The sequence below is a fragment of the Haliotis asinina genome, chromosome 2 (genome assembly GCF_037392515.1).
Source record: "Haliotis asinina isolate JCU_RB_2024 chromosome 2, JCU_Hal_asi_v2, whole genome shotgun sequence".
NCBI lineage: Eukaryota > Metazoa > Mollusca > Gastropoda > Lepetellida > Haliotidae > Haliotis > Haliotis asinina.
The window spans coordinates 91559748-91703926 of NC_090281.1; the positions used below are offsets into that span (position 1 = coordinate 91559748).

Genomic DNA, 144179 nt, shown 5'->3' on the forward strand with positions numbered 1-144179 from the left:
GACATTCTTCACTAAATCAAATCCCTTATGGACAGTCTCAAATTCAATATATTGATAGCGAATCTCTGAGTTCTTGCAAAACTTTACTGCTTCGTTAGTTCAACCGATGGAAAATAGCTTGTTGGGAATTTGTGCGAGATGAGCAGTTTAACTTGGTTCCCTTCAAGAGCTATCATGCCACTTCGATTGCTTGTCAGAGAAATTCGTGTTTGAAACACTCGGAGACTTTGGAGACCTTCTTGGATACCAGAGGCAATTTCACTTTAACACGTGGATGAACAAGCTTGAGATGTGAACCCCCTTGGGTCTTACTAGATCTATTGAAGCTTTTTCTGTGTTGTAAATATTCGTCTTGTGTAAATCAGATGCTAAAGGAAATATTTTGCTAATTTAATAGATCACGCCATTGCCACATAATGATGGTTTTTATCATTGTGATTTCAATTTTGCCACATTTATGTTTGCCTTGGTCGTTTTTGTGATTGAATATTTTTTACGCCGCCTTTACCAATATTATGTGGGACACCGAATCTGAGCTTCACATGTTGTGCCCATGTGAGGAATCGAGTATGGATCTTGAGCCGGACGAGCGAAGGCTTTAATCACTAAACAACCGTTCGCCGCAGTGTTTCGAACATGAGCCAAACGTTGTAATGGGAACGAATATAATAATACTTATCATGATAAAAAGTATACATTCTATAATTAAAGACCTTCGATGTCGCCTTCATGGACATTGCCACAGTCTAACGCGGACATCCTCCTAATTCACTTTCATGTCTTATGTGTATTGATATGACCGAACAGTTTTATATGCCCTTTATCTCAAATGATTCGACTGAGCATTATCGACATGGAATGTTAGTATTGGCAGATACACTTAGTCTGGTTCATGTCTTGCCCATCAGTATCCCTGAAGTTGGCTGATGCTAATGGCATATATGTCGTTTTGTGTTTTGTAGACAAACAACATAATATTAAATTTCTTTGATCAACATCGACATTTTTGTTGCAGTTTCGGTTCGGTAATAGCCTTATAGTTAGTTATTGCAACAAGAAAGATGTCTCTCTATGTAGTGATGGCGCCATCCTGAAAGTCCTTATCAAATAAGTTGGTTTGATCGACCAACAGTTCTCAAATGGTTTCTTTTGGTAACAATGTCGCCAATACTTTATATCATATTGCAATGAACCGTGAATGGGCTACCTCTTGGTCGTGTTTCGCGGTCTTATGAAATTATTTTGGCAACTGAAACTCATTAGCTGCTTTCACTTTGTTCTACCATTAGGAATTTTTACGACAAGGCTCGGGTCTTGGAATGACACAAGTAGTGATTTTGTGCTAACTCGCTTTCATTAAGTGTCTATAAAACTGTCACAAATGTCAATATTTGCTTCTTTGTACTTGATGTTTTAAGTATCATAATCAAGAACATACTGCAAGAGGGTTTTTATCTGGCATCTTCATCACACTTATTACAGCACACAATATCCAATACATCACCGTGTTGTGTCAGTAAGAATTTACAGACACGCAACGTAGATAGAAAGAATAGTGGTCAGATTGTGGCTACTGTCTTGCGATAGGGCAATAACAGAATGCTCAAGGGACGTTGATAGTATGTGTGTAACGTTAACCAGCATCGACACGGGGTTAAAACCTCGAGAAGAAGTAGGTTGCGCAATATTATGTCAGAAATATGTTTCCAGGACATGTCCATTTGGATATGAGATAATTAACCACATCTATATGTTTGTCCATCATGTTCCGGTGTACATCTACTTGGTAATCTCCCTGTTCCTTCTGTTGCTGTTATTACAGGCGTGTACGTCTGCGAACAATTGTGGCAGTTTAGTTCTGCTGGGAGATAAATAACATTTTCTAATCAGTGTGACATGTGGATTTGCAACACACTAAAAGAAATATTTCTTTAAAAAGATATTTCAATGAAAAATAAATCCTATCATTCAAAAGTTGAATCCCGTTGAAATAAATCACATTTCATCTGTAAATGTTACGTGATCTCGTATTGATTTTTAGTTAATGTTACATAAAATTGATTACAGCATGCTTTCTTGTACAGAATGCCTCTAAACTGAAGAACATTTCAAGAATCGTGTGTATTTAGAAATATTACATTACATTAAATCAATATTTAAGACACCTTGCTGTTGTATGGATCAATGGGAAATAACTCATTTAGTAACGAAACCCGTCCTCAGAACCAACGCTACGTCAATCCGACATACACCTGCTCTCTAATACAACTCACGCTGCCTGTAATCCAAACAAGGAGGTATCGAAAGTGGTCAATACAACAAGCCACCAAGTGATGCACGTGGTCTGTCTATGACCCTGACACAGGAACAGTAACAAAACTCCTTACACAGGGTTTGACAGGGCAGATATTTGCTGTACGTAATAAGCGAAATGACTACAGTGACCGCAGGCGAGGCCCAGTAGTGCTGGGAGTTCATAATGAATTCACTGGCGGCTAAACTGTAAAGCGGCAGGATAGTGAGTGGATCACAGAGAATGTGGGAAGGGATCGGTTCACGCGTCCTACTTCACGGGCTAGGATTACAGACTAATTAACTATCACTGGATTGGTCTCAGATGAAGAATGTTTTAAATATTGGAGGTAAGAGTTTTGTAAGTTATTCTTATTTTGTGTTTGTAAACTTACTGACATTCAGTGACTTAAGGCTGATGTGTTGTATCGAACCAGTAAGAGTAAGTTTGCTCAGTACGTGTGTTTAGAATCAGTTTGAGGATTTGTTTGTGTTGGCCATAGAGATACCCACGTTTCTTTATTTCACTTGCAGTACGATCATGTTCAAACTACATGTGTGCACAATGCTTATTTCTGAACAAAACTGTTTCCAGGAAGGACAACTATTTTTCAGGCCTTCTCCTAATATAGTCTCTGCTTGAAAAAAACAGTACAAGTTAGTTTTTCAATGCACATTAACAAGATAAAACTACATCGTACTTCAGTGTTCGGGATTGGAATTCGTTATTGTTATGAATAGATATAGTGATACATAATCATTCTTAACATTTAACGACGATACGAATAGGCAATTTTGGAGAGTCCTCTCAGAATACTTACTAGACTGCTTTTTACTAAAAAAAACAAACCCGCATGTCGTATTCCATTTTTTCATGCGATCAAATCTGGTTTTAATTACATTGCTGATTTAAATGGTAAGGATATTTGAGTGAACGTAAGCGAGGTTTATAACCCTATATGACAATTACGGTTATTCACAGATGCGTATTTAAGGAAATTGTATTGATGTACGATGGGCAGAGCAATCAAACGTCACTTTGCTGCAGGCTTCTAAAACGTTATTTAACCGGTTTCACGTGTCTTTATTCATTGTGTTAAAGCAACCGGTAATAATGACATTTACAGTTGCGCAATTCATGAATATTTCATTTTTTATATATGAGAACGAAGTGAGATACATAAATGAACAGCTCACTGTCGTCCGCCGTTCCCCTGTCGTCACCGGCAATCAAATGTTCACAAATATTGATATCAATCTCCTCTAAACTTTTCAAATTACATAAACTGTCATAAATGCTCCATTCGCGGTATCCAAAGTAGGTTTAAAACCACCAGAACGACACTACCCTAGGCAAGATGGCGCTGTGTCTATTCTAAATAAGTTCCGAAACAACATCAATCGTGAAAGGTCGTGAGGGTAATCGATCCCTGCCCTCATATAGAACTGTCAAAAGATATTAGTTTGGCGCCGTGAGGAAATGTCAACAACGAGATAGGGCATACCCACATCTAGAAGAGAAAGAAAAATGGACCCATAGGAAACTCTGCCTCTTCTGATGTTGAACAGTGAGCACGGTCTCTCACACACATGTTGATGTATGTTCTTAGTCGTCTCTTCATCGCGATAAAGACGCCGCGATCCGATATCGATCTTCTTCCTATTGATCTTGTAAACTTTCTGACCTAACTAAATGAAAGTTTTTGTTAAAGAGGTTTGTTTACAATTACTGCTCGTTAGTGTCGTCTAGTTTATCGAGTTCACAATACGAAAATACGTCATGAGTTTATCAAGTATATAATACACAGATACCTCGTGTCGTCATGAGTTTATCTAGTATTCAATGCACAGATGCCTCTTGTCGTCATGAGTTTATAGAGTATACAATACACAAATACGCCGTGTCGGCATGGATTTATCGAATATACAATACACAGATATCTCGTGGCGTTATGAGTTTATCGAGTATTCAATACACAGATACCTCGTGTCGTCATGAGTTTAGCGTACACAGATACCTCGTGTCGTCATTAGTTTATCGAGTATACAAAACACAGACATCTCGTGTCGTCATTAGTTTATCGAGTACACAAAACACAGACATCTCGTGTCGTCATTAGTTTATCGAGTATACAAAACACAGACACCTCGTGTCGTCATTAGTTTATCGAGTATACAATACACAGTGGGCAGAGCTCGGATATTGTATTATAAGAGTGAGTTTTAAGCCGCACTCAGCAATATTCCATCTATATGGCAGCAGTCTGTAAATAATCGAGTCTGGACCAAACACTCCAGTGATCATCAGCACGTACTTCGATCTGTATCACGTGGCCCGATGATGGTTGTATGCGGTATGCCTTTGGTTCGCAAATACATAATGAGGTTTTTAAAATTCAAATATTCAAATGAACCTCATGTAATATACGCTTTGATTACTACTGATTTTAGCTAAATGAATTGTAAATAGCTAAATATTTTATGCTTGGAAGTTTGAATTAGTAACTAGTGTTAGTGTTAGTGGCTGTATCCTCGAGGGGGGTTAAAGCAATGTAAAATTAATGTCCCCCTGAGAGGGTACGTAAGTCCCAAAACATTTGAAGTCAAATTTGATATTCCATTTTTTCTTAGCCGTAGTATTTCTGTCATTTTAATTTGTGGCTAATCTTGCATACAATCACCAGCAGCTGAGGGGATGATGTAAATCCAGCTAGGGTCCATGCAGGTAGCAGAAGCACTGTAAGTCCCAATGGCCCCTAGTATGGTGATCTACCTTCAGTTGTTGGTGATCTATATAGCCTGTTTTTATATTGTAGTGTCTGAATAGGGATAATAATTTTAACTTGTCACACTAGTTTTATTTCTTATTGTGATATTCTAGTTGTTTTACTGTCCGTCGTCAACAGGTTTTTATCATATACATAGATTCCTTTTTAAGACTGCTCTCGTCACGATATGGCTGCAATACTGCCGATGTGACGTTAAATATTAACTCACTCAATCACTACTACTGATTTTACCATTGTCATAAATATCACGATCCGTGGCGTCACATTTGAGTATAAGAAATCATATTTAATACTAAGCAGCATGTTCAATGCTGTGTATAGGTATTATTGCTTCTGAATATGTGTGTATAGAGTGTGACAAAGTGTTTAAGACTATAATAGCAAAAGGGTTAATGTCAAGGTGCTTTAAAAAATTCTACCTTCTTGTATGTCGAACAACTCCCGAAGTTATTTGATAAGGTAAAAACATTTAAGATATTATTATTACTATACTAGACATTTGTATAACACCGATATCCAATTCGCCAGTTCAACTGCTGAAGGGCGCTTTGTTTTTCTCCGATTACTGGATGTGCATTACAACGGCACATCGTATTATTACTCTCAACTCCTTGGGGATCATACAACTCTTGCAGTCAACTAAGCTCTCCGAGTTAATGTGGCTTTCCCATTCTTCCTATTCACAGGTGGGTGGACTGGGACACACAGTCGTAGTACTTTGTCCATGTTAACTGCACGTTGCTGTACCCGCAACTAGGTGTTTGCACGTATTCGTGTGGCCAGCATCTGGTCATCTAACAACGGATTTGTGGGTTCTCTTTACTGCACACGGTAATGTACTGCAGCCTAGGGGTTGTGACAACACTGAAAGAATCTGCACAAAAAGTTGACTCCAAGGTTTTTTTACACCCGGTTGCAGTGGGCTCGATCTCTTCACCCCCAAGCTCGTTGGAATACTAGCCTGGCGCCTAAGACAGCTAACCCACCGCGACCCCCAATGTCGCATATAATGACCCCCATATACTGTCAGACATGTACGGGGCATTTCCAAATTCAACACACCAGGGATAAATGTTATGCCCGATACAGATCCTTTACGTGTGTTTGATGTGTTCTTGTGTTTAAACCCGGTGAACAGAATCACCCTTCTGTGATACCTGGTGTCATCACTGATTTGCATTGAGTGAGCGAGTGGGTTTAGTTTTACGTCACTTTTAGCAATATTCCAGCAATATCAGGAAGTTGGGCATGAAAAATGGGCTTGACACATTGTACCCATGTAGGGAATCGAACCCAGGTCTTCATCGTGCTGAGCAAACGCTTTAACCACAAGGCTACTCCACCGCCCACCCATGTGTATTGGTTTACAAACCCATGCTTGTTACAAAGTCGAATTTCTTACAATGGATTCATTTTTGAAAATGAAAACCGGGGTATTGTCGCATATATGTCGAGCCAAAGGCCCGGAATCAACTGACAATATTGGGTCAAGGTGGAGCCATATTTTGGCTTTTCCCATAGTGCAATAAAGGAGAAAAGTTATAGATTCCAACATCTTTAATTCAATATCCTGTCCCGTTGTAATGCAGGAACAATGCTCCATATCAAGGAAAATATCTCATCGTTGTTAGTGTGATAATTCTAGACTATTAGTAAAATTGGCTTAAAACTCATAAATGCCAATTTAAGTTGATGAAACTGCAGAATAGTTGATTAACAAATACATTTGAACAGATATGACACTGTGTGTTTGAAGTCATACATACATCTCTATCAGTGGCACAGAACCGTTCCACTGGATATTACGTAAGGTAGCAAATTTGTCTGCATGTCATGGAAAAACGGTAATCAGTTTGTTAATATTATGAACTTTTAATGGCTTTAAATCAGTCGCCTACAGATTTCATACATATGCAACTGTTCCACGGAAATGATGCTGGCAAACCTAGAAACATTATACAGAATTCTAAAATCCAGAGCATCCAGGCACACCAAAGGTAGGCAACTCTTCATTGCAAACCCATGACTTCCAGCTGCCGTTCACGTAAATGATGCGATTCTATAAGAAAACACTTCCCAGCCAGTCACTGCAAAACCTGTCAGTAAACCAGGTGTTTGTCACGTGACTGGTATTGATCTAATAAATCTACATTGCAACAACGAGCCATATGGCATTAACGTGTTACCAAACATTCCTATATATCAAGTTTCGTGTATGGAACCAAGGATTGTCAAGAATCAGAATCATCTAAAACTCCTTGTTGAATCTAAATTGCTCATCTTTATCATATCTACATGTGATAATGTGTAATTTTCTGACTGTAGGGGCATATATATATTTCTGTTTTACAGTGACTAACAGCAGTGTGTGGATGGATTCCGTCGTAATTCAATTTCTACACAACTGTGCTAATTACAATATATTCTATAACGTATGGATATCATTGACGCTGCAGGTAACACCCGGTTGATAAGCGTATCACATTTACCATCAGGTCATTTATATTTCATATATAACATCCCTATCTACAACTTATGATATGTCTGAGAAGTAATAATGAAATGACAAATATAGAAATCCATATGGCTATATTTTGTATAGCGTTATCAACAGCCACCGGCTGTTTCGTGATGAGTCATAACTGTTTGTCTGCAACGTGTTGTTGAAGGTAGTCGTGCACCTGATCGTAGGGTTTAACACAAAGACAAGGTGATGGACAAGGAAGGAAAGAGTTCGAATCTCAGTTGCTATAACAAAATAGGCTCCTTAAGTTACAAACAATAGTGCTAGTTAACAAGTGCTTAGGGCTGTTTCTGGATAAACGGTTGACGAGCTTAATGAATAAATACAGTTAATCTTACATTTATTACCTTTCGGACATGAAAGGATTCACTGTTTAATGATGATTAAAAAGACGTAAAATAATTCTAATTTGCTCATTGATGATTAGAGATGAAGAGTATAAAATATTCAATTCGGAGATAGTGTGGTCATTTCACTCAATACAAATCACTGATGAGAGATATTTCAATCCAAGCATATTAAGAGGGACAATCCATACCTAAGATGTCAGACACTAAGGCGCTTAATGTTGATCCTTCACTTCCAACTTCACTGTTCAAATGATAACTTGACGCTGTTTTTATCAAATCAAATTACAATGAATTCAGGAACTCCAGTTTCACACATGTATGATTCGCTGAAATTCGAATACGTTCGCATGTGTAAAATTGAATATGTGAGTTGGAAACCATGTCATTAGTTAAATGTTGCAAATCACTCGGCAAATATGAATGTTTCCGGGCGACTTGGGACGCCATTCCAGTGATATGGCTTCCTGACACTTTAATGCGGGAGTGAGGCCTGAGGTGACATAGGTATTTGGCGTCCACCCCTGGGGAGAGACCTGATAAGTATGGAGCTGGCAAGTAAAAAGCATAATCGGACCGAATTGGGAGTTGAATCTACAATCATAGTCGTCTGGTGTGTTTAGAGGGACAGCAACTCTGGACATGGAGTCTTGCGTATGGCACCTTGGACGTGTGGGATCCCCTGGATCACTATAAGCAACAACTGATGCAACAGATAGGACCAACCAACTACCTTAATTCATTCGTGTAACAAACTGTGAACTTCAAGGGTGGGGAGTAATCTGTCTCGACAAGATATCCCAATACATCAGGGTTTTCTGAACATCGGTGATGACATCAGAGGTTAAAGATCAGACGTCTGAAATGAGTTGGTTGTTTATTGGAAGTAGCCGGTAGTTTTTTGTTAGGGCTGCTTATAAATGAATGACATTGGACCAGAAAATCCAGTGGCATGTACCATCAGGACTGGTGTTTCAATGACATTAAATTTACCACCCGAAGTTTACCACCAGAGCCATTCAGCTTGTTCGGGCTATCATATTCCAACCCAGACCCGGAACTTCAACCTGCCTGGTGACATTGAAATACGTAATAAAACCAGTAACTATTCAGTAACGTTTGTATCATCTGCGAGTGTTTTTAGTTCAGCGTAACTTTCGTCAGTGCTTCATTAAAGTCAGGCCGTACCAGCTTGAAGTGAAAACCTACCTGATGCAGGACTGAGTTCATCACCTTGCTGGAAGCTCCACAGTGCTGGCAAACGGAGGATCGGAAACCATTTCGGGGCTATAAACTACAATGCTGACAGGCACAGACACAGGACAGCCAAATATGGCCAAACAGCCAAACATCGCTTCACCAAGCTAAAAAAGCTATCGTTGCACTAAGACATTCTTTAACGCTGACATACGATAGTTGTAGCTGTAAACTCGCTTTGGGCCCCGGTATTTGTCAAATCTGACTGTGAGTTCGCTTGTGCGAAGCATAAAATCTGTGAATAGGTTCTTTTGGGACTCCAACTATATGACTGAGTGTCTTTATTTGTAATCTCTTGAAATCTGTTTTAACAGATTTGTCTCTGGCATGGCTCTTCCGAACACATCAAGGCTTTGAGAAATTGACAGATACGTTGTTGTGAAGAGCAGGAATTCGGACTTTTAATGAATGAAAAGAGACAACATAGAAACGTACATAAATCACTAGCCATTATTATAATGAAAGCATTATTCTTAATTCCGGAAGAAACTCCACAATATAATGTCATCAGTAACATCTTCGGTCAAGTCTTCCAGCTGAATTATACAGGAGTAATCTTCCTTTAATGGAGAATAGGATAACATCCATGTGTTCCATAGACAGGAAGTGTAATTAAGGGGCATGGCGATTTAGCAGGTTGAGTCGCCTATTCATTCAGGCCCCTATTCCCCTTGTGAAAGATGGTGATCGTCTTGACCGCCGGATTCTTGAGCAGAGGACAAATCTTGTGGGGTCCAGCAGCTTAAGGTCCGTTGCCTGAATGATGTCATTTATGCCTGCCCCATATCAGTTAAGCTAACAGTCATTAACCGTTACTTTGATGAAACCTTCCTAAATTGGTCGTTTAGAAGACCACTAGTTTTGCCAGGTTTGAAGGTCTAACTGTGTGGGGTAATAGCTAGGGTATATAATGTGTGGGCTAATAGGATACAAAGAAAGAGATCTAGACATTTTTGAATTCAGTATTTCATCGCCGTCTTAGTATTCGCGATGGACACTGACATAGGTTTTCGACGACATGACTCAGACATGATTAGTCCCCCTCGCCCCAACCCCCACCCACTTTAGATTGTAATGCCTGTCACGTTTTAAAAATTAAGAGCGGAACTTACGCTTGCAATATCATGTGCACTAGTGAATCTCTTTTGATTACCTCCAAAACGTTCATTCTACGTTTAACTGCACGGGGTGGTCGAATTCGCTTACTCGACTAATACATGTCACAATATCATGTTTGCGTTAAGATGATGACTCACTATGTCAATCACTGGTTGGATGGGTGTATGTGACAGTTAAATATCTCAATAAGGACTAGGAAACGGTTCGAACAATTGGAGAGGGAAAGACAATAAAATAATAATATAATAATAAAATAACAATTCCTCGAATCTCTTTGTTTACTTTCTTAATCTAATCTAGCAAGATTCATCAAGTGATTTCACCGCCTCGTAATAGGATTGTCTTTCGGCAACCCTACAGGAAAGGAGGTGTAAATATTCAGCTTCTGGTTTACCGAGGCGTAAATAAAAGCTTTTAAAGCAGCACTCAACACTGAGTCATCAGAGGTGCACGTGGCAGCAGAGAGCGAGAAACATTTTACGGTCTAAATGCTTTTTCACAACCTACAGTTAAGCCGAAACGACGGCCCACACTTTTAGAAAGTCGTCATGTCCACATTACTGAGGAAGATCTATTTCTGTAGATTGTTTAGTGTCGAACAGAGTTCACAAGAGGGCTCAGCTCATGAACATCCCTTCACACCGCTAATAACTCTGGGCACACATTTATCATCCAGGTTCAGAGGGTACAAATATTTATTGTCCGTGAAATATACTCTGTGGTAATTACATCGATCCGTCTTGTGGTGCGTCTGTGGACATACAATGTGGCAAGTCAAGGTGCGGGCATGGTCGGTAGTGACGACAAACAAGTGAAGTACTTGAAAAGGTTTCATTAGGCGACTTTTGGACTATCTAAGGACAGGAATTACACAGAAAGAGATAAAACAACCCGTCTGGAGGCGTATCTGATGGTACCGGGAGCTGATAAATATAAAAGTATCCTTTCAAGATCTCACGACCCTAGAAGAATATCAAATGGTTAGTTCTTAGTGGAATCTGTTTGGAAGTTGAAGACATACAACACAACCTGCTTAACTGTGCAAGCTCGTCGCAAATGAAAAATAACATAGTGGTCAATATGTTGATGTGTGAGAAAGGTTAATATGAGTTTAGGGGAACAACTACACGCGACACACATCTCGTAGTATGGACACGCCCTTAATTCATTGTCACTCATGATGTGGATGATGAATAAAAATGGAGGCGAATCTTGGATTCGAACACGTGATCAGTAGATCCCGTCATGACAAAGGGACGTCACACTGGACAACGAACTACTGAGTCTTAGACTCGTGACTCTCCCTTGTGTAGATATTCAGAAATAATATGGCTTGTGAGAGTGATGGGGAGGATTATCAAGAACGATGGCCTCTTTGAGAAGGCAGTTTTCAACCTTCAGACCACACTGGTTATAATGACTTTGACATTAGGCGTCATTAATGTCTCTGTTTATATCATGTATCTCCGTATCTCTGTTTAAAGTGTACTCCAAAGTATCATTTGGCTAAATATTGAAATCGTATAGACATAATTACTTTCATATGAACTCGAGTCTGATGAAATGAAAATACACAACGAAATTTGACGATCGTAAATGTTAATGAGACACTTTAGATTACACCGTCATTTTGAAACAAGGAAACCTGAACATGTTAACAGTTATAATTAAATGAATGAAAAATTTACATTTCGCCTGTCATTTTAGGGCAGCAATCCTTTGATACTGGATAGATATCAGCATAGGAAGTGTAATGGAAACATTCCAAGACATCACCATGGCCTAATATTCTAACGTTTCGGACATCTAAGAGCAAAGTTTACCTTCAGTATTGTTGAAGCAAAGCAAGAAACGAGTGCAATGTTTGTCTGTCAATCATCACACTGCCCATCAAACATGAATGAGTGAGTGAGTGAGTGAGTGAGTTCAAAGCCGCTTTAAGTATTATTCGACGAATATCTCAGCCAATTCTCAGTTTGTCGTTTAGCGCCGGACGGAACTCTGTGAATAAACCAGTCTTGACCAGACAATCCAGTGACTGACATGATGAGCACTGATATACGCAACTGAGATCGTATTACGTACGTCAGTTAAGTAGGCAAACATGACCACCCGATCCAAACTGCGCTGTCGTGGTCGCTGCTGAAATTGCTGTGTAAGCATTGTGCAGCCATATGAAAGTGCGAATGAATTGTATCTATGCGTACGGCCCCGACGTTTTGTCCCATTTGTAAGAAGTAATGGTGTAATTAAGTAATGACTAGTTGTTGCATTCCTATCCATTATAGCAACATGATCAAATATACGTAAATGCTACATTACAAGAAATGGTAAAGGGTCAAATGTAAAACACTTTCAAAAATTACGTTGATGGCGAATAGTAGTGTAACATGAGTGAGTGAGTGAGTTTAGTTTTACGGCACACTCAGCAATATTCCAGCTATATGGCGGCGGTCTGTAAATAATCGAGTCTGAACCACACAATCCAGTGATCAACAACATGAGCATCGATCTCGCAATTGGGAACCGATGGCATGTGTCGACCAAATCAGCGAGCCTAACCACCCGATCCCGTTAGTCGCCTCTTACGACAAGCTGAGTCCCCTTTTATGGCAAGCATGGGTTGCTGAAGGCCTATACTACCCCGGGACTTTCACGGGTCAGTAGTGTAACAACGCTACCATCCTTTAATACCGAAAATATGTTGATATGAATCATTATCCGACTACATTGGTTTTGCCATATAGTAAAATTTTAATACATTTTAGTACAATTGAAGTACAATGGAGTTTATAACTATCAAACTGACACTTTGAAGAATGATATATTTCATACAAAGCACATGTTGTACAGTTAGATGTGATGTTCTTAGCATCAATTCACTGTAGCTTGCACTAACTCTACAGCATCAGAGACATTTCAGAGATTAGTTAATCATGTCATTCCATGATGCACTGCAATTACATCCTCATGCCAGTACCCATCTACAGCAGTAAATTGGGCTCAGAAAAGTTCATCTGATAACAAATACAAAATGTAACATAAAAACATATTTCTGTTCATTTGGCAATGTGGAAATGACTCAGCAGGTGTGAGATTGGTATACTTCTTATGATGAAGACTTTAGATAACACCAACTTTAATCGAAACTTTAATGGTTTGCTGTAGAAGAAATATAAGCAGGGCGTCTCTCTTGGTTGTTGTATTGAAAAATCTAATATTGGTCACAGCAAATCATTAAGATGAGGATTGTTCCGTTGAGCACTAAACGAGAAAGAGGCTAAGGAAATTAGACTGAGGTTTCTTTAAGAGGCTGGGGCAATATTCCTGGCAGTAGGTGGCACTGTGGTCTTTTATCACTTAAATTAAGAACACTTGCCTTGACGAAGGAAACAAATGACTCTCTCTGCAGTATGGATTTGGAGAGAAGAGCCAGATCAATATACATTATTGCCCAGATTCTCAGACGAGTATGCCCTTGTAAGACCCCTCGAGGGGGCGCTTGAGCCTTTGTTGTGTTTCATGCTGCTGCTTAACTTTATTGGGTGTTAGGCCGAACAAAGACTGTGCGTTTGCGGTTGTTACAGTGACTATCAGATCCTGAGATAGTGACACTTTGTCACTTCTTCATAGCTAATACCTGAGAGTGGTTATTTCCTGCCACATGTGGGGATATAAAATCAGTTAGTAACGCGTGTACTACACAAAAATAACTATTTTGTGTGTATTTTGTGTTATGGAAAAACTAAGTATGTTATAAAATTAACACACAGTTTTATACGTCACTGTTGGGAATCTGTTTAGGACAGAATGTTTTTTTATATTTCAGGAAATCCATGCCAGTATAGACGTCATGGCGAGTTTATTAACGATTTCTGTTTTAATGTAAGTAAACTGCTTTCCATTTTGTTTCAATATTTATCTTCATTATTTACATACAGAGATGAAACTTAACTTAGACGAACAAAAACAACAGCACCTTTATCATTCTGATAATGATAATGATTCTCCATACAAGACATCGAGAATCTTAAAACATTTAAATAATCCTATTCAAAATAGCTACTACAATGATAGGAATAAATATTATAAGGACGAACTGAAGCAAATCGCATGAACACATGTTCAGACAAACCACTATATTCTATCAGTTCGAATCGGGATTATAACCTACGATCATAGGATTCGGGATCGCTCAGGGGACGCAACTCTCCACAACGAATAGCGATGCTTTAATCTTCTGGGAAATGCATGCCCCTAGCAATGTAATTAGACGTATTTACATGACAAATTTACAGTTATCAAGACAAGAAAATTTTGTCACCTCATTCTCAGACGTGTAATTTTGTGCTGCTTGGTGTCAGACAAATTACCTGCATTTCTCGTATGTCCTTGAAGATTGAAGGTGACGGTGTCCGCAGCGTGGAATTATGGGGGAGGTATGAACATGACGACTTTGCTCGACAGTCTGCTGGATGATTATGACAGACGACTGAGACCGGGCTTCGGAGGTGAGCATATGGCATCAGCCGATACATCAGGGGGCTAAACTAATTAGCAGTTATTGGTTTTAACTATGGAATAATAACCCAGCTTTGTATATTAGGTTTGCATATGGATGGGGGCAGCTTAACGTGCAGATATTTCTGTTTAAAGAAACTAAAGCTGAAACAGTCTATAAGTACAGTGAGCACTTTGTTGTGGTCAACTGCCCACTTCGTAACTGCTCAACATCAGTATCATGAAAGATAGATTTCGTTGGTATCAATATCATATCTTACAAATTAGGATAATGCATCAGAAGTTTGTAGGTCAGACTGGTAAGACTCATTGTCAGTGCAGGTACCTTGACTCCCACTACCAGCAATCCCGGGGCAGTGGGCAGTTAAGCAGCTAAAGCATTCACGCCGAAGACCTAGGTCTACTGACTGCGTGTATGCAATGTGTGCAATTCTTGGTTTCCTCTCGCCATGATATTGCTGGAGTATTGACATAGCGACAGAAACCTAAACTCAGGGAATGGGACTCTTTCCAGGCAGGACAGCCTAGACGAACCCACCAAGAGAGAATATGGACGGAGTTCAGCTTTCTGCATTATCCTGAGTGTCAGAAGGGTTTGCTCCCGGTGAAAAACCCGGGCACACTCGTGATTTGCGTGACATAAATATATCAACTTGTCCTTTCTAACCAGGACAAGATCCTTTTTGCACGATTGTTCTCAGGCTGTATATGTGTCAAAAGACGTTTGAAAGGATGATTATCCGTTGTGCCCAGGACCACGTTTTACAGCGATTATAGTGCTACGAGTATCGTAGCTTCCATACTTTAACATAGACTTACCTACAGTGGTAACATCGCTTGTGAAACAGGACCTTGGACACCTTCAGGGTCGCAACGTGGGGCCAAAGCTACGGGCGTGGAAGAGACGGTAATGGAAACATGTCATCATTTTACTTATAAGATATCCTGTTTGTATGTGACCCTCATTTAATTCCGCCTTTGGCAATGTTCCAGCCATATTACTGCGGGAACACCAGGGTATCGATGTACAAAGCGATCTTAGCGCTACGTTGATCATAAGTCCCACACCATAACATAAAGTTACATCTGGCGCAGCGCTAAGGTTGTCCAACGGTACCCAGAAATGAACTTCGTACACTGGGGGAATTAAACCCGATGCTTGGGCGGGGAGCGAGGCGCGAGGCATGAGGCGTGAGGCGTGAGGCACGAAATCTTAAACGAACCAACAGACTACCCAACAGTCCCAGAATTCCACGAAACTCATAACGAGGTATCGTGGTCGGTGGTAGGATGAATTCCACCATGACGGTAATACTGATATATTACCATGCCCTGCTATGGCCATTCAACAACATGTTCCGTTAACTGTTCATAATTTGAATTTCCTTTGGGGTGAAGAAAGGCATCTGTCGACAATTTAATTAACTGAAATAAAGCCGAAATTTGATTCTTAAGGAATAACCCCTGGAGTATTGCAAACTTAATATTTGTCCCCTGAGGAGACGTTTTCCTCCCAAGCAAAATGCGGACTATTTGTCAGTGGCCCCGACACGACATTGATTGATATTGTCTCAACTCTGGCTCGCCCTCCTTGCAACGAAATAATGATTTATGTTCCCAAAGTTTAACACCGAATAATAGTTTGACAAATTCAGCGCTAACAGCCTTCATTCATTCGACGAGCCTACTGTTCTTAAAGCCTGTCCCTTGCATTAAGTGTTAGAGTGAAATTTATCTTGCAGGTCCTCCTCTCGTCGTAAAGACAGACATACTGGTTCGATCCATGGGGCCGATGTCAGAGAAGGATATGGTAAGTGAAGCGACAGGCTGTAAAACAAATTAGTATCCGTTGACATCAAGCTTCTGGCCATACCAAGCAGTTGCTGGTCATACTCCTAAGGCATTATGTTCCTAAATGAAACATCCTCATCAAAGCAGGCTGAGATCCTCTCGACGTGGTATACAAGGAAATGCTTATTGGCTTTACTCTTTCGTTGTTTTTCAATTCATTTGCTTGGACTGTAATCTTGGTCATAACACACCTTATCCCTTATATCACACATTGGGATGAAGAACATTTAGAGAGCTTTTACTATGGACGTCAAGACTTTGCCTTCTTTTATATAGCTGATCATAGTTGAAGGAGTTTGGAACAAACAGGAACAGTCTACAGCATAATGTGGTTGATGTTTGATATAAGCTAATTTATCTTGTCTGAGATGCTCAACAGCTCTGTATATGTGCTCACCACAGGCCTGGACATTGGTATGACATCATTGGGTGACCAATAGACACAGTTTCGGATCTAAAGTGTCTCAAAGTATCAAAGAAACAAATTGACTAGAAAAGTTACACAAAAATCAATATTGCAAATACTCCATTTTTCAAACTGTTTCTAAATGTACTGTGTTTGATTTGATAATATTTCTGATTGGCTTTTCTAAACTATACATCAGGCTCCAGAAAGTTAGCTGTGCTGTAATTCAATTTAACAAATACTGTCTCTTTGTCTGTTGAAATGCTTAAATCATATTCATGTCCCTGCGTATGTACCAGACCTTGAATTAACCTGAAGAATCATACGTTTACCTCTTGGCAAACGATTATTTTGTTCAATTGCCTTCATATTAACCTTATGTGCTATTGATGTTTCATCATCCGAAGAATTAATAGTGTTTAGGGTATCTCAAGAGGAATAATGTAAGTTAATGTAAGTCTTGGTCGTCTCGATGTTTCTTGCTCATCTATCAACGTTATGATATACAGTACAGTTATAAAGAAATAGCTAGCATGTATCACAATGTACTCAATGCTTGTGTCTGAACGCGGACTATACATAAATGTAGCTATTAGCCAGCTGATGTGTTTCTACTGACAGTTTAATCTAGATGTGTTTAAGGAAGGCACTTTTTAACTCCAATCTATCTTCGCGGCCCGCAGAACATGGCATCGTGGGGTCCAACAAATACATTCAGGGCGGTTAATTTTCTACATTTTGCGAGAGCTCTCTGACTTTAATTAAACTAGATTGGCATTGGAGATTGCAAAAAAAATCCGCCGCATCAGATTAAGTGTCATTCGGTATGTTTTTATGCCGGTGTCCGGACATATGTCGAACGGAATAAGTAGAGAGTGCTATAAAAGAGATGAAAAATTGGTAGTTGCTGTTATCGACCGGACCTTTGGTTGATTGAATAAGAGACAATGTACATACATTGTCACAGTAGTGATTGATACTTCGTTTTTCATGCATTAGTTTGTTCAATGAGGTCAAGAAATAGTAAGACATGTAAACCTGACATCTGGAAACGATGGAACCTCGATGAAATTTGAATCTGTTCAAATTCCTTTCCCTGGTGTAATGTGTTCTTGAAAAAATGCACTAATCCGCACATATAACAATCCTCAGTTTATCACATTTATTCCACTCGGACCCCGCCTCCTGACACAGAACCGAACATTTCTTCTTGTGTCTCTTAATGGCAATCAGAGATAAGGCACAATAAATGCCATCAGGCCTTTCGGTATGACAAAGACGAGGAAGTCAAAATTATGCGGTTTAATATGATGTACATAAAGACAATTCCAATCAGGCTACCAACGTCTAAATATATGGTAGACGTGTGGTGATTGCGCGGTTTGGGCATTCATGAACCGTGGTTTGTGGCTAAAATGTATGTCCTGTATTTCCACATATGGTAATTAACCACACGGTGCACCTCTGTGGTCTTTCCTGCAAGACAAAGCTGTCCCACGGTAGTATAACTGAAGTACTTCAACTCGCTCATTCACTCATAATGCAGGTGTAGCATTATATATACAGTTAACCTTTGAAAGCAATAATTACCAGCGTCGTTGGTAGTAAGCAGCCCGCTTATTGCACTGGTGACGGCTAAATACATGACGTTGACATGACGTTGATTTTGAAGTTAACGAGGCACATCATTCGTTGTACTGTTGGATAGCGAGAATCTGTAGTTTTTATCAATAAATTTGTCAGTATTGAAGTTTCCGACATCTAAAACGCCATTCAAAGAACTAACAACAAACAGCGTATGTATGCGAAGGTAGCGATATACTCATTATTGCATTTAATGGATATTTGATATATCAGTAACACAGTTATAATGTTATAGTATGAATGTCTAGCAGCATTTTGTGATGTCATTACAATTCCAACACTGACAATGGATACTATTGAGCGTGAAAGGCAAACTTACGCCGAAGAGATAGCTGAAAAGCATGTATAGAACCGAATGTCGCGAAAAGTGGAAGCATATCCTTACGCTGCTTGTTTCTGTGTACTGGATTTGAAAATGAATCATGTTTAGTTTCATAAATATAATTAATATGTGATAAACATACGCAAACTCCAGACAGCTTTGCGTCCTTTGAATCACATTGATACATGGGCAGGAGTATATGTACATTGTCCGTTATTTCTTATGCCGTCTGAGCATGTCAATACCATCTGGGTGATTTAGGACATTTAATCGACACACGTATCAGTCAACATCCGACGCTTACTGATACAGAACTGACGACACGGAAAAAGTAACCTGGAAAACCTACACTTCCAGCAATCACCTTAATGTTGTGTACATGTATTGACAACAACAGCCGTAGCTCCATCCATCCTTATGTGAAGTATCATTCAGGAACAGATGAACAATTACAGATAATAATACAAACTGTATGACGATGATGAAAGCGTTTTTATATCTTTTGACTTGAGTTGATTATTCTGATCAGATGATTCATACGGCGTATTTGTGTATTTCCATCACTGAAACTCCCAGGAATAAATCACCATGGCAACAAGACACAATGCTACTTGAATCGTATAAAATTGGATATCCTCTGGGATAGTGCAATCAATCGAGTGGAAAGATGATTGAAAGTTGTTTGAGTCACCAAAAGTTCAACTGAGATATTAGAAATAGATAGTGATGGCGAAAAGAGTTTAAATGCACAATATATAATTTTTATTCGTTGCACATGTTTTACATATGCCACTGTCCACGTTTCCTGTGGGTGGGTGAGTTTTGAAATGTGCACGTTTTAGTTATACCAGAATGCGTATGCTTTATGTTGGAGCAAGTGATACGGCTGTGATGTTTTTATCAAAGTGGTATTTGTACCACTAATTTGATGTCTTTGTATGGCATCTAGAAGTGATGGACACAGATGCATTTTATGGACGCTACTCCGAAACGTGTCCCTCATAAGTAAGACGTTGACATCCATGAAAACTCCCTTCACCACATGTATGGTATTGACCATCTCATAATCATAGGGAACGGACGATTGTGCCCTAGTCACATATCACACTTATCTTAAGAAGGGTGCTACTACACGGAAACCACCATCCTTTCCCAGTTTATTTAACAAAATGTTATAGAGGAGGCAGGTTTCTTCGAAATATTGAGTGTAGTGGGTGTTTAGTTTTACGTCGCTTATAGCAATCTATCAACAATATCATGGTGGGGACACCAGAAATAGGCTTCACCCATTGTATCCATGCATGGAATCGAAACAGGTGGAATCGAAGGCGAAGGCACTTCGGCATACCGAGCAAACGCTTTAACCGCTGGGCTACCTCATCATCTCTCTTTGAAATATGATGTGTGCACTTGGTAACGTCCGTTAACAACTACAGGTGTCGTGAAACTCACTGAGGATTCCGAGTGAGTGAGTCAGTGAGTGTAGTTTTACGGGGCTTTTAGCAAGATTCCAGCAATATCACGGCGGCAGACACCAGAAATGGACTTCACACATTGTACCCATGTGGGGCATTGAACCCGGGCCTTCGCACACGTCTTAGACACTAGGCTACCCCACCGCTCCCCGATCGATTTCGATAGCTCATTGAAAGGAAATAGTAATTTAGGATGGTTGATCAATTCCTCACACAAACGTTTCGGCATGATGGAAGGTATATACCAATGTTGAGATAGTGACTTATATTGATTGGTTTAGCAAGGTCGGTGACGTCCATCCAGATGTAGTGTCAGCTGCAGTTGTGGATATGTCTATCATCCGTAACACAACCACCGGGAAAACACAACCATCGGGAAAACACAACCATCGGAACACACAACCATGGGGAAAACACAATCATGGGGAAAACACAACCATTGGGAAAACACAACCATCGGGAAAACACAACCATGGTGAAAACACAACCATGGTGAAAACATAACCATTGTGAAACCACAACCATCGGGAAAACACAACCATTGGGAACACACAACCATGGGGAAAACACAACCATTGGGAACACACAACCATGGGGAAAACACAACCATCGGAAAACACAACCATCGGGAAAACACAACCATCGGAACACACAACCATGGGGAAAACACAACCATCGGAAAACACAACCATCGGGAAAACACAACCATTGGGAAAACACAACCATCGGGAAAACACAACCATCGGGAAAACACAACCATCGGAAAACACAACCATTGGAAAATACAACCATGGTGAAAACACAACCATTGGGAAAACACAACCATTGTGAAAACACAACCATCGGGAACACACAACCATTGTGAAAATACAACCATTGTGAAAACATAACCATCGGGAAAACACAACCATTAGAAAACACAACCATTGTGAAAACACAACCATTGTGAAAACACAACCATCGGGAACACACATCCATCGGGAAAACACAACCATTGTGAAAACATAACCATCGGGAAAACACAACCATTGGGAAAACACAACCATCGGGAAAACACAACCATCGGAAAAAACACATTCAACCATCATGATCAACCAGTGTAAGCATGATGATGTCGATGTACCTCGTGATGCAAATCTAACAAAACTTACAGGATGTCCCTGGTTAGGACTGGTTCCTTGGCCATGAGTCCACAAAAAAGGATTATATGATCAAACGTGTCTTGGTTTAGCGAGAAAAATCACATGTTGACGTATGATCAGTTCGTGACTGGAATGTTTCCGAGTACGCATTTTAAGCAAATATACATTTACAAAATACAAAACGTATAGACATGTAATTACATGTGCAATGTAATTCCAGTACTGTGTCCTGTAAACCAGCAAACATTATAGAGATACTTGATATGTTAAGATCATCGTTCACATAACATATTGCAATGCAACTCCTGCATCCATATTTGGAGGACTCGTATGTGTTAACGGTACAGTTTGGCTTCAAGAACGACAGAAAACAACCAATGTTTAATGCAGTGGCAGCCTTTCGTGTGCTGATAGAAAAGATCTCAAACCAAATAATATTAAGCGATTTTGGTACCAGAGACACGTCGGCGTGGCCACAGTCAACTAACCTCACACCATTCCCCGGCTTCCCTAACGTTGATACATGGATTCATTCAGAACAAAGCGTTATGATGAAGTGTTTATGATTTCCAGAGGCCGTGCCACTGTTTCTGATATTAATGCCCCCATGCGGATCTATTCTGTCTTTGTCTCATGGGTCGCAATGATGACGTGATCAATACCATTCTCTCTCGCATTTGTGCCAAGTCGTCAAGGAATACTGGCGAAGAAACCTGGTGTAAAGCAATTATCGCGCCTTAAAATTGTCCGTAATTGGAGTTGCGTTTCTTTAATGGTTCAGTATACATGTACCCATAGTCCAATGTCACTGGTTCTCGGCAATATCTGAATATGGGAAGCGAATAATACATCATCATCTGCTGTGTAGCCATCGCTCCTAATTATTAACCATGTTTACAGAAATTAATTTTACAAATGTCCCTGGATCAAAGCGGTTTCGGGAGAGCTGTACGTTTCGTGGAAACGTCAGATGCCATCAGACGGGCTTCCAGTGCACATGTATTGAGATAACGATGCCTGTGTATCCTGTTGCCTTTGGTGCATGATAAGACTTAGTAAATATGTTTGATCGATGATTATGTAATAAAGTCACTCAGTACTCGGAGTCTTTTTACGACATCACACTTCTGCTTCGTGGTCAGAAGAACGGACACAGTTTCAGGCAGATTTTAGGGCAACCAGTCCTACATGCACGCATTGCACAGTATGCAGGCTTTTCACGGGTTCACGTTTTGTTAATGATAAATGCGTCAAAGACTTGTGTCAACAACAAGGGTTTGATTATTACGTCAAAATGATCAGTGTATACTTTACCACAGACGGTACAAGTAAACACACATTCAAGGGAAACACGTGTCAACCTATTTTTTATTGTATGCTTGTTAGGTCAGTGCAACCTTGTTAGGTCAGTGCAACCTGTTCATAGGATACGTTTGGAGATGCCCTTCAAACATGTACGGTAGACAGTCGTAAAATGTTACAAGGTTATTAAATGACCCATGTTTAATTAAGGTATACTGAGAACAACGCTTTGGTGTTCTGTTAGTTTTTATTTCATGTGTAAGCAGTGAAAAAGAGATGTCCATGGCAAACCCGATCAGCTGTTGTGGCAACAGTATGTATGTATGTATGTATGTATGTATGTAAGTGTGTGTGTGTGTGTGTGTGTGTGTGTGTGTGTATGTATGTACGTATGTGTGTGTGTGTGTGTGTGTACGTAAATCATGCAGATAACTGATATTCCAGCAATTATCGGCTTAAGTTATCAGTAACTATTTGAATTCATGGCACAGGCCTTCCTCGTTGTTCGTATGTCTATGATAGCAAGATGTTCCCTATCTACTTTCAACCAGGCGCGTTAAGCCATCGGACGTGTGACACGTGTTCCACAGTGCTAATTCCAGTGGTTATACAAGTATGTAACCTCTGGAAGATACATCTTTATAGATTCCCTTTAAGATCTCAGTCCTGTGTTTATAGTGGTCAACGTTTAGTCGTTGCGATTGAGTTTCCATCTTATGTATATAAAGAGAAATTGGTTTCTTAAAGTATATTTTTCAATGTTCTTCCTCTAAACGCACTTCAGTGTTATTTGCAAGTAATTTAAGTACCCTTGATAATGAAACCTTGATGGAAAAGCATTTATTTTATGCAGTGCCTTTTAGTGGCCACCATAACCTAGATGGACACTCATGGTGTGTAACCTTTTTATCTAAAATCATTATCCATTCCGAGTTTTCTGTAGGGTACATTCTATGTGTGATCCATGTGATGGGCAAACATGAAGAGGGTCATATTTTCAAAGATTCACGAAACTTGGTGCTGTATCACCTTGTCACTTACACGGGAGGTATTTTTCAACGATAGCTTCTCCAAAGGAATTTCTTTTTGAAACTATTTCCTGAAATGTTTTCCAGATCTACTCTATGGACTGCTACTTCCGACAGTTCTGGCAGGACGCTCGCCTGGCCTTTAACGCAACCATGCAGGGGATTTCGGAGCTCTCCCTGAGTAGCAGGATGCTGGAGAGGATATGGTACCCCGACACATTTTTCCTGAACGGCGGCAGATCATATCTCCATTCCATTACCTCACCAAACACGTTCTTCAGACTGCAGAGTGATGGCAATATATATTTCTCACAAAGGTACAGATTCGTACACTTCTCTGATATGCATTACTGCGTACATTTACATGAATATCCCTTAAGAGTTTGGGAATGCTTACGGTTAAGCATAATTATCATTGGCATCAGGCTCAGCATGAAGGTATATGCGTCAAATGCCATCTGCACATTTCGTTGCGATCTCCAAACTGTAGAATAATCACTAGTCCGACAGAATGGTAAGCATGTGATATGTATTTGAGCAATTTGTTATGATTACCCAATTTGCCCGTGTCGTGACCCTGGCATTCTCGCTAAATGACATTGTGTATTCATTGAAGCTGTTGCGGTATTGCGGTGGACTAGATGAGGTACAATTTATGTATTGGTTGAGATTCTGTTAGCAATCCTTCATGTGTGGAGCCTTGGCGGTGTAAGTCGTACTTGCTGAACATAGATATTCCTTCAGTGCTGTATGTCAGTTGACGTGGAAACTTATAATATTAAGAACGCTACATTCATTCCTGAAACACAAGAAAATGCATAATATGAAAGAGCTTTGTTCAGGCTTGAAAACAGAGTAACACAGGTAGGATAAGTCTATCTTAAGTTTGATTTTCGATTGAAAATATCTAAATTAATTAACAATAATTAACTTATGACACACCTGCTGTGGACATCTAATCTTAAAAAAACAATAAATATTATGCCATTTGGCACAAATCTACATTACATCGTAGGGTCATGTGGTTTAAAATTGATTTCTTATCCCAATCGTCACTGAACCCATTCATTTTAACTAAAATGTATGCAGCCAAAGAGATTTTTTATAAACTGTTGCATGAATGATTGATGCTTGAATAAAAATAATAGATAATAATGAAACTAAATTAGCAAATTAAATTCCGGTCGTTCTTTACATTAAATCAATTCCGATGTACTTTCTTTTGCCCCGCAGTATACATCGCTTATTTTCATAAAGGGAAACATAATTTGCTTTTTTGACGTAAGGTGATTTATGACGACACACTATAATTTGACAAGTTTATGGCTATTCTATTACTATATGCTATGAATGTAACAATTCCATCTCAGTTATTTAATACAGAAACAGCTCACTGCGTCCAATTCCAACGGACCAATCTGCTCCTGTATTAAAACTGTTCTTGCAACTAATACGAGTTGCAACACGGTGAATGCGACTGATCCACTTTGTAACCCATTGTTGTAAAGGGAGAATGGGAAAAGTGTGCGTTTTCATGTCGTGGGGAAATTCCTCCATGATATATGTAACAGCTTGATCAACGATACGCATTAATTTCATCACTTCAGTGTGATTGATTACAACTCGACTGTCTTTTATAGCAATTCTACTCAATTACAAACATAATTTTAGTCATTACTACATTTTGCTTTTCCTTTCTTCATCAATATTTTAACAACTAGTAATAAATTAATTCGTCGGGATGCGTGTAGTCTCTTGCAGCAAAATATCCCAACTTTTAACAGACGGACACCGATATAGAGAAGCAGTCGGTACCAGTGATTACAGTGACTCCAATGTTTTTCTTCCTGGCCACGAAATAGTATTATTAAGCTAAATCCATGTAGGCTGGACTAATATCTTGAAAAGATTATATGAACTTTGTTTTCGGCATCTTGTGAATAACTTCAAAAACTGCGGTAAGTTCTTGCTGAAAATATGAAATATAAATGAATGCCTAATGTATTATATTTGTGACAGTCACGCTAACCTAATATAAAATGTCACTGCAGAGTAATAAGTATAATACAATTTTCATTAACTTAATTTGATGAAAATCTGTTATTTCATAAAATAATGTGTTTAATTTTTCCACGTCAGCGTGTCATTCCAGCCGTTGATTAATTGGTTCTGCTCCTAACAATCCCGAATAGTAAATGAGGGTTTTACTTTCTTTCTTTGTTTGGTTACGCTAATGACAATGAAACTTTAGACAATACTGTTGATGTACTCTTTCAGCCTCTCATTGTGTTACCTAATTAACTATGGTCCCTTGTGTTTATACCAGCTCTGAACAGAATGTAGTATGCCCGTTAGTACTGTATGGCTTGAATGCATGATCTTCTTTCATGTGTGTCTCCAGTGTAAGTGTCTCTGGAGCCAGTGCTGCGTGGACGTGTATACATGTTTTATAACACCGTACAGCTATAGTGTTTATAGTATAGTGTAAATTTTTAAATTATAAACAGTGATCTATTTATTCATTGACACACTAAAGAAATATCAATCATACCATTATCCCTGACTTATTTTGTCCAGTATATATACTCATGATATTGTCACAATGTGCAAGCGACTCTGCTTAAAGTCGATTTTTTTTATAGACGTGGAAAGGGTTTTGTCGCTTCTGTTGACTACTTCAACTGAACTGAATGAAAGCCCCTTGAAAAAATCATGAAATGCATGGCGACTGCGTGTCACTGAGGACAATATATATTTCATAAATGACCATGTGTCGATTTGGACTATATGATAATGTATGTTCCTTCAGTGACAAAGTACGATATTTCGGCGAAAGTGTTTCATGGAAAAGCACATATCATTGAGTCTTTTGGGAATGGTTAGAATTGATCTTCAGTAACCCATGCTTGTCGTAAGAGGCGACTAACAGAAGTGGGTGGTCTGACATGGTAGACACGTCATCGTATCCCTATTGCAGAGATCGATGTTGACTGTTGACCACTAGATTGTCTAGTCAAGACTCGATTATTTACAGACCACCGCCATGTAGTTGTAGTACAGCGTAAATCTCTCACTTTCTCTCTCTCTCTCTCTTTCTCTCTCTTTCTTTCTTTCTTTCTCTCTCTCTCTCTGGTGGTCAGGCTCACTGACTTGGTTGTCACATGTCATTGGTTCCCAGTCGCGCAGATCGATGCTCATGTTGTTGGTCACTGGATTGTATTGTCAAGACTCGATAATTTACAGACCGTCGCCATATAGCTGGAATATTGCTGAGTGCGGCGTAAAACTAAACTATATATATATAGTGAATATAACCTGTGAATATTCGGCTTAGAATTGGTCTATAGCAACACTTGCGTGTCGTTAGGAGCAACTCACAGGATAGGTTGGACAAGCTCACTTCCTTGGTGGACACAAACCATCCTATCCCAAATTACGTAGATCGATGCTGATACTGTTGATCACTGGATTATTTATCGACCGCCGCTATACAGTGCATATTATATAATTTATGTTACTTTGAGGAGTGGGTTTCCATTTCATTCCAGATTGACAATAAAGGCTCATTGCCGGATGGACTTGGAATCGTTCCCAATGGATACTCAGAAATGTCCTCTCAGAGTGGGAAGTTGTAAGTACAAAGTATTAGTTACCATTGATGGTGATGTGATTCGATAACTTTTGATAGCGTACTTAATCAAATCTGTGACCTTATAGCAGAATAAAAGATGACTATAGTCCATGTATAGGTGGCCGTTCAGACAATATGTCCAAAGTCTGTTTTTGTTGGAATAAAATGTCGGATGAAATTATCTAAAACGGGAGTACTGTTATGATTGTACAGGAGAGGAAATAAATTAGAAATTTGAGTTAGAAAGTTACTTGTGTGTTAAACTGCCCGATATTTACTTTGTCTGGTACATATTATGTTCTGATTTGATACTGCAATATTGTTATGATCTAATTTAGACTCATATGTTAAAAATTGGATATCTAATATAATGTTAACACTTGAAAATAAAGGACAAAATGATTGCAGGTTAAATTAGAGCCTGATATTAAGAAATGCAACATCAAGATGAGGTAGCAAGTTTATGATACGAGCCTACATGTCTGACGAACAAGCGTTATTGATGTATGATGTTAACATAAATGACATATTTTAAATTTCATATCATTCGGACAAATAGTTGGCTATTCCCATGATGACGTCATATACATCTGGCGCTATGGCAACATGAATGCGATATCTATATACCCGGATGTAACGATGTCACAATTTGATATTGTTGGTCTTCCTGCAAACAACGCTTCCAAATATCTGAAAGGAGGTACGTATACGAGAGGATTCTTAAAGTAGACATAATCAAAGAGCTAATTTGGTCCTGATAGCAGCAATGATCTTTACAGGTATACTGATGCACATTTTATCGTATTTTGATTACCTAATTTCCAGTATATTGGATCTATATCAACTGATGGAATGTAGACGCAGTCATAGACAGAAATGAATGTCTGTTTATGTCATTAGGTACGCAATGGAAAAGAAATATTTCACAAGATACTTTCTCACAGTAAACATTAACGTGGCATTTAAGACTAGACGTTCTACGTTGGTATTCTGGTGGTTTCGATTCGTGTTTGCGTTCTGTAATCAGGAACAGTGGAAGGTCCTTTAGTTTATAGGAAAGAGACGTGCAGCATGGTCTCGTTCAAAGACAGGAAACTATTCATGTGCAAATGTCATCAGTAATCCTAACGTTTACAGTGAAACCATAAACAAACATGTAATAATACATAACTGCTGATAAATAGATAACGTGAAAGTCAAAGAATGGATGTATACCGTGTGCGGTTGGAGCCGTTACCGGGTGTGCTGATAAACTGTGAATTATGTTACAGCTGTACACTCCATTCTGACGGTGTTCTTCCACATGAGACGTCACACTGGGTACTTCCTCATCCAGGTGTATGTGCCGTGCTGTCTCTTGGTCGTGCTGTCCTGGGTCTCCTTCTGGATCAACAGGGAAGCGACATCCGACAGAATCGCACTCGGTAAACTTACCTTTACTCAAAGCGTTGATAATGGAAGCCGGTGTCCTCTTATTGTGTTACTGATGTAATCCTGAATTCATCTTTCAGTGTCAATGGTGTAAATTATTCCTTCTTACAATTTCGATGATGTGAACTGTGGATGCGTTGATGTAAACCCAGCGTCTTCTATATGATACAAACTGACGTCTTCCTACTCTGTGATGTAAAGTGACGTCTGCTTAATCTGTGATGTAAACTGACTTCTTATACTTCGGTGCAGTCTGATGTGTTCTTGCACTCATGATGTAAACTGACTTCTTATACTTCGGTGCAGTCTGATGTGTTCTTGCACTCATGATGTAAACTGATTTCTTATACTTCGGTGCAGTCTGATGTGTTCTTGCACTCATGATGTAAACTCACGTTTACTTACACTCTTGATGAAAACTGATTTATTCGTACACTGTTCAAGTAAACGGACATCGTCTTGTTCATGTTGGCTGGTTGGTTTGTTGTTTAACGCCGCACTGAGCAATATTCCAGCTATATGGCGGTAGTCTGTAAATAATCCAGTCAGGACATCAGGGACAGCAAGCCAACCACCCGAACACGTTAGTAGATGTTATCGACAAGTATGGGTTTTTAAAGACCAGTTGTAACCCTGATCTTCACGAGTCCACTCTTCATAAACGCTTCTGAGGACTGTTATGTAATCTGACGTCTTCCTACACAGGTAATGACAGTATTACCAGGGGCGTCTTACCGATCACCAGGTTAGCTTCTTGCCATTCACAAACAGAATCAATTTCACTTCAATCATTTTGTCCGGGGTCTGTCATGTTGGTGTGCAACACGCGTTTATAATGACTCCTTTAGAACCTTGATTATATTTTGTATACCAATAACACATTTATTCTACTTATGTACGTTCTATAAAGTCAATTTTTGAAAGCGAAAAAAGCCAATGGTTCCATGCTATTTAAGGTAGCTTGATCAAACGTTGAGTAAACGCTCCCACATCACGTGACCTACGAGGGGAAGTCAATATGTTCATAGAACTCGATATAAAACAGAACACAATGGTTGTGATATTGGTTTTATGTTTCAATATAGTCTCCCTGAACCACGATGCATTTTGCCCATTTGTCTTTGAGACTGTCTATGCCCTTGAAATAGAAGTCTTCAGATTGGTCCCTCAGCCACGCCTCTGTTGTTGCCTTGAGGTCATCATCATTGGCAAATCTTGTTCCACGCAAGTGAGATTTCAAATTGCGAAACAGATAGTAGTCGCTGGGGGCCAGATCTGGACTGTATGGGGGATGGTTTAGTTGTTCGAAGCCACATTGTTGAAGAGAAGCTTGTGCAACACGGCTCTTGTGGACTGGTGCATTGTCGTGGAGAAGCATGACTCCAGCTGTCAACTTCCCACGCCTCTTCTCTTTGATGGCCGCTCTCAATCTTTTCAACAAGTCAGCATAGTAAGCCCCTGTGATCGTAGTTTTAGGTGGTTTATAGTCTATGAGAATCACACCCTTTGAATCCCAGAAAACGGTTGCCATGATCTTGCCAGCAGAAGGTTGTGTTTTGAACTTCTTGGGTGCAGGAGAATGCTTGTGCTTCCACTGCATGGATTTTTGTTTGGTTTCGGGATCCCAGTGATGAATCCAGGTTTCATCCCCAGTAACCAGACGAGCATGAAAGTTATCAGGATCAGCGTTGTAGATGTCCAACAGTTCACGACTGGATTCAACTCTCTGGTGACGATCATGTGCATTTAGGTTACGAGGGACCCATCTTGCGGATACCTTGGACATGTGCAGGTGTTCATGGATCACTGTGCAAACACTTCCATGTGAAATGCCACACTCTGAAGCTATCTCGTCCACCTTTATTCTCCGATCGGACATAATTAAGCGTTGGATCCGGGCAATTGTATCTTCTGTAATGGCTTCAGAAGGTCTTCCTGACCGTGGGTCATCTTCCAAGGAGCTGCGACCTCGCTTAAACTCAGCTGACCATTTTGCCACAGTGGAATATTGAGGGGCTTCCTCGCCATACACATTGATCATGCGTTTGTGGATTTCGGTTGCATTCACACCTTCTTTAGTGAGAAACTTGATAACTGCACGAAACTCAGTTTTGGAGGTTTCCATGATTTGTGCAGGGTAATCGTCTTTTAAAGGCTCTAACTCTCAAGTAAATGCTCGAGGAAGGTTGGGTATCAGTATACAGAGTCACAGATGAATCAACTCAATAATGACACCAATGACAACATCACCAAGGATATATCAGCACCCACTTCTATGAACTTATTGACTTCCCCTCGTAATATCATACAGTTGTCCTAGATAAGTAAACAATTCTGCCAAGTAAACAATTCTGACAAGTAAACAATTCTGACAAGTAAACAATTCTGACGAGTCCCTTGAAAGTTTACTTATCAGGTTTCCACTGTATCTGTTTTCTTTTATATAGGGATATTGATTTGTCTGTCGTGGTGGAATGAGTTATGTAATGCATTCAAAGTATTCCTTGATATTAGAACGAAAACTAAAGATACATGTACATATGATACTCGCATGTATCTTCGATTGTCACTGTAGTAACATATGAAACAGAAACGGTCCTCATAATGAAAGACTTGGGTCGTTTCGAAACTGGTGTCATTATAGAGTTACAAGCATAACGTTGGTCAAACAACACATGTAAGAATGAATGTTAGCACTGATAGAGTTTTTTAATTATTTTGTTTGTAAACAATTTAGTGTCGATATTCACTGTGAAGCAAGAACATGGTTTCGCTATGAGGTTTTGGTTGTTGGACCAAGTGGATTGTTTCAACAGACAATAAAAGAGAAGAGGTCATAGTTCTTCATTATATGGACGGTATATAAAACAACATAATATCATTCTCATCGCGAATGTTGTGGATAATCAGGACATTGTTACGGATGAATGCAAAGTGAAGGCTGGTGAGGTATGTTATACAATGATGCAGTTATCATTACGTCTTAGCATATGAACGCAAAGCGAAGGTTGTTAATTCAGATAGAGGACACTATCGACACTAATGCAATTGAATAAAGATTGCCTGAAACATTCTAACGCAAAGTACAAAGGAAGTATAAAACAATATGTCCCTCGTTTACATGCAGGACTAATATATCTGGATATCAGATATCATTAGGCTCCCTGCAGTGAAAAGACACCAAAAGGAATCTAAGCAGACATGGCGTAAACTTTAGGTGATGACATGCCTGCCTTTTTCATTGTTGCGCTCCTTCAGAAAACCTCTCACCAGTAAAGAAGATGATGATGTTTTATTTTGATCTTTGTTATCGACGCTTCGTCACAGCTGTGATCAGTTCTGAGGTAAGAGCTAGATACAACGTCTCTTTCAGCTTGTTAGGTTTCAAGGCACCGAACACCTGGTTTCAGCTTGTTAGGTTTCAAGGCTCCGAACATCTGGTCAGATACGATCCAAGATCAACATCTTTCGAATATTAAGTAGATGCAGCTATTTTTGTAGACCGATTTGTAGCTACGGATGATTTGTGGACCATTAGACGGGCAACACAATGATCGGGCCAGTAGAAACATCCGACATGTTGTTCAAAGACGAAGAAATCTTGCCATTTCGAAATCCGTCTTGTTGGTGAAAAACCTACTTCCCGAAAGGTCATTCTCATAATAGCCAATATATCTGCTTAGGAAGCCGCTTGACATTATCAAGACGTGGGAAACTCACACCGGTGTGTACTCACAGCAGGGCAGTGAACCTGTGCACAAGTCGCCACGGATGGCATGACTGTCGCATTGGATTCACTAAATATCATCCCACCAACACTCAAAAATGAAGGTCAGAACTTTTCAGGATATGCTAGTTGACTTTCACACTTAGGAGGTTTCGACAATCAACAATTCCCTTTCCACTCAGTGAAGCGTTCTCATGAGACTATGCGAGTCACTTGATCAGTTCATCCTGCTGATAAATGTGTGTCCGCGTCCGTTTTTGTGAGTGCATGCGTGTGGTTCCTACTATTACAAACGAATTCATTGTGTGGTTTCCCTTATAATTTGGAAGTGTAACAGAAGCAGACATCCACTCACTATGCCAATCTTCTTGTTGCAGGCACGACCACCATATTGACCATGACTTTCCTTGCCCTGGAGAACCGCGACGATCTTCCCCACGTGGCGTACTACACGGCACTGGACATCTACGTGGTCATGTGCTTCCTGTTTGTCATGGCATCTATTGTCCAGTTTGCCGCTGTCCACTATTTTACAAAATACAGCACCGACGACAGGGAAATGTTGAGCGACGATAGTGAGGGCGAGGTAAGAAAGAGGGAGAAAGCCGAGACGCCGCGACAAAATTGGGATAATGTTCAAAGTCCAAAAATGTTCATGAGTCCAAAACGTTACAACAGAGGCAAGCTCGGTGTGCTCGTTAACTCGATCACTGGATTGTCGGACTCGATTATCTTTTGGACCACCGCCGTATAGCTAAAACATTGCTGAGTGCGTCGTTTAACAACAAACAAACATAACAGGAGTATTGTATTTTGTGTATACATTTAACCGTGTATATATTTAACATGCTTTGATTCGTTTGATCTCAACTATAACTAAATGATTTACCTTCAGCTTGAAGAGAGTTATCTCCCTTCATCCACAAGAACTGGGGGTGTATTCAAAGAAGGCGGCTGCAACAGGTGTTTACAATGCCTCACAAAGTGGGGCAAGTGTATTCTAGACAAGAGGAACAGAAAGTTTAACAAGCATGTTCGGAATGCACTTGGACTGAACAGTGTCAGTAAAATTGACAAAGTGGCTAGGTTTCTTTTTCCTGCCGTGTTCATTGCTATTAATATTTTCTATTGGGTGACGTATCTCCCGGCGTGAAGCGTCACGTCTCAAGTAAGAATTTGGAGTGTCGAGTACAGTCTTCTGTCGTCATTCTGGGGTCAAATCAAGTGGACGACGAAATGTGAAATAATGTTCTACTTCCTTTTGTATATAAGTGTGTTAAGTAATCGAAATATGGAAACTGTCCAGTTTGTGAAGTCCTTGCACTATATATTGTGAAATAGAAAATGCTTGTGAGAAGTACAGCAATTATAATGGACATTTTATTATGTTGTTGGTTTCAAACCGTCATTATCATTATCAAACAATAAGAACATGTTTTGAAGTCCGGCGTGGGACAAGCACGTGATCCATGACGTGGATGACCACATTTGTGGAAAACCAATCAGGCTGGAGCACCTTGGCCCAGATATGATTTAGGTGCACTATTTGTGTTTAATGTTAGACATGGAAAATATGGAATGTGTTTTTCGCTTGTGGAACAGGATCGAAACACCAACAGTTGTCAGGTCAACAAACATGATCGTTTTTATTAAGAATGTGCTACATCAACTTAGTGTTTAGCCGATAATCTTCGTAATAGACCCATAGAACGGCCATGTATACTTCAGCCCATTGATGGCATGAATGACGCCATTGGTTGCAAGCCAATCCTGGTTCACCACGCCTCCTGTGAACGGTGTGATCCAGAACTGATGGTGACCTGTTAAAATTGAAGTCAGTGGGTGAGTGAGTTATTAAAAGATGAAGAGAGGAAATCCATCTCTCTCGCTCCTATCTGTCTGTTTATCTCTGTCTCTCTCTCTCTCGTCGTGACAGCGTGATGTGAATTATCTCGATCTTCGTACATCGTCTTCTTGAAAGTTTTAAACAAGATAGACCATTGAACATATTCGTACCAATTTTCGTGTCCGCCCAAAGACTGGAAGGTTGTGGGTTCGATACCAAAACACGTAAAAATATGGTGCTGTTGGTTCCGGCATCATGAATGGGTACAACAAGACACGGAGTCAGTAAAATATGGGTATTCATACTTACCCGCGGCATGGTATCACATTGGGCTAGTATGCAGCCAAAGATACACGTCGTCACATGAGTGAAATGTTCTCAAGTACAGTATTAAACCGAGTTTGATATTACCGTAGTACGTGTCAAAAGTCGTCCATGGCAGCTTGTCATAGAATAGTGAGACCTTCGAACACTGCCAATATCATCACACGTACCAGCGCGGATTCAAGGCTTGCGGATGTGTATAACATCCTTGAGAGGCATTCCCCCTAACCTTTGGACGATTTATGTGCACCCCCAGCTCCAAATCCTCAATCCGCCCCTGTTAATCTTATGTCCTAGCAGTGAAATAATGAAGTTGACACTTGCCCCATTCGTGGACAGTGAGGACGTTGTCGTATTTGGTGTTGTCGTCACGAATGTACTCTTTGTTGTACCACCCATAACTGTAGAAGACGCCAGGCAGAAGGTGGAATTCCACCAGGGCTGCGAATGGGCGAAAATACAAGTCAGTGAAGAGGAGAAACTTTAACTAATTTTACAAAAATCCACTTTTTTGAAAATGTATTCTTCAAAAGGGATTTTCATGGTTCATAAATGATTCTTAGGCAGACATTAGCCAGCAGTGTTGTGGGAGACATCACTTCACTTGCTGAAAAAAATAGCATTGCTAACCTCGCAGGAATTTAATGGTTTTGAAGAATGCATCACTCACCTTGCCGAATGGTAAAGGTAGTTGAAAAACACGCATCATTCACTTAAGAGAATAGTAATGTTGTTCAAGAAAACATCGCTCACCTCTCAAAATGGTAATGATATTGAAGAAAACATCGTCCACCTCTCCGAATATTACTGTTGTTGAAGATAGTATTTCTCACCTTTCATTAGTTGTATGTTGTTAAAGATGGCATCCGTCCTATCTTTCGACAATTTATTAAATGCTGCATCATTTGGAGCAAGGACTGTGATGTTGTCTTCTGTGTAGACAATGTTCAACAATTAGTCAAAATGACATTTAATTTGCAATGAATTTGCGCCAGGCAAGGTCCCAGCAAGTACCATATTTTACCATCTTTTGTGTCGCGACCAGGGATCGAACCCGTAATCTTCAGCTCTCCTTGAAGACGTTCTACCCAATGCACCACACAGACAGTCAGTTTATCTGTGTACTGTATACAGCAGATCAATGTTACACAACATTTAGTTGTGCATTTGAAAGCCACACATAAGTTCAACTCCGGGTATTTCCAGAATGATTATTGTCAAACCTTTAAGTTTGTTCGTCATTCCAGATAAGGCGACAGCCGTGAGAAATTTGGAGTACTTGGCGTCCTGCTGTAGACTTTGAACGATATCACTACTTGGAGGTGTCAGGGGATCGTCCAGCAGATAAATATGTCCATTGGAGACGCTCAGGTTGGATTCGTGCATGACCACGCCGTTAACAACAGTCACCTGTATGCAAAACAAAGTGTGGACATTTAACATTGCACACAAATCTTGTGAGGAAAAATAAATACAGAAAAACAATAAAAAGATACAGACATACAATGAAGATTTACGATAGGGCTTCAAAACACATTAAACACTTTTGACACCAGTGACGCACATTGTTGTGTGGGTAGGTGACTAGGCGGACAGGTTTTGAGGCCAGGGTGTTGATCGTTTCCCCTCTCCAGTGTCGGTGTGTGCTTCCAGTGTACGGCGAGATGTAATACTTGATCATGGCCTTCAACTGGGGCAGATTCTGCTGTTGGTAAAGCTTAGACATCACATCTGTGGGTAGAGTTTGCAGTGCCGTGTCTGTCGGGGCGAAGACGGTGTACTTTCCTTCAGAACGAAAAGAGTCATTTGTACCAGCAAATGCTCCAGACTGAATATTCTTTAATGCAGAAGTTTTATAGTCACTGTATGTATGTGAGAAACACTGTTGAAAGTTTCGAACCTCGGATAATGAACTATAGGTAACAGGTAGACAACAGGAAGGAGTGAGTGATTATATCTTTCTGTTCTATCAGCAATCTTGCAGTAAGTCGCTGCTGGCCAAATCAAGAAAGAATCTCTCCAAAATTGCCGTGCATGTTATACAACCAACTAGTCTTGAAATGTGTTAACCAATGTATGCTTAGAAAATTTTGAAACTTGATGCTAATAAATTTCAACATTTGTCTTGTCTTAAATTTAGAAGCATATTAAACTGTAGTAAACAGCGTGAATGCTTTAATTTCCAGAAATTGTAAGTTCACGTGCAAACATTGACTTCGTAGCCTTTAAAGATGAAAAGCACGAAATGCACGTTTGAAAAGCAAATTCATGAGGTCATTTGGAACATGTCCCTAGAATTGAATATTAGCGGAAGAGACATATTAAACGTTTCCTTTCAAGCTTTGTTTCGAAATGCCACGCTTTTCGGATGAAGAATGTCGAAGTGCTATGAGGAGGTTTGATGTTGGTCAGTCTGTGGTCGCTGTTGGAAGAACCTTTAACTGATCATCGACAAACGATTTGTATTGTAGCATCAAGCCGGAACTGTTGCAGAGCGCCCGAGGCCTGGGGCGACACGTGTGAAGTCAAGCAGGGAACATAAAGCAATAGGATTACGTCACCTTGCGCAAAGATTTGTTAATGTACCTTGTACAAGTGGGTTACCGTTTGGTGAATAACTGCTGAAACAGTCAGAAATCTCTTGCGTGCCGCTTGGCTTCGCCCCATAATGGGCCAGATTTTCACCCCTTCATCGCCACAGCCGATATGACCCGCTATTCGCATTGAAATATCTCAGGCAAGGGGACATATTCGTTTGCGACAGGGGTAATGGTATGGGGTTCGTCTGGTGCACACGGGCGTTCTCCCCTTGTCGTTCGAGGAAACTTACTTGCTGCCCGGTAGAATGATCTGACTTCCATTTATTTAGACATATGGCCCAGGCCTGACGTTCCAACAAGACAACAACAAGATAACGCTAGACTTCCTACGGAAATTCTAACAGAATTTTCTACGAAATATCGGTATTCCTGGATTGCCTCTCGTGCAGCCCCGACCTCAGTCGTATCGACACACATCTGGGACGATGTGGGTCGACGTGTTTGTCAGCAAGGCAATCCACCAAAGACGTTGCAAGGTCTTCAACGTCACCTTGTTGAGCATTGGCAACGTCTTCCTCGGGGTATGTTTTTTAACGTTGTAATGTCTACGGGGAGACGCCAGAGAATGCCACAGTCCTTACTGAAGACTTCAATCGAATCGAATACCTTCACACCATGAACCTTATCGTAGTTAATGAGGAGGGTTTTTTGCTTTGATGTCTGGGTGTTCCGAGCACAACAAGCAACTAACATTTAACCTCATTTTAAGAACCCAGACCTAAAATCCCGAGTGTCAAGTTTTGTTCTGTAGATTTTCAACCTAAGACCAATAATGAAAGACCGCTAAGTGAAAAGTCCTAGCACGGCTGATGGATACAAGTCTGAAAGTGAGATACGATAAGCTAGTGAAACATTGCATCCATACATACCCGAGCTAAGGAGATTCTGAAATCCCGCTCTTCGCACTAGACTTGTGAAGGATATGGTGTCGTACCTCAAACTCAGTGCTTCCATGATTGTTCTGGCAGCAACACCATAGACGCCAAACAGAAGCAGGCAACACACGAAGTATATCTTCATTGCTCCGCCTTGTAAGTTACCCTTCAAATATACATTCTGAGTATGTACCTTCTTTACCTCTCACAGACGTACCTTTAGACAATTTTTCAATGGTAAATTAGTGTTACAAATGGTTACAAATACAATTTCTACCATTTTACTTTCGCTATTTCATGCATTTTTCGACCCCAGATTGGTCGATTCTAGGTCAAATTGTGCTATTCGTTATTCACATGATGCTACATTCCGGGTATATAAATGCTGGCGGTTTGTAAACGAACGGAGTCTGTAAACGAGCAGCGAAAAAAGCAGCTGCTCCGTAACGCACAATAAACGAATGTCGCATGACCATCATAGATTGCTTTGTGTCTAATCTAATTCGGAAATACACCAGCCTCAAATCTGAATGAAATAACTCTGTAAATGTTACCTAATTAAAGACGGACATTATTCAGTAGTGAAATATGTCGTTTACATTACTCACCTCAGACCTGTGGGACTTCACTGACCCTCCCGTGTTAATATAAGCCCGTGTTTATCATCGACAATGAGGGGTTATCAAGGTTTGAACTTGGGCGTGGAAACCAAGATTTGCAGTACATATAATCAGCTTAAAGGGCTATATTTACACGAGTGCGTCTCCATATCTTTCATTATTTATCATGTAAAGTCTTTGTGATAAGACGTCAGAAATGAACTGCAACACATGTTTGCTTACTCACATATGAATATAGTACCAGAGGCCCTGATGCCGATGGACAAAGCGGCCTTAGCTCTAAGGTGACCGTAACTCCTGGTCCTTAACACAGACTTAATTACGACAGTCATAGCGCTAAGGTGACCGTAGCTCCAGGTCCTTAAAGGTCACATATACTCTAATAGGGTACAAACGCAAAATCACTTGCTGACATCGTTATAAATGAAACCCCGTCATTAAAAATGCTCATTTCGATCTTTAATTACCTTAAATCGACCTTTTTGTCAACAGTGCAAAATTCTCTGCCGCAAACGAAATTTCAACCAATCTGAGCGGCGCGTCTCCGTGACGTATTAGTGGGTACAGAAATGAGGGTCTGCGCAGTATTCATCTACATTTCAGGGGTTGAACTATCGCGAAACCTGAAATCGCGAAAGCTGTTGAGAAAAATGAAAGCTATATGTTCTCACTATCTACTATCATTTAGTTTTGTCTCCTGCTTTGCCTAGTTTTCGAGTTACAACCTTTGTTTTCATAGACGATTCTGTCAAAATCATTTGGTGTCGCTAGGTTGTAATCCGTGTTCGGTGGTATAAATCTACACGTTATTTGTTATCATTCACTTGATGCTCAGTTAATGAATTTATAGCATGTATAATTAGTGGTAACGCCAAAATGGGGGATTTGTCAAAAGGTAGTGTTTATGTATGTACATTTACTAATCTGTACTGAATACACTCTGTCGTGTCTGTGTCTATGTAAAACAACGCCCTTCTTTCAAAGGATTAACACCAATACATTGACTGATTGCTCATTATTGGCTAACTAAATAACTTTTTAAAAAGACTGACGCACATTATGCAATTAGTTGCCAGGTGTGCTATCTTTTGTAAACAATGAAACTATACAGCAATGTGAAAAACCCGAAACGATACATCACGTTTTCGTATATTAGACTGTTAAAAGACACATCACTTGAGAAACTTGCTGATGATTATATATCACTTGTTTTGTGGGTATTGATGGATACATTCTTCGAAGAAGGTAATAACCTGACATTGCACCGATAACTATAATTTTAATATTTGAATTTTTGTTTTTAATACGTTGTCGTAGCTTTCAACAGAATCATTGTTTTCATATGATTCATATAGGAAAACTATGAAATGTCTACATATTACATTCCTGTTATACATTCGCAGATCGCTTCTTTTTATTAAGTTTCAAAATGCATACAAGTATGATTATAAAGTAATTAGGATTATGAGACCAAGTATAAAGACGTATATTGACAAGTGTCAACATACTGGTGAGTGAACGTTACAAACAAAGTAAATTTAGCAAGTGAAGAAATTTATCGCGCAGTATTTTCACTTCGACCCCGACCTCGCTTAGGTTATGTTACAGGTTGTTTCATGTAAACTCCTTTTGGTAATGATTCAAATACATATTTATGTAGTTTTGATTTTCTAGCTTGATTAGAACAAATCATATATAATCTCATTAATTCAAATGGATTTGACTTCACGATTTTCAAAAATGGCGGCGTCCGGTCTTGGGATGAATGCTATTTAAGATGTTTACACCGACTTACAAAAGGACAATTACTTTCTACTGGTAGTAAAATATGTATTTTATTGATGGACATTAGGATTTTACATGACATTGCTTATAACATAACAATTCACTCTTGGAAGTGAGGTGGAGGTCAATATAACATTGCTTGCAATACAAATGTCACTTCGACCCCCACCTTGCTTCCTTTGAAGAAGTCCTTATGTTAAAAATTGTGTCATGCAAAATTCCTTTGGCCATGATTCAAATGCATATTCAACTACTAGTAAAAAGTAGTTTTGATTTTCTAACTTGATGAGAACAAATCATACGTGTTATAAAAATGCAATACATCTCAAACCTTAGAGGGGCGGTGGGGTAACCTAATTGTTAAAGCGTCCGCTCGTCACATCAAAGACCTAAAGGCCTGAGTTCTATTCCCCTCATGGGTGCAAAGTGTGGAATTTCTGCTGTACCCATGATATTACTGGGATATTGCTAAAAGCAACGTAAGACTATACTCACTCATTTGAACTATATACGATAAACAAATAGACGTTCATGATCCTGTACGGATCCTGGCACCACTCGGAGATGCAAGCGTGAAAATGAGTTGCCATAAACCTTACTGTAAAATATTCTGTCAATATATATATCCTAGTTTATCCGCAAATTAACACCCTCATTCGGAGAAACAGTTGGCTATTCCCATGATGACGTCATAACCATCTGGTGCTATGGCAATGTGAAGGCGCTACCTATATACTCGGAGGTAACGATGACACAATTTGATATCGTTGGTCTTTCCGGAAACAACTCTTCCAAATATCTGAATGGAGGTAGCTACAAGACGAAATGCCAAGAGTAGACAATCACAGAGCTAATTTGATCCTGATGGCAGTATCTTTACAGGTATACGGATGTACATTTTATAGAACATTGATTACCTAATTTCGAGTTTATTCGCTAATTAACTTGTAGATACAGCGTGAACCTGTGTACAGTGTAGTGTATTTTGATTTTATTGGTTTTACTTGTACAAATTGGGCCTCCAGATTTCATTCAGGGCCTGTAGATTTTGAAACGGGCAAACTGCAACAGGCCCTGATGACCAATTGGCAAATTCAAGTATAGCAAACACTGCTTACACTGTTGATGGAAACTCATGTATTCGTACACTGTCAACAGACATCGTCTTGCACTGTTCATGTTGGTTGCTTTGTTGTTTAACGTCACACTCAGCAATAATCCAGCTATATGGCGGCGTTGTGTAAATAATCGAGTCAGGAGATGACGAACAGCGAGTCTGACCACCCGGACCCGTAAGTTGCCTTCATCGACAAGAATGGCTTTCTTCCTCTTCTAACCCGGATCTTCACGAGTCCATTGTTCATGTAAACTGTCGCCTTATGATGACAGTTATGTACACTGACGTCTTATAGATCTGAATACAGTTATATACACAAGCGACGATAGTATTACAAGGGGCGTCTTACCGATCACCAGGTTCGCTTCTTGCCATTCACAAACAGAATCTATTTCACTTCTAGATCAATAATCATTTCCGTCGTCTGTCATGTAAGTTGGTTTAAAATGACACCGTTGTAAACTTGATTATATTTCGTGTATCAATAACACATTTGTTTTACTTAAATACATTCTATGTTTTTGAAAGTGAAAAAAGCCATTGTTTTCATGCTATTTAAGACAGCTTGATTAAACGTTGACAACACCCTGGAGTAATACCCTGGAGTACCATGTGGAATTTGAAAGTGGTTTGTCTGTCGTGGCGGAATGAGTTCTGTGATACGTTAAAAATATTCATTGATATTTGAGCGAAATCTAAAGCTACATTTACCCCATTATATGATACTCATATGTTGATGGTCAGTGTAGTAAGATATGAAACAGAAACTTCCCCTCATAAGCAAAGACTTGGGTAGTTTTGAAACTGGTATCATTGTAGAGGAAGAGGTATGGCGTTGTCAAATAGCACATTCTAGAATGAATGTGAGCACTGATAAATTTTATTATTACTGTATTTTTTGTAAACCCTCAACATGGGTATCTGATCTTTGTTGCTGGACCAAAGTGGATTGTTTTAATAGACTGTCACAATCAACGAGGCGTTATAGTTCAGTATTTAGTGAGCGTGGGCGGTGTAAGAAAAGCACATGACATCATTCTCATCGGGTTGTTCCTGAACCATGTGTTTTACGTCAAAATGATCTCTGTATACTTTACCACAGATGGAAAGTCAATGGAAAGTCAACTGTTTACCTGAAACACATGTTAACCTATTTTTTATTGTATGCTTTTTAAGTCAGTGCAACCTGCGCATAGAATAAGTTTGGAGATGCCCTTCAAATATCTACCGTAGATAGTCGTAAAATTTAAAAACTTAACAAGGTTATAAAATGATCCAAGTTGAATTAAGGTATACTAAGAAACAACGCTTTGGTGGTCTGTTGGTTTTTGTTTCATGAGTAAGCAGTGAAAAACAGATGTCCATATGTATGTATGTATGTATGTATGTATGTATGTATGTATGTATGTATGTATGTATGTATGTTTGTATGTATGTAAGTATGTATGTATGTATGTATGTATGTATGTATGTATGTAAGTATGTATGTATGTATGTATGTATGTATGAATGTATGTATGTATGTATGTATGTATGTATGTATGTATGTATGTATGTATGTATGTATGTATGTAAGTATGTATGTATGTATGTATGTATGTATGTATGTATGTATGTAAGTAAGTATGTATGTATGTATGTATGTATGTATGTATGTATGTATGTATGAATGTATGTATGTATGTATGTAAGTATGTATGTATGTATGTATGTATGTATGTATGTATGTATGTATGTAAATCATGCAGATAACTGATATTCCACCAATTATCGGCTTAAGTTATCAGTAACTATTTGAATTCATGACACAGGCCTTCCTCGTTGTTCGTATGTCTATGATAGCAAGATGTTCCCTATCTACTTTCAACCAGGCGCGTTAAGCCATCGGACGTGTGACACGTGTTCCACAGTGCTAATTCCAGTGGTTATACAAGTGTGTAACCTCTGGAAGATACATCTTTAGAGTTTCCCTTCAGGATCCCAGTCCTGTGTTTATAGTGGTCAACGTTTAGTCGTTGCGATTGAGTTTCCATCTTATGTACATAAAGAGAAATTGGTTTCTTAAAGTATATTTTTCAATGTTCTTCCTCTAAACGCATTTCAGTGTTATTTGCAAGTTATTTAAGTACCCTTGATAATGAAACCTTGATGGAAAAGCATTTATTTTATGCAGTGCCTTTTAGTGGTATTTAAATGTATCAGCTACAGCTGTGGCCACCATAACCTAGATGGACACTCATGGTGTGTAACCTTTTTATCTAAAATCATTATCCATTCCGAGTTTTCTGTAGGGTACATTCTATGTGTGATCCATGTGATGGGCAAACATGAAGAAGGTCATATGTTCAAAGATTCACGAAACTTGGTGCTGTATCACCTTGTCACTTACACGGGAGGTATTTTTCAACGATAGCTTCTCCAAAGGAATTTCTTTTTGAAACTATTTCCTGAAATGTTTTCCAGATCTACTCTATGGACTGCTACTTCCGACAGTTCTGACAAGAGGCTCGCTTGGCCTTTAACGCAACCATGCAGGGGATTTCGGAGCTCTCCCTGAGTAGCAGGATGCTGGAGAGGATATGGTACCCCGACACATTTTTCCTGAACGGCGGCAGATCATATCTCCATTCCATTACCCCACCAAACACGTTTTTCAGACTGCAGAGTGACGGCAATATATATTTCTCACAAAGGTACAGATTCGTACACTTTTCTGATTTGCATTACTGCGTACATTTACATGAATATCTCTTGAGAGTTTGGGAATGCTTATGGTTAAGAATAATTATCATTGGCATCAGGCTCAGCATGGAGGTGTTCCGTCCAATGCCATCTGCACATTTCGTTGCGATCTCCAAACTGTAGAATAATCACTTGTCCGACTGAATGGTAAGCGTGAAATATGTATTTGAGCAATTTGTTATGATTACCCAATTTGCCCGTGTCGTGACCCTGGCATTCGCGCTCATAAATGACATTGTGTATTCATTGAAGCTGTTGTGGACTAGATGAGGTACAATTTATGTATTGGTTGAGATTCTGTTAGCAATCCTTCATGTGTGGAACCTTGGCGTTGTAAGTCGTACTTGCTGAACATAGATATGCCTTCAGTGCTGTATGTCAGTTGACGTGGAAACTTATAATATTAAGAACGCTACATTCATTCCTGAAACACAAGAAAATGTATCATTATATGAGCTTTGTTCAGGCTTGAAAACAGAGTAACAGGTAGGATACGTCTATCTTAAGTTTGATTTTCAATTGAAAATATCTAAATTAATTAACAATAATTAACTTATGACACACCTGCTGTGGACATCTAAACTTTAAAAACAAAAAATATTATGCCATTTGGCACAAATCTAGATTACATAGTAGGGTCACGTGGTTTAAAATTGATTGCTTATCCTAATCGTCACAGAACCCATTCATTTTAACTAAAATATATGCAGCCAAAGAGATTTTTTATAGACTGTTGCATGAATGATTGATGCTTGAATAAAAATAATAGATAATAATGAAACTAAATTAGCAAATTAAATTCCGGTCGTTCTTTACATTAAATCAATTCCGGTGTACTTTCTTTTGCCCCGCAGTATACATCGCCTATTTTCATAAAGAGAAACATAATTTGCTTTTTTGACGTAAGGTGATTTATGACGACACACTATAATTTGACAAGTTTTTGGCTATTCTATTACTATATGCTAGGAATGTAACAATTCCATCTCAATTATTTAATACAGAAACAGCTCACTGCGTCCAATTCCAACGGACCAATCTGCTCCTGTATTAAAACTGTTCTTGCAACTAATACGAGTTGCAACACGGTGAATGCGATTGATCCACTTTGTAACCCATTGTTGTAAAGGGAGAATGGGAAAAGTGTGCGTTTTCATGTCGTGGGCAAATTCCTCCATGATATATGTAACAGCTTGATCAACGATACGCATTAATTTCATCACTTCAGTATGATTGATTCCAACTCGACTGTCTTTTATAGCAATTCTACTCAATTACAAACATAATTTTAGTCATTACTACATTTTTCTTTTTTTTCTTCATCAATATTGTAACAACTAGTAATAAATTAATTCGTAGTCTCCTGCAGTCCCAACTTTTAACAGACGGGACACCGATATAGAGAAGCAATCGGTACCAGTGATTACAGTGACTCCAATGTTTTTCTTCCTGGCCACGAAATAGTATTATTAAGCTAAATCCATGTAGGCTTGACTAATATCTTGAAAAGATTATATGAACTTTGTTTTCGGCACCTTGTGAATACTTCAAAAACTGCGGTAAGGTCTTACTGAAAATATGAAATATAAATGAACGCCTAATGTATTACATTTGTGACAGTCACGCTAACCTAATATAATCAATCAAAAAATACCATAATATTATCCCTGCCTTATTTTGTCCAGTATATATACTCATGATATTGTCACAATATGCAAACAACTCTGCTTAAAGCAGAATGTTTTATAGACGTGGGAAGGTTTTTGTCGCTTCTGTTGACTACTTCAACTGAATTAAATGAAAGTCCCTAAATCATGAAATGCATGGCGACCGCGTGTCACTGAGGACAATATATATTTCATAAGTGACCATGTGCCGATTTGGACTATGTGATAATGTATGTTCCGTCTGCGACAAAGTACGATATTTCGGCGAAAGTGTTTCATGGAAAAGTACATATCATTGAGTCTTTTGGGAAGGGTTAGAATTGATCTTCAGTAACCCATGCTTGTCGTTAGGGGCGACTAACAGGATTGGGTGGTCTGACATCGTAAACACGTCATCGTATCCCAATTGAGATCGATGTTGACTGTTGACCACTGGATTGTCTGGTCAAGATTCGATTATTTACAGACCACCGCCATGTAGCTGTAGTACAGCGTAAATCTCTCACTTTCTTTCTCTTTCTCTCTCTCTTCCTCTCATTTCTCTCTCTGTCTCTCTGGTGGTCAGGCTCGCTGACTTGGTTGACACATGTCATCGGTTCCCAATTGCGCAGATCGATGCTCATGTTGTTGGTCACTGGATTGTCTGGTGAAGACCGCCGCCATATAGCTGGAATATTGCTGAGTGCGGCGTAAAACTAAACTATATTTATAAGCACCTGTGAATATTCGGCTTAGAATTGGTCTATAGCAACACTTGCGTGTCGTTAGGAGCAAGTCTCAGGATAGGTTGGACAAGCTCACTTCCTTGGTGGACACAAACCATCCTATCCCAAATTACGTAGATCGATGCTGATACTGTTGATCACTGGATTATCTTTTCCAGAAACGATTATTTATCGACCGCCGCCATATAGCTGGGGGATTGCGGCATGCGGAGTTAAACAGCGCATATTATATGATTTATGTTACCATTTCATTTCATTCCAGATTGACAATAAAGGCTCATTGCCGGATGGACTTGGAATCGTTCCCAATGGTACTCAGAAATGTCCTCTCAGAGTGGGAAGTTGTAAGTACAAAGTATTAGTTACCATTGATGGTGATGTGATTCGATAACTTTTGATAGCATACTTAATCTAATATGTGACCGTATAGCAGAATAAAAGATGATTATAGTCCATGTATAGGTGCCCGTTCAGACAATATGTCCAAAGTCTGTTTTTATTGGAATAAAATGTCGGATGAAATTATCTAAAACGGGAGTACTGTTATGATTGTACAGGAGAGGAAATAAATTAGAAATTTGAGTTAGAAAGTTACTTGTGTGTTAAACTGCCCGATATTTACTTTGACTGGTACATATTATGTTCTGATTTGATACTACAATATTGTTATGATCTAATTTAGACACATATGTTAAAAAATTGGATATCTAATAAAATGTTAACACTTGAAAATAAAGGACAAAATGATTGCAGGTTAAATTAGAGCCTGATATTAAGAAATGCAACATCAAGATGAGGTAGCAAGTTTATGATACGAGCCTACATGTCTGACGAACAAGCGTTATTGATGTATGATGTTAACATAAATGACATAATTTCATATCATTCAGACAAATAGTTGGCTATTCCCACGATGACGTCATATACATCTGGCGCCATGGCAACATGAATGCGATATCTATATACCCGGATGTAACGATGTCACAATTTGATATCGTTGGTCTTCCTGCAAACAACGCTTGCAAATATCTGAAAGTAGGAACGTATAAAAGAGGATTTTCTTAAAGTAGACATAATCAAAGAGCTAATTTGGTCCTGATAGCGGCAATGATCGTTACAGGTATACTGATGCACATTTTATCGTATTTTGATCATTCAATTTAGAGTATATTGGATCTATATCAATTGATGGAATGTAGAAGCAGTCGTAGACAGAAATGAATGTCTGTTTATGTCATTAGGTACGCAATAGAAACGAAATAATTGACAAGATACTTTCTCACAGTAAACATTAACATGGCATTTAAGACTAGAAGTTCTACGTTGGTATTCTGGTGGTTTCGATTCGTGTTTGCGTTCTGTAATCAGGAACAGTGGAAGATCATTTAGTTTATAAGTAAGAGACGTGCGGCATGGTCTCGTTGAAAGACAGGAAACTATACATGTGCAAATTTCATCAGTAATCCTAATGTTTACAGTGAAACCATAAACAAACATGTAATAATACATAACTGCTGATAAATAGATAACGTGAAAGTCAAAGAATGGATGTATGCTGTGTGTAAACGGTTGGAGCCGTTACCGGGTGTACTGATAAACTGTAAATTATGTTACAGCTGTACACTCCATTCTGACGGTGTTCTTCCACATGAGACGTCACACTGGGTACTTCCTCATCCAGGTGTATGTGCCGTGCTGTCTCTTGGTCGTGCTGTCCTGGGTCTCCTTCTGGATCAACAGGGAAGCCACATCCGACAGAATCGCACTCGGTAAACTTACCTTTACTCAAAGCGTTGATAATGGAAGCCGGTGTCTTCTTATTGTGTTACTGATGTAATCCTGAACTCATCTTTCAGTGTCAATGGTGTAAATTATTCCTTCTTACAATGTCGATGATGTGAACTGTGGATGTCTTCTTGTCGTGTTATTGATGTAAACCCGGCGTCTTCTATGTGATACAAACTGACGTCTTCCTAATCTGTGATGTAAAGTGACGTCTGCTTAATCTGTGATGTAAACTGACTTCTTATACTTCGGTGCAGTCTGATGTGTTCTTGCACTCATGATGTAAACTGACTTCTTATACTTCGGTGCAGTCTGATGTGTTCTTGCACTCATGATGTAAACTGACTTCTTATACTTCGGTGCAGTCTGATGTGTTCTTGCACTCATGATGTAAACTGACTTCTTATACTTCGGTGCAGTCTGATGTGTTCTTGCACTCATGATGTAAACTCACGTTTACTTACACTCTTGATGAAAATTGATGTATTCGTACACTGTTCAAATAAACGGACATCGTCTGTTGGTTTGTTGTTTAACGCCGCACTGAGCAATATTCCAGCTATATGGCGGCAGTCTGTAAATAATCGAGTCGGGACATCAGGGACAGCAAGCCTGACCACCCGAACAGATTAGTAGCTGTTATCGACAAGTATGGGTTTTTTTTGAAGACCAATTCTAACCCGGATCTTCACAAGTTCACTGTTCATAAACGCCTCTGAGGACAGTATGTAATCTGACGTCTTCCTACACAGGTAATGACAGTATTACCAGGGGCGTCTTACCGATCACCAGGTTCGCTTCTTGCCATTCACAAACAGAATCTATTTCACTTCTAGATCAATCATGTTTTCCGGGGTCTGTCATGTGGGTGTCCAACACGCGTTTATAATGACTCCTTTAGAATCTTGAAAATATTTTATGTACCAATAACACGTTTATTCTATTTGAATACGTTCCATAAAGTGAGTTTTTGAAAGTGAAAAAAGCCAATGGTTTCATGCTATTTAAGGTAGTTTGATCAAACGTGAGTAAACGCTCCTACATCACGTGACCTAATATCCTACAGTTATCCTAGATAAGTAAAAAACCTGATGAGTAAACAATTCTGACGAGTCCCTTGAAAGTTTACTTATAAGTTTTCCACAGTGTCTGTTTTCATTATATATGGATATTGATTTGTCTGTCGTGGTGGAATGAGTTATGTAATACATTGCAAGTATTCCTTGATATTAGAACGAAAACTAAAGATACATGTACATATGATACTCGTATGTATCTTCGATTGTCACTGTAGTAACATATGAAACAGAAACGGTCCTCATAATCAAAGACTTGGGTCGTTTCGAAACTGGTATCATTATAGAGTTACAAGCATAACGTTGGTCAAACAACACATGTAAGAATGAATGTTAGCACTGATAGAATTTTTGAACTATTTTGTTTGTAAACAATTTAGTGTCGATATTCATTGTGAAGCAAGAACATGGTTTGGCTATCAGGTTTTGGTTGTTGGACCAAGTGGATTGTTTCAACAGACAAGAGGTCATAGTTCCTCATTATAGTGGGTATGGACGGTATATAAAACAACATAATATCATTCTCATCGCGAATGTTGCGGATAATCAGGACATTGTTACGGATGAATGCAAAGTGAAGGCTGGTGAGGTATGTTATACAATGATGCAGTTATCATTACGTGTTAGCATATGAACGCAAAGTGAAGGTTGTTTATTCCGATAGAGGAAACTATCGACACTAATGCTATGGAATAAAGATTGTCTGAAACATTCTAACGCAAAGTACAAAGGAGGTATAAAACAATATGTCCCTCGGTTACATGCAGGACAAATATTAATATATATGGATATCAGATATCATTAGGCTCCCTGCAGTGAAAAGACTCCAAAAGGAATCTAAGCAGACATGGCGTAAACTTTAGGTGATGACATGCCTGCCTTTTTCATTGTTGCGCTCCTTCAGAAAACCTCTCACCAGTAAAGAAGATGATGATGTTTTATTTTGATCTTTGTTATCGACGCTTCGTCACAGCTGTGATCAGTTCTGAGGTAAGAGCTAGATACAACGTCTCTTTCAGCATGTTAGGTTTCAAGGCACCGAACACCTGGTTTCAGCTTGTTAGGTTTCAAGGCTCCGAACATCTGGCCAGATACGACCCAGGATCAACATCTTTCGAAGATTAAGTAGATGCAGCTAGGTTTGTTGACCGATTTGTAGCTATGGATGATTTGTGGGCCATTAGACAGGGGCAACACAATGATCGGACCAGTGGAAACATCGGATATGTTGTTCAAAGACGAAGACATCTTGCCATTTCGAAATCCGTCTTGTTGGTGAAAAAGCTACTTCCCGAAAGGTCATTCTGATAATAGCCAATATATCTGCTTAGGAAGCCGCTTGACATTATCAAGACGTGGGAAACTCACACCGGTGTGTACTCACAGCAGGGCAGTGAACCTGTGCACAAGTCGCCACGGATGGCATAACTGTTGTACTGGATTCACTAAATATCATCCCACCAACACTCAAAGATGAAGGTCAGAACTTTTCAGGATATGCTAGTTGACTTTCACACTTGGGAGGTTTCGACAATCAACAATTCCCTTTCCACTCAGTGAAGCGTTCTCATGAGACTATGCGAGTCACTTGATCAGTTCATCCTGCTGATAAATGTGTGTCCGCGTCCGTTTTTGTGAGTGCATGCGTGTGGTTCCTACTATTACAAACGAATTCATTGTGTGGTTTCCCTTATAATTTGGAAGTGTAACAGAAGCAGACATCCACTCACTATGCCAATCTTCTTGTTGCAGGCACGACCACCATATTGACCATGACTTTCCTTGCCCTGGAGAACCGCGACGATCTTCCCCAAGTGGCGTACTACACAGCACTGGACATCTACGTGGTCATGTGCTTCCTGTTTGTCACGGCGTCTATTGTCCAGTTTGCCGCTGTCCACTATTTTACAAAATACAGCACCGACGACAGGGAAATGTTGAGTGACGACAGTGAGGGCCAGGTAAGAAAGAAGGAGAAAACTGAGATGCCGCGACAAAATTGGGATAATGTTCAAAGTCCAAAAATGTTCATGAGTCCAAAACGTTACAACAGAGGCAAAACTCTGTTGTGCTCGTTAACTCGATCACTGGATTGTCGGACTCGATTATCCTTTGGACTTTTTGTATAGCTTTTTTATCTTTTGTACAGCTAAAATATTGCTGAGTGCCTCGTTTAACAAAAAACAAACATAACAAGGGTATTGTATTTTGTGTATATATTTAACATGCTTTGATTGGTTTGATCGCAACTATAACTAAATGATTTACTTTTGCATTCAGCTTGAAGAGAGTTATCTCCCTTCATCCACAAGAGCTGGAGGTGTATTCAAAGAAGGAGGCTGCAACAGCTGTTTACAATGCCTCACAAAGTGGGGCAAGTGTATTCTAGACAAGAGGAACAGAAAGTTTAACAAGCATGTTCGGAATACACTTGGACTGAACAGTGTCAGTAAAATTGACAAAGTGGCTAGGTTTCTTTTTCCTGCCGTGTTCATTGCTATTAATATTTTCTATTGGGTGACGTATCTCCCGGCGTGAAGCTTCACGTCTCAAGTAAGAATTTGGAGTGTCGAGTGCAGTCTTCTGTCGTCATTCTGGGGTCAAATCAAGTGGACGACGAAATGTAAAATATTGTTCTACTTCCTTTTGTATATAAGTGTGTTAAGTAATCGAAAATTGGAAACTGTCCAGTTTGTGAAGTCCTTGCAATATATATTGTGAAATAGAAAATGCTTGTGAGAAGTACAGCAATTATAATGGACATTTTATTATGTTGTTGTTTTCAAACCGTCATTATCATTATCATGAACAAGAACATGGTTTGAAGTCCGGCGTGGGACAAGCACGTGATCCATGACGTGGATGACCACATTTGTGGAAAACCAATCAGGCTGGAGCACCTTGGCCCAGATATGTGTTTAATGTTAGACATGGAAAATATGGAATGTGTTTTTCGCTTGTGGAACAGGATCGAAACACCAACAGCTGTCAGGTCAACAAACATGATCGTTTTTATTAAGAATGTCCAACATCAACCTAGTGTTTAGCCGATAATCTTCGTAATAGACCCATAGAACGGCCACGTATACTTCAGCCCATTGATGGATTGAATGACGCCATTGGTTGCAAGCCAATCCTGGTTCATCACGCTTCCTGTGAACGGTGAGATCCGGAACTGATGGCCACCTGTTAAAATTGAAGTCAGTGGGTGAGTGAGTGAGTTATTAAGAGATGAAGAGAGGGAATCCATCTCTCTCGCTCCCTATCTATCTGTCTATCTCTGTCTCTCTCTCGTCGTGACAACTTGATGTGAATTATCTCGATCTTCGTACATAGTCTTCTTGAAAGCTTTAAACAAGATAGACCAATGAACATATTCGTACCAATTATCGTGTCCGCCCAAAGAGTGGAAGGTTGTGGGTTTGATACCCAGGCGCGTTATACCAAAAACGTAAAATTATGGTGCTGTTGGTTCCTTCGATCGGCATCATGAATGGGTACAACAAAACCCGCGGCATGGTATCACAGTGGGCTAGTATAAGCAGACAAAGATACACGTCGTCACATGAGTGAAATGTTCTCAAGTACGGCATTAAACCCAATTTGACATTACCGTAGTACGTGTCAAAGGTCGTCCATGGGAAGCAGCTTGTCGTAGAACAGTGAAACCTTCGATCACTGCCAGTATCATCACCCGTAGCAGCGCTGATTCAAGGCATGCAGATGTGTATAACATCGATATCCTTGAGACACATTCCCCCTAACCTTTGGACTTCACGATTTATGTGCACCCCCAGCTCCAAATCCTCATTCCGCCCCTGTTAATTTTATGTCCTAGCAGTGAAATAATGAAGTTGACACTTGCCCCATTCGTGGACAGTGAGGACATTGTCGTATTTGGTGTTGTCGTCACGGATGTTCTCTTTGTTGTACCACCCATAACTGTAGAAGACGCCAGGCAGAAGGTGGAATTCCACCAGGGCTGCGAATGGGCGAAAGTACAAGTCAGTGAAGAGGAGAAACTTTAACTAATTTTACAAAAATCCACTTTTTTGAAAATGTGTTCTTCAGAAGGGATTTTCATGGTTCATAAATGATTCTTAGGCAGGCATTAGCCAGCAGTGTTGTGGGAGACTTTACTTGCAGAAAAGAATAGCATTGCTAACCTCGCAGGAATTTAATGGTTTTGAAGAATGCATCACTCACCTTGCCGAATGGTAAAGGTAGTCAGAAAACACGCATTATTCACTTAAGAGAATGGTAATGTTGATTTTTCAGAAGGTATTCTTCAAAAGGGATTTCCGTGGTTCATAAATGATTCTTAAGCAGGCACTAGCCAGGGTGTTGTAGGAGACATTACTTCACTTGCAGAAAAGGATGGCATTGCTAACCTCGCAGGAGGGTAATGGTTTTGAAGAATGCATCACCCACCTTGCCGAATGGTAAAGGTACTTAAAAAGAACACGTATCGTTCACTTAAGAGAATGGTAATGACGTTGACGAACGCATCACTCACCTCTCAAAATGGTAATGGTATTGAAGAAAACATCGTCCACCTCTCCGAATATTACTGTTGTTGAAGATAGTATTTCTCACCTTTCATTAGTTGTATGTTGTTAAAGATGGCATCCGTCCTATCTTTCGACAATTTATTAAATGCTGCATCATTTGGAGCAAGGACTGTGATGTTGTCTTCTGTGTAGACAATGTTCAACAATTATTCAAAATGACATTTAATTTGCAATGAATTTGAACTGTTAAATCATATTATGGTACATGTATACGTGAACACAGCGCATTGTGACTTTTATAAAAGAATATGCCTTCATACGTGAATACAGGGTATTGTCAATGTCACAGCAAAAATAACCTGGTTTCCGCAGTGCGGAAACCTGATGGAAAGTGGACTGAAACTTAAGTTTCCACCAAGAATCCAGTGAGTTTCCGTTCTTTTACACTGAGTTTCCGCAATGACGGAAACTGTCAATTACCCACTTTCTAAGGGTTTCCGCACGGTATCCGTTACCCATGCTCCAACAAGTTTCCGTTGAGTTTCAGTTAAGTTAGAGATCCATCAGGTTTCCGCAGGGTTTCAGTCACCAAGACTCCATCAGGTTTCCGCAGAGTTTCAGTTACCAAGACTCCATCAGGTTTCCGCAGAGTTTCTGTTGCCAGAAAACTTTCCACAGCATTTCATTTACTCGGGTTCACAGGAGTCATTGAATATGTGTCATTGCATATAACATTCTTGTTACTCCTGGTTGGCAAAGACAATATAAGGAGTTTGTGTACAATCATCACGTATACATGAAGAAAAACAAAAGATACAATAAGATTCACTGTTTTATTTTCAGACAAATATGGATCAAACATATATCTAACAAATAATAAAAAGATATAGCACTAGATAACAGATCAATAATTGTCACTTATGACAAAAATATTTCTAAAAACATGCTATAACAGTTGCATCCCTTGACTCCACCTGCACCTCCTCACGCTGACACAGAAAAACACACCCCAGTCAGCCAATGCTAAACATATAATAACACACACCATGCAATACAATACAACAATGAAATAAAATGCAATAAAGAACTTAGGTTACATTGAAAGTACAAAAAATGTATTTAAAGTAAACAAAGGTCTCTTGGAAAATAGATAAAAATTAAGATTGTATTAATTGAAATACAATCAGAATATCAAAACTATTAAAGTTTTACATTGAGAATAATTCAAATTTAATTGATCACAGATAAAATTACGTTCATGTGATCGATTAGCTATTTACTAGCCCACTTGGGCATCCTTGAGCGGATATCTCTGTCATTGTGGTTGGATGCCGCATCCTGGTCTTCATGTTGGCCTTAGCTTTGGTGGTGGCGTTGAAAATTGTGGCTGAGTCCAGTGCAGACATCTTGAGTTTAGATTCCCAGGTAAAGGGGTAAGAGAGCAATGAATTGGCATCTTCTTCATCACTCACAACTGGTGAAGTCATTTCCAAGGTAAGTATAGTTGAAACCCTTTCCTTTCGTCGATCTGGCCAGTCAATAGTTTTCAGGCTTTTCATGCGCAGTGCAATTTTCTGAAAATTAAACAAAAATCAATCAACAGATAAACCATAATGCCAAGATGGATTGCAAATTATTAAAAAGGAAGTGTCGTGAAAAATTATTTACTTCATTAATCACCCCAACACAAGTTAAGCAGTTCATCACATTTAATGACATATCCTATTTTCTTATGGACACACAATCTGTTGCTCTGAAGTGACATGAAGTCACTGAAGTGTAATAACATGTTTATATATCACCATTAACTGACTTGATTCTTATGTTATGATTTATGAAATTATGATCTGAATCATGTGTTACATATCTTAAGAATGTAAAAAGCAATAATCCATAAAGATTTTAAATGTATATTTCCGGAACTTAGAATCTGTCACACATTGTAATGAGAAGAATTGTTACATGTTATTATTCGAATAGATATACTTACGGATTTCATTCTTTTTGTTTTTGTTTTTTTTGCTGCTGTTCTGTGTGACACTTTCTTTCCGGTTTCTTGTCTACTGAGATCATCACGCCTGTTCCGCCACACTCTACAAAGCGCTTCTGAAAATAAATGTTTAAAGTACTATACAGCATGTTTCACACATTTTAGTTCATCTGTTAGGCAAAGGTATTTATATATGCCATGCTGGCTTGGTTACTGAAGTTAACATCCATAAATCTGTCTTTACACTATTATTTAAATCATTAACTATTTATAATGACAGGCAGGTGAGTGAAAATTACCTTCACAAGATCCTATTGACCATCCTTGGTCGTGATATAGTCACTTGTTTCTTTGACTACTATATTCATAGAGTCCTCGTCATCGGCTTTACTGAAATAAAAACAAATGTCATTTTTCTTGCACTTCATTCAATCATGCATTCAACACAATGTCTATTAAAATTAACGATCGTCAGTGAAAATTATACAACCAAGTAAACTGCAGATTTATCACTTTGAATACATATATTGTTCTGAAAGTTTACCATTTTGTAGTTAAATGATTTAAAATAACTTCCAAAAAGGCTAACCATCCTTTGTGTTATTTCGTGCAAATTCTATGTACATCCTGTTTGCCAAAGTTATGCAACCGGTAAGTGAACAACTGACATAAAGATCATGATAAAAGAAGTTTAGTTATATCACATGACATAACCTTGCAGCAATTAAGCATTGTAAAATCAAGGGGTCAGTTTGATGGCAATTTCACACAGGTGTAATGTTAAACTGATTTAGTTTACCGGCTATTCAAATCCATTTGCAAATGATACTTTCATGTATTTTTCATTTTGAGAAAACGTACGTAGGGAAGTGAATTAATGAAATATTCAAAGTGAAATTACCTAGTAACATGAGCACATACCTTCGATAGACAAGGGTGATCCTCCAGGAGCAGTCGTGTCCAGATTTTTCTCACAACAGCCTAAAAGATTAAATCAAATACGTTAAATATAACAGGTATATATATATGATTATGCTCAACACGTATGTATTAAATTATTGAAAAATTACATGAAATTTTAAATGTATCCTATGCAGAGCTAACAGTTTCTTATATGAATTTAGTGTTTGCCTCAAATAGTTCAGAAACACATCTGACCCCTCTGAGTGAATTTGGGGGTAAACAATTTCATTTCACTAATGATCCAGGATTGCATTTAATAAATTACACCGAAATGTTGCCATTGTAAAAGCCCATCATTTTTATCATTCTATAAAATATATCTGAATTGGTGAAATACATCTTGCAATACCCAGTAAACCCATGAGTGAACCACTACACATGGCGGATCTTTTTGATGCAGATCGTAATTCATCCCCCCCCCCCCCCCCCCACACACACACACCTTTTGTACAAGTGCTAACCGAGTTGCAACGCTAAAATTTTCAAACTATTAACAGGAGCACTAAAATCAAAAGTCTGCCCCTTTATACTTAAATAAATACTTGTGGTTAGTACTAAGATAGTTACTTACAAATACAAGCTTGGTGTATTCTATACCATGTCGATCTATTGAAATGGAATATAAACAAACATATTTTTCAGGCCTATTTTACTTAGATTTAACGATAACATTTAAAAATAATACGAGCGAAAATATACATTCGCGGGATAAACTTTATAATCTATCCGGATTTCTGTCATTAACGCAATATTTCTTTAAACGTTATTTACAATAAAATACCCTCGGTCTTACCTGACACATCCGAGGTACTCCGAGTTGCTCGCATCCGTTCTCTGCTTTCTTCTCCAAGTCGCGAATTCTTTCGTCGAGTGCTTTTGGGGAAAGTGAGGTGGCCATGGCAAAGTTTACACGACGCAGCCATCTTATGCTTAAAGTTTTGAAAAATAATTGCTAGGAAAACAAATTTGTTCCTACCCGCCAAACAAGATGGCGTCTCGCTAACACTCACGGGAAATAGACAGTTTTGTCATTGTGTTTTTTTAAATAAATCTAATGTGACCATTTGACAGTAGATTTCCTCGTTCTACAACAAAAGAGGAAGGTACACCCTGTTGTGAGTTGTTTTGTTAACAATTAGATAGTCTCGCGTGGACGTGACATGTTATGCAGTGTTTATCTGTGGTGAGGTGAGGTGAGGTGAGGTGAAATGGGATTTAACGTTGTACTTTTGAATATTTCGCTCGGATGACGACTAGCGTGTAAACGTATGCGTGGCTGCTTGCACTAGTCCACACAAGCTGGTTTTATAGTGCTGACTGAGATACTATGCCGCAGTCAACATGAATACCCCACTCAGAAACATTGTACTCTCAGCCGAGAAGTCCTTGCTTTACCCACTAATGCCGAGCGCCAGGCAAGGACCCAGCAAGTACCATATTTTACCATCTTTTGTGACGCGACCGGGGATCGAACCCGTAATCTTCTGCTCTCCGGGCAGACGTTCTACCCAATACACCACACAGACAGTCAGTTTATCTGTGTACTGTATACAGGAGATCAATGCTACACAACATTTAGTTGTGCATTTGAAAGCCACACATAATTTCAACGTTAACCATTGTGCTTCAGAATGATTATTGTCAAACCTTTAAGTTTGTTCGTCATTCCAGATAAGGCGACAGCCGTGAGAAATTTGGAGTACTTGGCGTCCTGCTGTAGACTTTGGACGATGTCAGTACTTGGGGGTGTCAGGGGATAGTTCAACAGATAAATATGTCCATTGGAGACACTCAGGTTGGATTCGTGCATGACCGCGCCGTTAACAACAGTCACCTGTATGCAAAACAAAGTGTGGACATTTAACATTGCACACAAATCTTGCGAGGAAAAATAAATACAGAAAAACAATAAAAAGATAAAGACATACAATGAAGATTTACGATAGGTCTTCAAAACACATTAAACACTTTTGACACCAATGACGTACATTGTTGTGTGGGTAAGTGACTAGGCGGACAGGTTTTGAGGCCAGGGTGTTGATCGTTTCCCCTCTCCAGTGTCGGTGCGTGCTTCCAGTGTACGGCGAGATGTAATACTTGATCATGGCCTTCAACTGGGGCAGATTCTGCTGTTGGTAAAGCTTAGACATCACATCTGGAGGTAGAATTTGCAGTGCCGTGTCTGTCGGGGCGAAGACGGTGTACTTTCCTTCAGAACGAAAAGAGTCATTTGTACCAGCAAATGCTCCAGACTGAATATTCTTTAATGCAGAAGTTTTATAGTGTTGCACGTTTCAAACCTCCAATGATGAACTATAGACAGGTAGACAACAGGAAGGAGTGAGTGATTATATCTTTCTGTTCTATCAGCAATCTTGCAGTAAGTCGCTGCTGGCCAAATCAAGAAAGAATCTCTCCAAAATTGCCGTGCATGTTATACAACCATTTAGTCTTGAAATGTGTTAACCAATGTATGCTTAGAAAATTTTGAAACTTGATACTAATAATTTCAACATTTGTCTTGTCTTAAATTTAGAAGCATATTAAACTGTAGTAAACAGCGTGAAAGCTTTAATTTCCAGAAATTGTAAGTTCACGTGCAAACATTGACTTCGTAGACTTTAAAGATGAAAAGCACGAAATGCACGTTTGAAAAGCAAATCCATGAGGTCATTTGGAAAATGTCTCTAGAATTGACGCGCACATTGAATATTAGCGGAAGAGACATGTTAAACGTTTCCTTTCAAGCTTTGTTTCGAAATGCCACGCTTTTCGGATGAAGAATGTCGAAGTGCTATGAGGAGGTTTGATGTTGGTCAGTCTGTGGTCGCTGTTGGAAGAACCTTTAACTGATCATCGACAAACGATTTGTATTGTAGCATCAAGCCGGAACTGTTGCAGAGCGCCCGAGGCCTGGGGCGACACGTGTGAAGTCAAACAGGGAACATTAAGCAATAGGATTACGTCACCTTGCGCAGAGATTTGTCAATGTATCTTGTATAAGTGGGTTACCGTTTGGTGAATAACTGCTGAAACAGTCCTTGCGTGCCGCTTGGCTTCGCCCCATAATGCGCCAGTTTTTCACCCCTTCATCGCCACAGCCGATGTGAGCCGCTATTCGCATTGAAATACCTCAGTCAAGGGGACATATTCGTTTGTGACAGGGGTAATGGTATGGGGTTCGTCTGGTGCACACGGGCGTTCTCCCTTTGTCGTTCGAGGGAACTTACTTGCTGCCCGGTAGACTGATCTGATTTTGCAAACTGTCATGGTTCCATTTATTTAGACATATGGCCCTGGCCTGACGTTCCAACAAGACAATAACAAGACAACGCTAGACTTCCTACGGAAATTCTAACAGAATTTCCTACGAAATGTCGGTGTTCCTGGATTGGCTCTCGTGTAGCCCCGACCTCAGTCGTATCGACACACATCTGGGACGATGTGGGTCGACGTGTTTGTCAGCAAGTCAATCCACCAAAGACGTTGCAAGGTCTTCAACGTCAACTTCTTGAGCATTTGCAACGTCTTCCTCGGAGTGTGTTTTCTAACTTTCTCCACGAGGAGACGGCGTGTGGCTGTAAGAGACGCCAGAAAATGCCACAGTCCTTACTGAAGACCTCAGTCGAATCGAATACGTTCACACCATGAACCTTATCGTAGTTAATGAGTAGGGTTTTTTGCTTTGATGTCTGGGTGTTCCGAGCACAACATTTTATGAACCTAGACCTAAAATCCGAAGTGTCAAGTTTTGTTCTGTAGATTTTAAAAGACCAATTGCAATAATGAAAGACCGCTAAGTGAAAAGTCCAATCATGGCTCATGGATACAAATCTGAAAGTGAGATACGATAAGTTAGTGAAACATTGACATGCTAGTGCATCCATACATACCCGAGCTAAGGAGATTCTGAAAGCCTGCTCTTCGCACTAGACTTGTGAAGGATATGGTGTCGTACCTCAAACTCAGTGCTTCCATGATGGTTCTGGCAGCAACACCATAGACGCCATACAGAAGCAGCCAACACACGAAGTATATCTTCATTACTCCGACTTGTAAGTTACCCTTCAAATATACATATTGACTATGTACCTTCTTTACCTCTCACAGACGTACCTTTAGGCAATATTTCAAAGGCAACTTAGTGTTACAAATAGTTTGTTCATTTTCAATTTTGTTTATTTCAATTTCTACCATTTTACGTTCGCTATGTCATGCATTTTTCGACCCCAGATTGATCGATTCTAGGTCAAATTGTGCTATTCCTTATTCGCATGACGCTATATTCCGGGAATATAAATGCTGGCGGATTGTAAACGAACGGAGTCTGTAAATCGAGCAGCGAAAAAGGCAGCTGCTCCGTAACGCACAATAAACGAATGTCGCATGACCATCATAGATTGCTTTGTGTCTAATCTAATTCGGAAATACATCAGCCTCAAATCTGAATGAAATAACTCTGTAAATGCTATCTAATTAAGAACGGACATCACTCAGTAATGAAATATGTCGTTTATATTACTCACCTCAGACTTGTGGGACTTCACCGACCCTCCCGTGTTAATATAAGCCCGTGTTTATCATCGACAATGTGGGGTTATCAAGGTTTGAACTTGGGCGTGGAAACCAAGATTTGCAGTACATATAATCAGCTTAAAGGGCTATATTTACAAAAGTGCGTCTCCATATCTTTCATTATTTATCATGTAAAGTCTTTGTGATAAGACGTAAGAAATGAACTGCAACACATGTTCGCTTATTCGCATATGAGTACAGTACCAGAGGTCCTGATGCCGAATACGACAGTCATAGCGCAAAGGTGACCGTAACTCCTGTTCCTTAACACAGACTTACGAAATAGTGCTAAAGTTGTTTTGTAAAACGTCACCGATATCTATGATGATATTTGAGAATGTCTTCGACACGACTAGCATGTTTCAAACGGTGTCGATATGTGTGATACAACTACAGTGTACCTTGTGTAAGCGTGTACGGCAGTCATAGAGCTAGGGTTGTTTTGTACAACGCTACCACCTTCTATAATGATAGAAGTCTTCGACATGATCAACATGTTTAAAGCAGTATCGATGAGTGCCATATAGTCTAGCTTTCATGGATGTGTGTTATAAAAATGCAATACATCTCAAACTTTAGAGGGGCGGTGGGGTAACATAATGGTTAAAGCATCCGCTCGTCACACCAAAGACCTAAAGGCCTGAGTTCGATTCCCCTCATGGGTGCAAAGTGTGGAATTTCTGCTGTACCCATGATATTACTGGGATATTGCTAAAAGCAGCGTAAGACTATACTCTTTCATATCAACTGTATACCATAAACGAATAGACGTTCATGACCCTGTACGGATCCTCGCACAACTCGGAGATGCAACCGTGAAAATGAGTTGCCATAAACCTTACTGTAAATATTCTCTCAATATATAAATCCTAACTTATCCACAAATTAACACCTTCATTCGGAGAAACAGTTGGCTATTCCCATGATGACGTCATAACCATCTGGTGCTATGGCAATGTGAAGGCGCTACCTATATACTCGGAGGTAACGATGACACAATTTGATATCGTTGGTCTTTCCGGAAACAACTCTTCCAAATATCTGAATGGAGGTAGCTACAAGACGAAATGCCAAGAGTAGACAATCACAGAGCTAATTTGATCCTGATGGCAGTATCTTTACAGGTATACGGATGTACATTTTATAGAACATTGATTACCTAATTTCGAGTTTATTCGCTAATTAACTTGTAGATACAGCGTGAACCTGTGTACAGTGTAGTGTATTTTGATTTTATTGGTTTTACTTGTACAAATTGGGCCTCCAGATTTCATTCAGGGCCTGTAGATTTTGAAACGGGCAAACTGCAACAGGCCCTGATGACCAATTGGCAAATTCAAGTATAGCAAACACTGCTTACACTGTTGATGGAAACTCATGTATTCGTACACTGTCAACAGACATCGTCTTGCACTGTTCATGTTGGTTGCTTTGTTGTTTAACGTCACACTCAGCAATAATCCAGCTATATGGCGGCGTTGTGTAAATAGTAGAGTCAGGACATGACGAACAGCGAGCCTTACCACCCGGACCCGTTAGTTGCCTTCATCGACAAGAATGGCTTTCTTCCTCTTCTAACCCGGATGTTCACGAGTCCATTGTTCATATAAACTGTCGCCTTCTGATGACAGTTATGTAAACTGACGTCTGCTGGATCTGAAGACAGTTATATACATAAGCGACGATAGTATTACAAGGGGCGTCTTACCGATCACCAGGTTCGCTTCTTGCCATTCACACAGAATCTATTTCACTTCTAGATCAATAATCATTTCCGTCGTCTGTCATGTTGGTTTAAAATGACACCGTTGTAAATTTGATTACGATAAGGTACCTTATTTGCAATTGGACAGTTTGGGTTCGAATCCATTATGGGATTCAATCCCCCAAAGTACTCCAATCTGTGCTTTACAGAGAAAGTGTAATTCCAAATGTAACTCACCATGTAATATATCACCACATGTATGGAAACCTAACTGTAACAAACCCGTTATGAGGTCGTTGTCAAGCCCAACACATATCAGTTGATAGCATCTAGGACAGTATGTTCTCCAATATCCGGTGGCCGTCCAAGTCAGTAGCACCATCCACAACTTTCCCATCCTGGGAACTTTACTTTTCCAAATGAAAAAAGGTGATGTGACTCAAGGTCATAAAGACGCATCTTTTCAGAACTCCCTGTCTTAGAATTAGCAGTTTAATCTCACAAGATAACAACTGAATAGATGTGAGATATTAATTCCATAAACAAAACACGTATTGTTATCTTCCTCCTACTGTGGCTATCGACTCCTCCGCAGAAAACATATGTGGTATTATATGATAGTTAGTAGACTTCTGTTGATTGTGGCTCACCTAGTCTGTATGGGAGAAGGGTCTAACTAATGTGTAACACACGATTTGCAGTGTAGAGCCGTGTTCAGATCGGGTCTAATGCAACATTTGCCTTGATATTGACCATATCAGGGTTGTTCTTTTGTTTAGGGTTAAAGAAGAAGTTTGGATATTACTGACATCTTAATGACTGTCGCTTACAAATTTTAGTGATTATGAAAGAAATTATGAACAGATCCTCGTGAATTCTTTATTACATAATCATTCACTAAAGGTCGACAGAGGTCGTTAATGTTATTTATGGAAAATATAGAATGTGTTTTTGCTTGTGAAGCAGGATCGAAACACTAACAGCTCTCAGGTCAACAAGCAGGTAACAAATCTACAACACAATTAACTCCAGTCTATTTTTATTAAGAATATGCTACATCAACTTTGTATTTAGCCGATAATCCTCGTAACAGACCCAATGAACTGCCATGTATACTTCAGCCCATTGATGACATGAATGACGCCATTGGTTGCAAGCCAATCCTGGTTCACCACGCCGCCTTCAAAGGGCGTGATCCAGAAGCGATGGTCACCTATGAAAATTGTACATATATAAAATTGAAGTCACAGGGTGAGTCAGCGAGTTATTAAGACATGAAGAGAGGGAATCCATCTCTCCCTCTGTATATATATAACAGCGAAATCACAGGTTAAGTCAGTGAGTTATTAAGATATGAAGAGAGGGAATCCATCTCTCTCTCTCTCTGTGTATATATATAAAATTGAAGTCAGTGGGTGAGTCAGTGAGTAAATATGAGATGAAGAGAGGGAATCCATCTCTCTCTCTCTCTCTGTGTATATATATATATATATATATAATTAAAGTCACAGGGGGGGCCACAGAGTTATTTGAGATGAAAAGAGGGAATCCATCTCTCTCTGTGAATATATGTGTGTATACGTATATATTATATCTCTGTGTGTGTGTGTGTGAGAGAGAGAGAGAGAGAGATATTAATGTATAGCGTTAGCCCAGTTTCATTCCATTGCACCAATTGTCAGAAGTTTCTAGCAAGTGCATGGGTTGCACCTTGCCAAAGGGATTTTGACGCTTTCGATCACTACCAATATCATCACTTTGGACATATGTAACGACGCTGAACAAAGGGGTGCGGTGGTGCGAAGAATCCTTGAAGAACATTCAGCCTGTCCACCACCCTCCACTCCGATCCCCCTTCCCATCCTCGATCCATCCCTGTTAATCTTATGTCCCAGCAATGAAATAATGAAGTTGACACTTGCCCCATTCGTGGACAGTGAGGGTGTTGTCGTATATGGTGTTGTCGTCACGGATGTTCTCTTTGTTGTACCACCCATAACTGTAGAAGACACCAGGCAGAAGGTGGAATTCCACCAGTGCTGGAAATGAACGAAAATACAAGTCAGTGAAGAGGAGAAACTTGGTCTGTTTTTTTAAAAGAAAACCATTTTTTTCAGAAGGTATTCTTCAAAAGGGATTTCCGTTTTTCATAAATGATTCTTAAGCAGGCACTAGCCAGGGTGTTGTAGGAGACATTACTTCACTTGCAGAAAAGGATAGCATTGCTAACCTCGCAGGAGGGTAATGGTTTTGAAGAATGCATCACTCACCTTGCCGAATGGTAAAGGTACTTAAAAAGAACACGTATCGTTCACTTAAGAGAAAGGTAATGGTGTTCAAGAAAGCATCGCTCACCTCGAAGGATGGTAATGGCGTTGACGAACGCATCACTTACCCCTCAACATGGTAATGATATTGAAGAAAATATCATCCACCTCTCAGAAAATTACTGTTGTTGAAGAAAGCATTTCTCACCTTTCATTAGTGGCATGTTGTTAAAGATAGCATCCGTCCTATTTTTCGACATTTTATCAAATGCATCATCATTTGGAACAAGGACTGTGATGTTGTCTTCTGTGTAGAAAACGTTCAACAATTATTCAAAATGATACAAAATTTGCAATGAATTTGAACCGTTAAATAATATCGTTGGCACATGTGTATGTCAACACAGAGCATTGTGAATTATAAAAAGTATACCTGCATACGTGAATACAGGGTAGTGTCAATGTTATGCAATGTTTATCTGTGGTGAGGTGAGGTGAGGTGAGGTGAGGTGAGGTGAGGTGAAATGGGGTTTAACGTCATACTTTAGAATGTTATTTTAGACGACATACTAGCGTGTGTATGTGTGGATGCTTGTACTAACCCACACAAGCTGTTTTTATACTTTAATAGTTTTATTGCTCACTGAGATACCATGCCGAAGTTAAAATAAACACCCCACTCATAAACATTGTACTCCGAGCCGAGAAGTCCTTGTTGTACCCACTAATACCACGCGCCAAGGAAGGGTCCAACAAGTACCATATGTTACCATCTTTTGTGACGCAACCGGGGATCGAGCCTACGACGTTCTACCTAATACACCACACAGACAGTCAGTTTATCTGTGTACTGTGCGCAGCAGATCAATGTTACAAACATTTAGTTGTGCATTTGAAAGCCACACATAATTTCAAACTAGCTCATACACACCGACGTATGTGTTTTGAAAATATTCAACGTTAACCACTGTGCTTCAACTCAGGGTATTTCCAGAATGATTATTGTCAAACCTTTAAGTTTGTTCGTCATTCCAGATAAGGCGACAGCCGTGAGAAATTTGGAGTACTTGGCGTCCTGCTGTAGACTTTGAACGATATCACTACTTGGAGGTGTCAGGGGATAGTCCAACAGATAAATATGTCCATTGGAGACGCTCAGGTTGGATTCGTGCATGACCACGCCGTTAACAACAGTCACCTGTATGCAAAACAAAGTGTGGACATTTAACATTGCACACAAATCTTGCGAGGAAAAATAAATACAGAAAAATAATAAAGAGATACATACATGCAATGAAGATTTACGATAGGGCTTCAAAACACATTAAACACTTTTGACACCAGTGACGTACATTGTTGTGTGGGTAGGTGACTAGGCGGACGGGTTTTGAGGCCAGGGTGTTGATCGTTTCCCCTCTCCAGTGTCGGTGCGTGCTTCCAGTGTACGGCGAGATGTAATACTTGATCATGGCCCTCAACTGGGGCAGATTCTGCTGTTGGTAAAGTTTAGACATCACATCTGGGGGTAGAGTTTGCAGTGCCGTGTCTGTCGGGGCGAAGACGGTGTACTTTCCTTTAGAAAGAAAAGAGTCATTTGAGATTTGTGTCTTCGGCTCTGTGAATGAGCAAGGGTTCGCGAAAACACTTACGACGTGCATGTTGCTTTGGGAGCTTTTGTGATCTGGAGTCCCCACAATTTTTATTAGTTGTTGATTTGTTTAAGGGTTGTCAAACCACCAAAAGTATGCCTCTTTCAGCAAATTCTCCAGACTGAATATTCTTTAATGCAGACGTTTTATGGTCACTGTATGTGAGAAAGTTGTATGTGTTGAAAGTTTCGAAACTCGGATGATGAACAATAGACAGGTAGACAACAGGAAGGAGTGAGTGATTATATCTTTCGGTCGAATGAGCAATTTTGCAGTAAATCGCTGCTGGCCAAATCGAGGAAGAATCTCTCCGCGTCAAAACTGTCGTGCGTGTAATACAACCATCTTGTCTTGAAATGTGTTAGCTAATATGCTGAGTCAAAAAGGAAACTTCACATTCTTTCTTCGGAGTACTATAAAACAACAAGAGATGGTAAGATGGGTAAATTGTTATTATTTCATTGCTGAGATCTATGTGATGTGCTCGATACACTGATAGTGCCACAATCACTGCCGTTCCAAAACATGGATGTATAGAATGCATATGTCAAGTCACGATATGGACGTCGAGATTGGCAGCCCGCAACCGATTTCAAATGGTCTGTGAGGACAGCCGACCTCTAAACATCACAGCCCTGGTTCGTGTAGAGGGGGCAGAAATCTGGCACGTAAGTGACGTAGGACGATTTGACGGTCTTCTGCTTGTGACGTCCCACGTGGACGACCTGGCCTTGGGCGATCAGAAATGGTTCCAGTTTGTTGTAGACGACCTCGTGAGTCATACACGGTAGCACGACTGCATCCCATTGCTCTTTCGACATCAATAACTGATCCTCCCGCTTGCAACATGCCAACGGCAAGTTCACGTTGCACATTTGACAATCGTGGCATTTAAAGTACCGTTAGAACTGTGGTTTAAAAGTGTTCTTTTCAATTCTTGAGGCCAATGCTAACACGAGCAAATGAAGAAAACTTTGATGCGAAGATCACGTGATCGGTTGCAAAACCTGATTTGGCACTAACGTCATTTGCACTACGAATGGATGGGTTTGAGTGGGCTTTGCTAACGGTTGTTTTAGAGTCGAAAGATAGGGATCCCATTTCAGATACATAGATATATCATCAGAGAAACATACTCATTATTTTTAAAAATTACATTTCGTGAAGTTTCTTTGTTTGACTCGGTATCTATGCTTAGAACAAAAACTAGATACTGACAAATTTCGACATTTTTCTTTTTGTGCTAAATTTACAAGTATATTAAAGTGTAGTAAACAATGTGAATGCTTTAATTTCCTAAAATTGTAAGTTCACGAGCAAACCTTGACTCAGTAGCCTTTAAAGATGAAATGCACGTTTGAAAAGCAAATTCATGAAGTCATTCGGGACATGTCTGCTGAAATTAACGCGCACGTTAATATTAGTGGAAGAAACAAATTAAAATATTTTCCTTTAAGCATTGTTTCGAAATGCCACACCTTTCAAATGACGAGCGTCAAAGTTCTACGAGGAGGTTTGATGTTGGTCACTCTGTGGTTGATGTTGTCAGAACTTTTAATTGAGCATGGACAAACGATTTGTAATCTTAGGATGAGAGTGTATCAAAGCGGAACAATTGCAGACCGCCCGAGGCCAGACGCGTCACGTGTGACATCAATCAAGGAGGATAAAACGTTAGCATTACGTCATCTCGGAACAGATTTGTTACTGCATCATGCACAAGTAGGGTGATGTGAATAACTGCTGAAACTGTCAGAAATCGCTAGCGTGGCGCTTGGCTTCGCACTATGATGGGCCAATTTCAACACCCCTTCATCACCGTTGCCGACTTGTGTGGACCACATGACTCGCAATTCCTACTGAGATCTGCATGCATCAGGGCCCGAGTGTATCGCAGGCAAGGTGAGCGTCACGCATATGATGAATACGATGTGGACATATATGGTTTCTACAGCATAATGGTATGTGGTTCGTTTGGTGCACGGGCGTTCTCTCCTTGTTGTTCGAGGGAACTTACATGCTGAGCAGCAGACTGATCTGATTTTGCGAAATGTCCTGCTCCCATTTTTTTCAGACAGATAGCCCAGGCCTGAGGTTCCAACAGGACAACGCTAGACCGCTTACGGACATTCTAACTATGAAAATGCTGGTATTCCTGGATTGCCTCTCGTGTAGCCCCGACCTCAATCGTATCGACACACATCTGGGACGAAGTGGGTCGACGTGTATGTCAGCAAGTCAATCCACCAAAGACGTTGCAAGGTCTTCAACATCACCTTCTTGAGAACTGGCAACGTCTTCCTGGGGGGTGTTTTTTAACGTTGTAATATCCACGAGAGAGGTTTTGTGCCTGTAAGAGACGCTAGAGGTTGCCGCACCTCTTACTGAATGCCTCAATCGAATCGAATACCTTCACATCATGAGCGTTATTTTTGTTAAAGAATTGCTTTTTTGTTTTATTTAGATGTCAATGTGTTCTGTGTACAACATACAAGTAAAATTAAAATTTTAAGAACCTGCACCTAAAAATTCGAATGTCAGTTATCAGCTTTGCTTAGTATATTTAAATCTAAGACGAACAGCGAAAGGCAGCTAAGTGAAAAGTCCCAGCGCGGCTCATGGATACAAGTCTGAAAGTGAGATACGATAAGTTAGCGAAACACTGACATGTTAGTGCATCCATACATACCCGAGCTAAGGAGATTCTGAAAGCCCGCTCTTCGCACAAGACTTGTGAAGGACATGATGTCGTACCTCGAACTCAGTGCTTCCATGATGGTTCTGGCAGCAACACCATAGACGCCAAACAGAAGCATCCCGCAGACGAAGTATACCTTCATTGCTCCACCTTGTAAGTCACCCTTCAGATATACATATTGAGTATGTACCTTCTTTACCTCTGACTGACGTATCTTTAGGCAAATTAGTGCTACAAATGGTTTGTTCATATTGAAATTTCAACTATTAATACATTTTACGTTCGCTATTTCACGACATATGACATCGCGCAAATCGCCCTGAGATTGAGCGATTCCGGATCATAAAGTGTTATTCGTTTAGCATGACACTCAGCTGTACTCCGGGTTTATATATATGCTGGCAGTCTGTGAAAGAATCAAGTCTGTAAACGAGCAACGGAAAAAGCAGCTGCACTGTAACGCGCAATAAACGAATCTCCGAAGCTGATCACTTGTCCATGTCGCATGACCATCATAGATTGCTTTGTGTCTAATCTAATTCGGCGGATGGAAACACGCCAGCCTCAGATCTGAATGAAATAACTCTGTAAATGCTACCTAATTAAAGATGGACATCACTCAGTAGTGAAATATGTAGTTTATATTACTCACCTCAGACCTATGGGGTTTTACCGACCCTCCCGTGTTAATATAAGCCCGTGTTTATCATCGAGAATGTGGGGTCATCAAAGGTTGTACTTGGGCGTGGAAACCAAGATTTGCAGTACATATAATCAGCTTAAAGGGCTATATTTACAAAAGTGCGTCTCCATATCTTTCATTATTTATCATGTAAAGTCTTTGTGATAAGACGTAAGAAATGACCTGCAACACGTTTGCTTACTCACGTATGAGTACAGTACCAGAGGTCCTGATGTCGATGGACAAAGCGGCCTTAGCTCTAAGGTGACCGTAACTCCTGTTCCTTAACACAGACTTACGATTTAGCGCTAAAGTTGTTTTGTAAAACGTCACCGATGTCTATGATGATATTTGAGAATGTCTTCGACACGATTAGCATGTTTCAAGCAGTGTCGATGAGTGTGATACAACTACAGTGTACCTTGTACTGAAGTGTGTTAGAGAAATGCAATACGTCGTAAACCCGTAGAGGGGCAGTAGGTGATCCAATAGTTAAAACGTTCGCTCGTCACACCGAGGACCTGAATTCGAGGCCCCACATGGGTAAAATGTGTGAAGCCGAATTCTGATGTGTCCCGCCATGATATTGCTGGAATATTGTTAAAATCGGCGTAAATCTATGCTCAGTCACTCCCTTAAACCGATGACAAATAACGAATAGCAGCTAAAGATCCTGTGCGGATAGTGGGTCGACTTGGGAAGCAGGTCTGAAAATGAGATGGGAGCCAATATTGAATGTATGTACATTACTCTAAACTTCAGCAGCACCAGTATTCCTATAATTGATGATGTTTACACCAGTTATTGGTGACGCACGTGTATGCCAGATGCTCATGACGCGCGCCTTGACGTACATGTGGGGATATTTGCATTGGTGACGTCAGTTCATGTTTTTGTACATGTGATCTATCAGACTCCCTTTTACATAATCATCTAAGAATAGACCCCAGTACAACAGAAACTGTTTAATTACTCATATACCTATAGTCGGTATTGTTACTGTTTTCAGGACTAAAATGATGAGGCCCGGGAATAACATCTGGTTTGGAGTATTTACTGCTTAAATAGTTCTAGAATTAGAGTCAATCAAACTAAATCACAATATATGTACACGGCATTAATATTAATACGGTTTATAATAATACATACATCCCTTGTCTTTCTTTCAGCATTGAAATTTTATTTGTCACCACTTCACGTTCATTCTGGTAGCAATATTCAAAGAGAATTGGCAAAAGACATTTTTGCTTTTCATGCATGAGTTACTGGGATGAGAGGTTATATTTTACAATGATAGCGACTGCTGCTTACAACTGAAAAAACGCACGTTATGATTTTACTGGCAGTGATAAATACCTTGATATAACCTTGTCATATTGTCGTTTTCATGAACAAATAATGATTCTGTGTCAACTGTAAATATTCTCTCAATATATATTTCAGTTCATCCGCGAGTTATACACTCCAATTCTCTCAAGGTCGAGAACGTTTTGTTACGTTTCTTTCAAAGGGCCTTTGATTACATGGCGTTACCTTTTGCAGATGCCACATACTTGTAAATGTATCGGATACAGATATATTACAGCTGCTTCAATCAGCACCAAAAACCGGTATTTTACGACTGACTCCCCCGATGAGGTACACGCTTTCTGGAACGTGATATGGCGTTACGATGTATTGTTACTGAACATATGTTACAGAGAATTCGAAATGAAGAGGAATAGTTGAAACTGACATCAGTGCAACTATATCTATATTGACGGATATCGTGTCGTTTTACAAAGAACCTCGTTTATGTGAAATGCATAAAAGAGAAAGAAAATACAGACAAATAAATGACTGCGGGAAAGACAAATGCTGAAATGTACAGAGGTAACTGAATGTGAAAACAAATCTCACCTTCATAGAGTGTTATCAACATGACAGAAATTAACATGAAGAGACAGTGCAGTGACTGACTCAAGACATGAAACCTGGAATATTCTTGGTAAGGGGGTGGAAACTACTTGCTATGATTAATTACAGCTTGGGGTCATCGACATTGAAGTCGACAGTCTGGAATTATATTAGATTGTAATAACTGAAAAATATGAACAGTAATCCTCTCCATGGATATGCCAAATGTTCAAAAGATCTGTTCTGAAGTGTGAGTTCTTTTGTCATCTTAACGCGATTGACATTCCTTGTGAACTCTGTTCGATGCTAATTTCCTTGGCTGCTGACTTTGTGGGCATATCACGTTACATGAACGAATTAAACAATCACCTGATACATTTCACATATAATATTTATCAATGAATCGAAAATGACATATAAATCCATATAAATTTTATCCACACTCGTTCATAGGCGCAAATATGCCTCATCCCAGAACTGAACATCTCCATAAAACGTGTATTATTACAAAAACCTAGTATCTTGTACGGTTGCTGTTGTTGTTAGCACATTACTATTGTCACAGTTTAACATGTCAGCTCAAAGTGAGTGCTTTCAGCTTCAGAGATTGGGAAACCGTAAGGTTTCAACGCTGATGTTGAACCACCTTTTGCAAGAGATGGACAGAAAAGGAGATCGAATTTTACCAAAGGGCCCGATATTATTCCATCCTCATTCTCATTTGGACACTCAGTCTGGTCCAATAAAGTTAAAGTTGACGACCGCGGATTATATAATCAGAACTGCAATATTATACGTTTGTCGCCCGAAATCGGGTACCTGAAATAAACTGTGTCCCGTCTCGAAAAGCGCAAGCTGGCGCGCAAAAAGGGAGCCAGGAACCAGCTTTTTACCGGAAGTAGCAATGGGAAAAGGATACATCGTGGAGATTTACAACAGTGTCTAGGCTAAAGTTAAGAAATGCTGACTAATGTCAGGAGGAAGGCACCCTCTCGAAACACTTGAGTTTAGCATTTGGTGCAACAGCGGATTGTAACAATTCTACTGCGTGTAGGGGCGTTTGCGTACACGTGATACGTTTAGTAAAATCATAAAGCGATTTGGCGGTCTGTAAACAATTGAGCCTGGACCAGACAATCCAGTGATCAACAACATGAGCATCAATCTACGCAACTGGGAACCAATGACATGTCTCAACCACGTCAGCGAGCCTGACCACCCAATCCTGTTAGTCGCCTCTTACGACAAGCATTGTCGCCGTTTATGGCAAACATGGGTTGCTGAAGGCCTATTCTACCCAGGACCTTCACGGGTCTAAGGATAGAGAGTGAAGAGGGGATATTGGGTGAGGTAGGGATAGTAGGTGAATTGGGAAAGTGGGTGAGGTAGGGATAGTAGGTGAGTTGGAAAAGTGGGTGAAGAGAGGTTAGTATGTGAGATAGGGATAGTGGTACATAACGTTACTTTGAAGAGTATTTCTGATATTAAGGCTCGTCAGATGGACGAGCAAGTAAATACCGAAGTGATCAGACATTTATCTCTTTGGAGAGAGCAATGAACATTCTTGCTAACAAAACTTTGAACCGTATCCATGATCCCTGACACCCTTGGCAAGAGAGGCAATCATGCAAAATGCATTACGGCTTCCGATGGGAGTACAAGTTGTATAGACTTGATTCCCCACATGGATACAATTGGATGTCCTCTGCCGTGAATTGGCTGCGAAAAGGGGTAAATATCATACTCACTCATTATAGCGTTGCCTCCACGGGTATCTCACGTTACAAAGTACGTTACAGGTATATCTGCACACACGTAACAACGGGTGGTTTTCACTCGGATGAGAATGTTTTTACGCCATATTCAGAAATATTTCCACATCATCCGGGTGGGGACACCGGAAATGGGAATCTAACCGGGTTCTCTTTCGTGACGAACAAACGCTTTAATCAACAGGCTACCCATCCACCCATGTATCAAGTACATATCATGATAATGTAGATTGTTTAGTCGGGACTGGGTAAGCACACCCGACATATTTAATGTGATATGCCAAGTGTGAGTGAGTATGATTTTACGGCGCTTTTAGAAATATTCCAGCAGTATTACGGCGAGGGACACTAGCAATGGCTTCACAAATTGTACCCATATCAGGAATCGGACCCAAGCCTTCGGCGGACGCTTTAACCACTGGGCTATGTTACCATTCAGTCTGAGACGGGTTCACTTCTTAGTGTACCCTTGCTGATTATGTGCCCTTGACGAGAACCATAGAAGTTGGCACTTGCTGCATTCGTGCACAATGACATTATTGTCGTATCTTGTGTTGCCATCCCTGATTGTCTCTGCCTCATAAAACCCAAATGTGTAATAGGTGCCTGGCACGACGTGGAATTCCACCATTGCTGAAAGGAGATTGTTTAACAAGTCATGAAAGGAATCAAATATTTTCAAATAAAAACGACACGCCTTTCAGGACTATGAAGTCGGAATTTGTACTTCATTTATGATTCCAAAAGTGGATGTGGATATTAGTCAACAGTCTTACTGAGATATTAGGCTTGAGCTGTTTGTCTGGGCATGTTATTGATTAATGTATCGCTCAAATGAGGATGGTGTTGAGGAAGACGTTGATCTCACTGTTCGTTGGCAAGGTTGAAAAAGAAAGAAAAACCTACCATGCTCACAAACATGCCCACAAGCACCGGAATATTGTTGACGAAAGCATCACTAATGCAGGAAGAAGTTGTTGAATGATTTTGAACTCACCTCTCATCATATGTACGCTGCTAAACAAAGCATCCGTCCTATTTTGATACATTTTGTCAAATGCCAGGTCGTAAGGAGCAAAGACTGTGATGTTGGCTTCTGTGTTCGGCTATCAGTCAGTTGTAATCTGGTAATCTGGTATACTGACCTCATGTGTAATCCTTATTTTCAAACTGATGAAATCCAGACAGTCCTAGACATGTACCTAACAATATCCCCCACACTACTCTCAGCCTTCTGAAATATAGATGACGTTTTTGTCATCCTACGCCCTAGGAATCCATCAAATCCACTTTCGCCTCCATTCCTCAAACCCATGTATTCACTTTACCACGGAAGACGAATTCAACTGTATTATCCAAGAAGTAATATAAAAACTCAAACCATCTACTCTCCCAGCTTGCCATCCACTCATCATTGATTCCAGTGATTGATTCAGTCGTATTCCTCATATTCAAGATCCCTTTTTATACTACTACCATCGACTATTATGGACCATATACTTAACCTGAACTTTGTAATTAAAAGACCATACCCTACTCTACTCAGCACTGTAATTACTACCTTATACTTCCATACACTTCTCAGTCATACTCACTTGCTTGATAACACTGTTTGAACCTAATTGTAATCAAGACGTTCATGTATCTTCTCCTTACTGAGCGTCGTACAACGCGACCCCGTGTACCTTACAAGGATGCACTTGATTACGTCAAAATCACTGGCTTACGTTTTGCATTATGTTAATCCATCGACAATAATGTAACACCAATATCTATATTCATATTGCTGCACGTTTGTCACAATATTTAGATTTCTCAAACCTTTAAGTTTAGTCGTCATTCCTGATAGGGCGGCCGCCGTGAGGAATTTGGAGTACTTGAAGTCCTGCTTTAGGGTTTGAACAATATCGGCCCTCGGGGGGCTCAGGACAGAGCTCAGCAGATAAATATGTCCATTGGAGACGCTCATATTGGATTCCTGCAGGACCTCGCCGTTAACAACAGTGACCTTCATGCAAGACAAAGCACAGGGAGTACAATACTGAACGTAACACATCACCAGTGAAAGGGGAAGAAAAGTACGGGCGAAAATCCAACCATAAATGAATAGATTTAAGAAAGTGCACCAAAAAGCGTTAAACACTGTAGACATCATACGCGTACATTGTTATGTGGGTAGGTGACCAATCGAACTGATTGTGACGCCAGAGTGTTGACGTTCTCCCCTGTCCATTGGCGCTCCGTGATTCCAACGTAGGGCACGATGTGATAGTTGACCATGGCTTTATGTTGGGTGATGTTCTGGTAGAGCCGGGAAATCATATCTGCTGGGAAGGTTTCGAGTGCTGAGTCAGAACGTCCTCATGTTCAAAAGCAACTCACTCCCTCTTGACCCCAAACTAGTACCTTCCTAGCAAGCCTTTACATTAAGACTACAGACTTCTCTATTGTGCTATTAAGTTATACTTAACTTTCTTCTTTTTTTGAACATACATCGTATTTTGAACGTGTATTTTGATTGACTGGAAAAGAAGGTATACGGTTGACCTACAAGGACAAGCAAACATTCGACAGCTTGGTCAACGAAACCTTGCTTCCCACGGCCTTACGTTGTTTGATAAGTGCAATTTTACGAATTTATCTTATCCAACATATCCGATAATGAAAAGTTTGAATGGAGATAACTCTGAAATTAAAGATGCATCATTCTGTTCATATCTTAAATTGCTGATAAAGTAAGTATTTATACATTGATGCATTCCGTCTGAACATACCTGTGGTGAAGAGACTCTCAAGACCCGCTCTTCGCTCGAGATTTGTCAAAGACATAATGTCGTATCTAGAGCTCATAGCCTCCATGATGGTTCTGGCAGCAACATCATCGATGCCAAACAGACGCAGGCAACACGCAAAGTATATCTTCATTGCTCGACCTTCTAAGACTCCCCTGAAACACTGAAAACAGATATCTACTTTACCTCATTCCAGGCTCATACAACAGGCAGGTATACCAATCATGAGAAATTTGAAACCTGTAAATTATCGAAGAAGGACCTGATAATCAAGTAATTTACATTATGATCAACGCTGTCGTACTATGACACGATATCAGCGAGGCTGGCCAAACGTTGAAGCAGAGGCTACGCTCTTCTACAAGTATATAATACATAAAACTGATCACGCTCGAAAGAAATAGTGGTCGCAGCAATTTATTTCTGAACATGCATAAGATGATTCTTCGGGTCAATAATACAGAACACATTGAATGCAGAATTTCACATTTCATACCCGTTAAATCCCCATGTCATCTACAAAGATAGTAATATGGATACCTAAGAATACTAATAGGGGTCAACATAATTAAGTATGCCTTTTCAAATAACGACGCCATGCCTTTAGGATAGAAATACATGCGGTCAACTTGAACTGAATGGAACCTACCTGTCTCAATAAATAAATATTTTTAAAATGGAAAAGGTACATCACTTACCTAAATTTGTGTGGTTTCATGACCTCTTCCCTGTTAATATAAGCAAGTGTTATCAACTGGAACATTGGGTTATCAAGGGTTTTACATGGGAGTGGAAACCAAGATTTCATAAAATACAATCTGTAAATAGAGCTATATATAATTTCATGTCTGCTTTTGCCGTTATTATTTGGGGTTATCTAGAGTCTTCTTGATTAGCAGAAGAAAATAAATATACTGGGTGTCAGAAAAAACAAACAAACAAAAACCCACACTTCCAATCATTTTGAATGTAAGCAATATATACTAACATACCCCAAATTTTACATATTTATGTTTCATAACATACAACATATAAACAGCTGGCATATTGCTAGGTGTGGTGTTAACCAACCACAAAAACCAAACAAACAATGCTTCTCCGTGCAGTGAAGTTTGAACACAGATGAGACCCAAATAGATATCGTTCAAACTTACATAGTAGTGGCAGTTTCATGTTACAGCTCCAAATGGTAACGTTTTCACCGTTCTTGTCTGAATTCTCAAGTGTCTGTTTGTGTCTTAGTGTTTACATACATGTCAGCAGATGCTCGTGTCTTTCGATGTCATCATAACGGGATTTTTTGCCCTTACTCTGAAAGAGTTCTTTGTAAGTATTCAGTCGTGTTCAACAATCCTGAACAATGCCTGCAAGGTAAGGTAAGGTAATGTTATGAATGGTAGTACCACCTCGTTTTAATATCTCTGCACATTCTGGTTAACCTTTATATAACCACAAGACGTCTTACCTCGTTCTTTTTCATACCACCTCGTTCATGTTGGTTGTTACTGTACCCATTCTAGTACCAGCTGACAGACTGTTTTTAAGTGACTACTGATCCTTCAATAAACAACGCTGAGTAAAAACCGACTTGCATCAGTGATCTAGACACACTGCCATTGACGGTACTACCGACATCAGAGTGTTTTTGGACTGGAAGATTAATTTCTTTCCGCAACTCATCAGGATCTAATCTAATTAATTAATTCTAAATGTGCAAATGTTTGTCCGGAAGGGATGAATGAAAAAAAAAACGTATCTCAAGTTTATTGGAGTCTGAAAATAAGTCACTATCTCATTCCTGCTAGTAAGAACGAAAATACTAATTAATCATACTTCCACCTTAAACCGGCCTCCTACGAAACCGGCAAGGCTGAGCACTGAGGTGAACCGTCTCTATATCGTGGTGGATGGTGGAATGGCGGATTCACACTTAATTAGCTAGGCAACGGCACTTCGCGAGACCTTTGTACTTCAGGTCACAAACTGCGTTTGATAGCTTTTCTAATGGTCACGTTGTTGTCAGTTGACATTAAGAACCGATACTCTTTGCAGAAATAACAAATGGATCTAACCATCCCCAAATTAGCTAACTATTACGACGTGAACAGTTGTGCCAAGCAATAAAGTAAAAGTTGGCGATCGAGCAATTTCATAACAAGAACGTGAACATTCTCACGTTTAGACGCGAGTTAACTGATAGTTTGGTCTGTCCAGAAGATCAATAAAATATAATTAATTGACCCTGGAACTGATGGCGTCTATGACACTTTTCCCATTTGTGGAGTGCAACTTAGTTATTTTCGTACTGAAAATAGTGACTTGCCGCGATGTTTCAAGAAGAATAAGTTGACAGTAATCCCTTGGGTGAGTATGTGGTGTTGTTCGTCATTGTAAACGTTATCATTGTATAACATTATTTCTCCTGAGGTGATATTTCTCAGGACTGTGTTGACTGAAATGTCTCGATATGGTCATTTACATTCTCAAATGAATGTATTCTACATGGGAAAATGTTTGTGCAGGAGGGATGAAAGTAATCTGTGAGCTTTCGAAAACCTTATGTCATTTTTACCGGAGTCTGAAAATCAGTCACTTTATCGTGCTGTTTTGTAGGTCTGCCAGTAGGAACGAAAACCCTTGCACCTTAATCCGGCCTCTAATACCAACAAGGCTGAGAATGGAGGCGAAGCGTGAGTCTCTGCCAGATCATGGTAGATGGTGGTGTCAGAATATCCACAACGTGTCCTTTAAGAAGAGCATACATCGAACACCTTCCGGGTGATTTACAACAGAGTCGTGGCAAACATCAGGGAACAGATACCTACTCGAAACATGTGAACTTAAGGTTTCGTCCAAACGTGGACCCGAGTCCTTTCGATAAGAAAAGAAATATTCATTTGAGATATACTACTTCTGGTACATGTGCGTGTGCGTGTGCGTGTGCGTGTGCGTGTGCGTGTGCGGGCATCAATAGCGTGACCTTGAGTTATTTTCCGTTAGAAAATTAATACTTTTGATTCTAAGCCGGAAAACTATGTTTAGGAACTCCATTTTGCTTAACATAAAAAAGTTATGACATTTCAACTCTCAGTCAATCGGTAGTGTTTTTTCAGCTTTCGGGCCACAGGTCCATAGTAGAAATTGTACATTAATATTTACATCAAATAAATCAAATGATGCGTAGCTTATAACCGTTATGAACATAATAAAGATTTCCTGAATATAGATGCATCTTATATACAACAAGCTACATTTTTAATTAATTCAGCTTTATCAGAGGTCATTTCTTATGTAAGATACTTTTCATACGTTAATGAAACATAACTTTGAACGGGGAAAGTATGCATAAGAGCTCCGCTACATTTTTCCAAAAGTTCAAAAAAAAATCTTAAGGCATTGCAACTGAATGTGCTGTGAAAAAAAAATGAAATCGACTTCTTGTGAAGGAAAATCTGTTTCTGCTAAAAAGACAACACGTATCCTACTGTTAGCATAATTGAAAATTCACCCTTGTTTAGACACTTCTTCATTTTACGGTTAAGTCGAACCTGGAAGTAAGGACGTCTATCACACTTTGGGGAGCACAAATTGGTTTTATTTCCCCCATTGTATAATAAATGGCTTGACACGATGTCTACAAAAGGTGTAAGTAAACAGTTATCCTTTTCTCAATAAGGACTGTATATGTTAATGTTCGACACTGTGAATAGATCTTCTAATGGCATAATATTGATTTGCTGAGATTTCTCGAAACTGTGTTTTGACTAAAATGTCCCGGCATAATCATTGCTTTACATCCTCACGTGAAGACGGCAAAAGGACCCTGATTATATATTTGCAGTGTGCTGTCTCCTGATGTGGAGAACTGAGGTCCCAAGTGTTCCATCCATGTCCCCTCCTGGACATTCCGGGTCTTTATGCTGAGTTTACAAGACCAGTTTCTGACAGAAAGGTTTATGAGCACTCCATTCCTGTCTCAAGGTCACGATGTCCAGCTATGCGAGCTAGTTTGTAACACCCCATATCACTATGGGAGCTATTGCCGTTGAGCCAGGAATTCACAAATGCATGAAAACTCATATATCAACCATTAAGCGTGAGAAATAACTCATTCCAAAAATAAAATGAACCTAATTTAACACAGACATACGCTTAGAAAATTATTTGGAAATGGAATATGCATTTTCTTGTTTAGCAGGATAGAAAACTCCATCAGCTCATCTCTTTGATAAGCTTCTTAGTACAAATGAGAAGAATTGATGGTAGTTAACGCCAATTTATTTGGAGTGTGGTTTTCTAAAAAATTTGTTTCATCCAATTATCACGTCAAGACCTCGAAGGAACGCCCATGTCAACTTCAAGCCACTAATAGCGTGAATGACACCGTTGGTTGCAACCCAGTCCTTGTTCAAGATGTTTCCGTCAAACGGGGAAATCCTGAAGGAATGCCTTCCTGTTGAGAGTGAATGAACAACTGTGTAATTGATTTTGTGTATGAAGTCATGATAGAGGGCGAGGTAGGGATAGTGGTACCCAACACTGCTTTGAACAGTATTTAGGCGCGTCAGATAAATGCACAAGGGAATTTAGAGGTGATCAGACGTTTATCACTTTGGTGAAATCCAACGCTAACACAACACTGAATCGAACCTGTCCCTGGCACCCCTAAGGACAATGCACAATGCATTGCAGCGTCTCGTACCACACGGGGAGTATCAATTTCATTTTACCATGAAAATTAAGTCGATGCCTCGAGTCCCTACAATGTGTGAAGCCTATATCTGGTGATATGTTTTTAGTGAGTTTGGTTTTACGCCGCGTTTCGCAATAAAACAGCAACGTCACAGCGAGGGATACCAGAAATGAGCTTCACACATTGTACTCATGAGGGGAACAGAACCCGGACCTTCGACCTGACAAGTGAATGCTTTAACCACAAGGTTTCTCCACATCCCCGATACGTCAATATGCTACTCTACAGACTGACTTTCAAATGTCCATGTACCCTTGCTAACCATGTATTCTTGACGAGAAATATAGAAGTTGGTACTTGCCGCGTTCATGCACAACGAGATTATTGTCGTATCTAGTGTTGTCATCCGTGATTGTCTCTGCGTCATAAAACCCAGACGTGTAGTAGGTGCCTGGCAGGACGTGGAATTCCACAATTGCTGAAAGAAGATTGTTTAACAAGTCACTGAAAGAAGTTGGGGCTCAAAACATTTTGCTGAAAAACATAAACCTTTTGAGGAGTAGAAAGACGGAAGTGTTTCATTTATGATTCCTCTGAAAGATGAGCTCTGAACTGTTTGTCTGAGCATGTTATTGATTAAAGCGTCTCACTGTTCGTGGGCAGGTTGAGAAAGAAAGAACAAGCGTCACTGCTCTCGCACCCTGGGAATATTGGTAACGAAAACATCATTAATAATGTTGTTGAATAATTTTGAACTCACCTCTCATCATTTTTAAGCTGCTAAACAAAGCATCCGTCCTATTTTGATACATGTTGTCAAATGCCAGGTCGTAAGGCGCAAGGACTGTGATGTTGTCTTCTGTTGGGAAAACGCTATCAGTCAATTTTAATCTCATCCATTGAGCTCATGTTTAATCCTTATTTTCAAAATGATGAAATTCAAAGAGCCCTAGGCATGCACCTAACAACTGACATCTTTATCCGGTTGATACATACCATACTTAGTTCCATGTACTTCATCTGGGCAGAGTTATCAGCAAACCCCTTGCATATCCATATCATCCTCACTATCACCCTTCCATCGTTACAAGTTAACGGTAAAGCCATGCAATATCCGCCACACTACTCTCAGCCTTCTGAAATATAGATGACGTTTTTGTCATCCTCCGCCCTAGGAATCCATCAAATCCACTTTCGCCTCCACTCCTCAAACCCATGTATTCACTTTACCACGGAAGACGAATTCAACTGTATTATCCAAGAAGTAATATAAAAACTCAAACCATCTTCCAGCTTGCCATCCACTCATCATTGATTCCAATGATTGATTCAGTCGTATTCCTCATATTCAAGATCCCTTTTTATACTACTGCCATCGACTATTATGGACCATATACTTAACCTGAACTTTGTAATTGAAAGATCATACCCTACTCTACTCAGCACTATAATTACTACCTTATACTTCCATACACTTCTCAGTCATACTCACGTGCTTGATAACACTGTTTGAACCTAACTGTAATCAAGACGGATACTGGAATATTGTTCACGAAAGCACCATTCACCTCAACGCTGGGCAATTTTGTCCACGAGAGCATCACTTACCTAGATGCAGGGATATATATATGTATATAGGTTCACAAAACCACCACCCTGATAACCCGACCACAGCATCCAGTGGGATAAAAAATCAAAACTGAAAAATCAATCTAAAGACTCCAACCATCCACCCATTACAAATCCTGGTGTTACTGAAATCCAATATCCATTTTCATACTACTACCACCGACTAGTATGGATTGTAGAATTAACATGGACGGCACTTTGAAATAAAAAGACACTACAACCACATCCCACTCTACTCAGCAATATGAATACTACTTGTATACTCTTCTCGGCCACACTCACTTGCCTGATAACGCTCTTAGGACCTAATTGTAGTTAAGGAGGTCGTTTATCTCATCTATTCTTAACGTCATACAAGGTGTTACCGTGTACCTTGCAATGTTGCACAAAAGTCTTGCGAAAGAGAACACAACACTGGTTCATTTTAGACTTCTCCATTCTTTAGACTTCTCGTCATTCCCGATACGGCGGCCGCCCTGAGAGGTTTGGATTACTTAGAGTCCTGATGGATATAAACTAGCTGTTTAATATCTAGTACTTTCATATTGCTCCACGATGCTTAGAGTGAGTGAGTGCGTTCAGTTTTACGCCGCACTATTCCAGCTATATGGCAGCGGTCTGTAGATAATCGTGTCTGGTCCAGACAATCCAGTGAACAACAATATGAGCATCGATCTGCGCAATTGGGAACCGATGACATGTCTCAACCAAGTCAGCGAGTCTGCTCACCAGATCTCGTTAGTCGCCTTTTACGACAAGCATAGTCGCCCTTTATGGCAAACATGGGTTGCTGAAGGCCTATTCTACCCGAGACCTTCAGGGATCCACGATGTTTAGACTTTGGATGATTCTCAAACCTTTAAGTTTACTCGTCATTCCTGATAGGGCGGCCGCCGTGAGAAATTTGGAGTACTTGGAGTCCTGCTCTAAGGTTTGGACAATATCAGCTTTCGGGGGGCTCAGGACAGAGCTCAGCAGATAAATATGTCCATTGGAGACGCTCATATTGGATTCCTGCAGGACCTCGCCGTTAACAACAGTCACCTGTATGCAAGACAAAGGGCAGAAAATGTAAAATTGAACTTAACGTATCATCAGTGAAAGGGAAAGTGAAATACGGGCGGAAAATCCAACCATAAATGAATGGATATAAGAAAGGGCACCAAAACACATTTAAACACCGTAGACGCCATTGGCGTACATTGTTATGTGGGTAGAAGACCAGGCGAACAGGTTGTGACGCCAAGGTGTTGACTTTCTCCCCTGTCCATTGGTGTTCTGCGATCCCAACGTAGGGCACGATGTGATAGTTGACCATGGCCTTTAACTGGGTGATGTTCTGGTACAGTTTGGAAATCATATCTGCTGGGAAGGTTTCAAGTGCTGAGTCTGTCGGGACGAAGACTGTGTAGTTTCCTTAAAGATGAAAAGACGTTATGTAATTTGCTATGCAAGACATTATTTCTATTTTATCAGACTGAACACTGAGTTATTCTTTACTTGCTGTATCCCCTCTGTGGGACTATGTAAACAGTTGAGCTTGAACTTGACGTTCTGAGCCAAAAACCGAGCATGATCACCTTGGATCTAATGTAAACCCAAATATCCTCATATATTCCATCGAATGTTGAATGGTTTGACTGCAGCTCACGGAAATACAGTCAGGCCATTACACGTGCGTGTGAAATTAACATCGTCTTTGTGTATTTCGGATAATCGGATGATCAAAAATAAAATCTCAGAAAATCAACAATAACTAAACAGTGTTCACCAATCAAATCCTTTGGTGCCATAATGTTCTCATGTTCAACAGCAACTTTATATTATGACTATTGACCTGCTTATTTGTAATACTTAATTTTCCTCTCTTTTGCATATAATCTGTCGTCTTGTTTCTAATGTTAGCGCTTTGTGATGTATTTTTCATTAACTGGTCAATGGCAGCTGTGCCAACACAATGTTGCTTCCCATGACCTTACGTTGTTTGATAAGTGCAATATAACGAATTTATCTTATCCCACATATCCGATAACGATAAATGTGAATTCTAACACAACTAATGGAGATACCTCTGAAATTAAAGATTAGGTATTATCGGCCCAACTGAAATTGTTGGAGTGAGTGAGTTTGGTTTTACGCCGCTTTTAGCAATATTCCAGCGATATCACGGCGGGGGACACCAGAAAATGGGCCTCACACGAAATTGTTGGAAATAGTAATTATGCCTTCATACATTCCGTCTGAACATACCCGTGGTGAGGAGACTCTCAAGACCCGCTCTTCGCACGAGGTTTGTGAAAGACATAATGTCGTATCTAGAACTCAGTGCCTCCATGATGGTCCTGGCAGCAACATCACAGACGCCAAACAGAAGCAGCCCGCTCACGAAGTATATCTTCATTGTTCCATGTAAGATACCCCTGGAATACTGATATGATGTATCTTCTTTATTTCACTTTTGGTCAATACAACTGAAGCCCACAGAGCAGGTAGACGTACAAGACACGAACAATGTGTTTATGGTAAACTAGTAATTCAAGAATTCTTCAATATGTCTATCAAAGATGGACACGTGACGATCGAGGCTAGAACTGATCTTATCGTAAGATGTAACAAAGAACATCGGGTGGGTTTGGTTGGTTAATGTATGTCAATGCGCCAGATATCAATCACTGGATTATCAGGTCCAGAATCAATTATGTAGAAACCGCCTTCATATATGGCGTTAAGCAACAAACTGAAAGAACTATGTGAGTTGACTGTCTATACCTTTTCTTAAATAATTTCTGAAATGATATGAAAACTACATGCGCAAAACAATTTTTTTAATGCACTTTGTCTCACTTTGGGTTGAGAATATTGTGTTGTGTTGTCAAGGTGAAATACATGATGGAAGCCTGGAAATATTGGAAGGAGGACCTGATATTCAAGTGATATTCAACGCTGTCGTGGGATAACACGCCATTTACTAAGTCACCGAAGAAGTAAACAAAAACTCTTGTTGGCCCAACTTTGAAACCGATGCACCACTCTACTACCAGTTATATAAAAGTGCTCCTGCTCATCTGAAGAGTCGCAAGATTCATTCCTAAACGTGCATAAGCAGAATTTCGTGTTCATTAAATCCCAATGGCATCTACAAAGATTTTAATATGAAAACCTTAAATACGACCTTCTTAACCAGTAAGCGTGCACATAAGTAAGGATGCTTTTTCAAATAACGACGCCATATGGTTAAGAGAGAAATAAATGGGGTCAACGTGAATTGAACGTAACTTAAAGAGGAAAAAAGTACATTACTTACCTAAATCTTTGAAGCTGCGAGAACTCTTCACTGTTAATATAAGCGGGTGTTATCAACTGGAACATGGGGTTATCAAAGGTTTTACATAGGAGTGGAAACCAAGATTTGCACAACTGGTAATCAGTAAACAGAGCTATATTTACAATTTCATGTCTGTATCTTTTCGTTATATTTCAAAGTTTTTCAGAGTGTCTGTGATAAGGAGAACATACGAAATACACTATGGGAGAAAAGAGACTTCCTCCTCACTTTGAATTTCAGTAAAGGAAAATCAAAAACAAATATGTACTAGGGACATAAAGAAACTGTGCATACAAAAATTTAAAATCTAAAGTTATCAAACCTGTGTAGACACATAAGGATTTAAACTCAGAGATTAGTGACATGGATCCAACATGCATGCACGTGCAACGGTCCGTGGCGTCAGTGGTTTCGTATTTGAAATGTGCAATACGTTGTTGCACGTGCATTCCGGGAAAGAGAAACAGAGCAAATCAATGGAACACAATACTGTCACTTTGGAAAGCTCAGCCCCTGCCCTTGCGATCGTTGTAAAACATAAACGGGTATTGAAACGCATTGCATGCCAAGGCTAACGTCTTTTCAACGTCATGTGGCCATTGGGATGGTCCGTGGGGGAATGTCTCAACGACAAGTGGCTGCACATTTCCACATTACCTGAACACAATTTCTGGATTGTGAGACGCTACCAGAAGACACTTGACGTCATCGATCTGGACGTCCGCGTTTCAGACTGCAGTGATGACTACCCGGACCATCCCAAGACTTCGCCGTATTCACCCCAACACAGTTCGACAACGTCTACGTCATCACGGGATCAGACCACGACGTCCCGCCATACGACCTATCCTGACACAACGTCATCGACAAGCTCGCCGAATGTGGTGCCGAAATCATGTCCGCAGACCCTTGTTTTGGTGGAGAAATGTTTTTACAGAGGAGGCAAGGTTTGACCTTCCCCATAGTGATGGACGTCAACGTGCCTATAGACACGCAGGAGAACGTAATGTCACAGGCCTGTGTCTTGGAGAGGAATCTCTTTGGTGGTGGTTTCGTGATGATTTTGGATGTGGAATAACAGCACTCCAAAATACTCCTTTGGTGATCGTTCAGGGTAAGTTAACTGGTGTGGGCTACAGGGATCAGATTCTTCGACCTGTGGCAATTCCTTTTCTGCAATGTCATGGCCCTATGTTAACATTCCAACAGGATAATGCCCGCCCTCATACGGCAAGGGTTGCTAAGGATTTCCTGCAACACCACAACGCTGACGTACTGCCTTGTCCTGCACATTCACCGGATCTCTCCCCGATAGATCATGTTAGCCACGAGATGGATCGACGTCTATGCCGTCTTCCTCATCTGTTAGATAAAGTCCTTGAACTTACAACAGAACTTGAGGGAGTCTAGCGTGACATTCCACAAGCCTTCTCTGAACGTTTGATAGGCTCTATGCGTCGTCGATGCACTGCTATTCTCAGTGCCGACGGTGGACATACCCGGGGTTTTCTTACAACCACGGGGATCCGAGGTAGACTTGTGGTAAAAGCGTCACTCCAAAGACAGCCGGTACCCCCCGGGTACCATGTGTGAAGTTTGTTTCTGAAATCTGAAGTCTGAAAATTTCTAAAAGCGGCGTAAAACCAAACCCGCTCAATCACTCACACTCACCCTGACCTGCAAATTCATCTCCATCCTGCCTCGTCCATGATGGAAGTGCTCCCCAGGTGAAAGTTGCTTGGATTTCTTCTGTGGACAAAGATACGACAATCTGCAAGAAGGAGTATACATAGACTTTCAACTATGAACTAAACACACTGACACTGATGGTGCTGCCATCGTCATAACGTCAACCGGGCTCATGGACGTCTGACATTCTGAGCAAAACCACAGACATTGAGCCCAAGTTGGCGTCGTATGATTGTGGATAGGCTGAAATGACATCTAAATGACAATGTTGTTGATGACGTAGCTGTCACGAACCTAGTGGTGTATGGTACAGATGTGGCTTATCCTTGTTGGAGTGTAATCCGCTGTCTCCATGTTCAGGGCCAATCACGAGTCAGTCGTTAACGCTGAAGACGTCAATGCATTCTCTCCATACCAATGGCTCGCTCTCGCTCTTGCAAAGGTAACATTGCATTTTCTTTGAGTGTCTTTCACTGCCATTTTACAAATTTTTCATGTGCATTTTGCATTTTGGGTAAGATAAAAAAACAAAAACAAAAACAAAACAAAACAAACAAACAAAAAAACAACAAAAAAACCCAAAAAAAACCCCCAAAAAACCCCAAAACAATCATGCTAGGTCATGCGTTGTAGTGTTTTTGTGAATGTTGTAGACGTTGTTTTTAGACTGGAAAAAAATTAAAACTCATCGGGATTGGAATATATTACTGCTTGACACGTATTAGAGGAGCCTGCGCTGTAAACGCGTTTGTGACAAGTAGGCGGAGAAGGCTTCTCTCTCATGTTTCAAATCGAATGTTCTGGAGGGCGTTCCCATATATACAAATTGGGGTCATTTGTCAGGTCGTGGCTCATCTAATACTTGTCAAGCAGTGATGTTTTAATAAACCTACACAACACTTGATTGCATGCATATATACGAATCTAAAATTCCCACATTGCACATAAACGCAAAGATTTTCAAGCAAATGTAACGGTACAGAAGGCCTGTATTGGGTTTCATAATAATTCCTCTTTTGTTAACCGAAGGTGGGAAGTTACATGTTGTATGTAACTTACACATGTAATCTATTTGTAACTCTGTTGTGAACAATTACGAAATCAAAAATGTGAAAGCAAGAGTGAATGAGTGAGTGAGTAAGTGAGTTCTAAACACCACTCAGCAATATTCCATCTATATGACGGCGGTATGTAGATAATCGAGTCTGGCCCGGATAATCCAGTGATCAACAGCATCAGCATCTATCTGCGCAACTGGGAACGGATGACATGTGCCAACCAAGTCAGCGAGTCTGCTCACCCGATCCCGTTAGTCGCCTCTTACTACAAGCACATAGTCGATTTATACGGCAATCATGGGTTGCTGAAGCCAAATACTACCCTGGACCTTCACGGATCTTAAAGCAAGAAGTTATATGACCATTCACACAAACAATTTCTGAATTATATTCATGATAGCACATAAATAGAAATAAGTTCTTTCAGTTGACTTAAAATGCAATTAATGAGTAAAAAGATCCACTGATACTTTACGTTTGTCATATCTACTAATTCTCTATGCAACATACAAGGTTTAAATGTAAACGCTTAACTAAAGTATGTCCTAGTGTTTATTTTGTAAGTGATCATCAAACATGGCGTTACTATCAAAATGAATGTTATGAGTTAACATCGAAATAAGGTAGTATCTATGTACTCACAGATGTACGTCAGTTAATAATGCATGCTTTTAAATGCACAGATGTATCGGTGTCGTGGTGGTAGTATGCATAAATTATGTTATTTTCTCGTGTTTATTGGAAACCGCTCTATCTCAATCGTAACCGTCTCAACACATCAGAAATAACGGATTGGATTGAGAGATCCTGTCACAGCTTTAGTAGGTACGTTATTTTATATTCAACGAACAGTATCAGTTTATTCCCGTTTGCATATTGTACACACTGTGAATACAGAATAATTCCCGTTACATGCTGTTTTTATAACGAGTGTATAACGTAATGGGGGAGAGAAAGCAATTTACGAACGTTTTCAGGCGCGTAGCAAGACAGCTTTTACAAATTAGATTATTATTAGATAGGATTGTGGGATTGCCCGACCTTTTAGCAACAATCATGTGTAAGCACGGGCATGTTTAGAATGGAAGTTACGCTCCTGGGTTTTAAATACATGAACTGACATGAAAACGATATCAAAAGGGGAAGGTTGAAGTTATATATTCACTAAGTCTTTGTACAATATCTGAATCTAATGTTAAGACCGTTGGTATAATTATTCTTAGCAGGCGGCACAAATGCGGAGCTCTCTCCGAGTAGATTGTAAGAAATGACACGATGCTGATCATGTGATCCTGTTCATAATTGTATTCAACTGAAAATCTGGGTTGAAACACTGTTCAGTGTTTGACGCGTAAGATGAGCCCTCGAGACGATGCTGCCATTTATTACCTGCAATAGCCTAGTGTAAGAAATCCCCTGTGAACCAGCAAAACAGAACAAACATTCAAATACTGTATTATTATCAAAGAGAGCAAGTCACAAAGTCACAAGTCAATTACCGATTTCTAATACAATACAAATGAGACACAATCTAAGGCAATGGGTCACCAAATATAGTGCCAACTCACCAAAGTCTTAGTGCGAGAGAGAGTCAGGAATGCAGAAAGGTCAGGCGTTGACGGATATTGATGATGTATACTCCAGTAATGTGTATCTGTGTATGACAACACGGCAACTAGCCTTTATATGTAAAGTCATTCCCTCTGGAACTTTCGAGTACTTACAACCATCACCATCACCGTAGAATGTTCTAACAGTCTCCCGAAAGTAACAAATAATAAAAAAACAAACTCAATAGGGGGTAACTCTAAAGTACTTCCGGAAAGCCTGCTGCCAAAATCCTATGCTGACCACGAAATATTATACGAAATGTGACCCATCATAATTATTATTCAAAACACTAAACGTTGTGACCCAATAATAATTATTACTTAATTAATAACAAAATATACAGAAAATACACACTGGTAACACTAGCCAGGGTCAGACGTGTAAATAAGGGCACAATGACATGAACATTCAGTTGTTATTACAAGGTACACATGTAAAGTATTTGTTGTTTGTTTTACAAATAACACATATATTTTCAGCACCAACATGTTGGTACTTGGAGGATACCTTCTTCTACGTAAGTGCTGAGAATTGCGTACATTAAGTCATATCATTGTGTAATTCTGAATGTACTGCTTCTACCATTGAGAGAAGAGAATGCATTTACTTAAAAGAAATACACATATTTTGTTAACAAAACCTGATGATATTCTGATTTGAACGGGATGATCAGGCTGGATTACACATGATCATACCTGCAACCGTTCATCTTACTGTATTGTCTGGTCCAGATTCGAATATATTCAGACCGTCCTCATAGCTCTGGAATATGTCTAAGTGCGGGGTTAAATTGCAAAAAAAGGGTAGAATTCTATAGTATAATTCTGTCGTGCTAAGCAAGTCAATGACCGTAACCTATATATCTTGATAGGCCCCCGTGACCTCGTCAGTGGCAATATATACCTTGATTATAGTTGTGTTTGCATTACAAAGCCCGGCAAATCAAAATGCCAGTGTAAATTACATTAGACACAAATTGTGCCGATTATGAAAAGAAATCGAGACTATCAGCAAAAGGCAAGAAGCCATTCTGTTTATCGCTCGCATAATCACTATCAAACCTATAGCTGAAATATGTTGTTTCTTCAGTGGCAGTTACTGACGGTGTTCCAAATAACAGTGGCAAAGAGTTCATTCTGGCGTTCACACAATATGGACCACCCTCCCTGAAGAGTACCATACGGACGGAAATAACGGGAGAACATAACGCCCAAATACAATTAAATTATATGAACGTGCAACGGCATATTACCTTGACAAAAAACGTCAAAACTGAAACTCTACCAAGCATTGTAAGTTACGGAAAATTCAGTGAAATGGAACAAAAAGGAATTTCAGTATCGACAACGTCAACAATCTCCGTGCACGGCGTCAGTGAAAGATCAGATATCTCAAATGGGTTTATATGTATTCCAGTTGACAGATTGTCTACAAGCTACGTTGTTGTCACCTATCATCCTGATCCCAATTGCCAGACATTCTTTTCCATTGTGTCAAAGTACGATGACACCAAAGTTACCATCACGTTACGACTCGACAAGAAAGGCGTAGACTGTTATGGCCTTCAGATTGGATCTGAGAAGGTCATCAGTATGAACAAATTATCGGTGTATGGCATCAAATGTTCTGGCGATCTTACCGGAAGTGTAATCAGAAGCAACAAAGTGGTTGCAGTGATGGCTGGAAGTATGTGCCAAACAGGGAACTTTGTAAACCTTGTTGAGAACATGATGACACCCAAGTCATTATTTGGGTGGAGTTATGTGCTCCCTGTTTACCCAGTCTTGAAAAGTCTGTATAGAATATATGCCCCTGAAGCTGGGACGGTTCTGTCCTCAAACACAGGCAAGACATGGGGAAACATCCAATACAGGAAGCCACTTGACATCGTTTTGGATGTAGACAAGCCTTTTTGTGTTTCGTCAACTAAACCGATGTATGTCTTGGTTGTACTCATACCTGCCGAAAACCAAACCCGCCTGGTACATACGGTCACTCCGGTTCCTTCTAGCGGCCACTACCTGCAGCAATATTCAATAAACCTTGCCAGAAAATCACAGTATTACCTGACACTGATTGTACACAGAGATGTAGTAGATGTTCTTGCTCAAGCAGTTGGGGATCTGAATGATTCAGCGGTTTACACTCATGACATTGAATCTTGCTCCATGAAAACCTTTACAAAAGTGTTTGTCACCTCTGAAGTGCTGAACCTGAACTCCACTGTTCCATTTGGACTCATAGTATATTCTATAAAGGATGATCGTGCCTCTGGTCGCGAACCCGGAATGTTAATGGGTAAGCATCGCTATGCCTAGTATGTGTGTTTTTAGGTGTCTCATGCTGCCACCTTTATGACACTAACTGTTGAACTGGTTTTTACAGACACTTGCGTGCCTCGGCCAAGCCCGGAATCGCTGATGTGGAAGTCAAATGTCAGCCTTGAATACGCACTATGACCACGAGACCCAAGGAACTTTACCATTTTGTAACAGAAATAATGTTAATACCTCACGTACTCTCTAGTCTTGAGCCAAATAATACCACACTGTCCACCGCTTAATGATTAATACCTTATGAATTGCATATCAGATGTAACGTTCTACAGTCAATCATATGAAGAATACACAAAAACTGATTCATGTTCTTTTTTCATTTGGTATCTAATAAACTGACCCCGACTTTCCAGATCTGACAAACTGCCCAACGGGCGAGGGGTTCATGTACTTCCCGAATGACGAACTCTGCGTCAAGTACGAACACAGGGAAGTCACCAGGCAATTTGCAAGCATCTACTGCCACAAGGCAGGAGGCTTTCTGCTCGACATAAAGACGAACAAGATGCTACAGGCCATAAAAGGCATTTATTCGAAATTTGGTATGTTGTGTTACATATTCTGCTTGTATACACTTCTATAAATAATACACATTGTGTGCGCTGGACTAAACTAGTAACCATATCTACCCAGTGTGAGTTCATCCGGATAAAAGATCACCTGTGTAAGTTATATCAGAAAGAATTGGGTGGTTACATACATAGTATAGTGTATCGTCCTCAGATAATGTTAAATGACAAATCCATAAGTCTTTCATTTATCATTTATTATTTTGGATCAAGTTGATAACCAAATTCGAGAAAACTATGGTGTGATGTACCACGAAGCTAGTAGTGCGTATGATTTTACTTCATGTAACTGTCAACATATATTTTCCAGACGGCACAGCGTTTATTGGTGGCTTCAAATATAGATATTCAGACACGTTTCACATCTGGCTCTGGAGTGACTGTGACCCAGTCAAGAATTGGAAAGCCACGAACTCTCGCACCTGTATGGCACTGCATCTTAGGGACATGATTTGGGACGCGAGAAACTGCAAAACAAATTCCGCCAGCATCTGTGGATTTGACATACGACATGTATCCGCCTCTGGTACAATAATGAAAAGTAGGAAGAAACATGGGACAAGATGTAAAAAATCACTTCCTGGTAAATATCAGTCTCAGTCTCAAGTTATCTTCATTCATATTACTATACAAAACCGTTTACTGTAATCATCTTTGATCACCAGGAACACATTGGAATTAACAAGTTATAAGTTAACAGCTGTTGTTGCTAACGTGTCGCTGCACAGCAAGAGTTAATGCTCCTTTATAGCATCTGCCCGGGAAACCAAACTGGTATGTTTAGAACATTGATCAGTCGACATGGCATTAAAAAACATTTATTAATACCCATACGCCCAAACTATGATGGCATATCTCGCTGCTGTGAAGAATTGCTGCGGACGAATGTATGGTATCGTTTATAATTATGTGAACACATACCTGGCGAAATGGGCGGTATAAAAACTATGTCCTATGTCGCATCGATCGTGCACGCCAGTGGTTATCAAAAAGCAGCAATGAGTTAAACTGTCGGAATAAAGTAATGCACAAAACCTCTGGTCAGATATGGTGATCACCTTAGTCCCTTTTGGACGTGGCAGTTGACTAGCACAATGACATCTGCAGTCCTTGGTATATTCAAATATTAAGAGTGAAAGGTCTGTCTGCTTAAAAAATATTTAAGATATTATTATTAAGTCATGTATAAAATAACTTTGCAGGAAATGCGTGAATACGAGTTATGATATGGTCATGCAAGCGATATCATGAACAGTAATTTACTGCAAAGTGTACTAAAAGGGACTAGTGTTTATCGATGATCAACGCTTTCCTTGTACAATAGCGACGTACTTATAAATGTGTTTGATGGTATTTACAGATATCATCGGCAAACTACGAATTACAACAGGTACTAGTATGTTGACCAGTGAAGAAACCATCCAAAATGACACCGTTACAGTCGTATCTCATCATACGGGAAGAGCGTCAACAGGCGTCACATCAGCCAGCACTGTCAGGGACGCTGGAACAGGTTCTCACACGTCAACCTTGAAGCAGGCCACGTCAATTCATCCGTCAGATAGCACGACTGACACACTTATGTGGACAACAGAAACAAAGACAACCAGCGCAAACGTTACAGACAAGGCTTCAACCCACCGAACAACAAAGAATATTCCAAGCACGTCAACAACCGAAAGGACATTGCCAAACACGCAAACCCAACATGACGACTCTCCTAAACCAGTGCTAACCACAGTCCAGTATGCAATTAACCACAGGGCATCTGAACAACCAAGAACACTGGACATGACAGTACTAATGAAAAAGTTTCTCAGCTCAAGCAACAATTCACAAACAGTTGTGCAGGAAAGGGAAAAGATTCTGCGTATGTTCAAGAAGAGGTCGTGGAGGTGTAACTGCTTCTGTAGAGGCAACCGCCTTCAGAACATGTCCAAGGAGGCCCTACAGGAACACAGAGCGAGGGTAAAGAAGGAGTTGGGAGTGGCCAAATCATCTCTCAGAAAGACTTTATCGAAGAAAACCTGTGCCACTGATAATCGTCCATCGGCTAATGCTGTTGGCTGTTTCGGATTCATGTTTCTCATTTTTCCAGTTGCCGTAATTATTCTGTCGGACATCAACACATTGGTAATCAAACACAGCACTAACTCTCGGAAGAGGAAACAGGCCGGTTGTTACATTAACTTGTCCAGAAATTCTTTGTCTAGTTGTAACAGTGGTAGTTAAGGACTCCAGAACATTTCTCAATATACAATTTGGGGAATATGGCTAAATGCTTGAGGGTTTATGGCTGGGAATAGGACGGGAGTCATCGGTATGAGAGCGAAATTAGGACTGAAAAGGGTGGGAAGATTTGTTATCAGTCCTCCAGTATCATTTCCCTTTATAAAGACAAAGTCAAGGATGGGTAAGGGAAAAAGGTTAATGTTGGATTGATTTGGAGATGGTGGGAGATTAGTGGATAATATACTGTTCCCCGATGAATTTATACAAATAGCATATATAATAAAGACTAACAGCAAGATGGACTACGAACGATCAGAACGATGTTTTCGTTCCTCTTTCTGAGGAAATATGATCTGTCTAACGTCTTGAGAGTTCAGTACGTAATTGATATCATACTCTCCACTTGTGCACACGTCCCTTTTGCGTCGACATGACAATTTTCTCAAAACTTGTAACATCAGGGTTACAATAACAACATTGAAGGCCGCGATTCAACGTTTAACACTGACCAAAATGATGCCCCCATGCTATTCCCAATTTCCCCTTCCTTATCTTCCCGTGTGTTTACTTTGGGCAGTCGGGTGTCATCGGTTGGATAGGAAATCTTCACTTTATGGCAAAGACCAGTCTTTGTAGCATCACCATTTGATAGTACCCATGAAAATCCGAGTTAGGATTGTTCTTCAGCAATTTAGGCTGGTACGAAGCGACTAAAGGGTGGACAGTCATGCTGCCCTGGTTGACACATAGGGTAGACCGACGTTCATGTTGCTGATCATTGGATAGACTGGTTGCAGGCGCAATGTAGCTAGAATATCGCTGAGTATATCTTTAAACAGTATACAAACAAAACAAAGAAGAAGACTTCAAAATGGGTCAGTCTATGATATTGGTGGAATCTTACACAGTTTATACTTTAAGAGATATTTCAATGAATACTGTACAGGATCACCGTTACAACTGTGAGAGCAGACATACTTGCTTAGAGAAATTGTGATTTCTACCCTTGATCAAATATCCTGTCTGACATATTTATCTCCTTGATAATTGTATGTGTGGTTACAACACTGATGACCATACCAACATTATGACGGAGAGATCCATTTTTATTTTATCCATCATATTTTACATACATTTAAGAGAATGGATGCATATATAGCGTCACTCTGAAGGCACGTCAAGTTTTGGGATAACTACTGAAGTAGCCTATAATCTGCCTGTAGACAATATCAGTGCGTATTGTCCTCAATACTCAATACTTCTTATCATTAGCTATTTGAAACCTTGTTAAGACGAAATAGCATCAACAAGCATACATTGTGCTCTACAGAGCGGTAGATGGACAGCACCATCTAAATGTATGGTTAAATTACCGCGTTCTCGCTATTCAAATAGGAACATAGAAAAGGTGAAACGATGTTTTGTTGATGTTATATTAAGGGTCTATAACAGCTTCCTCCAAGTTCAGTTTACAAGAGCACACTTCGTTTGCACGGCAGTCCTTTACTTTTTGACGTCCCCGTCTTGTGGATTATGCACTTGTATAATGCAACACACATTACAGTTTTGACATAATGTCTCAAGCAATGCTGTCGGTATTTTTCTTTGGCTGTTTTAAAATGGGCTTCACACTGAATCCAGGATTAACAGTACCTGTTTTCTGATCCTTGTCATAAGCAAGGAAACGCTGGAGATCCGTCTGAGCTAGTGGATTTCTCTCAAACCGTTCGTTCATGTCAGTGTCCACGAAGAGGAATCCGACATCCTCCACGTGATCTTCGTCGTTGAGATTGCCATCTTCACCATCAACATGTGTGTTGTCCAAGGTCATTTCTGATGAACCCACATTGGCTTCGTCTTCTTCAACTCCATTTCCTTCCTCTGCCATCTTTAACTGAATCTCCACAAACCCTGAGCTCCTTCTGCGTTGCGCCGGTTTCCTTTGATGATGGGGAATTCGTTTCTTTGGATATTTGAATACCGCTTGTTTAGATGAAACAACACCGCCTGGTGCTCTCGTATTTAATATGTTCATCGATATTTCTACGTCAGTCGAATTCCAATCCTGTTGGGTTATCAATTTCTTCCTCCTGGCTATGGCCCGACCGACATTCTTTTGTCTGTAAGGAGCAAAAGAATCCCCGTTGTCATCAACGACCTTTTTCGTTTTAGAATCACGTTTTCTACCTTTGGTCTTCTGTGTTTTGGAAACACCATTGTTGTCTTGTTGCTGCTTCTGAACTTTCTGCGTTGCTATTGCAGTTGGTGTGTCTATTGTTGTTGGTGTTGCTGCCCCGTCGACTGATGATGATCTCCGTGATGTTCCTACTTCTGAGCCGGACTTATTTGTATCTTCACCATGACTGTCTTCACCTACGTTCAGAGGAGCCACTTTGTTTTTCCCGAAGACAGTTGAGTATGTGATTCTGACATTGCAAGCACAGAAGGGTCCATTCCTGCTTTCAGATTCGGATGGAGGCATCCTGCGTCGACAATCCATACAATAGTACAGTCGAAATACCTTAATCCACTGCATCACTGAAAAACAAAGCAACAATCTAGATCTCGCGGGATCACCCTGTGTCATCAATGACTGTACAGTGATCCATTGATTTGAAACATACCTATCATGCCTTTTCTTTTCAATGGAATCTTTTTCGCCTGTTACGCAATTCAGCTCTTTCACTGGTTTATAAAGCTTTGGCATTAACAAAGACATTTACTCCGAGATTTGAATCTACGACGATACATGTCAGATACACATAAGTGACAGCGATGGCTGGCCCTCTTTTAAAATGACGTGATAGTTCAGAGTGTGTGAAGTATAGCTTACAAAGGTACACAGCTTCTCGTTGCGTGGACGACTCAAGACCCTTTGTTCCCATGATCACTATGTCCTGTAGTGTATCGAGGATCTCATCTTGGTAATTTATCTTTCTGTGAATCTGGAGGAAACGTCAGAAAATGAGAGGATACTAAAGAAAAAGAAGAAAAATGCTAGCAGAACGAAAGTATTTTACATGATTTGTGAGTTGTAAACACTTACTTCTGGTTATGAGCCCAAGTTTTCCAGTAATGCGTTTTTTTCATGTTACGTATGGTTTATGTCACGTGTTACATGATAATAAAATGAACTGTTAGGCAGGACATCGGTTCTAATGCACTAAGAATTGATGACGGATGCTGGTAGTCTATCTCACAGACCCTGAACCATGTTATTTCCCCTACTACCTAGCCCCCTGCAATGCGAACGCCCAAAATGAAGCAATTCTAGTTTTCCACCAGGTTAAGATTCTGAATCTCTTGTCTACGTGGGGCTTCTTTTCCATTTAAATGGGTTTTATTGTACAATCCAATTATACATAATCAGAGACAAAACGTTAATTTAGGTTGCTGGTGGCAACTGCTCGGTTGCAAAATGTTTAATTAGGTTTAAGACACATTATGCTATGACTCACATTATATAATGTTTTCGTATACATCTTTCAACACTTGTTTCATAAAGAAAACAAATCCAGTTCCAACTGACCCGATAAGCAGATGACCCTATTACGCCACACGGCAGGCAAGGGACGCAACCCAGTATATTATTCCAATCAAACACGTGATTAAAGATGGCGCCACTCGTGACACAGACTCTTCCGCCAACGCTCAAGAACTCTCTTCTCAAGACTGTCTTTCCCCACTGTTGTAACGATGGACCGAGGTCAAGCTGTAAGCAGGAAAATAACATACCCTTGATATCTGCCGTTTTCCTGGAGGGTATTTAATGAAATGATTAAAATACTTTCACCTGCGTTGTTCAAATCGTATGCTTACAACATATTTGAACATTTTAATCTTTCCTACGCTACCTGTTCTAAAGTCAACATGGGTACAATAACATAAACGTACAAGTACTCAAGCTTATTAGGGCCACCAATATCTGTTTAGTCTCATTATCTCCTACATAGGAGATACGCGTATTAGGGCTACCATGAAATATCTTTTTATCTATTATTTACCATTAGAGTCTACTATCATGTGTTTCATTTACTCTAAGAGTCTACTGTTTCCTTCACCATTAGACTTGTGTGTTCAACTATACTACTCATCAGAAGTTGAGACTCACCAGTGTAAATGTAGCCGCGTACTTCAGTCAACTGTTCTAAACTAGATTTTGCAAAATATTTCAATTGCATACTGTTTAAAGGTACTGTTTACACATGAACTGATGTATAACTAAACAAATTCATACCGTTGACAAGCTTATTGTTATGCGTTCAACAAATGATGAAACTCGGTGAAAAATGGCAAATTCTTATCAAAACTTTACACCAAAACGCAGCAGTTCACATGCACGATATTTGGGTATGCTTTTCAGCAGTTTGATGAATCATCCTCTTGCAATTAATCTGCATGATTTTTGCAGTTGTTTCTTGGTACATATGCAGATTAATTGCAACAGTCTAGACTGTTGATGGGTAGTATAATTGTTGCATATTACTTTTCCTGTGTTGGACCGACTGTACTTTACTGCCTCCCGTTCAGTTTGAACGATTGTTACCTGTTACACTTAGTTCACTGTTACATGTTGCACTTCGTTAGATTTTTCTATTATACCCTGGATATTTCAGAGGTCGTTGCACATTAGTCATAATCTGCGTGCACAGACGTGTCTATCGGTGGCAATCTATGCGTACTTATATCCTTAAACTTAAAAAACCTATAATGACAATCTTTTGCAATTCCGTATTGCTTTACGCCGCACTTCATAATCCGAACCTTTTAAAGGATATATTAAGTACTATGGTCTTTGCCTACGTAGGAGATACTAAGTCCTAGGTAGGTGATAGTATGTCCTGCTTGTGAGTTAGTGACACCAAAAACATTTTTCACCGTGGCACTAATACACTTCCGTATACATGAGTAACGAGTATTTCACATGGTTGTGATGTTAGACAAATACCACTTGTTGTAACCCATGAGTAACAAACCTAATATCACAAAACGGAGCAAACTTGGGATTCGTAGACACAGTCGCGGATTTGTGACACAGGCAAGGGAGGTAACTCGGAACACTGTTTGAGCAGACCATGTTTTGTAATGTAAATCAGTGTCTCCACCTGCGTAACGTTAATAACCAGACCCATCCTTGACATCACATGATGCCTAATGCGTTTGTATGTTCATTTGATACTCCGGTGGAGGTCAGGAGGAACTGATCCTTTGGGAGTTAATTTTGGTACTTTTTATGGTCTTAAACAGATGCAACAAAGCAACATGCTAAATTGTGCAATCAGATATCGCAGAAACGAGATCGTATTGAAAATATCCTTTGTTTTATTGCTGATGTATTAGGCGGTATAGGTAGGTGCAGGAGATACATTTTGGTGTCACGATGGGTTGATTCTATCAAATGTGGGAGAGAATAGATTGTCTCTTCCACAATTCATGCACGGAGCGAGCCTAACGCGCTTGATGACCGATCCACGTGTAATGTCGACATGGTAGTGCAACAGAGTTGATAAAATCTTACCCTAGTTACATATACAGTATCGTACATTGGTTTGGTTGGTTTGTTGTTTTAAGCCGCACTCAGCTATATTCCAGCTATACAGCAGCCCTCTGTAAATAATCGAGTCTGTATCAGACAATCTAGTGATCAGCAACATGAGCATCGATCTGTGCATTTGGTGTATGTGTCAAACAGGTCAGCGACCCTGACCACCCGGTCCCGTCGCCTCTTACGACATTGTCAAGCATTCGATGTTTCTAGAGACCCATCCTTTCCCGGATCTTCACGTGTCCCTTCTGGAGATGTATGTATCGCAAGTTCCGTCGGTTAGTACAAACTTGTTACATTGCAACGTAACAACCCACCACCCATAGCCCCGTTCATCTAATTTCCTTATTTAAACCACCAGTTTCCTTATTTAAACCACCAGTTTCCTTATTTAAATGGGATCTCTTTTCAAACATGAACGGAGCCGATAGCTCCCTGGCGTTAATGCTGTATTTTTACCTCGAAAGCAAACTTTTTGCCATTCCCGAATCCTTCTTTCACCCCAGCTAATTTGGCAGTGAGGATTTTCATGCAGTTTGCCTTTGGGCTGACGAAAATCACCATGGGAACTGGAAACAAAACAGTATCTCATTTAGCCTTAATAAGTTCGGAGTAGTGAATGAACCTCATCCAGATTGAAACTCTAAACAAAGAGGATTGGTGCAAAAAGACAATGATTGTGTCTCCCAGTTCTAACAGGATCTGTGACTTCCGACAAGCAGCTCTTTGGTCGGTATGTGACCTTATACTTGACTACAACTTGTTTGCCGTCATTGAGCATTCATAGCTGCATGACACAACCTTCACCCACTCTCACCATTGTGCTGTTTACAGTCAAAAGAAGTGTCCGTGTAGTTTTAGTATTATTCGTTACACTCCTCTATTGAGTCTACCAAACCCTAGTAGGAGGCCTGGTCAGGTAACCTATCAGAACGCAGCTTACCATATCGGCAAATCGGTCATTCGCACATACGTGTTCGCACATACCCCTTTCAAAGGTTTGTACCTGAAATATTCCCAATGCTATTTTCCGTACGATCGCTTCCAGGTGATGCACATGGAACACTCTGAACAGTGAGTAAACAGTCGCTGAAATTTGCGTTTCTTGTCAGTATTCAAGGATGTCACCTTGCTAAAAACTTTGCTGATTGTAAGCATGTCATCAGATAGTCCTAGGCGTATTACTGCTGGTCAAATATCAGTTTATGCGGATTTTCGTTTGTTGTGGAATCAGTGTTAGTGACGTGGGAATTTTGTAAGTCCTGTAACATCCTAAACAGTAGCGGTTGTCTGATTGGTTAAGTCCGCTCGGCCATCTTATGTTTTATTGGACGGTCATAGGTCGCTCAGAGGTTACCTGACGCGACCTCCTACCTAGCTTTGTTACTCGGTAGAGGAGTGTAACGAAACAAACGGGGGTACTAAGTTTACTTAGACTGGAGTCGTGTCTTTTGCCAAGTTAAGGTCAAGTGTTGGATCTGTGCTCATAGATTAACTCAAACATCACGATTGAAGAGGTATCAACAGAGTACTAATGCCCCTATTACATTATTGGGAACCGCCCTCACCAATAAACCAGTTCCCATATATTCCTTTTGTACGTACTTTCTGAGTTGTCTTCCATGACGTTGCGGATAGTGAGGGTGACACACAGTAGAGAGGGGTAAGTGGATAGACGATTGGTCACTATGTCCAGCTCTTCGTCCGTTGAAACCTGGATAACCCTGTAACACAATAACTGTCTTTTGTGACAAGCTCATCATCCTTAGCTGACAATGACATCGTTCTCAGTCCTCTCACAGCGAAGTGTAGGTCTGGCGTGTCAGTTTTTGTATAGTGATGAAAATTTGTTGTTGCAATCTAAATATTCCAAAGGGGGCACTTTGTGACTAACCCTTTCTACTTTAGTGATAGTGAGTGAGTGAGTGAGTGAGGGAGTGAGTGAGCATGGTTTTACTTCCATTTTAGCAGCATAACCACTAGGGATATCAGAAATGGATCCACACAGTGTACCAATCTTAGAATTCGAAGTCGGGGGGTGAATTGCTTACGCTTTTGCCACGTGGCTACGTCTCATCTGCAACTCCCGCTTAGACACCTACCACGATTGTGTAAGTTCTTCCATATACCCTCGGTCCGACGTCGTCAACGAAGGAGCACTCATGAGGATGTTGATGTCACCGTCGTACACGATTTCTCGATCAACAGTCCGGAATTGATGATGTACAATCTCTGGGAACGTTTGGAACACCCTCCAAGGTACGACGACAATACCTGCAGTCGGAACAGCCAGGAAGGTGTCGGTAACGCAGGGGTTGAAGTCTTCAGGCAGCTGGCTCTCCGCTTCTAGCACTATGTCGGACATGGACGAAGCTGCACGATCAGGGGATGCCATCTTGTCTTGTGGTACTCTGTACTGTGGAGTATAGTCAAATACTGAGTACTGGAAATCATAAAGATACTCAAAACTAGAATACAACAATGCTTAGTCCTGGAATATGTGTCTGGTGGATAGAAATCGTTTACGTTGGTGGTTCGAGTCCGTACTAAAATACGTCACAGAGTGTCACTTGTTGTTGCGTTGCCTAGCTCCGGGCTTTGTTCTCCTCAAATATACTGTCTTTGAATAAGGTGTCTGTGAACCTCGGCATGATACTTCAGTAGGTAGACGTATTTTGGAACTATATAACGGGCATCAGGTTGGACTAATGCCACAACAACAACACTAACAACACGCGTATATGCACGTAGCGTTTAACATGTGCAAAAAAATTTAACACGGTGAAAGACTGATGGACAGAGGAGGACTAGCTTTCTTTTGTAAGCACAGACTTAGACATTTTGTTAGAATAGAGTCAAGTGGTGTTTTTTTCCTTATGGATAAGAATTGAAAGGCGGGTGTTTAATACCCTTTTGATTATATTCTAACAGAAATTCCAAAATACATTGCATTTGATAATATTGAATTGAACATCATAACTGTACTAAAGCAGTTCACAATAAAATTCATCCTCAAAATGGTATGATAAAGAATATAAGGCAGCTAAGGAAAATGTGGAGGCATATAATGCTATATTTGCTGAAACCTGCAGTGATCTTGATACCTAAACCCGGCTACAAATGAACAATATGGAGAAAACGTCACAATTACAAAACAGATCAGTTACGTAAACTATAATAGTTATCGCAGTCAGATCCACGTAAATTTGGAAACATTTAGGACAATCACATGAGACAAAAACATTAAATCTTGACCACCCAACGCCACATGAAATGAATCATTTCAAATCGGTATACAATAGGAAGAAAGTGACCCAACAAACCTGAATTCACCCTACTAACAATGATGAAAACATGTCAGTCCCCTCCTTAATCGTCCCATCTCACCTGAAGAAATTATTGCCTGTAGCAAACAATTGAAAACAATAAGAGTACAGGTGAGGACAACATTGCTAATGAATTCATTAAGGCTATTGTTTATCCTACCACTGAGCACTTAGTATAGCTATTTAATGATCTACATAACTGTGGCCGATTTCCACAAGATTGGACGACATCTATCATTCACCCATTACATAGCAAGGGAAATAGAACAGATCCAAACAACTATAGAGGCGTTGCCATAAACAGCTACTTTGGTAAAATGTTTTTGGTAAAATACTTAATGAACGAATAACCAAATACTGTGAAAACAATCAAATATCTGATAAATGTCAAGCACGAATTAGAAAGGGATTCAAAACATCTGACAACATCTTCACACTAGAAACTATTATTGACAGTTCTAAATCGAAGAAAAAGAAGCTTTATGCTAGCTAGAGCCTAGAGTAACTTCAGTCTGCCAGAATAGTTACGGGTCTTCATAGATTTACCTCACGGCGAATTCTATATTATAAGACACATAGGAAGGACTGGATGAGCGGGAAGAAAAAAGAAGACAGCTTTGTCTATCTTATAAAATGCAAATGAGTTAGCGTCCTGTAGGCTTAGGGGACATATCTGCAGATAATGTTGGGGTCAAGATCTAATTATATCCATCGGAAAGCTAACAATGATTCCTGTTTTCCCTAAGATAATGGAATATTTCTGATACCGAAATAAATCGGCCTTCATTGGAAAGTTTCAAGTCATACTTAAAGGCCGGTGTCCAAACCTCCGAGACACTCATGGGTTTCCAATTAGTCTCCCTTTAGCTACTCCCAAGTAGTGTAGATGTTATCTTCCTATGAGTGACAGAACTGTAACTACTAAATTCTACTACTAGTATAAACATGTGGCTTATATTATTAAATGTCCGTCAGCCCTCCACTACATATTGTGATGACGAAAGGGATTAATTTAATAAGCACATACGAAACATCACATTTTACTCATTTTCTGAATATAAAATCCACAGTAAAGAGATATTAACATCAAGTGTACAACCCTAGCCCTGTACAGCATTGTGTCAGGGGAGTGTGTGGTAGTGGTGGTGGTGGGGAGGGGGAATTCAAATCTGGATTTGGAAATGAGAAATATATTTTCAGAACATATGTTTTGTAAACTCTCTGCATGCATACTTTTTGCTGTGAGTCTTCTTTTTTACACTATGACTTAATATCAGTTAGTTACTTTCGCGATATTTCATGGAATGTACTTCTATAGTGCATTGCTTTGTATCAAAAGACAGTTGAGACAAGGCAATGAGGCGACACCCTGTGTTTAGGTTTGGATCCCGGCCTTTAAACTGTGATCAGCCTGTACCTTCATTATGATTACTCGTTTAGAATTAGGAAATTTATTATTATTACACAAGCAAATTTGAGATTCATGACTAGTCAGTTAAACTACGATCTGTATCGTTTCAACGTGAAAGATTCTGTTACCTGTTACTGTGGAAATGCTTGTCAAGATGTACATCACTCCGTATTAGAATGTAAACCGTACAACATTCAAAGAGAGACATTAATGTTAAATTTTAAAGTATTGTTAAACGTGATTCTCTTGTCAAACTGGCATTAAGGTTACTTGGAAGTCCAGAATGAACAGGATTTCAAACACGTGCAAAATTTCATTTACCAATCAAACGTTTTGAGTGATTATATAAGTTGTGTTCCTGTTCTTTTCCCTCTTTGACTGCCCAATACTTTCTTTATTCTTTTCCTTTTTCAGATGTATAAAATTAAAAATACATATATAGACTTATGCCAGTTATGATCGGAAACTTCAAGTCATTCCCCTAGACTCACATGTTATTTCAGCATACCATGAATAATATTCAGGAAGTGACTTCAGGGTGGATCTGATAGGATCAGCATGGGTCTTTAAATACGGACAGGCAAGTGTGAAATAATTTCGGCTTTGCGCACATAATTTTAGTTTAGTTTTTCGATCATAATTTAATTAATGGCTTAACATTTATCAACTTACGTATGGTTCCACGATGCACAATCACAAAGGCCGTCGTGTTAAAGGCGTTCATGGCGATGAACATATGTTGATCAAACAGTTACCGTTCGATTAATAAGCAACGGAAAATTAAACAGAAAATTATATGTTCGTAACTGGCACGGGTCTGCATGTAAATATTGTAAAGTGGAAATTCTACGTTGGATAACTTGTCCCTAATGTTTCCAGATTTAGGAATAAAATATGTTTATATCAAATAAACCGACTCTTAAACAACAACTGCAAGAACTAAATTCAATATAAGTCAGCCGCCTAGCCGCCCAGAGGGGTACACAAAGTACGCAGTCTAGACTACTAGTTGTCCGACTTTCATTTTTTGTGGAGGTCGCGGTGGCTCAGCGGGCTAGGCGGCTGACTTTGTGTGCTGGCGATTAGGTGCCTGACTCTGAGGGTGCGGGTTCGAATCCCGGATGGGACTCAACCAAAAAACTAATAGAATTTGTTTTACTAAGAAAGTGAAATCACAAATATGACATATATGTTGCATTTGACCACTGTAATCAAAGAATTGAATTGGATAGAATTAGAACATATATATTAAGGGCATTGCCTCTTGTATGTCGGACACGTACAACAAGACACTATTTACGTCTTACATAACTATAATGTAACTGATTGAAAGAGTGACGTGTCTGGCATTAGGATATTACGTAATGAACTTTGCCTTACATACTGTGATACATGCAGTCATAATAGATAAACGATATATAACATGATGGCACCTAGGTTGTTATGTTATATCTGTCTCCTAGAGGAATATGATTAAATGATTAATGTAAATGTAACTCAAGCAGTCCTCTATACCATTCTATCCTCTGTTGTGTCAGTTCTTACAAAAAGTGGAACTCCAGATAAACTGTCTTGGTATTTAGTAAATAATTAATTACCTATTCTTATCTTCATATAAGAATGTTGCTGACATTGCATAAACCTGTAAATGCTAATTTAATGATCGTAATTATCGTTTATATTTTCCCCAAAATCAATATTGTCATATCATTGTGAATAACCTGCTGAGAATGCTATGCACCTAGCTCTCAAATCTCAAAGTCCTAGACAGATAAACATACTGATTACTTTGCATGTAACGCCACCTCTGTATATTGATCACATGTTATTTACGCTTAAAATCAGACAATGAGCTCGCAAATAGATCTTACGATGCATCCGAATGGCACATATGTAACTGATTTTAGATTCTGCGTAACAGAATTTTTCTTCTGTAAAGAACTGTTCCACATCGCGTGTTCAACAGCCCGGGCTGTACGCTCCAGTGAGAATATGCTCTGTTGTAAAGAGCTACGTCTTAGCAGACAACAGAATATCTGTCTCGTATTGTACAGCTGAAGCAGTTACTTCCTGGTCGGTAGAGAAAGGTCACGAACACACGAGCATATGCTATGCCGTTGTCATGGCAGCATGTAAACAAACCCCAACTGTGGACTTGCCTCATGTCTTGTCTCATGTGAGGTGAAACATGTTGTCAGTGGACGGGTTGTCAGCTAACATTTGAAATATAGCCATCGTATAAAATTTATAGCTTTCAAGTTTCTTTCTCGTCTGTTTGAATCCATGTTAATAGAAATACACTAAATTGGTGAGTTTCGTAAATAGAATACGCTTGAACGCTCACGATCACATGAATATATCGCTGTGGATTTGCGTCATGAAAATACTGTTCGCAACAAAGCTTTGTATGACTGTGAAATACGATATGCGGTGTATCAATGCCTGCTTCGACAAAGACTGTTGCACACAAATACTGACACACCCACTATTTACTACGATCTTTAAGAAGACTCGATCAAAAACCATCATGACGCCCACCCAGACCTACAAGTGCTCCTAGAACTGGAGCAGTCTTTCTGCGAAGCACTGAATTACACTGAAATGTTTGTGAATCTACATAGACATTCAACATTAGGAATGTGAAGACAGTACTAGGAAGTCGAATTTATTTTGTAATGCAACGAATATAGCGTTAATATGGCCATTGCTCTTTTTAGAGTTATTCATACGGATCCTGATTTTATTTTTAAAAAAAATCAAACACACACACACACACACACACACACACACACACACACACATACACACACACACACACACTCTCTCTCTATCTCTCTCTCTCTTTCTCTCTCTCTCTCTCACACACACACACTGGTTTCAAAGTTCTTTGACTTAACAATTTAAACAGACATTTGTGTTTGGAAAGATCAGGTTCACTAAAAGTGCATGTTCATTCTGTAAACTGTATATTGCATTATCCCTCTTACAAGATACAGAATCACGTTTTCCCATTAGTCTTCACACTAGTTAATGACTAGTATTCTCTGTTGTAGTATATAGTACTATATACTACATATATAGTTGTATAGATATAGTATATATCCGTAGACTTTTACGTATTTTTAAATACTCACACGAGCACAATGTGACATGGTGTACAAAAACAATCGTTCTTGGCCCTTGCGACACAGTCTTCTATTCAACAAGAGAAATGTCTGAAAATAGTATTGCTAATAACAGCTTCGTTACCATGCATACATAATGTCCCACTGTGAATTATTGCCCCTTCACTGGATTAACAAAGTATCATATATGGGTTATAATATGTGCCAAATGATTATGAATAGGCAGAAAAGTACTCACCCTTTATCAACTGCAATTCCGTCACTCTCTATATGAGAACGAAACTTGAGACTATTTACAACCGTGTGTTTACCAAGGCTTGTGTACACACTGTGGGTGGTTGTTTACGATGTGTTATAATAGTGTAGATAACCACGCTGCATGACTCAACATCGATTCTGTTGAAGCATAATGATATGAGCGTATGTACCAGTGCCTGACTCTTCGGTACACGATTATCAGTCAGCCGTGTACATCCTGTTTACAACAGTTCTCTTCTATTGTTGATCGCCCAATTGACTGTTTTAAGTTTTCTTATGGGTATTGGACGATTTTGTCTCGTAGTGAGTGAGTGAGTTTAGCTTTACGCCGCCCTCAGCAGTATTCCAGCTAGATGGCGGCGGCCTGTAAATAATCGAGTCTGGACCAGACAATCCAGTAATCAACAACATGAGCATCAATCTGCGAAATTGGGAACCGATGACATGTATCAACCAAGCCAGCGAGCCTGACCACCCGATCCTGTTAGTCGCCTATTACGGCAAGCATAGTCGCCTTTTATGGCAATCATGGGTTGCTGAAGGCCTATTCTACCCCGGGACCTTCACGTGTTAATGGATGAAGAAGTAAGAACATTCTCCGAAACCGCATGTCCATCCTAGTAAAGATGGACTTCTAAATACTCCTAAAAGTCATTCAAAGACTCAATTTTGTCGCAGTTACTGGCATCATTTGTGGTCAGCACTTGAAGATTGACTTTATGTCTTGCGTGTCGCTTGGTTTCATCTGGGAGAGTCTCACAATGACAGAAACATGATGCATATTTTCTGCAAACTATTTATCAATACCATTTTAAAAGATGCATGCAATATGACGTTTTATCGGAGTGTGCCTTTGTTGTTACTCAGTATGATTGCATCATGACGGCAGTGTGTAAATAGTTGACTCTGGACCAGAAATTCCAGTGACTGATATTATGATGATCGAACTAAAACATTTCACATCTAAAAGCAACAAGCCATAGTTACAGTACTGCACTTACATCGCGCCGTGTAAGCTTCTCGTGACAATAGAAAAAATCTACTGCGCTGATATTCCGATTTTCTTTTGATGCGGGGCTACTTTGCTAAACAACCACCAATACCTGAAGGTATGATGTAAATCCAGCTAGGGACCAAGTAGAAAAGGTAATGTAAGTCCCTATGGTTCCCAGTATGGTGGTCAGCCTTTATTTGCTGGTGATGTATAACCCATTTTTATTTCGTATTGTTTTCTATAATAATATCATTTTAATGATTACATGCTAGGTTTGTCTTCTCTGTGATATTCTAGTATTTTTACTGTTCATCGTCAACAGAGTTTTAATTTATAAATTTATTGATGATAATTGATTGTTCCCGTCACGGTTTGACTGAAATATTGCCGGTGTGACGATAAATATTAACTCACTCACCCCATCATCGTATACTGATACATACCTATGTTTGACGTAGATTCAACAGTTTGAAGATAATTTATTATGAAGCAACCACAAATAAGGCGTAATTAACAATCTACAGTTAAAGTAACACACACTGTATGAAAATGGTGGATAAACCTATTTTCCTTGTAAATGTTATGTGTTGATACGTCGATACAAGCAGCATGAAACATTTACCATAACAATGTACTTACCGTGTCGAGTCCGGGGCACAGTCCAGAAAGTACGGACTACGCCATAATCCTCTAACTGGTTTGTAACTGAATGAACACACATTGTTATACTGAATATTTGATACCAGATCTATTTAGAACATCCAAGCATGTGGTTTGATTAGAGGTTGATATCTATACTATCGGTATATATATATATATATATACTTTCGCCATTCAGGACGCTAATCAGATACGACATGGATGGCTGATTTCTAGGTCAGTTATTGTTCCTACTGGCTGAAGGAGTGCCGGACAGTTAAGAAAGCGAACGTGTCACTCTTCTGTAGAATGTAGAAACGCCATGGAAATGGCTTCTATACTCTTGCACACACGTATTTGGTCAGACTATGGGCTATAGGGGTACTCTAAAGCTGTCAAAACACCATTGATAAGGCATTGTTTGGAGCATATTTGAATATGTCTACCGATCATGTGTCTGGGTGCTTCTAAAGAGTTTGTTCAGATAACTTTCCTCCATCCCTGAAGAAAATAACAACAAATAATAAAAAACAAAGACAGAAAAAACGAAGACAACTATCCCACAACACACAAAAACGACAAATTTCGAAAAAAACAAAAAATATTATGGTGTCCCTCATGACAGTGTGCTCTATAAACGTCATCCCAGACCGAGTATCGGATATCGTCTTGCGAAAATATGCAGTTATGTGTCTCTGAACATTACACCCCAATCTTTTAACACATTTTACAAAAGCAATTTTCAATAATGTGTTTAGGGACACAGTTTCATTGAGCAAAAAAGGGTTTGTTTTTATTTCGGCACGGTGTTATCCCCCGTGTTTCCCTTTAATGTACCTCTGCTACATGTTTGTCCAATATCATGTCCCCTTTTTATGCAATAAAGCAAATCCCTGTAACATGACATTCCCCATCGTATAGAATAGAGCATGTCTCAACGTCGAGGAGGCCGGGCTGAGTTACATTTTTCAAATAAAACTCAAGACCAACAGTTGAATGCTTAATGATTAATGGTTAATGAATGGAAAATAAATTGTCGTTGTAGCAACATAGCGCGATCACAATGAGACAAGAGAATAAAAAAGGCACTGGGCAAGACAAGACAAGTCCAACGCATATAATTTTGCCTCGTGACTAAGGTGACCCTTTTCCTGTACAAATTTTAATTCTTTAAGAGAGGCGTCATTGTCGCCGTTGTTTGATCGGCCCACAGCTTGCGTTGGATGCATGTAGATCTTCATCTAGAGAATGACGAGTGTGATGCTACTCTGGTTGTTGGTATTAACCCTCCAAGGTGAGAACATTCTCAGTGTGCAAGATTGTAAGACAGAATAGTGGATTTACAGTGAGATGGGATTGTGAAAACCTTAACGTTCTGTATGAATACTTTTCGGGGTAAGTATATTTTTATTGCTAACGATCAATATGTTTCAAGTGAATTCCGATTTTGAACAAAATGGCTATCTGAAATGTCCACAATTTGTTATCGGATATGACTCATCGAAGCGATGGAGAGTTATCATAGAAACTTAGTCAGGAGTCGGACTCAGTTTGTACAGAACCATATTAGTAATCCAAATCCTTATACCATCCCAGACCGAAACACTGGGGTTGACAGAGAAATTTCACTTTGGTAACGTCTTACAAAGGCGTAATAAATCGGAGCTTAAAAGGGTAGCATGTAACGTTAAGATGCGCTGATAAGAATGATTTGTCTTTCGGGCGAGAACAGACTTTAGGACGAACAACAGGTCGAATCTTTACACTACTGTCCACCCAATATTCACCCCATTCATTCAAAAAAGTCCTTAGGGGTGGTTGGGTAACCTACTGGTTAGTGAGTTTTCGTGCGTCACTCCGAAGACCTGGGTTCGATTCCTCACATGGGTACAATGTTTGAAGCCCAATTTTGTTGTCCCTCGTCTTGATATTGCCGGAATATTGCTAAGAGCGATGTAAACGTATGCTCACACACTCTCTCATTCAAATCGATCAATGCACCTCTCAGAAGGTAGCTTGTTCTGTTTCAAAACGCTATACATTCCTGTGGGGACTTCGCATGCGAGCGTTTCTCAACTGGAGTCAGAAGCCGTGGATCACCTAGAGCTAAACACTTGACTACTTCGCTCCTAGAATATCCATCTTCACCTCCTCTCTGTATTGTTATACGTGCAGTTATAGTAACTATATCATAAATATACATATGTACTTCTGTTTTCTTCAGAATTAATATTCACTGCTTACGAAAACGTTACATGCTGCTGTAATAGTCTAACAGAAGGGGAAGTATAACCGTGTAGCTGGCATATTGACAGAATGCTACCTTGATTCTTTAGTAGTGGCACAACATTAAATACAACTGTTGCTGGTATATTCGCACAGTGTTACCATGCTTCTGTAATAGTGACGCGTTGTTAAATAGAACTGTGTTGCTAGCATACTGACAAAATGTTACCGTGCTTCTGTTGTAATGTAGTGACACACTGTTACTATGTTACCGGTATACTGACAGAATGTTACCGTGCTTCTATAGCTACTGAAAGAATGGTAATTTCGACTGTGTTGTTGGTATACTGGGAGAAGGTTGTCGTGGGTCTGTTGTCGTGACACAATGTTAAATGTATCTGCGTTGCTGACATAGTGACACAGTGTTTTCATTCTGTTGTAATAGTGATACAGTGTTAAATAACACTTTGTATTCTGGCATAATGACATAATGACACTGTGCTGCTGTAATAGTGATCAATGTTAAATAACACTTGTATTCTGGCATACTGACACAATGGTACGGTACCGCTGTAATAGTGGGAAACTGTTACTATGTAGCTTCTGGTATGACTGCCTACAAACCCTGTCCCGGTATACCTTATGTTTTACCTCTATGACCATGTTACAGGTGTCTATGCCATGGAGACGTGTGGACAGTATATCAGGACCTCCTCCCGCTCCTACTACAGGACCTACTACTGCTTAGGGTACTGTTGTGGGACCATCTACACTGTTAAATGCTGCACGTAAGTGACTGGAGATTATGTTCACTCACTAACCGATATGTCTTGTGTACCATCAACGAGGGTCAAGATATGACATAATGCTTGGCATTCATTCCCCAGCTGGACACAAGGATGATAAGTAATGCGTATTCTTGCTGTTACGGGGCTGTTGTGGACAGGGGCACAAGCCGCAGTCTCTCACAGTTCAGGAAGAAGAAAGAAACTTTGCTGTAGGAGGAAGAATATTAATGTTGGACATAGAAATATGATGATCGTATACATTAAAATAATAAATAATCAGGTATTTTGATTGGGTTAAAGAATAATACTAGATAAAGATATTTCAACTCACAAAATCACTATTCGTAGAATGGAATAAGACCATTCAGTGGAAAAAACTAACTTTTTGAAATATTCCCCTTCCTTCATATTTACACTCTCTTTCTCTGCGAGTGATTGATATGTTATTGGTGGGATGACGACATCACAAAAAGATATTAACTAATTCATCTATAAGACATAGTAAATACCTAATATTTCCTTATTATCCAACTATGACGTCGGCCTCTTTTACCATATATTTTACTATTTTCATCTACATCTCCAAAGAAATTTATACCTTGTCAAAGACTTGCTGTCGTGCCAATACCAGGAATGCATCTCTTGTAACATTGGAGTCAGCCGTTTTGATTGACCTTTTTTACATTTAGCGTTATCTGTCAAGAACGTTGGAATAAACATTCAAATTCTCTTTCATGTAATCACAATATAATATTACACGACTACGATCCCGGTTTCACTCCATTCGGTATCTTTTCTAGCATCAAACCTTTGCCCGATTGTAAACAGTTCTCTAATCTTTTCGAACAATGTGTTTTGACAATATCTAAGGGCTCTCTTATACTGTCCGCAGTCGGCCAAGCAGCGTTTCGACTGTTTACGTCACTGTCGGATCTATCGGAGGAGTCGTTGGCTTCTGCATCTTCGTTGGGATCATTGTGTTCGTCATCAAAGCTTGCAATAGGCCCAGCACTCAAGTTCACTTCCTTCAAACATCCAGGCAAGGAGCCATCGTGCACATGTAACTCCTCCACCGAACATCTGCTAATTAGTCCCTTACTTCCATATAAAGACTAAATACATTTGACCTTACATGGCCTGAACAATTTGTTACGTTACAATAATATCCATGATGACTGTTCATACACCCCTTTCCTTTTTGTAATTGTATTCGCTAAACGTCTCCCGTGATATGTTTTAAACAAGGCGTGTAAAACCTGCACTTTTGTGGTATCTTTTATGAGATATTTTTGTGAATAAATAATGGTGCTTTGCAGGGGAAATATTGAATATGGCTGCTTGCTTCATGCAAAGACATTTCTCCATGAGGCATAAGTTATAGGTGGGAGTACATTGTCACAGTAAAGTACATATTTTAGTACCTGTTTTGAGATGAGTACGAACCAGGATTCGAAAGCACATTCTTAGAGAAAGACATCTCATCTCAAACGTATGGAGTCAGCGAACTAACGCTCTCAGCCACCATGACAAAAAGGTGAAAGTCTGACAAGCAGTAGTCTGGAACACATTCTTACCACGACCCACAAGGTAAACATGACCCGTGTGGTACACATGGCCCAGATAGTACACATACGCAAGGTGGTACACATGACTCGGATGGTACACATGACCCGGATGTACACAAGACCCAGATGGTACACACGAATCAGATGGTACACATAACCCAGGTGGTACACATGGCCCGGATGGTATACGTGACCCAGATGTACACAAGACCCCGATGGTACACACGACCCTGTGGTGCACATGACCTAGATGGTACACCTAGCCTTGTGGTACAAATGACCCTGATGGTACACATGACTCAGATGATACACATGACGTTTCGGTACACATGATCTAGATGGTACACATGACCCTTGACCCAGATATACAAAAGACCAAGATGGTACACACGACCCTTGTGGAACACATGACCTAGATGGTGCACATGGTCCAGGAGGTACATATGACTCAAATGGTACACATGAACCTTGTGGTACAAATGGCCCTGGTGGTACACATGACCCAGATGGTACACCAGATTCTTTTGATACACATTACCCAGATATTACACATAAGCAAATGGTGCACATAAAGCAAATGGTACATGTGACTCAGGTGGTACTCCTGACAGACACTGTGTACATGATCCAGAGGGGAGCATGGCCCAGATGGTACACGTGACCCGTGTGGTACACATGATTCAGACACTACAGGTAAACACATACTGTACACATGACCCAGATGTTACACATAGCTCAGAGGGTGTACATTACCCAGATAGTACACGTGATCCAGAGTATAGCATGACCCAGACGGTACACTTCGCTCAGATGGTACACATGACCCTTGAGGTACACAGGAACCAGGTGGTAAACATGGCTGAGATGGTCGACGTGATCCACAGCAGAGCATGACCCAGAATCTGATAGTACACATGATCCAGTTGATAAATTTGGCACAGAGGCTGCATGATCCAGATGGTACTCGTGGCTAGGATTGTGTACATGATCCAGGTGAAGTACAACTCAGACGGTACACATGTTCCAGAAGATGTACAGGATGAAGCTGATTTGTGGGGATGGGGATCGCTGTGTAACAATTATGCTATCTCGACGTTTTGGAGATATCCCGACCCATTGTTTCTGAGAGGCTCACAGAAAACGCGGCAACCCGAGAACACAAGAACTCAAGGAAACGAAATGTCTCATTCGCGCGATTCGTGTTTTGGTTTGTGTGTCCAACCTTAACAAGTAGGAATTGCGTAATTTTGCGAGGGTTTACATCCTGTCGCATTCTCGCGTTGTAGAAATTTGATAAAAATTGCAGTGGACGGGTATCCGAGATCGTGAGAATGTCCCTATCCCGTCGATTTGGCAAACAGTTTTGCATCGTGCCATTTGAGTTACACCTAAGTCACCTTCATCTCACGGTGCATACAGGTGGGTAAATGAGAAAGCTGACGGTCAGTTACAAATACGTATCCTCTCTACCTTGGTTAGACCGATGCCATAGCGTCAGTAACTGGATGATTCAGACACGAATATGTTCAGATCGCCGTCACATGCATCAGTTGTTGCTCAGCTCGGGGTTACACAGTAAGCAAACACATTACGTGAAATGGGAAACATTTCCAGTAATTTTGAATCATGTATGTATTGTTACAATTTTTGTTAAATGTTGGCAGTCATGGTCTAAGATACTGAAAGGACGTACATATGTATTACGGTTAGCTGGAAGTATTCAAACCGATATGCAAAATTTCTTGTACTGATGTTACTACTGTAACTAAGGGGAACTGAATCTATATAAGTAAACATGACACACTTAAAGTAATTGCAACACGAACACCCATGCCGGGCGAGTTTTGATGTTGTGCCAGACTGTGTACTGCGTGTCTTGTAATCAACGAAATCAACGAAATGTGAACCTGTCTATCTTTGACGGGGTATTGTCCCCATATACAAGTGTAGCCCGTACCTGTCATGTCGGACTGGCAAACTCTACACTTATGGAAACCTTAAACGTTGGATTGTTCCTTGTGTTATTTGTACCAGGTACGTTTTAAATCATGAGAATGTCTGAAAACCGTTCCTTTAAACTCAGTAAATATCCTTTGTCATCTCTCATGGTGTATAGAAAGTGTGCATCTGAATCTCTGTGTCTATGAGTCTCTGTGAGTCGGATCTCTGTGTCTACGATTCTCCTCTCTCAGAGTCTATGAGTCTCTCCGGATGTGATCTCTGTGTCTATGAGTCTTTCTGTCTCTCAGAGTCTATTAGTCCCTACGAATCTGTCTTTCTGTCTCTCCTTCACACCGTATATGTCATATCTGTCATCACACAGTATATGTCATGAGCTCTCCTTCACACAGTATATGTCACGAGCTTTCCTTCACACAGTATATGTCACGAGCTCTCCTTCACACAGTATATGTCACTAGCTCTCCTCCACACAGTATATGTCACTAGCTCACCTCCACACAGTATATGTCACTAGCTCACCTCCACACAGTATATGTCACTAGCTCACCTCCACACAGTATATGTCACTAGCTCACCTCCACACAGTATATGTCACTAGCTCACCTCCACACAGTATATGTCACTAGCTCACCTCCACACAGTATATGTCACTAGCTCACCTCCACACAGTATATGTCACTAGCTCACCTCCACACAGTATGTGTCACTAGCTCACCTCCACACAGTATATGTCACTAGCTCACCTCCACACAGTATATGTCACTAGCTCACCTCCACACAGTATGTGTCACTAGCTCACCTCCACACAGTATGTGTCACTAGCTCACCTCCACACAGTATATGTCACTAGCTCACCTCCACACAGTATATGTCACTAGCTCACCTCCACACAGTATATGTCACTAGCTCACCTCCACACAGTATATGTCACTAGCTCACCTCCACACAGTATATGTCACTAGCTCACCTCCACACAGTATATGTCACTAGCTCACCTCCACACAGTATTTGTCACTAGCTCACCTCCACACAGTATATGTCACTAGCTCACCTCCACACAGTATATGTCACTAGCTCACCTCCACACAGTATATGTCACTAGCTCACCTCCACACAGTATATGTCACTAGCTCACCTCCACACAGTATATGTCACTAGCTCACCTCCACACAGTATATGTCACTAGCTCACCTCCACACAGTATATGTCACTAGCTCACCTCCACACAGTATATGTCACTAGCTCTCCTCCACACAGTATATGTCACTGCGACATCATCCCAGTGTCACTTTTAAACGACGTTACTTTATATGATCGGCGATAACATCACTGTGAAATTCATTGGCTATCTTTGTTAAGAACAATAAAGTAGTGTGCAGAGAACTCTGGTGTGTGTGTGTGTGTGTGTGTGTGTGTGTGTGTGTGTGTGTGTGTGTGTGTGTGTGTGTGTTAGCGTGCGCACATTTATCTCCATCCTAATGTGACTGGTCCCAAATTCGATTATTTTACATTGTTCAAATATACAGTCTCCTTTTTCAATATACAGTTTCGTTTTTGTCTGTAGTTACAGCTGGGTTAATCAGTTGTTCGAGGTCGTATTGGGATTCCTGGCACTGGTCCTGGAAACATAACATCTACTACTGTGATGAGATCTGCTGTGGCGTGTACGAGGACAAATGTTGTTCGTCCGGCTCATCTACAGTGGAAGTAAAGAATGTGTGAGTGACGTTTTCAACTGATAACACACTAATTATCCCTAATGAAACGTGTAAAGTGTTCCGATATACATACTACATTTGTCAGATTATTGCTGGCACAGAAAAGGTATTTGGATGAGATTTAGTTCCGTTCTATTTGAAAAATATCAAAATTAATCAGTTTGTAGATTTGGCTCAATTCACAGACTCAGTGAAAGTATTGACTAACATGAGAATTGGAATGTAGAATGTAGGTTAAAGAGGGACGTAAATGAGCATAGATTGAGAGATTGTGTCATAGTTTCGTGTCTGTTTTCCTACCCAGTTATACCTGGATCGCTGTCGGTGTGACGGTAGGCCTGATCGTATTTTGTGTCATCATCGGCGCAACATCTTACTTCTTTTGTAAAACAACGAACCGAGGTTCTCGGTCAGGGACAGTGCACCCACGTCGGAGCCCAAACACACAGACCACTAGCTCCGGTAGGCAACACCAAACAGTCATGTCGCCATATGTGTCCACATAGGGGGCGGTCACCTCGATCATTTGCCATAGAAGCAGGTGCTACTGTGTTTCGTACACCTCGTGGGTGGGGGATGTATTTACAATAGTCGTTCAGGCCCCCTGGCTGCCTGTTTAGTAACCGTTATTGCGAGTACATTGTATCATTGATGGTGATCCGTAGCCATTTGCGGGGATGGGGGCAGCCTCATGGTTAATGCATCAGGCTAAGACCAGGGTTCGATTCTTTACATGAGTACCATGTGTAAAGCCATTGCTAGTGTTCCTCGCCGTGATTTAACAGGAATATTGCCAAAAGCGCCGTAAAACCATACTCACTCACTCATAACCACGTGCTTCTATTAAAATCTGAATCGCACAACCGCCTTTAAGTAATATAAACATGACTGTTGACGTCATTTCATGATATCCTCACAACGTCTCGTACACGATGTGGAAACTGGAGGCACCTACCCCTAACAATAGCTAAGAAAACGACCTTCCCCAGACGGAACTTATTTGTACTGGGTGAGTGGGTGAGTGAGAGAGTTGGTATGGTTTTACGCCAGTTTTAGCAGTATTCCAGCAGTATCACTGCTGGGGACACCAGAAATAGACTTCACACAATGTACGGGTTCTTGTGGGTAATCGATCCTGGGTCTGCAGCGTGAAAAGCGACCGCTTTAACCATATCGTACTGAAACGAAATGTCGTGTCAAAGCTATTTCCTTTGCCTTCTGTCTAAAAATACACCTGTCAACGCTCCATTTGAACAACCGGGACGAGATACTCGTATGTTTTTGTATGTTACTGACTTAAAATCATATAAGTCGCACTCATTGATTTGGACCGTCGTAATGTAGCCTTTACCATGCCTGCAGGGCCAGGCATCGTGCAGCCACCCCCGTACACAATAGCGGCTGTCCCACCGCCAGCGTATTATCCTCACATGAGTACGACAGCTCCAGCTACTACACTTGGGCATCACCCGTACCCGGGGCCAAGGACCATTCAAGTGCAACCTGGACCGGACGGCGCCGCCCACCCCTGTGGAAGCGAACCCGAGGGGAAGCTGTAACAAGTGTTGCACAGAAGTCTACTTGAACAGCAGCTGATGACAACGAGAACGATACCGTTTGCCTGTATATCCTATGGTATACGGACCGGAGGCCTCACATGCGCTGAATAAACAATTGAATTGACTACACCAACAACAACTACTACTACCAAACAAAAACAATGTCGCACGGCAGTGAATGGGTACCCGTAGGTAACTGTTAACCTAAAAGTACCACTCAGGCACCCTATTACTACATAGAAGGAATGTGAGATATGATAATGGTTGACGTAAATAAGGGTAGTTTTAGTGTATTCTTATTACAAACATGTTCCGTCTAGATGCAAATTCTGTTATGAAGCAAGTATTAGCATCCTCACCAAACGAAGTACTCCATAGAACTGCCAGAGTGTTCATCCCAACAACTTCTAAATGCCACTCAAAGAAATAATGGCTGAAGTGTTCACTCGAATAACAGGGGGATAGACTAGTTTTCTTCTTCGATTTCCCACATGGGTACAGCGTGAAGACCATTTCTCTTGTTTCCCGCAGTGATATTGCTGGAATATTATTGAAAACGGCGTGAAACTATACTCACTCACTCGACCAACTGCAGCTTCCGGTTCTATTGTTCTCTTGGCTAATGCGTGAAGTGTCATGTGTTCTCATTTATATCTACTTAATAATATTAATATTGTATACACGTGTTTAATACACCATGTAGGCTACATTATCCTGTCTGCATCACAACCCCACCCAAAAATAATAGAAAGAACCAAACTAACTATACTCTGTTTCTCTCCCATTTTGTTTCTTTTTTTGTTGTTTAACGCCACAGTCAGCAATAGTCCAGGTATATGACGGCGGGCTGTAAATAATCCAGTCAGTTCAGTGAATAACACCATGAGCATCGGTCTACACAGACGGAATACTATGACATGTGACAATCAAGTCAGCGAGTCTGACCATCCGATCCCGTTATCACAAGCATGGGTCACTGAAGACCCGAATCTTTCAGCATCAGGATCTTCACGAGTTGCTTAAAGCTTAACGGTTTAATTGAAACAAGACTAAACAAAACTAACAACAATTCTTTTGCCGCCAAGAATCATTGGAAAACTCATTATTGAATACAAAACGTTCCAAGGAGCACTTGCAAATTAAACAACGCAATTACACACACGATTTCGATAGAAAACATAAAATAGGGCAAACTTCGGACATTTAACCTCCAATGTGTTCGGCAGTCGAAAAAGTGTCGGTTCTCAAACTCTCGACCTCCCGGAAAGACGATTTGTTCAAAAGATTACAGAGGCTGTCAGATGGTTCAGAGATATAAATGAAAAGGTCCCATGGGAACTTAAAACAATGCTATCAGAATGGGCATCACGCAATGCTGGCGATTGTGCTGTTCGACTCTGTACCTGTTTACTGTCAGGATGATTATGCATGTCTGCCTTGACGTCGTTGAAAGACAACTACATGACAGGCGGAATTATAAACTCTTTCACCATAATTTGGCCTCCGCAGAAGCCTAATATAAACGTGCCAGAGAATACGCGCTGCAGGAGATATGTGACAAGATTACAACGTGCAGTTGGCATTCAAGGGTAGAACATATGATATATGAGAAATGAGATTGCATGTCAACATTTTGACGTCACAGAGCTAAGCATTTCGCTCCAGTCGATGTTCTATGTTGTTGTCACGCGAGGTAAGGAACAGCTGGGAAATACAGCGTACAGATGCAGTAGTACGACGCAGAGTACAGTTTTTGAACTACACTACTATCGGCGTTTCAAGGATTCAGATCACAACACTCAAACAATAGACATGTTAGAGTCTGATTGTATTTTCCATTTTCGCCCTCGAATTTTATTCTCAACTCTCTGGATACAATACAAACCATAGTGTCTATATTGCGTAAGAAGGTGAACACTTTTATTACAATATCCTTGTTGCACATTCAACAGACGCATATGTAGTCCCTTGCCGAAGGTTTTACGCCTCACTCAGCAATATACCAGCTAGATGGCGGCGGTCTGTGAATAATCTAGTCTGGAATCTAGTGATCTAGCTAAATCTAGTGGTCAACAACATGAGCATCGATCTACATAGTTGGGAACCGATGACATGTGTCAACCAAGTCAGCGAGCCTGACCACCCGATCCCGTTGGTCGCCTCTTACGACACGCACAGTCGCCTTTTATGGCAAACATGGGTTGCTGAAGGCCTATTCTACCCCGAGATCTTAACGGGTCTCAACCTACTGTCAGGCGAGATGTCGTCAAAATGTCTTTTGTATTCGTCTTGGGACATCTGTTTGTACACATGAAATTAGTATCTTGTGCTTCCTTTCTGGCACTGCATACGTAAAGAAATAACGCTGATGGTCAATATGATTCAAACCCAGGGTTTCTTGGAAAACCGCAATAGATACAAAACCCCTAACAAACAAAAGCAACAACAAAAAGGAACAAAACTAAGTAAACAGTTGAACGTTTTACATCATAGGGCGGTATTACACAGGCGCCGGTGCACCGGTTTGAGAAAGGGAGGCTACTCTGATAATGTCATCTCCCACTTAACTGCTTTCCATGATGAAGTCTGTAAATGAAAAAAACCCAACAATATTATAGATGTCAATGGATGTTACTTACTGGCTCCATAGCTGTAACAGACATTAATAAATCTAAATCTAAGAGAAATGTAAATCGTAACATGCGACCCAATCAGGCATTGGTTGAACTTTGCAACAGAAGCGCACTATAATCATTGTACCATCCAACTTCACCGCCATTTAGACACAGTAGGTATGGGTAGAGGTACAAAACATGCAGAGCTATAGATTTATGGCGTATTTTCGCAAAATACGCAAAATGTATCTCAAATGCCATATGTTTTTATTTTATGTGTATACGAATATTTATAAAAATAATATTGGATATCTAGTAATGAATCGTTTTTAATAATTGATCAGACAGGTAGTATCCTTCGTGTGTGTTTTCAAAGGCAACTAAACATGCGACCTTAAACATTTAAAGAATAATTAGTTGTATTTATTCACACAGTTTTACATGCTTCATTGACATGTAGAGTTCAAAGTCTCGCACATTGTAACGTATAATTTGGCTATTTTGGCATATTTTGGGGCATTCACAAAAAAGGCAAACTAGAAGTGAGAAGATATTGCACATTAAGCAGAATTAACTTCAAAGTGGTCTCCCTTCTTGTTTAATATTACACAATAGACTGGTAGACCAATGCTTTTACGTGTCGAAAAAAGATAGTGGATGAATAACTTGTGTCCTCGAGAAACGTCCAAATAAAAGTTAAAAATCCGTTAACTTAGGTATGGTTGTAAATCACTGATGACACACCAGGTGTTCTCGTAACGATCACCATACCAGTTGTTTCTGGGTGTGTGTATTTCAAGGCAGTTAAACGATTCAAGTTACTATCAGCTGTTTGATTTCCACCAAGACTCATTGAATGGTTTTGTTGTAATTAATGTTTCATTCATTACTGTCATTTACAGGGTACCACAATACGCGAAACAATGCAAGACGGAAAGACAGTTAAACAGAGGAAAACTGAACATCAGAATTTTGTTAAACGGTAACAAATAAAAGCATCGGAGATGGTACGTATTTGTCGTACTTTGGCTTCCAAGCGTGTATGAGTGTGGTCACTTGACAGCTAATAATGCTCTTAATGCAGAACCTTTGTGTCCACAAGTTGTCTTGGATTTGTTTGGTCAGGTTGTTCAAGTTTAAAGCCATGCACCTTGGGAAGACACCATATCTTGGGGTTGTCTCCAGTGGTGAACGATGCGTTATCGTGTGACTTGACAAGAGGGCTCTGCACAGCATGGGTTTCACAGCAGTCGATGTAGCACTGGGCGTTCCTATTTATTCATAATCTGTTGCTCAAAAAGCAAGGGCCCTAAGAGAAAACCAGTACAAAGAAGGCTTATCCATTCAGGTGTATACGTCACAAATGAACAAATACAGTCATAAATAAAATCACATAATGATATAAGACGCGATTTTGATGCAAAAAGATGCGTCCTTTTAATACAAGAGGGCATCGCATTTAAATACAACAAAAAGGAATTGGACCAGCTTGCTATCAAGTACTGTACATTTAGACTAGGGGTGAACTAATGGAGCACATTTAGCTGTGATGTATTCTCATCAAGCATCCACGCATTACAGACAATGCTGCCAAAATTAAACACAGGACAGTCCTCAATAAAGGAAGGACATAAACAATAAAGGATATCATAGCAGACAGACATCGGATTCCTGAGGAATGAATGGTTAGTCATTCTGTCAGCTAACACGTCCGACACCTCCTGTATGGTCGCAGCATCACGTGACAGGCTGGAGGCATCAACAGCAAGCTGTATCAGTTGAAGTGTGCTGAATACCTTCCAGCGTATCTCTGTTTGATCATCGATTATTGTATCCTATACTTCTTAACAAACAACGCATACATATTTCAGTGAAGCAGCATTATAGGAAACAAAATATTCCCCCGAGAAAGTGTAACATTTACCGTTAGCCGGCGGGCTTATGTCAGTTTATAATGTGTTATTTAGTTAAGGCAACATTATTTAGCGTATCGCGAGTCGCGTCATATTACATTTGTCGGTCGGTTAAAATAGAGAGCATGAAGAATTATAAATCTTTCATATCTAAAGCGGAAAAGACACGTATGAGAAATGTACATAGAATAAAATAGACATTCTTAAAATAATTTACTCTGTTTTCATATTCAGGTAAATACAAAAATATAAGAAGCAACTTAGTTTGAGTCAATAATACAGATTGCACTGCCAGCTAGAGCAGAAAACAACAAAGGGAAGTCGCAGAGTACAGACATGTTACAAAGGTAGACACATTTGTCATTAGACGTGTTTTATTGAGTTGTAATAAATTAAAGTGTCTCAATAAGAGAAATGTACAGAAAGAAGAATGTAAATACCATGAGCTCATCCCTGTTGAGGAAGAAGGATGTAAATACCATGCACCCAAGCTTGTAGCGGACGTTTACCCAACATACTCACCATCCCACCACAGACACAGGAAGGAAGCAGTTGAAACAGCAGACGGTGGGTTCTGAGTTCGAGTCGGCGGCCAGTCGGCCGGGCGGTTAGAAACAAATAAATAATACACGCTGATTACAGATATCTTTCTGCATTAAAATGTTTATTTGTTCGACATATCTCACATAGAACATCATACGCTGACTGGGGACAAAGGACGTGTTGAACACGCTGATCAGTGGAGTGGAGAAAGTACACGATGGAATACGTGTGGGACACATACAAGGAAGCCAGGAGACATAACATCTGATGCGAAACCCCACGGAACCAGACTTTTAGCAGTGAACGTTTCCAGATAAATGTCAATAGCTGAACGTCAGACAGCTGAGCTTGTGTTAACGGTATCGACATTGTAAGTAGACCGTACGCAAATATGTTCATTTATACTTTGCACAAGGGGATATTTTTTCATCTTTCCATAACACACATAAATGATACTCACAACCATATGTGCGTATATACTGTTCAACATTTTAAGGTATCATCACACACACAGACACAGACACACACAGACACACACACACACACACACACGCGCGCACGCATTCATTATTCCTAAACGTGTTGAACAGTTAAGCGTGCATGTATCAACATTGTGTTATCACGGACTATATTCAAATATATTCACTTAAGATCCACTGTTCATGGGAATATATTTTATACCTCCATAACATACAAAAATGATGCTCACAATCATTTTAATGAGTACAATTGAATGGAATTATCCCCTTAAAAGTTATCCCCTTAAAAGATGGGTTTTAATGATATCAAGGAAATGAATGTCTGGTCATATATTATTTATAAACTGGCAAAATCGGAGTAGATTTTGACTCACAATAAACGGATATTTTGACGTTCGCATTTGATAGATAACGTTATTATATATTGATTATGAACGTCTTGCATGTGCACCTGGTAGCTGTGGATTGTTGTATCATCTGATACTTTATTGATGGATCATATGGTAGTACCTTATTGATGGATCATATGGTAGTACCTTATTGATGGATCATATGGTAGTACCTTATTGATGGATCATATGGTAGTACCTTATTGATGGATCATATGGTAGTACCTTATTGATGGATCATATGGTAGTACCTTATTGATGGATCATATGGTAGTACTTTATTGATGGATCATATGGTAGTACTTTATTGATGGATCATATGGTAGTACTTTATTGATGGATCATATGGTAGTACTTTATTGATGGATCATATGGTAGTACCTTATTGATGGATCATATGGTAGTACTTTATTGATGGATCATATGGTAGTACTTTATTGATGGATCATATGGTAGTACTTTATTGATGGATCATATGGTAGTACTTTATTGATGGATCATATGGTAGTACCTTATTGATGGATCATATGGTAGTACCTTATTGATGGATCATATGGTAGTACTTTATTGATGGATCATATGGTAGTACTTTATTGATGGATCATATGGTAGTACTTTATTGATGGATCATATGGTACCTACCCATGAACTTACCGGTCACAGCCGTCAGCGATGGAAGCTTCAGACTTTATACTGAAAAACACTCACCTTTAACTGGGTGGAACATTTAATTGTTACCACTTGTTAACATGCTCGATCACCGGCCAGGTATTTCAGTCTCTGAGCACATTAGTCATACCCAGCACCTCTTACATTCCTGCCATACAGTAACACACCACTGCCTTGCATCCCAAAACATACAGTCATGCTAGAGGACAGTCAACACACATGATTAGTTGTAAATGAGCGACAAAATATAGCATTATATTTCATAAAATTTCCATTACATAATTCACGTGAAAAAGGACAGAGAAACTTTAATGGACAAGAACTTGTAACGATATTGATACCCTAGTTCTTGGCCTCTTGTCATACGAATCGTGTAGTTGCCACAGAAGATAACGCTGCTTCCAAACGTACACTGTAATGAGGACGTAATGTTACCTACATGCATTGAGCCCTATCCTACCTGTATGCCATGAGGTGACTTCAGGTGAAATAGATTCTGTTGAGGTACCGTCTGTAGATGTTGTAGGTATGGTTCCTGCGTAAGAAGAAGTTGGCTTGCTTGTTGCTGACGGATCAGTTGATGTATCTGTGGTTGTCGGGGATGGCGTGTCTATATTCGTAGGTTTTGACGTATGTACGTTCGGAGGGGTGGACGCATCTGTGGTCGGAGAGGTTGACGTATCTGTGGTGGGAAGGGTTGACGTTTCAGTGGTGAGAATGGTTGACGTATCTGTGGTCGGAGAGGTTGACGTTTCCGTGGTCGGAGTGGTTGGCGTACCTGTGGTCGCAGAGGTTGACGTATCTGTGGTCGGAGGTGTTGACGTATCTGTGGTCGGAGGGGTGGACGCATCTGTGGTTGGAGGGGTTGACGTATCTGTGGTGGGAAGGGTTGACGTATCTGTGGTCGGAGAGGTTGACGTTTCAGTGGTCAGAATGGTTGATGTTTCTGTGGTCGGAGGGGTTGATGCATCTGTGGTTGAATCAGTAGATGTTTTTGTGTCTTGCGTTGCTATGGTTTTTACACCCATGGTCGAGACGGTTGGGCCCGTTAGGAAGACGCTTGTTGGATTTGACATTGAGCTCTGGCCTGGAAGATAAAAATTAGTTACACAAACTGAGACGAAATCATGCGATTTAAACCTGTTCAGTGTATGTAAGTTGATGACAATAAAAACACTAACACCTTGAGTATTTAGTTGTAAAAACGAAAAGGAAACCCAACGGTAGACACTCGCTCTAATAAGAAGCCAAACAAAGCACTAAAATGCCGCGACGGACACCCAAAGACTACAGACGGGCTACGGGTACAATAGAAATGAAGGCCACTCATGCCTATGTTGCTTGGTTGTTGCTTCCGTGTTGCTGGTAGTAATCCGATGGAACGTTAGACATGAGAGAGGCCAAGAACAGGCAGAACCAGGGTGACCTGAAGAACCAGGGTGACCTGAAGAACCAGGGTGACCTGAAGAACCAGGGTGACCTGAAGAACGACACTTTCTTACTTGGAGTCTCTAGAATCGGGTCATAAACTGACGTGTCAATACCACGTGGAACATGGTCAATAGTTAGTAAACAGATAGACGCCGTTGGCAATGACACGACTGACAGTGACATCTTCAGTGATTAAAGCCGGTTCCGTCTCTTCATAGGTGATGGAAGATGGCTTCTTCATCACCGGAGAAACAATATACAAACTGCGGCACGTTCCATTCAGTAGATTAGTAGATCATAGTTTAGAAGAGAGATATGACGCATGTGTGGTGGTTCGTGGGAAGGCAATCGATAACGGACATTTGACGGACTCAGCGTTACATGGATGACGCTCTTCGTCCAGTTGTCATATGCGACCGTTCAACGACTATACACGACTTTAACTGAACCTGAGAAAAGATATTAGTGCGACGATGTAGTGCGGTCTACGTGTCTATCACGGAAGATATTGCAAATACCAGTATTTAGCATTTCATGGGTCACTTTATGACCAATTTCAATAACTGATTATGTAAGGAATATGATGAAAACAACATTTAAGAGAAAGAGTAAAAAGAAACAGCAATGGAAATATGACCAAAAAGACTCTGAAAATAGCTATGACACAATCTATTTTCCTTTGTGTTTCCCAGTTGGAAATTCCAATAAGGAAGTCTACACGCGCGACTCGAATAAAGGTTTCCGTGGTTCACTGTGACTGCTCGATTGGGTCTCTATGGATACGATTCATAACGGTAGATGATTGTATTAAATCAACGTATTAAAACAAGAAATGCAGGATTATCCTGCTCTGAATTCACAATTCTTTCCATTAATCTTTTACCACTAATTTTACTGCTGCTGCCGCCACTACTGCAGCTGCTACTGCTGCTGCTGCTGCTGCTACTACTACTACTACTACTACTACTACTACTACTACTACTACTACTACTAACAATATTATTGCTTCTATTACTATTACTGTACCTACCTCTACTACGACTACTACTGCAACTCATACAGCTACTACTACCTCTACAACAACAACAACAACTACTACTACTATCACTACTACATCTACAACAACTACTAATACAATTGCTAGTATTAACACTACTACCAGTACGGCACCAATAGTCATATCACTATAACTGTCGGTTGCTGCTATTAGTCAAAGCAATATCAACAATATCACATATATAACTTTTTTCTTGAAAACTAGCAGTTTCAGAAACATCATGACATCTTGTCTGGTACATGAAACCGGGAGATGTAACATGTTTTTGTAACAGTTAGTCATGAGTCGGACGGTAGTAGGGAAAGCCCCGGTGAAAACAACATATTCGAAACTCCACTTAAACTGAAACACCTTCCACGGAGAATTTGAACGTGGGTTTTAGATCTTATGAATGTCGTGTTGTGACGACAATCTGATGTTTTTTACATAACTATTCAGTGTGTATGAATTTTTGACTGTCGCTGACTGTAAACATGTAACAATGGTTTAAGGAAACGGGTGATTCAGACGCTACAATTTACTATTCACAGTTACCTCCCTTCAGCGCTGCGGAAACTAATGACTTAATGACTGTGGGTTCGAATCCATTATTCCCACTAACTAGATTTCAGAATTAGTCAGCACAAAACTCGTGCTTGTGGGATTTCAGACAGTGGCAAATGTTCACTTCTGACTTTCCTCAAAATTCAGGTTGATCCGCCTTAAAATATATACGTAAAAACAATCGCTCACATTTTCACACACTGGTTTACCAGTGAACATTAAGCGAGAGTTCTTTTGTTAGAGAACGGAAGCAGCTTCAAATGTCATTGGCGTCGATGTCTGTTTCAGCAGTATGCTCTCCGACAGTTATATTATTAAAGGTAATTAACGCACTTGTTCTGCTTAAACACAGAACCCGCTGGCCAAATGCCTTCCATGATAATTTGAAATTGGTTGTTGAAATACGTTAAGTTATATTTGATGTCGACATTATGACATTGGTCTGTAATGCAAAAGAGGTTCCATTCTGACGTACATTGATATGAGTAGACTTCGTAGTAGCGACAGCGACTATTATTGTAGGGATACATGGCAAGTACAACGAGTGCCCAATGAAATACATATAAAACAGAAGGATAAATTAGCACGGGCAGGCGCCTGTCAGTTGGGACCTGACATTATGAGATTGACCTTTCACCTTAAACTGCCAGTATACCGTTATAAGGTGAAAATTGCATCCGTATACAAGAAACTTGTTACAAGTCCATTATTGAGGTTTTAGGTTAGCATCAGTGCTATTACTGCTGGGTAATAATTAAGGGATAGAAAACAGGGGATAACCGTCAAGCAACTGAACAGAATAGATTCGTCAAGTAGCAGTTAATGCTGAGTCAGTGATTAGAGTGGACGGAAATTTCCATCATAAGGTACGATATGAGATCAGGGGGATGATGCAACTTCTAACGAAACGGAGGAATTGTATAGGGTGATGTGACAAGGGTGGGGCAGGCCCGAACACCTTAAAACGACACGAGGGGGTGTCAATAAGGTTTGAGCCTTGAGCATTTTTCATACCCAGGTGTCACAGCCTATGGTACGACATTGAACCTTGGGGTGTAGCAGATGTGATGTATAAGTTTTGGTATCCTACTCTCAGAAATTAATGAACAGCTCACATTGACAGAACGAGACCCCCCTCACGGCAGTGAAAATGAATAAAATTGTGTATAGAGCAGTAATTAAGTTTTTAGTTCTTGAAGGAAACTCGGTGAAGAACATTGAAGAAAGGCTTTCAGCAGTTTATGGGAAGTCTTCCCCTTCATCTGCTACCATCAAACGATGGGTCAATGAATTTAAGCATGGTAGAGAGAGTCTTGAAGATGACCCCCGTCCAGGTCGCCCAACAACAAGCACTATTCAGGAAAACATTGACAGAGTGCACAGACTTGCGCTGAAAAATCGTCGAATCACACTCCATGAGTTAGAGGAGACCACAGGCATTTCACACGGATGGACCGAGACAACTCTTCATGAACATCTCTTCATGTCTAAGGTGTGCGCAAGATGGGTGCCAAGAATGCTTACAGATGAAATGAAGCAAACAAGGGTCACCATAAGCAACTCCATGCTAACCAGATACAACAAGAATCCAGACGATTTTCACTTTAGGCTAGTAACCTGTGATGAAACCTGGATCCACCACTATGATTCTGAGAGCAAACAAGAATCCATGGAATGGAAACATGTCACTTCTCCCAGGACCAAAAAGTTCAAAGCCTCCAGATCAGTGCAGAAGGTAATGGCGACAGTCTTCTGGGATAGCAAAGGCGTCATCCACATAGATTACTTACCACCAAATGGAAGAACAATGAATGGGGAATATTACGCTAACTTGTTGAGGCAAGTGCGACAGTCAATCAGGGAGAAGCGCCGGGGCAAGATCAGACGTGGTATTCTCTTCTACATCAAGACAATGCTCCAGTACACACCTCTCGCGTTGCAGCCGCTGCTGTCCAGGATTGCGGGTACGAAATCTTGCCGCATCCCCCCTACTCTCCAGACCTGGCACCAAGTGATTACCATCTGTTCCCAATCTCAAGAAACACTTGCGTGGTCGTAGATTTCAGGATGACAATGCGCTTATTGCTGCTACTGAGGCTTGGTTTGAGGACCAAAATGGCGCCTTCCACAGAGATGGCATCAGCGACTGGCAGAAAAGATGGAACAAGTGTCTTGACTCACAAAGGGACTATGTTGAAAAATACATGTGGTTCATGCCAATATTTTGTGTTTTTCTATGCAAGGCTCAAAACTTAGTGCTGCGGGTGCGAGGCGCGAGGTGCGGGTACGGGTTGCAGAGTCAGCGGAACGTTCACATCACGGTCGATCAGGTAACGGGTAATAACGTTTACTAACACCCAAACTCCAGGTACGACAATACTGACCAGTAATTACTTTGAATTATTAGTGAGTGAGTGACGATGGGATTGGTGGATGGGATTGGTGGGTGGGTGTATGGGTGAGTGCGTTTAACGTCGTCTTGAACAAAGTCAATGTCAGATACTTAAGAAATGAATGATTTGTGTGTGTGTGTGTGTGTGTGTCTATATATATATATATATATATATATATATATATATATATATATATATATATATATATATATATATATATATATAGTGTTTCATGCGTTTATGTGTTGGACTTCAACCTCCAACCTCAACCTTGAGGGGTCCACATTTAACCTTGGGGCGTCTACATTCAATTTATATGTCGTGCTTGTACGAATCAATATTTGTCTTATTTGCCAACTGCTTTCACTGATAACATTGACCTTAAGTTCACATAGCAGCGTTGGGGACTTGGCTATCGAGCGCATGATTTGCACTTGAAGAGTTTTGAAGCAGTCGAATATTAGAACATTCCAGCTTTCCTAGTCTCTAAATGGCTTCTTTAAGGTGGTGCACAATGAAAACACCACACAAAGTGACTGAGTGGATGCGTGGGTGAGTTTTGTGTGTATGAGTGAGTGAGAGAGTGATATCATGTGACTACCATTTGCTACCCTACATTATTTCAAGTACATACTTATGTGGATGTTATGTACATAGATGGTACAAGAGATAGATGGTACAAGAACAGACCAGAACATACCCATAAACAGGTCACTGGGTTAGCTGTGAACCAAGAAGCGGTTAGCTTTTTTACTTGCTAGCCCATGGTGTCACCATGAGCAATCCAGATGGTTAAAATGAACCCAAAACGGGTCAGTTGACTACCTGATGTGTCACCACAATTGGTTGTCTATGTGTGTGGATGTTCACTGTTAGTGTGAGAAGATGCATGTCACACTCCACAATTGGTTGTCTATGTGTGTGGATGTTCACTGTTAGTGTGAGAAGATACATGTCACACTCCACAATTGGTTGTCTATGTGTGTGGATGTTCACTGTTAGTGTGAGAAGATACATGTCACACTCCACAATTGGTTGTCTATGTGTGTGGATGTTCACTGTTAGTGTGAGAAGATACATGTCACACTCCACAATTGGTTGTCTATGTGTGTGGAGGTTCACTGTTAGTGTGAGAAGATACATGTCACAAACCACACTTGATTGTCTGTGTGTGGATGACAGGCTAAACGGATAATGGAATGATCACTCTGTGCGAACTGGACTTGAGGTTGTCAAATGTTGAAATTCGGTATGGAAACATGGTCAATAACTTAATGGCGATAGAACATACTGGCATTTGAAGTTTCTTACCGGCCGTTAGGTTGAGACTCAGCAGTATGAGGAGCAAACTGCATCGTGCAGCAACCATTCTCTTGTCCCTTCGCTGGCACACTGAGTACAGTAAATCGATCGTGTTATTACATTTATCTGAAGGTCCTACGCAGTATTTAAGCGTGTGGAAACGGGTTTGACAACACGTGACCTTAGGTACTGATCGGATAGATAACAAACGACATAAATATATACCGCACAAGGAACTTAGTTAAGCAATCCTGACATCTCACGGCTGAATGAGACCTGAACTCAATCGTTTGAAGCATATCTCGAACATGACTGGTCGTCTTGTGCAACAAAGGGATAATCCTGTAGACAACCTGGTCCAATTGGAAACTGTTTTCCACGAGGAACGACCATATATATATATATATATATATATATATATATATATATATATATAGAGAGAGAGAGAGAGAGAGAGAGAGAGTATAAAATAGTACGCAGGTTTATTAACATGACATAGAGGTATATAGAACAGTACCGGGATTTATAAACATGATATAGAGGTACATAGTGTAGTGCAGATATATACAAACATGATATAGAGGTATATGTAATACTACAGAGATTTATAAACATGACACAGAGGTATATAGTATGGTATAGAAATCTATAAACATGATATATAGGTGTACAGAATAGTACACAGATATGTAAACATGTTACAGGGGCATACAGAACAGTAGGTGGAACTGCGCAGAGATGTATAAACATGATATAGTTGTATCTAGAATAGGACAGAGACATGCAAACAGGATATGGAGATATGTATAGTAGTACCAAGATGTATAATGATGATAGCAGAATATTACACAGATATACATGTATAAACATGATATAGTTGTATCTAGAATAGGACAGAGACATGCAAACAGGATATGGAGATATGTATAGTTGTACCAAGATGTATAATGATGATAGCAGAATATTACACAGATACACATGTATAAACATGATATAGTTGTATCTAGAATAGGACAGAGACATGCAAACAGGATATGGAGATATGTATAGTTGTACCAAGATGTATAATGATGATAGCAGAATATTACACAGATATACATGTATAAACATGATATAGTTGTATCTAGAATAGGACAGAGACATGCAAACAGGATATGGAGATATGTATAGTTGTACCAAGATGTATAATGATGATAGCAGAATATTACACAGATATACATGTATAAACATGATATAGTTGTATTTAGAATAGGACAGAGACATGCAAACAGGATATGGAGATATGTATAGTTGTACCAAGATGTATAATGATGATAGCAGAATATTACACAGATATACATGTATAAACATGATATAGTTGTATCTAGAATAGGACAGAGACATGCAAACAGGATATGGAGATATGTATAGTTGTACCAAGATGTATAATGATGATAGCAGAATATTACACAGATATACATGTATAAACATGATATAGTTGTATCTAGAATAGGACAGAGACATGCAAACAGGATATGGAGATATGTATAGTTGTACCAAGATGTATAATGATGATAGCAGAATATTACACAGATATACATGTATAAACATGATATAGTTGTATCTAGAATAGGACAGAGACATGCAAACAGGATATGGAGATATGTATAGTTGTACCAAGATGTATAATGATGATAGCAGAATATTACACAGATATACATGTATAAACATGATATAGTTGTATTTAGAATAGGACAGAGACATGCAAACAGGATATGGAGATATGTATAGTTGTACCAAGATGTATAATGATGATAGCAGAATATTACACAGATACACATGTATAAACATGATATAGAGGTAAAGAAGGAAGACGCTATATGGATAAATATCATATTTATTGCTATGAGAGCGACGTTTCGGAGTAGGTTCTAACACCGTTATCAAGCAAGTGATGAACAGTGAACAGAGGAAGCTACGGGGACAAATGTACAGGTTGGAGGATATGGCTGTGCAGTTTGATTGGAGTAGGAAGCCAGACACAAACACAACATATGTGCTTTGATAAGAGCGTGACAAACGAAGCCTGCAAACACTAAAAGGGGTAGTGAAGCCTGTGGTATACATAAATGTCAATAATGAGGATCCTTAACGATTCTACAGAGGTATACAGAGTGGTGCAGTGATTTGCAAACATGATATGGGGGGGGGGGGGATATAGAATAGTACAAAGGCTACAACAGTATGCTGAGTGTACAGAGAAGAAAACAAGGCATAGAGGTATGTATGTTTCTGTGACAAAAGATGACTTTGAAAACAAGTTGATGAAACAACAGTGATTATAAACAAATCTAAAACCCTATACTGAGCGGGTGAGTGACTGACGCTAGTTTTAACACAGGAGCGTTATAAAGGGGCAGTGTGGTTTATTGAGAGGTTAACGTGGTGACTGCGAAACAACTTTACAGCTGTACAAAGCTGTAACACCCAATTATCCCTAGTTAAGTCGATCGAACCCAGTCGGTCTGTATACATCTAATGTATGAAATGCGCTTGATATATTCTCAAGTTCTCGTATTCTCACAGTCTTTCTTCTTAAACGCCATACTTTAAATCTAAGATTTGACCAAACGTAAGCACTCTCGAGATGATTGTTAAATGGCATGGTTCTTTTGCAAACCCCCTAATGTGTGTTTATGAGAATGCGACAGAGAAGACATGTATCCCTACAAACCCCGGTATCCTTGAATCCCTTGGGAGATTTGGCCCATGGCTGAGATGGAAATGATACATTTCCTTTATCACATTTGTCCTATTTATAGAACCTCTACGATACGGCACATCCAGCCGCTTCCTCGGAAGAAACAGTCTAATATTTTCGTTTGATAGAAGTCTGTGTTGGGTTTTTTTTCGTGCCATGGAGAGTTAGGTTTACATTACCTCTGATCAGAACGAGATACTGACACTGTGTATGGTCTAGTCCCAGACGGACTGTTTGTACAGCGTGGCAGCTGAGAAGGCTTATTATAGATACTACTGCTTCGTGATCTTGCCCGTGTCAGTGGTGGACTTGTTTGTTGTTTAACGCTCCGCACAGCAATATTCCGGCGGCGGTCTGTAATTGGATCACACAATCCAGTGATCAACAGACTGAGCATCGATCTAGTTGGGATACGATGGCATGCGTCAACCAGGTCAACGAGACTGACCGCCCGATCCCGTTAGTCGCCTCTTACAAGCATGGGATACTGTAGACCAAGCCTAATGTTGGATGTTCTCGGATCCCTTGTCTTGTGAGTGAGAGGGCGTGTCAGCATAGTGCGAAAGATAAATCAGATATGTGCAGGTCATATGGTGAAGCCATCTAGCAATGGTATGGAGGTCCCGGCCTAAGAAATATAAGGGAAAATATAGGACCATATACGATCACATATATACCAGTCTATTTGCATTCATAACCCAACTACCCTCTTGCCCCGTCTCCAACGCAGACATTAAAGGCACAATGTCACACATGTGCACTCACATTAGATTCATATTGATGTAATGAAAGAAGTTTTTATTCTTTACGGCTTGCCTGAAATCGATAAATGACTCTTCGAGGCGAACATTTTCCAAAGAGAGACCAATACGTCGAAAACTGTGGCGCGTGGTGTTGTCGGTGTTTGCCGAAGTGGTTTCAATCATAGGTTGTGCGTAGCATATTCGTAAAGGACAGATCTCTGTTATATCACAAAGAATGTTGACTGTTTGTTACATCTTATTGAGTATGTCATAAATATTGTATGCATTTTCACTCTAAAAAAGCCTCTCGTAATCCCATAAGGGATAGCTCATCAAATGTATATTTTATACGTGTACATATTTTACAAATCTTATACTTGCATGAGGTGAGACTTAATAAAACATCTGTCTTTCTGTCGGTATCTCTGATCGTAAAAAGAGCTCGAAGGTATATATCTCTATGGGGTTAGCTTGAAATAATGGGAGAGTCGATTTAATGCAACGTTGCATTTTGTGACACTGTGGCTTTAAGTAGACATTAAGTGTTTTTTTCTGCAATCCTAAACCCGGATCTAATCTCTGCCTTTCTGTGTCTGCATGTTGGCGTCCAATTTGTACAAATGAGTCGCAAAACATTTCTTGGAAAAACGTTTACAAATATTTCCTGGAAACTGGCGACGAAGACGCACTAAAACGCAATTGTGTGTTTTTCTGTGGGAGAACTTCCTCTGAATCATTCTTCTGGGGGAGCATGTATAAGGTGAACCACTGAACCAACCAGTTGTACACATGACCTACTTGAGTTGTGGCAGTGGGTGTAATTTACTTCCTCCATGAGAAAAGTGAGTGAGTGACTTTTAGCGACATTTCACACATTGTACCCAAGCTAACGCTTTAATCCCATCGTTGAAAATGGCATTGCTTTTTAAAGTAAGGTGGGGGTGAGGTTGAAGGTGGGGTGGGGTCTGAAATTGTTGTAAGTTTGTGACTGTGTTTTGTGCACGTGCGTGCGCGAGTGTGAGTGTGCGTGTGCGAGTGCGTGTGTACATGTATGTGCTTGTTATTACATGGAGCAGCTTGGAATCGAACACCGTTGGGGGAAAGGTGTAAAGTAGCAGAGCTGGTCCTTTAAGACACAAATTAAGCCACTACTTCACTGCTCTAATATTCTCGTTGATGCATATCAGCGGTGTTCAGTGTGCTCAGTGTGGAGTGTGTTCAGTATGATGTGTAGACTGATACACTTGTGCAACTAACAATGTGTCAGGCCGCCTCCTGAGCCAGTAAACATCACCCATATCACTCACTGTGTACTTACCAAGCGTCATACAACTTTCGGTTTGTATTTATAGAATGGGAATTTCCCTGCAGACACATATATAAATGCGTCCCAGAGTGGAAAAGCCAGAGGACCATTGTGATGGTTTAGGAACCTAGGCATGAGGCACAACAACATTTTCCTGTTCCTGTATGTGGTGTTGGCGGTAGAAGGTAAGAAACAATCGGTCACGAGCTTTGTGTACGCGACAAACATTGCTCGAAACAAGCGTCGTGTCTAAAATACCGTGACCCAGTACCGGAGACTCGATGTATTAACACTGATAAACCACTGATTGGTGATTTACCTCCACTTGAAAGTAAGCACATAACACAGATTCTGTCGCAATGGCGGACATTATCGTTGGGAGTATTTAGGGCTGTTTGTGTTGCTCTACTTTCATTTCATGGTATTCATTGGGGCCCGTGTCCCACTTTCGGTATTGCTATTAAATTGATCATTGTTCGTAATTCGTATGTATGTATGTGTGTATGTGTGTGTGTATGTATGTATGTATGTATGTATGTATGTATGTATGTATGTATGTGTGTGTGTGTGTGTGTGTGTGTATGTATGTGTGTGTGTGCGTGTGCGTGCGTGAGCGTGAGTGAGTGTGTGTGTGTGTGAGCGAGCAAGCGAGCGAGTGAGAGTGTGTGTATGTAGGGATGTAGGTAGGAAGGTAAGTATAGATAGGTAGGTACGTATAGGTACGTAAGAAGATTGCTATGTAGGTAGGCAGGCAGGCAGGCAGGCAGGTAGGCAGATAGGTAGGTAGGTAGGTAGGCAGGTAGGTAGGTAGGTAGGTAGATATGTAGGTAGGTAGGGAGAGTTTTTAAGTAGGTAAAATCACAACACATATGCATCATATATGGTATTTTGATAAGTTGCATGCATGAATCTATAGATGGCCATGCCGTATGTATGCACGTGTTCCATGTTTGATGGGAGTGGGGATAGCCTAGTCATTAAATTGTTCGCTCGTCATGCCGAAGACCTGCAGGGGTGCGATTCCCCACCTTGAGACAATGTATGAAGCCCATTTCCGGAGTAATCCGCAGTGATATTGCTGGAATATTGCTAAAAGCTAAAACCATTTTCACTGACTCCATGTTTTATATAATTGTATTTAGGATAGTCCGAGTAATTTGATGTTACAATAGTTCAAGGCAAAGAGTACTTTATGACAAAAAACAACGGGAAAGAGCGAACTTTCCATCTAAGATGCCAGATTTAATACTTTCTAAGGATAATTTCGATTAATCTAAGGCAGAAAACAAACGACGGTGTCGGTGACCTAAATTAAGAATCCTCCCAAAGGGCTAACTGACGCGTTGTTCCTTTGACTTGTCTGCCGTCCTTCGGTAAGACGGAACAGATGATAAGGCTGCATAAAACATGAATGTTTCTCGGGCACAAAAGTGACCAGGGAGGAACACAATGTTATTGTTTTTTCTCAGAAATACAGCTTTGGGAGTTTAGCAAATGTTAATGAGTTGTAGATTCAGTCACAGTCGTTCTTACAGATCGACACTCATTCTTATTGTGGACAAATGGATGATCAGGACGCGGCCAAGTCAGAATTATTATTTTCTATAATGGCAATAAAATTGTTACGCGCACAAATGAAAGTGACGCGCCGATGTCTGAGAAACATTTCACTTTTTTATTTAGGATAGACAGTTTGATGACGGTTTACGTTCGGGTTAAATATCTTCTCCAAATTATTTTATTTACATCTGTGATTAATGTAAACCATATGGGGCAAAATGAACGCCGCATTTCTACAACCTGCGTAGCAGAAATTAGTACATACGGATGAAACTGTCTAGTCAAACTACATTCTACAATTGCATTGTGGGATTATAAACATTGCGGACGTTACCGCGTCGCTGAAAAATTGTGAGTCGAACTATGAGATGTTTTTTATATATCCATCGGAAAACACAAACTTAATGTTTCCTCCAGTGATGTTGGCTGAATGACGCAACTGCAAACCAAAAACGGTATGCAACCTTGTAGTTTACTGTAACAGACTGTAGGAGACGATGGCAACTGACATGCACTGTGACACGGTTTCATTGTGACGTCATGCAAAAAGGGTGCAATGATTACGAGGGTGCAGACTAGAATGGCACACTGACGCCAAGGCATTGTGACGCAATGCAAAAAGAACATATTGTCTGGTAAAGTACTGTCGACGCCTTTGATCTAAGCATGTTAGAATCCTTGTTACAGGGAACGTCATGTGACATGCCAATGTAAGCTGCCATGTCAAGTTTAGTACTAGACTCGAGAACTTTGTAATCCTTATTTTGTTTGTGTTGTGATCCTTTCTCTCACAGTCTGGTTTCATTCGACAGTTCATGGAAACTGCGGACGTCAATTGTGTCTTAAAGAGGACAAGGTCAAGTGCGAGTGCGAGACTGGCTGTTATGGCCCAGACTGTAAACTGAGTTGCAGCACGGGGTGTAAATCAAATCAATGTAACTCTTCCACAGGGTACTGTTTCCAATGCGCCCATGGATACTTCGGAGACATGTGTGACCGTGATTGCCCGTCCGGATGTCATAATAAGATATGTGACAGAGACACTGGTGTCTGCAACGAGCATTGTACAGCAGGCTTTTATGGACCAATGTGCAACGAGAAATGTCCAGAGCATTGTAACACTAGCAGGTGTAACAAACAGACAGGGGAGTGCCACAAAGGATGTGTCAGTCACTTTCAAGGCGACTTCTGTAATGAGACTGCAATCGTGGCGCCACGCAAACAACATTCTGCAGCTAGCAAGCCCTCATCGATCGTTGTGCTAACCATCATCCAAAGTATTTGGGGTGTGTTTCTTTCATGATATTTGGACGTGTGTTGTATTTGACGAAGATCATAGCGGCAGGGAGAACGTTTTTGCATACTGTCTCCAATTTCGGGTATTTGGACTTCAGAAGATTAAAGATTAAAAACCCCAATCAATTAATGGGGATACTATATCGGCATCATTGGTACTGCGTCACACACTTATAATGACATTGGTACCATCAATTCTGTCATATTTGTTACCAAATTTAGTTCCGGAAGACTAGCAGTTCTCAAGTTTAGTGTACAGATCACGAAACATGTATTGTATATGTACATCACTGTGTTCATGTATGTGTCTCTGTGTGGATATAGGAGCATTTATCCATGTTATAAATCTACCAACTGAGTATAACTGTAGCTGCCTGTTAGGACATATTTATGCAATCAATAAGTTTGTTTATCAGATACAAGCATGTAGTATAGCATTCACTGAATATTATACGACTGGAGCTGTATAGGAAATGTGAACAGATGTTCCATGTTCGATAGGCAGCTGAGTTACCGAACAGCAGTACCAGCAACAACAGCAACAACACAGCTGTTAGAGGCATGGTTATGCAACAGCTGTTAGAGGCATGGTTATGCAACATCTGTTAGTTGTTTTATTATTAAGACTTTGATACAGGTTATAGTGAGTACCTCACAATTGTTTACAGAATGTTGATTTTAAGCTGTTAGTTGATTATTTCTCACAATTTGTACACTGAATGTGGTGTCACATAGTTCAATGAATATGAATAGTGCTTGTATGTATATCAGCGTCGACACACGTTTATTATTTGAAAGCCAATTAATGGTATTAATTCTCATTTATTTTTCTTATGCGTATTACTGGAAGGTGGTTATTCCTAGACTATAGAAAGTGTTGAACTGTGGATTTAACCTTCACCCACAACGTCGATAGGATAAACTGGTCGTTAACTCTTGCTTCCATGGTAAACTGACATACAAAACTAGGCACACACCTGGTACTGCAGTAGTGTGGTCTTCACAAAATGTGGAATAGTGTTGAAACACTGTAGTGTTGTACAGTATTTAAGTGTTGAAAGCATGTTGTAACGTGTTGAAAATATGTTGAAAAGTGTTGAAATTATGCTGAAAAGTGTTGAAAATGTCTTGTGACTTACATGTCATGAATATTGTCTACGTGTTAATATACCACCAGATGTATATGTTGTTTTGTGCGTCAGCTTTGTTGCCAAAATGAAGTTTTATTGATAACGTTCGTGCTTCCATTATTCCCATGTGACAAAGAAACTTACGTTACCTGAACAAACTGTTTTCATACACTGGAAAGACGACCACATTGCCGAAATCAACAGAGAGCAAGGCGACACATATGCATAGTTAGAGGGACAGTGTGTGACCTTGATTTGGTTGGTTGTATAGCTGTTAGAGTCAGTAACAACGCCATGCACGACTCATAGCTGGGGACTCTAAGTTAATGAGCACAATCATCT

The 144179-nt window shown here is 40.1% G+C and overlaps 9 protein-coding genes and 1 pseudogene across 13 annotated transcripts; 4 read left to right on the forward strand and 6 right to left on the reverse strand.

The window, feature by feature from the left end:
- Positions 1-2406: 2406 nt before the first annotated feature.
- LOC137273009 (gamma-aminobutyric acid receptor alpha-like) lies at positions 2407-34184 on the forward strand. 2 transcript variants are annotated; one of them, XM_067805450.1, is made up of 11 exons: positions 2520-2642; positions 6982-7078; positions 14158-14213; positions 14727-14839; positions 16592-16659; positions 24107-24336; positions 27568-27650; positions 28210-28350; positions 28922-29074; positions 33186-33394; positions 33704-34184. In XM_067805450.1, exons 3-11 carry the CDS (start codon positions 14182-14184, stop codon positions 33959-33961), a joined length of 1287 nt encoding a protein of 428 aa, XP_067661551.1. In that variant the 5' UTR covers positions 2520-2642; positions 6982-7078; positions 14158-14181; the 3' UTR covers positions 33962-34184. The 2 variants fall into 2 exon arrangements, with proteins under 2 accessions (XP_067661549.1, XP_067661551.1); XM_067805448.1 differs by lacking the exon at positions 6982-7078 and having other exon boundaries at positions 2407-2642.
- A 243-nt stretch (positions 34185-34427) lies between these two features.
- Positions 34428-39102, reverse strand: LOC137273010 (transforming growth factor-beta-induced protein ig-h3-like). Of its 2 annotated transcripts, none has more exons than XM_067805452.1 (7): positions 39062-39102; positions 38448-38619; positions 36543-36763; positions 36202-36388; positions 35812-35910; positions 35303-35419; positions 34428-34628 (listed from the first exon to the last, which is right to left on the reverse strand). In XM_067805452.1, exons 2-7 carry the CDS (start codon positions 38596-38598, stop codon positions 34486-34488), a joined length of 918 nt encoding a protein of 305 aa, XP_067661553.1. In that variant the 5' UTR covers positions 38599-38619; positions 39062-39102; the 3' UTR covers positions 34428-34485. The 2 variants fall into 2 exon arrangements, with proteins under 2 accessions (XP_067661553.1, XP_067661552.1); XM_067805451.1 differs by having other exon boundaries at positions 39008-39070.
- A 3628-nt stretch (positions 39103-42730) lies between these two features.
- On the forward strand, positions 42731-52562 carry LOC137272102 (gamma-aminobutyric acid receptor alpha-like; annotated as a pseudogene).
- Positions 52563-52958: 396 nt separating this feature from the next.
- LOC137273003 (transforming growth factor-beta-induced protein ig-h3-like) lies at positions 52959-62001 on the reverse strand. The gene is made up of 7 exons (XM_067805443.1): positions 61961-62001; positions 61328-61499; positions 59423-59643; positions 59082-59268; positions 54567-54665; positions 53836-53952; positions 52959-53156 (listed from the first exon to the last, which is right to left on the reverse strand). The coding sequence occupies exons 2-7, from the start codon at positions 61476-61478 to the stop codon at positions 53014-53016; spliced, it is 918 nt and encodes a 305-aa protein (XP_067661544.1). The 5' UTR covers positions 61479-61499; positions 61961-62001; the 3' UTR covers positions 52959-53013.
- Positions 62002-64741: 2740 nt separating this feature from the next.
- Positions 64742-71027, reverse strand: LOC137273004 (transforming growth factor-beta-induced protein ig-h3-like). Its single transcript, XM_067805444.1, has 7 exons — positions 70981-71027; positions 70320-70491; positions 67334-67554; positions 66993-67179; positions 66190-66288; positions 65637-65753; positions 64742-64927 (listed from the first exon to the last, which is right to left on the reverse strand). The coding sequence occupies exons 2-7, from the start codon at positions 70468-70470 to the stop codon at positions 64785-64787; spliced, it is 918 nt and encodes a 305-aa protein (XP_067661545.1). The 5' UTR covers positions 70471-70491; positions 70981-71027; the 3' UTR covers positions 64742-64784.
- Positions 71028-75129: 4102 nt separating this feature from the next.
- Positions 75130-77603, reverse strand: LOC137272103 (transforming growth factor-beta-induced protein ig-h3-like). Its single transcript, XM_067804463.1, has 5 exons — positions 77453-77603; positions 76842-77038; positions 76500-76686; positions 75676-75774; positions 75130-75311 (listed from the first exon to the last, which is right to left on the reverse strand). Exons 1-5 carry the CDS (start codon positions 77601-77603, stop codon positions 75130-75132), a joined length of 816 nt encoding a protein of 271 aa, XP_067660564.1.
- A 3440-nt stretch (positions 77604-81043) lies between these two features.
- LOC137273005 (transforming growth factor-beta-induced protein ig-h3-like) lies at positions 81044-87094 on the reverse strand. Its single transcript, XM_067805445.1, has 6 exons — positions 86043-87094; positions 84994-85208; positions 84650-84836; positions 82924-83022; positions 82525-82641; positions 81044-81923 (listed from the first exon to the last, which is right to left on the reverse strand). The coding sequence occupies exons 1-6, from the start codon at positions 86191-86193 to the stop codon at positions 81781-81783; spliced, it is 912 nt and encodes a 303-aa protein (XP_067661546.1). The 5' UTR covers positions 86194-87094; the 3' UTR covers positions 81044-81780.
- A 6315-nt stretch (positions 87095-93409) lies between these two features.
- Positions 93410-96612, forward strand: LOC137274590 (uncharacterized). The gene is made up of 4 exons (XM_067807861.1): positions 93410-93773; positions 94165-94353; positions 94691-94963; positions 95741-96612. Exons 1-4 carry the CDS (start codon positions 93410-93412, stop codon positions 96610-96612), a joined length of 1698 nt encoding a protein of 565 aa, XP_067663962.1.
- Positions 96613-97484: 872 nt separating this feature from the next.
- LOC137274591 (uncharacterized) lies at positions 97485-111982 on the reverse strand. Of its 3 annotated transcripts, none has more exons than XM_067807863.1 (7): positions 110258-110435; positions 104260-104568; positions 103763-103881; positions 102617-102726; positions 100142-100324; positions 99446-99557; positions 97485-99150 (listed from the first exon to the last, which is right to left on the reverse strand). In XM_067807863.1, the coding sequence occupies exons 2-7, from the start codon at positions 104550-104552 to the stop codon at positions 98192-98194; spliced, it is 1776 nt and encodes a 591-aa protein (XP_067663964.1). In that variant the 5' UTR covers positions 104553-104568; positions 110258-110435; the 3' UTR covers positions 97485-98191. The 3 variants fall into 3 exon arrangements, with proteins under 3 accessions (XP_067663964.1, XP_067663963.1, XP_067663965.1); XM_067807862.1 differs by having other exon boundaries at positions 97694-99150; positions 104260-104573; positions 110258-110534; XM_067807864.1 differs by lacking the exon at positions 110258-110435 and adding an exon at positions 111911-111982 and having other exon boundaries at positions 97698-99150; positions 104260-104573.
- A 995-nt stretch (positions 111983-112977) lies between these two features.
- On the forward strand, positions 112978-116246 carry LOC137274593 (uncharacterized). The gene is made up of 3 exons (XM_067807865.1): positions 112978-113204; positions 114807-114924; positions 115817-116246. Exons 1-3 carry the CDS (start codon positions 113159-113161, stop codon positions 115986-115988), a joined length of 336 nt encoding a protein of 111 aa, XP_067663966.1. The 5' UTR covers positions 112978-113158; the 3' UTR covers positions 115989-116246.
- Positions 116247-144179: the final 27933 nt, after the last annotated feature.

Excerpts from the sequence above, each read along its gene's own strand:
- LOC137273010 (XM_067805452.1), bottom strand. The coding sequence starts at position 38,598 with ATGAAGATATACTTCGTGTGTTGCCTGCTTCTGTTTGGCGTCTATGGT. Across the intron at positions 36,389-36,542 it reads TCACCTACCCACACAACAAT|GTGACTGTTGTTAACGGCGT; the intron begins GTGCGTCACTGG and ends TTTTGCATACAG. Across the intron at positions 35,911-36,201 it reads AATGACGAACAAACTTAAAG|AAGACAACATCACAGTCCTT; the intron begins GTTTGACAATAA and ends TTGTCTACACAG.
- LOC137273004 (XM_067805444.1), bottom strand. The coding sequence starts at position 70,470 with ATGAAGGTATACTTCGTCTGCGGGATGCTTCTGTTTGGCGTCTATGGT. Across the intron at positions 67,555-70,319 it reads TCAGAATCTCCTTAGCTCGG|GAAAGTACACCGTCTTCGCC; the intron begins GTATGTATGGAT and ends TTCTTTCTAAAG. Across the intron at positions 65,754-66,189 it reads CAACATGCCACTAATGAAAG|CACTGGTGGAATTCCACCTT; the intron begins GTGAGAAATGCT and ends GTTCATTTCCAG.
- LOC137273009 (XM_067805448.1), top strand. The coding sequence starts at position 14,182 with ATGGCGAGTTTATTAACGATTTCTGTTTTAAT. Across the intron at positions 24,337-27,567 it reads AATATATATTTCTCACAAAG|ATTGACAATAAAGGCTCATT; the intron begins GTACAGATTCGT and ends ATTTCATTCCAG. Across the intron at positions 33,395-33,703 it reads GCGACGATAGTGAGGGCGAG|CTTGAAGAGAGTTATCTCCC; the intron begins GTAAGAAAGAGG and ends ATTTACCTTCAG.
- LOC137274593 (XM_067807865.1), top strand. The coding sequence starts at position 113,159 with ATGACGAGTGTGATGCTACTCTGGTTGTTGGTATTAACCCTCCAAG. Across the intron at positions 113,205-114,806 it reads GTTGGTATTAACCCTCCAAG|GTGTCTATGCCATGGAGACG; the intron begins GTGAGAACATTC and ends ACCATGTTACAG. Across the intron at positions 114,925-115,816 it reads TACACTGTTAAATGCTGCAC|TCGGCCAAGCAGCGTTTCGA; the intron begins GTAAGTGACTGG and ends TACTGTCCGCAG.
- LOC137272103 (XM_067804463.1), bottom strand. The coding sequence starts at position 77,603 with ATGAAGATATACTTTGCGTGTTGCCTGCGTCTGTTTGGCATCGATGAT. Across the intron at positions 77,039-77,452 it reads TGAGAGTCTCTTCACCACAG|GACGTTCTGACTCAGCACTC; the intron begins GTATGTTCAGAC and ends TTTGAACATGAG. Across the intron at positions 75,312-75,675 it reads CAGCGTACATATGATGAGAG|CAATGGTGGAATTCCACGTC; the intron begins GTGAGTTCAAAA and ends ATCTCCTTTCAG.
- LOC137273005 (XM_067805445.1), bottom strand. The coding sequence starts at position 86,193 with ATGAAGATATACTTCGTGAGCGGGCTGCTTCTGTTTGGCGTCTGTGAT. Across the intron at positions 83,023-84,649 it reads AATGACGAGTAAACTTAAAG|AAGACAACATCACAGTCCTT; the intron begins GTTTGAGAATCA and ends TTTTCCCAACAG. Across the intron at positions 82,642-82,923 it reads CAGCTTAAAAATGATGAGAG|CAATTGTGGAATTCCACGTC; the intron begins GTGAGTTCAAAA and ends ATCTTCTTTCAG.
- LOC137274590 (XM_067807861.1), top strand. The coding sequence starts at position 93,410 with ATGTATGTCTTGGTTGTACTCATACCTGCCGAAAACCAAACCCGCCTG. Across the intron at positions 94,354-94,690 it reads AGGCATTTATTCGAAATTTG|ACGGCACAGCGTTTATTGGT; the intron begins GTATGTTGTGTT and ends TATATTTTCCAG. Across the intron at positions 94,964-95,740 it reads ATGTAAAAAATCACTTCCTG|ATATCATCGGCAAACTACGA; the intron begins GTAAATATCAGT and ends TGGTATTTACAG.
- LOC137274591 (XM_067807863.1), bottom strand. The coding sequence starts at position 104,552 with ATGGCATCCCCTGATCGTGCAGCTTCGTCCATGTCCGACATAGTGCTA. Across the intron at positions 103,882-104,259 it reads GAAGAACTTACACAATCGTG|GGTTATCCAGGTTTCAACGG; the intron begins GTAGGTGTCTAA and ends ATTGTGTTACAG. Across the intron at positions 100,325-102,616 it reads GCAAAAAGTTTGCTTTCGAG|CTTGACCTCGGTCCATCGTT; the intron begins GTAAAAATACAG and ends TCCTGCTTACAG.
- LOC137273003 (XM_067805443.1), bottom strand. The coding sequence starts at position 61,478 with ATGAAGATATACTTCGTGTGTTGGCTGCTTCTGTATGGCGTCTATGGT. Across the intron at positions 59,644-61,327 it reads TCAGAATCTCCTTAGCTCGG|GAAAGTACACCGTCTTCGCC; the intron begins GTATGTATGGAT and ends TTCGTTCTGAAG. Across the intron at positions 53,953-54,566 it reads CAACATACAACTAATGAAAG|CCCTGGTGGAATTCCACCTT; the intron begins GTGAGAAATACT and ends GCCCATTCGCAG.